Source organism: Musca autumnalis, unplaced genomic scaffold, assembly GCF_047663935.1.
Source record: "Musca autumnalis isolate F117 unplaced genomic scaffold, ASM4766393v1 scaffold_3, whole genome shotgun sequence".
In the NCBI taxonomy this organism is placed as follows: domain Eukaryota; kingdom Metazoa; phylum Arthropoda; class Insecta; order Diptera; family Muscidae; genus Musca; species Musca autumnalis.
In genome coordinates, this window is record NW_027411866.1 from 96,354,789 (window position 1) to 96,498,967 (window position 144,179).

Sequence of the window (144,179 nt, forward strand, 5' to 3'; positions counted from 1 at the left end):
GCAAAGCAGCCTTCGACAGCCTCCTACGTTCAAACGTATTCCAAGCCATGTCTGAACTTGGAATCCCTGCAAAGCTGATTCGGCTTTTTAGCATGACATTAGCTGATACTCCGTCCTCATTTAAAATAGGAAAGAACATCGCCGAAGAGTTTAGTACCAAAAGATGTTTCAGACAAGGTGACGGCCTCTCGTATGACCTTTTCAACATTCTGCTGGAAAAGGTTATACGAGATGCGAAGGTCAAAAGAAGTGGCACAATGTATACAAAAAGCCATATGTTACTTGCTTATGTCGATGACATTGACATTATGAGTCGATCGGTAAAGGAAGTAACTGATATCTTTGAAAAAGTCAATAGGGAATCTGCTAAAGTAGGTCTGGCGGTAAACGGCGAGATGACCAAGTTAATGGTGTCGAAGCGCAATGCCATAGAGATCGGGCCAACAGTTGACGTTGGTTCCTATAATTTTGAGGTAGTAAAGGACTTTGTCTACCTCGGCACTGCTGTACACACAACCAACAACATCAGTTGTAAAATACGAAGAAGAATAGTATTGGCCAACAGATGCTACTTCGGACTGAGTAAGCAGTTTAAGAACAAAGTCATATCTCGTCAAACAAAAACAACGCTTTACAAAACACTGATACTACCCGTGCTGATGTATGGTTCCGAAGCCTGGTTAACATAGGTCCATGTTTAGGTATAGTCCCAACATGACGATACCTCCCGATTTCCGGTATTTTGGGGTTTGAACCGAACTAGCTGTAATTTGGCATTTGAGCTTCTTAGGGGTCACAGCACTTCTTCACCGAAAACTGTCAACATAGGTCCATGTTTAGGTACAGCCTCCATATAACAGTACCTGTCGATTTTCGGTATTTGAGGATTTTAGCCACCGTGGTGCAATGGTATGCACACCCGCCTTGCACACTAAAGGTCGTGGGTTCGATTCCCCGGCCAGGCAACATCAAAAATTTCAACGGTGGCAAAATACCCCTCAGAAATGTTGGAGACATTTCCTGAGTATTTCAGCCATGTAAAACTTCTCTATAAGTGGTGTCTTAGGACTCGGACTCGGCAATAAACAGTAGGTATCATTGAGCTAATATGAATTGGGGTTCACTCATTGATATGAGAGAAGTCTCCCTTGTCCCGTATGGGATGTTTATGGAACAATTATAATTAGCTGCTATTTTTATCTGAACTAGCTGTAATTTAACATTTGAAGTTCTCAGTGGTCACGATACTTCTTCACTAAAAATCGCCCGCATATAACGGTACCTCCCGATTTTCGGTATTTAAGGGTCTAAGCAACATTAGTTGACGGAACTACCCGTAATTTGCAATTACAAAACTTTCCCACCAATCACTTTGGTACCTTTCACGCCTTAGTATAGCCCCCATTGAACGGTACCCCCTGATTTTCGGTATTTTGAAGCTTGTGACCTCAATATTAGAGTTTGGGAATTCCCGACTTTTTTCCATTCCCGGGAAATCGGGAATGAAAATTTCTCATTCCCGGGAACCCGGGAATTCCCGGGACTATGGTAAATCGAATTCGTGGGGCATAGACGTGACAGAGAGTAAGCAAACATGAAATACCTACTCCCTTTATGTGTAGTTGTGTCATTAGTTATCTCTTTGGAACAATATAAAGGGTAAAATAGCAATAGGGTCAAAAAGCAATAGCAAACATCTTAAACGACGTTGTGCCAAAATCTTGAAAGAACCAATAAATCATATATGACATATGGCAGCTGTTCAAGAATATCTTATGTATGCGGTCAAAATCCAATTATTCCTGACTAATTAGCGGAGGTTATATAAAACATCTTTTTCCAACTACCATCCTAGCAAAGCTTCCTTGATATCGAAGAGTGCTGTCCGATTATATTTTTAAAGTCAACGATATCGTATGTTCTTCTTATGGTTCGAAATGCGTGTTGATCATATAACAAATCCATTTATAACGAATTTTTACACGGCTGACCTTTTGAGTACACCGCTTCACAATGGCAACACGTTGGCACTAATGATATAGAGTCGTACTTATATAAACATACATACCATTGTTATTACTGGTTTCCAATCCTTATATGCTCTATTTGTCACTTACATATTATACAGTGTTTTATATTGCAAACAATAACTTTGGAGAAAACAACAATTCGAATGGATCACAGCTTTTATATCTTAGCAAATTAATATCCTTCAAGAATGCCACCAATAAAAATGTAGACTAGAACAGCCGTGATAAACTATAAATCAAGAATTATGTGAGGTTATACAGACTTCGAATTCCAGAAAAAAACACCAATTATCGAGAGGACCAATACACACATATTTTATACGAATTATGGCGATTTTTCCAATGGGCCCGCATTACGAATAATCGGGGCACGAATTATCGCCACTCTACTATATTTCCAATATTTAATAACTATAAGACAAATAATATATGACTTATACATGAAAATACAAATACCCGTATTCCCGGGAATTTCAAAAAATTTTCCCGGGAAATCCCGTTCACAAAATTTCGGGAATTCCCGGGAAATCCCGGGCCGGGAATTCCCGACCAGAAACTCTACTCAATATCCCACCGAAGTGACTGAAATTTGGTAGTAAGTCTTCGTTAAGGGTATACAACTTTCCACTTGAAATTTGTCGGTATAGGTCAACGCCCTCATATAGCCCCCATAGGACGATATCTCCCAATTTTCGGAATTTTTGGAATTCACTTCAATACCGTTCGTGGTGGAGGGTATAAAAAGTTCGACCCGACCGAACTTAACGCTTTCCTTACTTGTTTAGATTAGATTAAATAATTTAGCCTTTGGGGTATCCGTGGTCGAAATTTTTTGCACCTAAAATTTAGGACAGGAAAAAACGAATTATTTCCTCTAAATTAAGAATACTTTATGGTGGAGATTGTAAAAAGCTCGGCAGGGTAACGACTTTTTACTTGTTAATATTAATTTTAATTAATTTTTCGTTGGACTCGTGCATAACGACCGATGATTGTTGCAAGTGAAAAAGGAAAGCCCACACAACCACCAATATGTGACATGTTTCGCCTGAGGTGGGTTCGAATCTTCGGCTTTCTTTTTCACGTGCAAAAATTATCGTTCATTAAGTTCGACTCCAACTAGAAATTAATTAAAACAAGTAAAAAAGTATCTGTCGGCCTTGCCGTAGCAGGTATAACCTCAGCCTGTGTGAGGATCCTAAGGAATGAACTTATAGGGCCCACTAAACTAAGTTTGGACAAAATATTTCGAGATCCAAAGTTTTGGTCGGTTGCTCCGTTTATGAGATATTGCGCTTACCATCTTAGGGAATATTTTCAAACTTTTGTGGGGGAGGTACCTCAAGGTGTGGACCTATAAGCACCATCTTCGAATTTCATCTAATATTCGAAGATATGCAAAGTGTGGACCAACGCAGTATTCGATTCGACAGTTGTCCTACGCACCAGACACTACACATATTGGCCATACAGTTTTCGGGCCATTTTCTCAAGAAGTATGGACTTGCCACTGAAAAATTTTGTATCGTCGGTATGGGTTTCTTGAGTGCAACGTGTTGCAAGAAAAATCAAAACAATTCGAGAGGAGGTCCTAACCTGCACTTTCCCGAAATTTGTTGTGAGAGGTATCCGAAGGAGTTGACATATATAGTCCATATTCTAACCTGATCTATGTATCGCAGAAATATTAAGATGTTCAAGTTTTGGACCGAATCGGTTACTGCATTCGAGAGTTATCGCGCGCACCATTTTAGCGAAAAGGTTTGAACTTTTGTGTGGGAGGTTCCCAAAGGAGTGGACCGATAAGGTCCATCTTAGGTCATGATTTATCTTTGGACAAAATATAACGATTTCTAAATTTTTTATCGAATCGGTTTATCCGTTCGAGAGTTACCGCGCGCTCCATCCACAACAAATGGTGACATAGCGGGTTTCTACAGCTTTCAGGACATTTTCTCAGGAAGTATGGACTTTCCGCTTAAAAAACTTGTACCATCGTACAAGGGGCAGAGAATAGAAGTTGTTACAACAAAAAACAACAAAATTCGAAGGGAAACTGCACTTTTCCGAAATTTTGTGTGAAAGGAACCCGAAGAAGTTAACCGATATAGTCCATATTCGAACTATATCTATGTCCGGTAGAAATATTATGATGTGCAAAGTATGGACCAAATCGGTTTGTCATTTTGAGAATTATCGTGCGCATAATTTTTGCGAAAAAATTGAACTTTTGTGGGGGAGTTGCCCGAGGGAGTGCGCCGATATAGCCCATATTCGAACTTAAACTAAGTTTGGACAAAATATTTCGAAACTCAAATTTTGGACCAAATTGGTTAATCCGTTCGAGACTTATAGTGCGTACCAGACAGACAGACGGACGGACATTGCTAAATCGTCTCCAGATTGCCTGAATCGGATTTCGTCCAAACATACTTGGGATCTAAAACCATTATTTCGATGAGGCACATTTTCCACGTATGAAAGTGTTTATACTCTTGTTAGCAGAAATGCTGAGGGTATAAAAATATAAATTTTTATCAAGAGTTATAACGGATATATATCGATCCTGTCATAAGAAAATTGTGGTAGTCGCATCGATAGTTTGGTAGCCACCCAAAAAAATCTAATTTTCTTTTCTATCTCGATTATTGTTGTTTAATATATGTACATACATACATATCTGTATGCTAATCTATAAATAAACCCTTTGATTAATAATAATTTCTTAGAAAATTATTCAACTTATTATAGCTAAATTATTTAACACAAATCGTTTTGAATAGAACAAAATCAATAACAATTAATTACCCACCTTGTGGTCTATTTTTTCCGTTTGAATTAATTAAATGTTGGAAGTTGAAAAAACAAAGAATTTGCAATTAAATTCAAAAAGAAAATAAATAAATCATTTCACAGCACTAAAATCGACTGCAAATAGAAACAATCATATTTGTTATGCAATGACACAAAGATTTCAAGACCATTTAACGGCTATAATTCATTTGAGAACACGACAAAAGCTCATTGACGACGTGATTTCATTTCTAGCAGACTAAAACACAATTTAAATATTTATTTAACTTTATTATTAGTCTTTAGTCTTACAAAATGGTGACAATTACTGATTTTCATAGAGGAGGGCGTTATACATATGTTAGTTTTGGATAAAATGTTTGTAACACATCTTGAATTATACCAAAATGAATGTCTCGATTTAATCGCGCTACAGGTTGGCAATTTGATCCACCAAAGTTTGTTGACATAGGTCCACGATTTGTTATAGTCCCCGTATAAAGGTACAGCTTGACTTCAGGTATTTTTAAGTTTTTAGCTACATTTTTAATTGGATTAGCTATAATTTGGCATTTAGGGTTCACAGTGATACAGAAACTTTTCCACCCACAGTGTGTCCAAATTCAATATTTTGTGCCAAAAATGCAAAAAAACAAATTGTCGAAAATTCCCAAAAAATGTATATGAAGGGATAGAAAACATACTAGCTAAGAGAGAAAAACAAAAATTTCGTTGGTTGTACCGTTATAATTGAAGTAACGGTACCTATAAAATGACCTTATTTTCGTTAAAACAAATACTAAAAATCGCAAGGAAATTCGCCGATTTTGTGAGGACCATATTATCACGAGTTATTGGAATTCTTTAATGGTTATTTTTGCTATCCGATAATACGAAACCTGACGTATTAAACTGTGCTTAGAAGTAAATGTATTTGCGTTCCTGTTCTGTATAATAACCTGATTTGTTTTGAACTGTTTTACGTGTATATTTTTAATATGTTCTTTTTTAATAGGATATAACTAAAAAGTTCCACGGGGTTCCACTATTGTAATGGTACCCAAATATAGAGGAGCTCTCGAACTATCAATTCTTCAATAGAGAAATTGCGACCAAATGCGACGCCGGAAAATATGCCCTTTATAACGTTACCACCCGATCTTACGTGTTTTGAGGGTTTTACCAACAATAATCAACCGATCAAGCTAAAAATTTAAATATAACGTTTTCTACGAGTAAACTATCTCCTTACTAAAAATTGTATATATAGGTCCACGTTTTGATATACCCCCCATATAAAGGTACCGCAAGATTTCAGGTATTTTAGGGTTTTTAAATACATTTTCGGAACGAAGTTGCTACAATTTTGCATTTAGGGTTCCTAGTGGTCAATAAACTTGCACACACAATATTGTGGGCATAGGTCCACTTTATGATAGAACTCTCATATAACGGTACCCCTGATTTTTGGTATTTTGGAGTTCAAAGATACATTTTCCGACCGAATTATATATTGTTTAATACTTGCAAATATAATTTGCTAATATTTAACGAAATAAAATAACGAAAATAGTTTGACTGTTAACAGCCTGTCATTCTTTTATTTATGGCAACAATGACGTTGCCATTCATTGATAATGGCCCTTAGTTGGTGATCCTGGCGATCAGCTGTGGTATATGAATCAGCTGTCGTTAACATAGTCTCACGCATTTGAATAGCACCCATAAACAAAAAAAAAAAACATAATTTAAACACCGAAATATTACTATTTTTACGCTAAGTAAATATTCCTCGACGAATTTAATTAGTTAAATTTTTGTTATAGTATGCATATTAATTGAATTATTTTATGTTGTTAAAACACAATTCTGTATTTGAGAATATAGCTTTTTATGTTTCTATAACTCCAAAACGTGTTTTAAATAACTCTAAAAAATTATCAATTCTTATTTAAATGTATCTATATTACACAAACTTTAAAATTTCGAAAAACCTATTTTTGTTCATTAAAATTCTATAGAAGACGTTGAGCAAATGGCTTGTAACTAGATGGAATAAAAGATCCATGTCTGATAAACATTTCCTCCAAATTTCATAGCTCTATCTTTATCCGTTTAGAAAATATAGATTTTTGACACAAGAAAACCATTTTGGACACACTGTGCCACGTTTTGACGTTTTTAGCGGGTCAAATCTGCTGTAATTTGGCATTTGAGTTATGGTTAGTGGTCAGAAAACTTCATACATGTTTTGGAATAGCCTCCATATAATGGACGATCAGTAATTTGGAAGATTTAATCTATCGGAATTTCCTGAATTTTAGACAAAGGTGAAAGTTTTGGTATGTCACCATATAATGGTACCAACTATTTCAAGTTTTTTTTTTATTTATTTACACATTCTAGGAAAATGTCATGTGATATTGCATATATGGTTCCCACCACCATAGCCCACCATATAACAGTACCACCCGATTTCTGGTATTTTCAAGTTTTTTGCCTACCGATTAGCTAACATTAGGTATTTACGATTCCCACACGGAGGAAAACATATGTCTCAAACATGTTTTGCAGCAAACATATATTTGTTTGCAATCAGTCTCAAAAATAAAATATGTTTGGGTTCTGCAAACAAATATATATATGGATGCAAACAAATTGTATGTTTGGGTGCAAACAAATTATATGTTTGGGTGCAAACAAATACAAACCAAAAGCCACAAAAAATAAACCATCACATGCACCAGTGAGCGCTTTCTGAGAGGTAGGGAGCGTAAATTTCAATGTGAATCACATTGAAATGTATGATCACTTTCTCTCAGTAAGCGCTCACTGGCTATCTCAAACATATACATACATTTATAAATGGTGGTGGTTTATTGAAAGGCATAGAAAAAAAAGCAAAAGCAACAACACAGACATAAAAAAAGATAAACTGACTGAAATAATTTATAAAAAGAAGCACTTTAAAAAAAAAAATAATATAGAAACATCGTTAAACGCTTCCCCTTAGTTGTGAAATAAAACACATCTTCCTCAAAGTTGAAATCATCAGCGGGAAACCGGCATCTGGAATCAAATTATTAAATAATGTAATAAATAGGTACATCCATATTTCAAATATACATACATATGTATGTATGTATACGAAAAATGAATTGGACTAATTACCAATATTAAATGCGATTACTTCATTATCCAATAAAATATTTCCATTCACCTTTGTGATTCAATTGTAAAATGTATTGGGCATTTAATTTACTAAAAATCACAATTTCTTTACGAAAAGACAAAACATTGATTTATTCACTCACTTTACCGTCTTTACTCAACGGTTGTATTTAGAGCACTGAAGAAAAAAGAACAACATAATTAATACCATTTTTTTCTTTTCCTCTTCGCTTGCTACGTTGGTTATTGCGTCTCCTATTACACCATACACACAGCTCTTTATTTTAAAACAGAACTCCGCAGGCGCGAGATCCCTGTTGTTACTGTCTTTGACAAAAATCCTCTCTCCACCCATAAAAAATATGTTCTAACATAAAAAATGTTGTTGGTACCCAAACAAATAAAATTGAGATATGTTACAAAATGTTGCAAACATATATTTGTTTGGACACAAACAAATTATGTTTGGATCCAAACATATATTTGTTTGCAATCAGCCCCAAACAAATATTTTTTTTTTTTTTTTTGGATCCAAACACATTTCTAACATATATATTTCTGCGTGCAACGGTCAAAGAACTCGAAAAAAATTCTAACGTGGGAAAAATCTACCAAAGAGTGAAACATTAATCTAATGGCTTTGGTTAATGCATATCCTCCTTTAAAGTTGATCGAGATAATCTGGTGGCATATATCGCTCATTTACTAAAAGAGTGGCATTACTCAACAAATTCGTTTTCTGAGTTGGCAATTTTTTTGTTGTCTTTCTTATCTTGGGTCAAATTTCCATGCTCATATCCCTAAAACTCAACGAGATACAGCTCATTTACTACGAGTTTGGCATAATTCAACAAAATGTTTTTTGATTTTATGAAGCACTAAAACTCTTCAAATCATGCTTGATCTTGCTCCTAGCTCCTTACAAAATATTGTCCAAGTAGTTATTTTAGTTTTTGTGCAATAATTTTTCTTCTCTACAAGTGGTGTCTTAAGACACGCCGTTCGGACTCGGCGATAAACAGTAGGTTCCATATATTTGAGCTAATATGAATAGGGGTGCACTCATTGATATGAGAGAAGTCTCCCTTGTCCCTTCTGGGATGTTTATGGAACAATTATATATATTATAATAATATTTTTAAGTTGGTAAGTCAAATTTCCATCGCCAACTTGAAACGCGTTTACTCGAAACTGGATTTTTTGAGATGTGTCACTCTTTGAGTAAATAAGCGATATGTTCATTTGTAACGTGGTTTTTCTGGTCGGCTGGGGTAAGTCCAGTCGCGTCCGGGGTCTCCATAATGACCCACTAAACTTTACGAAATAAAAGACTAGTTTTAACCCTTCTAGGGGTTCAATCGGATGTTTATTGATCTAAATACTAGTATGTTCTAATTAAATGAAATGTTATATTGATAGGCTTGTAGTTAGGGTGGTGATAAGGGTGACTAACTGCTAGGAATGATCGGGAACGATGATATTGATTGATATTTCAATATCGACGATGTTCGTTAATGAACAATTGCGTTGATGATCGGGAACAACGAGCCTGATTGATAATCTGGTTCTGCGCTTGTTGTGGAGACGAAGCGGGTTGACAATCGTATCGAGATGCGGGTTGACAATCGTATCGAGATGCAGCGATTGCGTTGGCTAGGCCATATCATAAGAATGAGCGATGATGACCCCGCTAAAAAGGTGTATAAACACGGACCGCTTGGCGGTGCACGCAGAATTGGCAGGCCAAGGAATAGATGGCGCAAACAAGTGGATGATGAGGTGAAAAGGCGCGGTATTCCAGAAAGCGAAGCAACAAATAGAGAGAATTGGAGATCTTTTCTTAGTTCGGCCTATAGAACAAATGTTCTGTAATGGGCCAGCTAAGTAAGTAAGTAGTTATTTTAGTTTTTGTGCAATAATATTTTCTTCTCTACAAGTGGTGTCTTAAGACACGCCGTTCGGACTCGGCGATAAACAGTAGGTTCCATATCTTTGAGCTAATACGAAATAAAAGACTAGTTTTATCCCTTCTAGGGGTTCAATCGGATGTTTATTGATCTAAACACTAGTATGTTCTAATTCAATGAAATGTTATATTGATAGGCTTGTTGTAAGGGTGGTGATAAGGGTGACTAACTGCTAGGAATGATCGGGAACGATGATCTTGATTGATATTTCATTATCGACGATGTTCGTTAATGAAGAATTGCGTTGATGATCGGGAACAACGAGCCTGATTGATAATCTGGTTCTGCGCTTGTTGTGGAGACGAAGCGGGTTGACAATCGGGTTCTATGATTTAGGGCTTTCGGGTTCTATGATTTAACGATGATCGGGAATGTGTTAATTGGTGGTCATTCGGCTGACAACGATATACTGGATTTCGAAAACTCGGCTGATGAGCGACGATGACCGATGACAGCTATCGATGAACGGGAACGAAGAAGTTGGTTAATCTACGATTGAGTGATGTTCGGGAACTTGTTGATTGATGATTTCGGGAGCTCGGCAGATAACGATTGGGTACGATGATGTGATAATTAGCTAACGCTAAAATAGTTATTACGATCTCGTACAAACTACTACGTATCTCTATAAACAGGGAACCGACGTTATTGTGGGGGACACGACGGAAAGCCGAAGTCTCTGTGTGCGACGGAAAGCCGAAGACTCTGTGTGGGACAGGAAACCGAAGTCTCGGTGTGGAACAGGGAACCGAAGTCTCTGTGAGGGACAGTAAACAATGTACAGTGACGGCCATATAATTAAGAACGACATCGCATTAAAAAGTATTTGACTTGCTACGTTCCAAATATTTGAATATTTATATGGAACATTTGTCACGTTTTATATTTATATGCTTTTTATACCCTACACCAATGTGGTATACCAATCTTCAAATAAAGCGATTTTGAGATGTGCGTCCGTCTGTCCATTATAAATTGTAATCAAACTCCAGGCCGCAATTATGGACCGATCGTCACGAAATTTTGTATGGAGGTCGGGTTCATACCAGAATAGATCCCTATTTTTATTGGTGATGATCGTGAAATATTTAGCGGGTGAAATGGACCAAAAACATAATATTTATCCAACTTTGTAGCGGCTCTATAGGTCGCAATAATAGTCCGATCAACGCGAAATTTTAAATAAGGTAAGAGTATATGACAAAGAAAAAGCTTGCACTTTGAGATGGACCCCAACTGTTGTGTGAAAATTGTTGAAAATATTAATGTACAGCATATGTCTATATTCCTAGAAGAGACATTCCGGGCAGATAAGCTATACTTGGAAGAGGAACGCTTGACCTTTCTATTGATGTTAATTTTGTTGGTGTACATGATAATATTATTTGTTTGTAGTGTAATCATAAATACGCCGGAGGTCGCAATTACAGCTCAATAATCACGAAATTTTGCACGAGTTAAGAGTTTAGGTAGAAGAAGATGCCTACAATTTTGTGTGATGATCTGATATAATTTAGCGGGTGATATGGACCATTACTTTTGTATGAATTATAAAAAAATATATTTTTGGTCTATATTTTATTTCCTGGGGGCATATACCGGCAAAGTAGCCTATATGGAAAAATAACTACTGACCTTTCCCCCTGATGCAAATTGCAATAACGTGTCTGCTAGATAACGGGCCTACTGCCTAATATATAATGGGTTTTGTTAAGAGAACCACATTTTCCCATTCCCAGTTTTTGCATTATTGCAAATTACTTGGTGCCCTAGCGTATTAATTGTCCAATTGGATTTTTATACAAACGTTGCAGCATGGGTCGCTTTGTCACATTTTTTCAAAACAATTCCTTAGCCAGATCTAGATACAGCTCCCAATTTGTAAGATAGAGCTTTGTAATTTGGTATAGAGGTTTCTATTACTCCTACGATGTTTGGTATTGCAAATGGGCTATATCGGTCCACGTTCCATAGAACGGTACCACCCGATTTTCGGTATCTTGAAGGTTTTAGCTTCATTATCACACCGAATTTACTGAAATTTGGTACCTAATCTTCGTTGAGGGTATAAAACTTATCCCCAGAATTTTGTCGGTATAGGTCCACGCCTTCATATAGCCCCCATAGAACGGTACCTCCCGATTTTCGTCATATTGATTGTTGTGGCCACAATATTCCTCCGAAATGGCTGAAATTTGGTATTTAGCCTTCGTTGGGGGTATAAAACTTTCCCCCAGAATCTTGTCGGTATAGATTCACGTCTTCATATAGCCCCAAAGAACGGTACCTACCGATTTCGGTATTTTGAAGGTTGTGGCCTCAATATTCCTCCGAAAAGGCTGAAATCTGGTATTTAATCTTCGATACCGGTATAAAATGCTCCCCCATAAATTTGCTGATACAGGTCCACGCCTTTATATAGCCCCCATAGAACAGTACCTCCCGATTTTCGGTATTTTGAAGGTTGTGGCCTTAATATTACTCCGAAATGGCTGAAATTTGATATTTGGTCTTCATTTGAAGTATAAAACTGTCCATATGAAATTTGTCGGTATAGGTCCACGCCTTTATATAGCCCCCATAGAACGGTACCTCCAGATTTCCGTATTTTGAAGGTTATGGCCTCAATCTGAATCCCAAATGGCTGAAGTTTGGTATTAAGTCTTCATTTGGGTTATAAAACTTTCCATATGAAATTTTTCGGTATAGGTCCACGCCTTCATATAGCCCCCATAGAACGGTACCTCCCGAAATATGTCGGTATATGTCCACGCCTTCATATAGCCCCCATAGAACGGTACCTCCCGATTTTCGGTATTTTGAACATTGTGGACTCAATACTCCTCCGAAATGGCTGAAAGTTTGTATTTATTATTCGTTGCGGGTATTTATAGTTGCGGGGTTATAGAATATTCCAGAAAAGAATTCGTGTAGGTCCACGTCTTCCTATATCCCCCATAAAAGCATGCCTTTTGATTTTTGGTATTTTTGGTTTAAGCCACATTATCTTACAGAAATATTGGTATTTGTCTTCTTCATAAACGAAAGGAAACTAATTCTTCCATTTTACTTCAATACAACTCGTGGTGGAGGCCGAACTTAACGCCGTTGTTACTTGTTACAATTATAATCCCAAAAATGAAAAATTGGGTTGAGTTTGCGACTATTCAATATCACCGTTGTTTGACCACCTATCGTTGCTAAGGTGACATTTTCTTCTTTCCGATTTTTGCATATTTTTGAAATTTCAACCAATCGTAACTTCGTTTTTATATATAATTTTATCGTTCCAATGACAGAAATTCGATATCATATTGAAAATAATCAATAATACGTACAAAGCTCCAACTTCTTTTGTTTAATAAACGAATTGTTTACATTATAATTATCAAAAATATGAAAAATCTGATGTCTATTGGTCAGGTTTTGCTTTTGGTATACCATCAACACCCAACATTCGGTGATGATTCGATCAAAATTGCGACCTGAAAGAGGGACGGACAAATATAGCCAGATCGACTCAGCTCGTCGAGACATTAATTTTGGTGTATATAAGTATAGGTCTGCGACCATTATTTCGATGCGTAACAAACTTTTTGGCCAAAACCAACTTATTATACCCTCCCCATATAGTGGTGTGGGGAACATGGGCAACTGACATGGGAACATGGGCAACTGACACCACGGCAGGGACCTTTCATAGGTAGGAGATCACTACCTGTAACAGTTTCCTTTACTCAAGCTTCCAGAGTCCTCCAGAATATCGAATAAAGGAAATTGTGACCTCAAGCCACCGCATCGCATCAAAACAACAGTACCCAGTGCGGGAATGGAAGTTAAATTATAACGTAGACATTGGAAAGCAAGCAAGAAAAACAACTTCTCTGAGATTCACAGTAAGAAGTTGTTTTACATGCTTCAGGATATGTAAATGTGTTGGTCATCAAAATGCATGCTCCATTTCTTCAGATAAAGCGTGCATGCCAAGTACTCCTTCACCGCTTCCTTGTTGTTAGCCTTGTGGATTCCTGACTGACATGAGGTTACGATTTCAATGCACTCAGCGGAATGCCTGCTTGCGGCACAACTTATAACAAACCGTCTTGCAATATATGTTGGGTTATGCATCCTTTAGCTCGTTGATGCCGCATTGTCATCCTCCCTATTTGAGCCCGTGAAACTTTCGACTTTCGGCTGTTTAAGGGGTTATTTCCCTCCTTTCATATACATGTACAACTTTTCCTTCAATAAGTCAACGTTTTGTTTCCATTCTGCACTGTTTTTACTCTTCCAGAAGTTTTGTTAGTTTTACACAAATTTGTTGATCAGATGCAGGTATATAATTAAAAAAAAATTAAAAATATATATTTTTTTCAATAATTTGGTTTTGCTTCGTTATCTTTTGCAGTACATACATGGATTAACGTTCTTTTAGTCATTAATAAGCAAAAGTTTCATTCATTCCTGCTACATGAAAATTAAAAATGCTACGAAAAAAGTAGAAAATTCATCGCTTTAATACGGATAGTGTGCTCAGGCTATGGAAAATTCACTTTCCAAATGAAATTTTAACAAATGACAATAACTTAGTTTACACCTGTTATTATGCATGTTTTGCCTTTAAAAAACGTAGGGGAATGTCAAGCATACCTTATTGAGTTACTAACATAGTTTTCAAAACATTAATGTCGAATATGAATAAATTATATTATCGTAATTATTTTCCAGTTACAGACACTATAATAATTTTTCGATTATGACAAGGTATAATTTTACCGCCTACTAAATCTCAAAATCAATTCCTGTGAATTTTATTTATAACCAATAACTTTGGTTATTAGTCAATCGAACCACGTTCACAAGTGACAATGGCAAGTACACCTCCAGACATTTAAAGGCAGGCGAAAGGTGTCTCCTTTTATAACTTGTTTAATAGCCATGTTTACACGAACACGATAGGCTACGATAAGGCTACTGCAAGAAATGAGAACAAATGTGCGTAGATTGTGCGGATCGTATTAAATTAAAATGTCCACACTTGACGGAGACTATAATTTAAATATTTTACAGTTAATAATTTAAATCAATTAAATTTCCCGCTTTATATGTTAATTAGAAAAAAACACACACAACTGAGGATAATTATATATTAGGTCATATTTTTTACGATATTAAATTATTGCCTTGTTTTTATGTGTTTATTTACTTTGTTAATTACAAAATCATAAATGTGTTTTATTAAGATTTTATCGTTTAGTGTGTTTTAATTTTATTATAACCATTTAATGTTCTGGTTTTTACAGTGTTTTTACCGTGTTTTATTTAACTTGCTTTGGTGTGTGTTTAGTTCAAATCTGGCAACTCATTTTTAACACGGTTGCAGTTGACCAATCGAACTAAAACTTTGCACACTTTTCAGATTTGGATGACATTACACGAATATGGAATCAAAACCAATATTGGTCCATTTTTACACTGTTTTACAGTGTTTTATCTAATTTGCTTTTCAAATCTGGTAACTCATTTTTCACACAGTTGCAGTTGACCAATCGAACTTAAAATTTGCACACATTTCATATTTGGATATGAAATCAAAACCAATATTGGTCCAGTCTTACAGTGTTTTAACGGTGTCTAACTTAACCCCTTTTTCAAATCTGGTAACTGATTTTTAAAACGGTTGCAGTTGACCAATCGAAATAAAACTTTGCACACTTTTCACATTTAGATGACAATACGTAAATATGAAACCAAAATCAATATGGGTCAATTTTTTCTATAGCCCCATATAACGTTACCACCCGATTTCCGGTATTTTGCTTTTCAAATCTGGTAAATCATTTTTTACACAGTTGGAGTTGACCAATCGAACTAAAACTTTGCAAACTTTTCAGATTTGGATGACAATACATGAATATGAAATCAAAACCAATATTCGTCCATTTTTACACTGTTTTACAGTTTTTTATCTAATTTGTTTTTCAAATCTGGTAACTCATTTTTCACACAGTTGTAGTTGACCAATAGAACTAAAACTTTGTACACTTTTCAGATTTGGATGACAATACATGAATATGAAACAAAAATCAACATGGGTCCATTTTTTTCCTGTAGCTCCCATCCAGCGGTACCACTCGATTTAAGGTATTTTATCGACATTTTAAGCCCGTATTGGCTGTTCTTGATAACTAGGATTTCCAATGGTACAGAAACGTGCCCATTAAAAATTATGGACATAGGTCCAGGTTTTGGTATAGCCCCCATATAGCGGTAACGCCCGAGGATTTTATCTTAATTTTTAGCCAGAATTGGCTGTAACTTGGCATTTGGAGTCCCCAATGGTACAGAAACATCCCCACCAAAAATTATGGACATAAGTCCATACTACACGATTTCAGGCATTTTAAAGTTTTTATCTAAGTTTTCGGCCTAAATTGACTATAATTTTGTTCTCAGTGGTCAAAAAAAATTATTTACTAAAAAGTTAAAAATAAAATATAATTTAAAAAAATTAAGTAACAGTGTTTTATTTATAAATGCACTTAGAAGTAGAAAATAATTTTTCATGATGGAATCTCTCAAATAAAACGCTTGCCGTTCAATATTGTCACAATTTCTAATTCAAATGCAAGCTTTTTATTTGAGAGATCATGAAAAATTATTTTCTACTTTTAAGTGCATTTATAAATAAAACACTGTTACTTAATTTTTTTAAATTATATTTTATTTGTTATTTTTATAGTTGAATTGAAGTTATATTAACAGTAAATAAGGCAATGATTAGAAAATTTAATAACGTTTGTGTAACATGAAAATCACCAACACAGTGTTTTAAGGGAGTTTAAATATAAAACAATTTTATTCAAAAACTTTATTTTGTCTACAAGATAAAAAATCTAATGTTAACTATTTTCTATGAGAATTTCAGGCATCGGTTTTATATAAAACTCGTATATATACATAAATACATATTTACACATATTGAGGAAAATAATTTTTACTTTTTCAATTTCCAATAATAATGTCTCTACTTTAATCGATTTATTTTTCTGGCATACACATGAACAACTCCTTAACCCCATTAACTCAAAGCCAACAGTGGATCCTCTTCGGGCACTTTTGAAACTTTTGGTATCCATTTCTTTTTAACAATTTTCGTTTTAACCAATTTCATTTTCTTTGAACTCAATCCCGTAGAAGTGTTCTTTTTGAACTTTCTCTCTTCGGCCGCCTTCTCTGCATCAATTTGTTGTAATTGTTCAAAAATGTTATTTGGCCCATGACTTGGCTCTTGGCTTTTTGGGCTAGTCGAATTCTTAGCAGCATAAACAACCACGTATTGTGAGAAATCTGCTTCAGAAGGTGCATTTAATTCGGCAAAATCACGAAATTGGGCAAATTGTTCTTCGGGATAGGTATATTTTTGTATAAATCCCTCGGTGGCTGGACCACTATGGGAATTACTGCTAGCATCACTATAATAAAAATCTCCAGTACCTTCTTGATGATATCCCAAATCCTCATCGGAGTAAAATGTGCCACCACGTAAAATACCAAAATCACCTGAACCCAAAATACTGGCATCGTAGTGGGAAAAAGCTTGTGGCCTGGCTTTTGTTAGAAAATGTTTTTGATGCTGTTGATTGAGATATGTGCGAAAGAATGGTTCTTCTGTTGCCTGATAGTAGGGTCTTGAGTGACCCAATGGTGGCAAACTTGGATGATGATAATAGGTGGAGAAATAATTTTGTTCCGCTGTAGTGAGAGTATCTTGGGATGTAGCAGGATGTTCTTCTTCTTCCTCTTCTAGGACTATATGAATTCCTCGAGGTTTTAAAGTTGTTTCGAATTGCACCGTTTCCTGTCGTCGCACAGTTGATGAGGGAAGTGTATCAGTGATATTCGTGGAAGAAGAAGCTAAAAGAAAAAAGAAAAAAAATATATAAGGCTTTTGTGATAAAAATAAAATAATTATTAATTTAACAAAAATGTGTTTCTGCTGTTGAGGTATGGTATTGAGGCGTAAGAACAAGTAAGAAAGTATTAGTCAACTGTGCTGAAGGAGACATACCCTCAGCCGCAGGCAAAAAAAAACAAAACCAAACACAATAACTGTGCCGTATATAAAATATAACGATTTTGAATCAAGAGTTTGCTTTAGAATCTGTAGGTGACGTAATGTGGGGCTATACCAAATCATTGACATATACCAAACATTTTTAGTAACCAAACTTCTTCACAAGAGACTTGAAATATTAAATTAGTTTTAGAGTTATCTTGCACAACAGCCATTTTAGTATGTGTCGGCAGGGTTTTGGAGCTTATGTACCATTATCACAGGAGTATTGACTTACTCAAGAAAAAAATGTAACCATTGTAAATGGGGACGCTAGAACAACCTACAGAAACAAGAATCAAAACGACGCGAGAGGAGATCATAAACTTCACTTCTTCCTAGGGAGGTACCCGAAGCAGTTGGCCGGTATAGTCCATATTCCAACCTGATACATGACTGGATAAAATAATAAGATGTGCAAAGTCTGCACCAATCAGAAACTCCCTGCGAGAATTATCTTCCGGATTTTCCATTGTGGTTGATGCTGTCAGGGTTTCTTGGAGCTCTCAGGAAGTATGAACTTGCGCAAGAAAAAAATTGTACCGTCGTAAATGGAGACGCAGGGACAACCTACTGACAAAAATTTCAGAAAGATCCGAGAGGAGCTCTTAAACTTCACTTTATCCCAATTTTTGTGCGGAAGGTACCCGAAGTAGTGGACCGATATAGTCCATATTCGAACCCGATATATCTGGAAGGAATAATACGATGTGAGCGAAGTTTAAACCAAATCAATTGCTCCCTTCGTCCAAAGATACTTGGAGCGTAAGACCGTTACTTCGATGAGGCACATTTTTGGTCGTATCAAAGTGTATATACCCTTTTTGAGGGTATACTAATAGGGAATGAAAGACCTCTTTTGCTTCTGTCCGGGTTGGCAGGTTTAATATTAGATCGCCACAGGGAGTCCGTTAAAGATATATCCCATGAAACGAGTCTCAAGGTAGGTGTTAGGTTTTTTGTAAGCCTGAGAAAAAAGACCCAGTCTCCAGAATTTATTTAATGTCGGTCTGACATGAACACAATCACCGAACAATCTGAAATAAGGAATGGCTTGTGTGTAAGCCAACCGTGAAAATGTAGTGATTCATCATGAATATCTCTCCTGACGTGGGGAAAGTCTGTCCATTATATCGTGACAGGGATAACACTCAAGCAGGAACTGCATCGACATGAACATGGTCCACTGGTGTCATGAGGAGGCACCCTGTTGCAATTCAACGAGGTTTCTTTATCAGCACCTCAAGTGCTGCCGGCCAGCGAATTTAGCACCTTTTTCCTGCTTCTGATCTTATCGCAAATAGCTGTCGCTTGCGCGGACGACTTAAATATGCTATCGAACGTTACTCCCAATATTTTGGGGTAGTTAGTGGTCGGAATAAGTACACCATCGACCAATATGTTAATTTCAGCCGTCCAAGTGCTGAACAGTGTGGCAGTGGATTTAACGGTTATTTTCGTAGTCCTCAGATGCAAGAACTGCACTAGGTCAGCTATGTAGACATTAAACCTATCATGGCATGGCTGACAGTATAGAACGCCTTCGATAAGTCAAGAGCCACCATAACTGTTCGGTCGCATGGCCTGTTCTGGTTGAGTCTTCTACTGATATGTGTGGATATGGCGTCTAATGCTGTTGTAGCATTTTCCGAAATCAATGTTGATGTTGGCCAACTGGAAACAGCTTCTCATCGTTGGGAGAAGTAGTGCCTCTAGGACAGGAGTGAAATCGGCGATTCACCTCTGCTGGTATGCTTGTCAGGTTTCAGTAGAGGAAGAACCCTGCCAACTTTCAGGGCTTCTGGTACAATATGGGTGACACTTGTTAAATACTCAACTCCGGGTTCATCCAGTTGCTTAAGCATTACCATCAATCCTCGGCGTGGATGATTTCGCGTTTCGGATGGCATATGCAACATCGCCCATCGTAAATTGTGGAGGTTCTTCCTCGGCTGGGAGGGATCTCCATATACGGCGTAGCATATTTCTCTTCGCCCTATCACTCTCGGGGTGATCTATGAACTGCCGGTTAAAATAAAACGCGCACCTCTTTGGGTCAGTTACTATCACAACATAGAAAATAACAGCCGTTCGAGAGGGATTCAACCGTTGCCCACAATTTACTTAATCTTGTACCAATTTTACATTGCTTCAGGTGATCTAGCCACTTTTTTCGCTTATATTCGTTTACTAACGGAAAGTTCTCTCAGGTTTCTGAGGATCTGAGGGAGTGGACAGCCCTCTGAAGCGGTGATTGGTAAAATCTCTGAATCCTTGCCAATCAACCTCACCATGGTTAAGAAAAGTACCCCGTTCAAGGTTATGAAACCGGGTGGTCTGTTTAGGGAGACGATGATAGGGCGGTGGTCTGAGCCAAGGGAAATGACGGATTGCCAGGATACGTCATTTATCAGACCTGGTGCCGCAATGATGATATCCGGCGAGCTGTGGCAATATCGTCTAATCCTTGTAGAAGCATCTTCATTCACCAAGCAAAACGTGAAGCTACCAATTTGCTCGTCCAGCGCTGCAACCCTCTGGTCATTACCTAGGACGGAATGCCAAAGCTCATGAGGAACATTAAAGTACCCTAGCACCAGACGTTTATTCCCTCTAAAAGCGAACTAATATGGGACATATAACTCCGGGAACAGCTATTAATCGGTGGTATGTACACATTAAGCAGCTGCATCTCGGCAGTACCACACTTTACTGCTGCCCCCATACATTCCATGTATGGGTCACTAGAGTCAATCTCACGTGAGATAGGTCTGTACTGGACAGACTGGTGTGTTAGGAAGGAAAGTCTTCCTCCTCCCCTTCTTGAAATTTGTTATTTAGTCTTCGTAGGGTATATAAAACTTTCCACCTGAAATATATCGGTACGTCTTCGGTATCGGTACGATTTTTGGTACTTTGAAGAAAATTGACAAAATTGATTTTAAATATTGTGCAAACATTTTTTCTCTTTTTTTCTTAGGTAGCTGATAAAAAACTAAAAAATTACAAAAATTTTTCTATTTAGGTCAATATTAAAGAAGTTACGAGTATTTCTTTGCATATAGTTTTTATAGAATTCGACTTTTTCTCTGGAACCTTTAGTCAAAAAAAAACTGAAAATATACTAAAATGTTTTGCTGATGAGCAGCATTTCCACAGCAAAAAATAAAGGAAATCAAAAACCTCATTTTGAAAAAGTGTCCGATTTCACTCAGAAATCCCCATATGTAAATATAGGTTTTAGCCTAATCCCCATGGACTGGTATTGCCCAATTTAATGTATGTCGAGGTTTTTTGTCAAACTCTTGAACCGAAATTGCTGTAATTTTGTATTGTTTTTAGTCAGAGGATAGAAAGAACAACTATGAACAAAGAGTGATGCTACATTTTCCTCCTGAAGTGGATTTAACTTAGTATTTTGGAATCTCAATGGGTAAAACCTTCACACAGAAAGGGATCAGTATAAAGGGATTATCATCAGTTAAGATATTATTCTCCTCCCAGGAATTTTATTTAACTTAGAGAAGAGTTTAGCAGTTATTAATTGTTTATATTTACATCAATACAGTGGTGGTGGAGGGTATAACAAGTTCAGCCCGGCCGAACTTAACGTTTGTTTTCGTTTGCTTGAATTTTACTATAAAAGTTTGATCCCATCCAGCGCTGCTTCATTTATACCTATCACATCTGTTACTATCTGTCATACAATCATAACCATCATCGCAATCAAATACCATCTTTAATTGATATTTCCTCTAAAGAAATGTTTTGAAACATCACCAATTGGTGATGTACGGTGTATGACGTCTACCTGTCACTGCTATCAATTAAAATGTCAGGCTACCACTTCTGAGAACTTGTAACGTCAAGCTATTAAAAAATCATTAAACTCTTAGCAATCCCAATTTTAAATCGTCATCATCATCGTCATAGTCATCACCATTAACACTTCACAGAGTGCACAAATTTAATGGAAACCATTGACTTTTTATTTGAAATAATCTTCGATAGGATGGATGTCATTAACGTTGATCCATCCGTCCATCAGCAACATAGTTTTCAGTAGTTGCTGTTAGAGCAAAATACAAAAACGCTTTGTATCATTAAGCATTCAAAACATTTTCTTATTTTCTTGAAGTTGATTATTATCATTTTTGGTGTTGTTGTTTTTTAACAAAAACAAAATATATATTGCTGTTTTTGTTGCACTGAATGTTGTAAAATAAGTATTACATACAGTTGCATAAAACTATTGAAGATTGTTTTTGTACTTGAGATTGAATCGCATTGATCCATAAACCGTGATATCAAAGTTGTGTCACAATGAATTTTCAACATAGGCTTCCGATGGACTATAATAAGTTTTTTCTTTTTGTTCGGTGCCTACACTACCTTTCCATAGGCAATATTAATTTGACCATTTGTTTGAAACATATTACAAACAAGTAAAAAAGTATTATACGCTTTGCCGACAGAGATATACCCTCAGCCAATATCGAATCTACGGATTACGGATTTTGTAGGCTTTTTTTTTTTAAATCTGCCAACAAAAAATATATTTAATTTGAAGTTCAAATGTGTTGCGGAGGATGTACTAGAAGGAATGGACCGACATAGCCCATTTTGAAAGTGGATCTTATTTTGGGATTCATACCTTTTGAAAGATTTTGTGCCAACTAGTCATTTCAGTTGGTCACCGTATAAATTAGAGGTTTTGGGCCACGATTTCAGGAAGCATGGACTTGCCCACGAAAAACATAAAATCGTTTAAACAGGACCACAAAGAATAGCATCGGTATAATTTTCCAAAGGTTCTTTGGACAGATCCTAAACTCCGCCTAAACAAAAATGTTGAACTTTTGTGTGGGAGGTATCCTAAGGAGAAGCTCGATTTCTGAAGTAAAACAACATTTGGACCAAATATTAGAAAATGTTTGGACGGTTGCAGCAGATATAGCGCGTACTGTTTTTACTTTTGGGGTGGGGGTAGGTACCGGAAGGTGGTTAACTACAATGCAAATCTTCAAACTGAAACTTAGTTTGGATAAAATTTTACGAAGCCCAAATTTTGGACGGAAATTTATCGTACGCATAGTGCCATAGGGATTTTTATAGCTTTCGGGCTACTTTCTCAGGAAGTATGAAATTGCCCCTGAAAAAAACTTGCACCGTCGTCATAGGGGCAGCGAATACAAGTTGTTACAACAAAGATAAAAGCAATTCGAAAGCAGGCCTTAAACTGAATTTTTCCCAATATTTGTGTGGGAGGTACCTGAAGAAGTTGACATATACATATAGTCCATATTCAAGCCCGATTGATGTCCATAGAAATATTACGATGAGCAAAGTATGGACCTAATCCATTACTCACGCAGAGAAAAAATATTTTTCGCTTTTGTTGGAACAAAAATATTTGTTTTGGTTCCAAAAATGTATTTGTTTTGTTCAAACATTCTAATCCAAATCCAAAAATACCATCTTTTGTTCCAAACATAGAATACAAAAACAACTTTCGAATTTCCGCAATATTGTAAAAATCGTTAACAATACCGATTGTAGGAACTATCATAATCTAATTTTGTTTACAAAAAGTATTGTCAACCCAGAAAACCAGCCCAGCAATTTTCGATTTGAGTGTATATACTTCTCATATACACTTTTCACATAACTTGGGTATAAATGTCGCGTATAATATTGCAATCATTGATGAACACAATACATGGTTTGCTGCATTGGCTGACAACAAAGACAAACAAAAAGCCACAAACACCCACCACAACATAAGGAATAATTAAACACCATAACAAACTCCGGCATAACACCAAACCTCAAAGCACAATGAAGATAGAAGAATGAAACAAAACAGAAACAAATAAAAACAAGTGAGCAAAGGCTATAGTCGGGATGGGGCCGACCATGTGATACCCTACACCACTACCCCTGTGCATAAGCTTTCACCAAAAAAAATAATATGCCTCTTTCTCTCTGGGACCCCCATAAGCAACCAAAAGTTCGTGACCATCAGATCAAAATTACGACCTGTAGCTTGATTGCAAAAAAATGGAAGAATTGGATGCATTACCGATTATTGGGTATCTCCCTTGTTTGACTACCTTCGCCAACCTGCTTTACTATATTTTCGTCTTCTATTGACAGGTTTTGCCGTTGGAATACCACTACTAGAAGCCGATATATTCACAAAGAATAAAACTTTGAATTTGTCTCCAAATGAGTTTTTCCCCATTCCGACCCCTAAATATTATCCGACTATAACCAAAATCAATAGGCTTCTTCCTCGGTGGGGCCCGATCTACCCCCAAAATTTCGTCTCTAACCGATCAAAATTCCAACTTGTAGCGTGATTACAAAAAATGGAAAAATTGGGTTTATTATTGAATTTTGCAATATCTCGGTTTGCTCACTTACGCCAACATACTTTGCATCAATATAAACGAGATCTTTTCTTCTTCCATTGACGGGTATTCCTTTTGGAATACTTTAACCAGAAGCGGAGATATTCGCATAAGAAAAAAACGTTGATTTTCCTCCACATAAGCTTTTCGCTTATTCTGACTCCTGAATATTATCCCACCATCACCAAATTAAATAGGCTTCTTCCTCTGTGGGACCAGCATCCACTCCCAAAAAATTCGTGACGATCCGATCAAAATTGCGATCTGTAGCGTGACTACAAGCAAATCAGAAAATGGGATGCATTACCGACTATTGCGATATCTCTGTTGTTTGAGCAGCTACGACAACCTACTTTACATCGTTGTTTTGCTTTTGATATACCTCTTAAAAAAACAGAGATATTGGCTTTGAAATAAAATGTAGACCTTTTCTCTAAATAAGTTTTTGCCCATTCCGACCCCTGAATATTATCCGACCATCATTAAAATCAGTAGGCTTCTTCCTCTGTTGGACTCCCATTTACCCCCAAAATTTCGTGACGATCCGATCAAAATTGCGACCTGTAGCGGGATTACAAAAAAAATCGGAAAATGGGATGCATTATCGACTACTGCCATATCTCTGCTAAGTGACCACCTACGACAACCTAATATATATCGTTGTAAAGGTGATATATTCTACTTTCCTTGCTAGGTTTTGCTTTAGATATACCTCCAAAAGAAACAGAGATATTGGCTTTGAAAGAAAACGTTGACCTTTCTCCAAATAAGTGTTTGCCCATTACCCGACCATCATCAAAATCAATAGGCTTCTTTCTCTTTGAAACGCCCATTAACCCCCAAAATTTCGTGACGATCCGATCAAAATTGCGACCTGTAGCGTGATTACAAAAAAATCGGAAAATGGGATGCATTATCGACTATTGCCATATTTCTGCTATTTGACCACCTACTACAACCTACTTTACATCGTTGTAAAGGTGATATTTTCTACTTTCCTTGCCAGGTTTTGCTTTAGATATACCTCTAAAAGAAACAGAGATATTGGCTTTGAAATAAAACGTTGACCTTTCTCCAAATAAGTGTTTGCCCATTCCGACCCCTGAATATTTTCCGACCATCATCAAAATCAATATGCTTCTTTCTCTTTGGGTCCCCCATTAACCCCCAAAATTTCGTGACGATCCGATCAAAATTGCGACCTGTAGCGTGAATACAAAAAAGTCGGAAAATGAGATGCATTGTCGACTATTGCCATATCTCTGCTATTTGACCACATACGCCAACCTACTTTACATCGTTGTAAAGGTGATATTTTCTACTTTCCTTACTAGGTTTTGCTTTAGATATACCTCTTAAAGAAACAGAGATATTGGCTCTGAAATAAAATGTTGACTTTTCTCCTAATAAGTGTTTGCCCATTCCGACCCCTAAATATTATCCGACCATCACCAAAATCAATAGGGTTATTCATCTGTGAGACCCCCATTAACCCTCAAATTTTCGTGACGATCCGATCAAAATTGCGACCTGTAGCGCGATTTCCAAAAAAAAGAAAAATGGGATGTATTACCGGCTATTGCGATATCTCCGTCATTTCGTTACCTACGCCGACCTAGTTTGCATCATGGTAAAGACGGGATCTTCTACTTTCATAGTCAGGCTTTGCTTTTGGAAAGTTTACAACTAAAGCTGTGATATTCGTCAATATAATTAAAATCGCAAAAATGAAAATTGGGGTTTTATTTGCAACTATTGTGATATCTTCGTTGTTTGATCACCTACGAACACCTACTTTACATCATTAGAAAGCTGATATTTTCTACTTTAATTGTCAGGATTTTCTTTTTGTATACCCCATATAGAAGCTGAGATATTCGCTTTGGAAAAAAACGTTGTCTTTTTATCCACTTAAGTTTTTGGCCCTTTCCGACCCCTAAATATTATCCGACCATCACCAAAATCAATAGGCTTCTTCCCCTCCGGGACCCCCATCAACATCCAAAATTTCGTGACGATCCGATCAAAATTGCGACCTGTAGCGTGATTACAAGGTTTAGATGGACAGACGGACAGATGGACGGACGGACGGACACACACATCGACTCAGCTCGTCGAGACAATCATTTTGGTATATATAAGTATGGGTCTACGACCATTATTTCTATAAAACTTTTTGGCCAAAACCAACTTATAATACCCTCCCCACATAGTGGTGTAGGGTATAACAAGAGTCTCATTGTTGATATACATACACACAAAAACAAAGATGAAGGCATCATGTCATACAAACAAAACTCACCATACTTGTTTTTTCAACACGGCATCGAATAGCGAGAGGAGAGAAAAAATTGTCGAAGAAAAGAGAGAACTATTGTCCAGTTGACAAAAACTATTTTTGGATTTAACAAAACCCAATTGTTGAAATCACAATACTACATTTGGAATTTAACAATATCTTTACAATACATATTTAGCTCTTCGAATATTGTTGGATCAATCATATTTTTTGTGTCTGCGTGCTGGAATATTTTCGAACTTTTGTGGGAGAGGTACTTAAAGGAATGGGCCGATATGGCTCACCTTCGGACTTAAACTAAGTTCAGACAAAATATTACTATGGCCAAATTTTAGACCGAATCGTGTTAGTTAGTTATCGTGCGCTCCAACCACTACACATTGTGCCATAGGGGATTTTTACAACTTTCTGGCTATTTTCTCAGGAGGTATGGACTTGCCGCTGATAAAACTTGTATCTTCGTAATGGGTCAGCGAATACAAGCTGCTACAACAAAAATCAAAACGATCCGAGAGCAGGTCCTAAAAGGAGAGCAGGTCCGAAAGAGTGGACCCCTAGAGCCCATATTGGAACCTCATCTATGTATGTCTGGTGACAATTTCTCGATAAGCAAAGTATGGACCAAATCGGTTGCACCCTTTAAGAGTTATCGTACGCACAAATTTTCCGAACATTTTCGAACTTTTTTAGGGGAGGTACCTGAAGGAGTGGATCTATATGGTCCATCTTCGAATTTAAATTAAGTTTGGACAAAATATTATGAAAGCCAAATTTTGGACCAAATCGCCTCATCTGTTCGAGAGTTATCGTGCGCACCAGCCAGCCAGTCAGACATACGGGCGGACATTGCTAAATCGACTCCAAATTGCCTGAAACGGATTTCGTCCAAACATACTTGGGGTCTTAAACCGTTATTTCGATGAGGAACATTTTGCTCTCGTTAGAATAAATGCTGAGGGTATAAAAATTACATCAAACAACATTTCCCCTTAAAAATAAGCAAAGGTGTATGCCAAACTCCCTCTAGTTGTATCGAACTCCCACAAAAAGTCAACATAATTCAAAACCCTTATTATTTATCACAACTTCGATCCGGCATCTCTATGTACAAATTCTACATCTCCCTCATAAAACCAGACATTTCCGATAAGTCTCTAAAATATGGCCAATCACTTTACATCACACGACATCTTTTCGCATGCCCTGCTAACCTAACTGACTTCACACCTGAGTCACTTTAGTCACATACAGTCGAAGCAGCCTGGTTCTTAAATATCATCAGTTAATTTATATTTTTCTTATTTTCCATTCTCTTTTCTTTCCGATCCGATAAGATGATATTGCAACAGCTCCCCAGACATGACCAATGTAGCACACGTTCTGATAAATGACGTATCTATGGGCTCAGACCATTTTTCTATCATCGTCTCCGTACTTTTCCGAACCCTGGGGCAGCTGACTGGCAAGGATTAAGAGAATTTATCAGTCACCATATCAGAAAGCTGCCCATTCACTCAGATCGTCCCCTCAAAATTTTCCGGGACATCATCACAGCTGCAGACGCTCGCTCCATACCTTCTAGTCGAATACCCGAAATTAGCACATCAGTGTGATGAGCTTCGTCGTACGACGAGGAGTGTGAAATGTCATTTAAGAGCCCTCTCACATGTGGAGATACGAAAACAATTTAGCGTGAGTCATCCCAGCAAAAATTCGGATCCGTTAGTCATTATGTAATGTAAAGTAATATAAACAAAAATAACTACTTATATTACTCCTTACTAAGTTATGAGTACAGTGGCACAGAGCGTGTGTGTCCGATTACAAATCCTAAGGTTGTGTGTTCAACGTGCACTGTCGGCACGCGAGTTTTTGATTGACAAAATAATTAATGTTCGTGCGCGTGGTGTAGTGTGTTCGACAGCAGAGAGCGAAAAAAATAAAAATTTGAAGTGTTCTGAAATTGAAACCAATTCCACCACAACTGTTCTAAAAACAAAATTTTTAACTTATTTTTCAACTTCTAGGGCCACAGAATAACTAGTTATTTTAGTGGCTTTGATGCATAGAATCGGTTTCGTGCGAGTCCCTGGAAGACGAAAATAGGTTTGTATTCATTCGGTCACTTCGTTTTTTGATTTTATAAAATACTTGCAATCGGACGGTACCGTTATATTGCCCACAAACAAAATATGTATCTTTCCAAAATTTCAGAGTTCTATCTCATTTTTTGTGGATGCTAGAGTGATTACCACTGACACAACAAATTGCATAAATCGTCAAATTTTTAACCGACTTCTTTAGTTTTTTTTCCATTTTGGAAAGCTTACTAAATTTCCTCCACCCATATATTGAAACAGGGAGTTCCCCAAGGGGAGTGTTATCCGTTCTTTTCACAGCCTGGACGGCTGAAATGAGACTCCACCTGAACATACTAATCGATGGTGTACTAGTTTCGCCCGCGCAATCCACAGTTATGTGCAGAAGTTGAAGCATGATCCTCAAGTTGCTGGCCGGCAGCACTTAAGGTGCATACTAGGGTTATGACTTTTTTACAACCTCATATCCCTGTATCATAGCGTGATGAGTTTTGCCATAAGATTACATAAAATCTTAATTATAAGGTGATTCGGTGAAAAAACCTCAAAATTATAGACAATTTTTTGAAGTCACTGAAAACAGATATATAATTGAAAATAAACTTTATAGCCACATGAGATAATTAAAATGACATAAAATTTATTTCTCACTATTTTTCTTCAATTCTGAGAATCGTAAAAATGTCATAAACGCTTTTATTCAAAAATATATTTTTTTAACAAAAAACAAAAAATTTTAAATTTTATCAAAGTGATTTTTTCGCGACTTTTTAATATTTGAATGAAATAAACGTTATTATATTTATTAGTAGGCTTACATTTATTCATTCCTGCAACAAAAAATAATTTTTTGAAAAAAATTTTTTTCATTTCATATATTTTTTTAAAAACAAATTTTTTTTTAAATCGATTTGTGCGTGAACTTTTTTTATATTTCAAGGGAATAAACGATAGCATAGTGATTAATAGGCAAAAGTTCATTTATCCCTGCTACAGGAAATCATTTTTGAGGAAAATGTCAAAAAGTCATAACCCTAGTGCATACAGAGAAATATTGTTGATCTCTTACAAAGCAATAAGACGGTCTATGGTAAGCTATGCGGCAAGAGAAGAGAGAACTGCAACAGGATGCCTCCTCATTACAGTAGTGGACCATTCTCATTAGAAGACGAAGATTTTACCTGTGCATAAACACAACAAAATGTTGTCGATTGGGTACGTACGACAAGCTACATTATTTAGTTGCCCAGCTAACCTCACTCACCTATTTCCGATTCTTCATGGAAGCAGCCAGTCCAGGATGCAGAATTCTTGAGTCTGGATACTGCCTGCTTTTTCGATAACTATTGTCTTGGCTACAATTTATGTCTGAGAATTGGACCTTAATGGTTTGTTATAGACCAATTTTTGACCATGAAAGTAAATAAAGGGAAGCCCTAGACAATAGCTACAAATTAACTTTTGAAAAAAAAGTCAACGTGTCAAATAGTTTACGAAATATGAGTCCAAGAAATGTTGCAAATGTGCTACCATGTGCTACCCTATACCACTTCCACTGGGCACTGTTTTCCACTGAAATCATTTTATATGATTGCGACACGGTATGTTACTGATATAATTAATTGGTATTTTTTGCACCATGTATAAAAAAATGTGCATCAAAGGAGAGGTCAAGAGTTGGTTTTCAAGTTTCGTCTTTATAATTTGTCGGAATAGGGTCCCAATATTTAAAATTTGGACCAAAAACAAAAATTTTGATATTTTTTCCACAAAAGTTATGACTAATTTCACCAGCTAAATACTATCCGATTATTTTCAAAATTATTGGCATTTTTCTTAACCAAAACTCTAACTTTTTTTCAGTAATAAAATATAACTGCGACCCCTAGCGTGATTATGGTTACACCATACACAATTAAATCTGTGGAATCCCTATATATACTAAGCTGTAACTATGTTATCTGACCACGTAAATCAAGGAAAGGTCAAGAGTCCCTCTAAATATAACTCATGGGGGTGGAACATAACTTCCAGAAGTTTCTATTACTCCTAGGATGTTTGGAATTGCAAATGGCCTATATCGGTCCACGTTTTGATACAGCTCCCATAGAACAGTACTTCCAGATTTCTGGTATTTTGAAGAGTTTGCCCTCAATATTCCTCCGAAATGGCTGAAATTTGGTATTTAGTCTTCGTTGGAGCTACAGAATGGAAATTTGTAGGTATAGGTTTACGCCTTCATATTGCCCCCATGGAACTGTACCTCCGGTATTTTAAAAGTTGTGGCTTCAATATTTCACTGAAATGAAATTTGTTATTTAGTCCTGTTAATTGGTCTTATAAAACTTTTCCCCCGAAATTTGTCCGTACAGGTCCACGCCTTCATATATCGCCCATAGGATGTTACATCCCGAATTTCGGTATATTGAAAGTTAGTCACATTGTTTTTCCGAAATTGCTGGAATTTGGTATTTAGTCTTTTTCATAAACGTAACGAAACTAATTGTTCAGTTTTAATTCAATACAACTCGTGGTGGAGGGTATAACAAGGTCGGCCGGGCCGAACTTAACGCCGTTCTTACTTGTTTTTGGTCTATACTTAATTTCCCAACAACATATTCCGGCAAAGTAGAAGGACACTTGAATTTGTTTAAAAAGACGTATTCCTAAAATGCGGCAGTTTTGAAATAAAATTATTTATAAACTAGCTAATAGTTTAACCAGTATGAGAATCTAAATTTTGTTCAACATACTACCACGCCTCTTAAACGTTCACGGACTTTAATGCTATAGCATTCACATGTAATGTCAATTTTTAGTCATTTACTTGTATACAAGCGTAATTTTTTGTGGTTGATGTACAGAATACGACTAAGTTTATAAATATCCATAATATAATAAATCAAAAAATTATAATAATACTAGCTGACCCGGTTCCGCGTTGCTGGCCCGTCGTTTTGGATTTCCGTGTAAGGCTTAGTAATCTATTTACAATTTGTCTATCTAATATTGATACCTCCAGACATTCTAACCGAATTGACGATAAATCGACGTTTTGGTATTACCCTCATGCAATAGTATCTCCAGATGTAAAATAGAAAATTACTTTAATTATAGCCTCCACCATAATATGAAGGGTATAATTAACTTTATGATTCTGTTTTTAACACATCGGAATAGTTTTCGGAGAACCTATAAAGTATATATTAGTGATCAATATAAAAAATAAGTGAATATAACGATGTCCGTCTATCTGTTGAAATCAAGATACAGCTCGCGATATTCTACACAGGGCTTTTCAATTTGGTACAGAAGTTTCTATTTTTTCTCGTAGCATGTTTGGTATTGGAAATTTATTATATCAGTCCACATTTTGATATAGCACCGACTGACCGCCCGATTTTCGTAATTCTCAAGTTTTTAGCCGCATTATCCTACCGAAATGACAATACTTTAGTATTTAGTCTCCCTTAGAGGCATAACGCATTTTTGCAAAGGATTATCAGCATAGGTCCACGTTTTGATAGAACTACCCTAGAACGGTACCGCCCGAGTGTCGATATTTTGGAGGTTTGAATCTCATTATCCCACCGAAATGGCTGCAATTTGGTATTTAGCATTCAGTGTGAGTATAAAACATAGAATATTCGGTACAGGTACAGGTTTCTAAATAGTCTTCATTGAACGGTACCTCTCGACCTTCGGTATTTTGAAGTTTATAGCCTTAGTCTTCCTTGGGAGTATAAACCATTTCTGCAGAGAATTATCGGCATATAGGACGGAACCTCTCGAGTTTCGATAATTTGGAGGTTTTAGTCTCATAATCCCACCGAAATGGCTATGGCAATTTGGTGTGTTGTCTTCATTGTGGGTATAAAACATTTCCGCATAGAATATTCGGTAGAAGTTTTTCATGTAGCCTTCATTGAACGATACCTTCCGATTTTCAATATTTTCAAGGTTTTAGCGGCATTATTCAACAGAGGTATCAAATATTTTAGCAGAGAATTGTCGGTATAAATCCATGTTTTCATTCATAAAACGATACCTACCGATTTTTTGGGGATTTTGAATGTTTTAGCCACATTATTCAATCGGAATGGCTTAAACCTGATTTCAATATAATTTATGGTGGTGTGCATAAAAGTTGGGGCCGGTCGAACTTAACGTCGTTTTTACTTCTTGTTAACAGAGAGATGTTTCATTGAACACTTTATTATTTTGCACTCCTAAACATGATAACATCTGTGATTCATAAAAAATGACTTCAAAATGCTATTGGGTTTATCTGGACTTTGCTGTATTAAAAAACGTGGTCTTGATCGAGTTATTCCAAGCGCTGAAGTCAATGTTCATGCAATGTTTGCTGTCCCACTTACTGAATTTGTAAATCTAATCAGTAAGAATAAAGTTTTCAAAAATTGGACGCAATCGCGGATTCTGCTTCCAAAACACCCATAAATGGCAGACGCCACAATTGCAATTTTTTTGAGTACCTAGACGTATTGGTACTTTATCTCTGATATTTAGCGATTTGTTAAAACCCGTTGTTGGGGAGGTCCCCCACACCCTCCATTTTCGGTATTCTCCCACCTTATGAACCTACATACAATTTCATCCAATTCGGTCCAGCCGATTCGGAAGTTTAATTTAGGAAAATTTCGGAAGTTTAATTAAAAAAACCCTATATACATTTAGATAGGTTGTAGATACACCGAATTGCTGACCCATCGCTTTTGTGACCAATGCATATTTTTTAGACGTTATAGTGATTTAACCGTCTTTGAAATTAGTTTTGCCTGATTTCTCTATCGATGTTTTGGAATTTCGGTCAAGGGACATTTAGCATTATTTGGGTTGTACTGTATTCCAAAATGTGGTGTTGATCGCGTTTTCCCAATTATTGAAGCCAGTGTTTATAGCGTTTTTGTAGTCACGCTTACTAAAATTAAGGATGTTACCTATAATTATACATTTTTAAAAAATTGGGCTGACCGCGATATTCCACTTCCGAGATGACCATTCAGGATCAAGATAGTTATTACCATAGTATTGCAATAAATTTTTAAACAATACGCTCAAAATTATCTTTGATTTCACGTTTTCTTAAAAAAATTTGTGGGGGAGGTACCCTGGTCACTCCACTGACCAGTATAAGAAATAGCTAAAAACCTATTCTCAGACCTAAAAACTCCACATACAAAATTTCATCGAATTCGGTCCAGCCGTTTCGGAGGAGTTTAATTTCGAACATCATGGCAGTCTCGAAGAATTTTATATATATATAGATTAATAATTAACTAATAAATACAAAAATAAATAATTTCGACAAAAATTTTGTGTCATTTTGTGCACCTCTCTGAGTTATTTTTTTTTTTGCGTCCGCGAACGTGTTAAATGAGTAATATTTTTATTAAGGTACCACATGGTCGGCCACGTCCTACTATAGCCCTCTCTTGTTTGTTTTGACGCTGCAATCTTTTTCTACCCCCGCTCCCTATTGTTTATTACTTTTTGCTGATAATCTTTGAACTGTAAATTGCTTATGACTTTGCATTTTTCTTGCCATGAAGTTTTAGTTTCTGCTGTTTGATTTTCGATTTTCTTATCCTCAATGCTGTTGGACTTCGTCTTCTGTTCTCCGTGAATTTTGTATTGTTTTCAAAACTTCAATAAATTTTGTCGTAACACGACTCCCTGGCAAGGTGTGTAAATTATGTTGCATTTAACCTAGCCAGCCAGTCAGTATTTGTTAATGTTGTCGTTGGCGGCGGTGTTTGTATGAACTGCAATGCAACTGAAATTAAGACACTACAATTTGATGTAAATGCAATAATGGCTGCAACAACAAACAATATTACAAACAAAAGCAATATACAGATTCATTGAATGTACAAAAATGTCATTTGATTGAGTAATTAACCTGCAGAGGAAAAGGTAAGTTACACAAAAATTATTGGAAAATTTTACATCCAGAGCTGCGGAGTCGCAAGCACTATCGTGCTATATTAATAAATTTACCTAGATCCTAAATTTTTTGGGGTGAAAATTTGGCGCATCTTGAAACTGGATCTAATTTTGGGAGACTTTCTTTTCGATAGTTATCGTAGGTCATTAAGGGAAATAGTAATGAGCAATCCAAAAAATCACCGAACTGACTTTGAACTGTACATAGCGAAAAATTTTACTTTTTGTAAGGGAGGTACCTTAAGGAGAGAAATATTACGATGTGCAAAGTCTGAACCTACTTCAGTGACTCCTTTCGATAATTATCATGCACACCACCCAGCAAAAAATTCGGATCCGTTAGTCATTATGTAACCCATTACAAAGTAATCTAAACAAAAATAACTACTTATATTACTCCTTATTAAGTTATGAGTACGGAGGCACAGAGCGTGTGTGTGTCCGACTACAAATCCGAGGGTTGTGTTTTCAACGCTCACCGTTGGCCGGGTACTTTTTGTTAAAAAACAACAGTTGGTGGTGCACATGTAAGCACATGTATGCATTTAAACAACCTTTAATGTTCGTACGCGTGGCTACTGTGTAGTGTGTTCGGCTATAAATCAGAAGTTCGCAAGATCATATCCCATAAAATCAAAACAAAAAGTTCTAAAAACAGAAAAACATTACATATGTGTTTTGCTTATTTTTTAGTGCGACACACAGAGGGGAAATTTGTGTTAAAATTTGATCAAAAGCCCTAAAAAGCTCATTTATAGTCGGATTGATATAAAATTTTGCACAAAGCATATCTTCTGTACAAGGATTAATTCTATAGAAAATAATGAAAATTGGTCCAGATTTGGATGCAGCTACCAAATATATTCGCATCTGATGTGAGATAAAAATGTACCAAAATCACTGAAATTTGACAAATGCAACCTGAACTAGCCAACAAAAAACATTGAGCCAATTTTCAAACAAATCGGTACAGATGTATTTATAGTCCCATATACATATATTTCATTCCAAATTTTATTTTTTGGAACTTACTTAAATTAAATTTTTCTCAATTCACATGAGAAAAGCCGCGAATGTTTCTGAATAATGCAGACATATTTGATAGGTGTTGGTTTAGTCTGATAAATAAGAGTCCCGGTTATACGGCGGATCAAAATTTAGTGTGAGTAAACCTTGCAATTCCATATAAAAATATTTCATATTTTAGTTGAGAAAAATTAGATTTTTTCGGAATGGCGCAAATATGCGCAATTTTTTATTATAGAATCTGATAGTTGAGACTCAAGCGCATAAAACATTAGAAGAAACTATGGTCGGGAAACGAAGGGGAAATAGACTTTTTCACTATTGAAATTGTAGTAATCTTAAAAATTATCATAAAAAATTTTCATAAAGAGGATATGTATCACCATTATTAAAGAGCAAAGATGTAAAATCAATCTGAAAATTTTAAATGCTAATCTTGTTCGGAGACTGTGCAAAAACAATAAACCTTGAAAAATATAAATTTTCGCGAAAATAATGTCATTTTAATGTTCACCTAATTTCTTAGTTTTGGAAAATTTACTTTTTGTTTTCAGTATAGCTGATTTCAATCGACTGCTGCATTGGATTGGTTAATCTTACAAAGTCGAGGATGGTTATAGCAAATGTAGAAAAGAGTCTGGTTGCCGTTTATCAACATTTTTTTCATAAAAAACGATTTTCATATTTTGAGTTTTGAGCAACTTTAGGCCTATGTTTCCCCTCTGTGCGACATGCCCTTGTTAAAAAAATAGTTAATAGGGGATTTGGTAAGTAGTTACGACTATAAAAAACAATCATTATTTAGTAAGGATTTTTTACTTCTTCACCGTAGGATCTTTTAGGACCTATAGACCCTTAATCAAGAAACATGGACTTGTTCACGGCGGAACAATAAAGAAGGTACTGACTGCATCGACAACATTTTGTCGTGTTGATGTACCGGTAAAATCTTTGTCTCCTCACGAAGATGGTACACTGGTGTCATGAGGGGCACCATGTTGCAATCCTCAGAGCGGCATAATGGCAGGTTTCAATATTCTTCGACTTCATAGAGCTAAATTTTGCATACTACACTGGCGCTACATAGTAGCTTACCACAGACTATGCCGGCCAGGAGCTTTAGAGCATTATCCCTACTTTTAATCTTGTCGCAGCTGACGACTAAACATGTTGTCGAACGTTGTACCCAATATTTTGGTGTAGTCAGTGGTTTTGGTAGATCGACCAACATGTTCAGTTCCGGAGGTATCACCATCTACGTGGCTTGGGCTCCTTGTACCTGACTTCCACGTACTACATGTGTCCATACATATAATTTATTATCCAACATTAATAGTTGATAGTATCGGTATCGAGCGCCCCCAAAACTGTAATACGGCTTGTTCTGGTTGAGGAGTATGTAGAGGAGTATCGTCTCTATAGACTTTGTTACGGGTGACAAAAGTGAAATCGGGCGACATATAATCAATTTTCAGGACGAGTATAATACATATAATCTATTTTTAGGTTGTGAATAATACATAGAATACAATTTCAGGTCTTGGATAATACATAGAATCCATTTTCAAGTCATTGATAATACATAGAATCTATTTTCAGGGCGTATATAATAGATATGATCCATTTTCATTTCGTGGATCATTTCTGAAAATGAATTCTATATGTCAGAACATGGATAACACTTAGAATCCATTTTCATGTCGTGGATAATATACATATATAATTCAATTTTAAGATCGTGGATAAAACGGAAATCCACGACACGTTGAGAACTTTGGTGAGATACCCAACTCCCTGCTTATCCAGTTGTTTCAGCATTATCATGGAGATTCCATCAGTGCCAGATGCTTTGGGCGGTTTAGCGTTCCATTCACTGTAAACTTGGTGGTTAATCCTTGAATCCAGTGTTCGTGAGTGACTTAACCTTTGCCCAAAGTTTAATTATTTCGGCTACAATGTGGGAACTTTTCAAGTGATATAGCCACTTGTTCCGCTTATGCTCATCGATCAATCTGTTAGCTTCCAGTGTCGGCTCCCTGACGTTTCGGAACGTCCTATTGGCTACCCTAACATCAAGAGAGTTGGGCAGATCTCTGAAGCGGTGATTAATGAACTCCCTGAAACTAGGTCACTTATCATTCCCATCACTGATGAAAGTGTGACGTTCAGAGGTGATGAAACCGTGCGCTCTGCTGATCAAGACAAGAGTACAGATATTTGAAGTCGAGAGGTACACCTTAACCAACCCTACCTCGGCAGTTCCACTCCTGACTGCTACTGCCCTACAGTCCATGTAAAGGTCATTAGAGTCAGGTTCTAGTTGATAGGTCTTTATTGAACTGACTGCTGTTGTTGGAATTTAAAAATTCCCTTTTGCGCGTGGCTTCGCTGTTTTTTGTTTGTTTTGTTTTAGTTCAAGATTCAATCATATGATTGCTTAAGTCTGGATGATTGCTTAAGTCTGGAGGCACGCGCAAAAGGGAATTTTTAAATTCCAATAACATACTCACAGCTAACTGTGTAGATGTTACTTCAAATCACAAAAATCGATGATTTCTTAGTTGAATCGTGCTGTCAGCTTACAAATATTTTGTTCTGGTGCTTTTTTTGGGAAAGCCGAAATGTGAGCATCATTCTCATTAACATGAGAATACTCAATGCTTAAAGAGTTCAGTTTTTCACTAGAAAAATCTTCATTTCAAAAACTGAAAAGCCAATTGATAATTCCCTTCGCCGGGATGAAATCATGATTTTGGTAGCGATCAGTAAATTTTGCAGGCTGTCAGTGCGTTTCGTAAACATTACTCTCAAAGGTAATGATGAAGTTAAGCCAATGGAGGAATACTCCAGACTTAAGCAATAAAATATTAATTATAAAGTAATTCGATAAAAAAGCTTCCGCACAAAAAGCTCTTAACGTTTTTATTTTTCAGAACTTTTGACATTTTTTTGAAGTCACTGTAAGCAGATATTTAACTGAAAACAAGGTACCTATAGGGACACACGACATTACCAAAATGACATAACCGTTTGTTTTATACTAACTTTATCGTCATATTATACGTAAAAAACAAGTAAGAACGGCGTTAAGATCGGCCGGGCCGAACTTGTTATACCCTCCACCAACTAAAATGGAATAATTAGTTTCCTTTCGTGTATGAAGAAGACTTAAAACTAAATTTCAGCAATTTCGGTAAAGCAATGTGAGGCACCATTCTATGGGGTCTATTTCAAAACGTCGATCTTTACCGACAAATTTCTGACGGAAAGTTTTTAGGCACAAAGAAGACTAAATACCAAATTTCCTATATTTCGGTAAGAGAATGTGGCTAAAAATTAAAAAATACCGAAAATCAAGAAGTACGCTTCTATGGGGATATAGGAAGATGTGGACCTATACTGATAATACTCTTTTTTTTAGGTTTTAGTCAGAAATGGGGCAATATGAAAGCGTGGACCTGTACAGACATATTTCTGACGAACAGTTTTATATCACATTGAAGACTAAATACCAAATTTCAGCCATTTTGGTGAAATATTGAAGACACAACCTTCAAAATACGAAAAATCGGGAGGTACCTTTCCATGGGGGCTATATGAAGGCGTGGACCTATACCGACAAATTTAAAGCGGAAGTTTGAGTAGTTTTGAGGAAGTTTGAATTTCAGCCATTTCAGTGGAATTTTGAGGCCACAACGTTCAAAATACCGAAAATCGGGAGGTACCGTTCTATGGGGGCTATATGAAGGTGTGGACCGATAAACGACAAAATTCTGGGGGAAAGTTTTATACCCCTAAAGGAGACTACGTACCAAATTTCAGCCATTTTGTTAGCATAATGAAGCTAAAACCTTAAATATACCGAAAATCGGGAGGTACCGTTCTATGGGGGCTATATGAAGGTGTGGACCGATACCGACAAAATTCTGGGGGAAATTTTATACCCCTAAAGAAGAGTACGTATCAAATTTCAGCCATTTTGGTACGATAATGACGCTAAAACCTTAAAAATACCGAAAATCGGGAGGTACCGTTCTATGGGGGCTATATCAAAACGTGGATCGATATATCCCATTTTCAATACCAACCATCCTGCAAGTAATTAAAACTTCTGTACCAAATTTTGACTCTCTATCTTTAAAATTGCGAGCTGTATCTTTATTTCAACAGACAGACAGACGGACGGACAGACGGACATGATCAAATCGACATAGAATTTTATGCTGATCAATAATATATATACTTTGTAGGGTCTCCGACGAATATTTCGATGTGTTACAAACGGAATGACAAATTTAATTATACCCTCCATATGATGGAGGGTATAATTAAAAGTGGTTTGTGCGGGACCTTTTTCAATATTTAAATGGAATAAAAGTTATTTTAGTCATTTATAGGCAAAACTTCATTCATTCTCACTACAGGAAATCGTATTTGAGAAAAAATGTCAAATAATATGTACCCTGAGAGGGCAGTTGTTGTCCGGAACATAGGTGTTGTGTGGTTCCGGGTTAATCCGGTACCGAAGAAGCCAGCCGGTGGACTCCTTAGCTGTGTTTCTACGAACCACCTTGGCTTTCAAAACTTCTTAGGAGAGATTTGTACCCAAAAATGTTTATCGTAAATTATTGTACGCAGCACTCCTAATAGCACCTTGTCCAGAATATTATTTTGTATCCGGTTGTTCTTAGTTTGCTTTCTAATGCGAAAAATAATTAAAGAAATTCCATTCAGCCATTAACGTATTTTAAACTTCGACTAACTAAATGATTTCATTTAAAAAAATTAATAGGTTCTGTTTTCCCCTTTTCAAAACAATGTGTTATTAACAAAATAACAAAAAAAAAAAACAACCATTCCGATAATTTATGAGTGAACCATTGATTTGATTGACAGCTAAAGGCACGAGTTTTATTCTCTCGTGGTCTAACAAATCGTTACAAAACTGTTTTCTTTAACTGCGATTAGAGTTGTGTGGACTTCCACTAGTCGCAGACTATAATAGGTTTTAGTAAGAAGCGTTACCCGGCTAGCTAAGCGTAATTAATGCACTACTTATGTGACGATGTTTAGCAATTAAAACATTTTAGCGACGACCACCAACTCCCGCTCATATGGCAGAAAGCATACCTACGAACTTACATACATCTATACTTATGTCTCAACATGCACATATGGCAGGCATTCATAGCTGGCTGGCCACAAAGTCACGACCATGATCTTTGTGATTTGGTTTGGTCTGGTTTGAGACTCGATTTGAAACGGTAACGAAATAATGTTCAGACCTTAACATTAAATGACTCTTTGACTTGGCACATTGTTACACTTACTTACATTTAATTTCATGAACAACAACAACAACAAAACTAAGAAAATATCTCAGCAACAACAAACAGCATCAATAATAAAAACAATCACAGAGATTGACATGTGAATAGTTCGATCGATATTGGGTGTTTGTTAGTTTCATTTTTATGGAGGGGACTACAACATAAAAGCCAGCCAGTCACTTAGTCTGAAAAAAGTAATCCAGACACACAGATAGACAAACCGGCAGCCATCAATCTCAATCGATGTAGATTTTGAAACGAACCACAAAAAATTGTCTACACAGAATTATCATCCAATTTTAATCTATCGATTGATTGTCTAACGGAGCAATAAACATTGTCCGATAATTGTCCACAGTCACCTGTTTGTCGTTGCTGTTGTAAGTCAATAAATACAAATGGAAATGGATTTCCCCTGTTTAATTGAATGGCTAATGTGTCTGTCTTACATAAATACACTTTTAATTACAATATTAAAATAATATATGTATATAAATACGTCATTGTTTTAATTATTATTTTTTAAATGAATTTTTTACTGGTAACATCATAAATTATTGTAAAATACACACACATATTTTAAATGGAAATTGCATTTCATATAATATACGATGCTTGGTTTGAAAAAAAAAGATGACGGAACTACAAATAAAGCTCGCTCCGACAGCATATCTAGACCAATTTGAACCAAATTTTATAAAGATCATTCTTGGCAATTTACGAAACTGACTAAGTAAAACTAAGTACAGTCCCAACTTAGGACCTCGAGGTCTTTTTGTCAGTGCCGAGATAGATAAGAACCCGGGGATGGATCTGTTCCGATTGTCAGATCCACATCTACCACATGTCAACATCGTTGAGGTGTAATGGATACTCTTCTGAATCTGTTCTTGGTCGCCTCCAGGACTACTGCGATAAGATTCATGTTGCTACTTGTTGTGCCAGGTCATCTCCCAGTGTGTCTTCACTTCGTCATCGGAATACGAGCCACCCCCACAGACACTCCAACAACAACCAAAGCAAAATATAACACCACATGTTGTTGTTCAGCGTCCCGATCATGCATCATTCCTGCAAGTCAATTTAAATGGTCTTCGCGACAAATACAATGAAATGGTAAACAGTATGAGTCGGAAGAATATCATGGTACGAGGGTCACTAAAAAACCTTCTGCCCTAGGCAACACGCAGTGTCGTCAGGCGTCATTTGACATTTTTTGGAAAGTTTGACAGTATTTAGCCTAAGCGTACTTAGGACAGTTTTAAGATACGACCACGTGTTGAGTTGTTTACAGTGACTTGAAAAAATCACTTTGCAAAAAAAATGTAATTTACTTGTGAACATTTTCATCCGATAATTGTTCACAACTTCCAACGTGGATAATCACGGTAAGAGTGCATCGATCAAATTAAATCGTTGTATGTCGATAAATGACCATCCAATAGCACTATGAAAAACTGGTGTAATGAATTCAATCGAGGCCGACACTCGCCAAAAAGACGGGACAGGCGGGACAGGGGAGACTACTCTCATATCAATGAGTGCACCACGATTCATATTAGCTCAATGATATGGGACCTACTGTTTATCGCCGAGTACGAACGGCGTGTCTAAGACACCACTTGTAGAGAAGTTGTACAAGGCTGAAATACTCAAAAAATGTCGCCAACATTACTGAGGGGTATTTTGCCACCGTTGAAAAGTGTTTGATGTTAACTGGCCGGGGAATCGAACCCACGACCTTTAGCGTGCAAGGCGGGTGTGCATACCATTGCACCACGGTGGCACTATGCGTATGAACCCAAAAAATAGCAGCAATCACCAGAAGATGCTGTAAAAACGTTAAAAAACCATGTTTTGGACGTGTCTCAATCAAGCCACTGTAAACAACCCAACACATGGTCGTATGTCAAACTGTCCTGAGTACTCTTAGGCTAAAAACTGTCAAACTTTCCAAAAAAAATGTCAAATTATGACTGGCGACACTGCGTGTAGAAGGTTTTTAGTGACCCTCGTAGCCGCGGTCTAGTAAACAAAGCTTACCTTCAACAATAGCTTGCAACGTTGCGATGGTTATAACGATTTTCGTTTAGGAAGCGGGGGAGGAAAACTTGCCTTCCTTATATACCAGTCTATCCAGTATAGATATATCTCGCTTGAACTTAACTGTAGTGACCCATACATGGAGTAAAGTGTGGGACTGCCGAGGTAGAGTGGCATAATTGGTACGATATACGCTATACATTAGGGTTATAACTTTTTTGCAATTTTTGCAAATATACAAAATACCACCGCATAGCCATGTAGAGCATGAAAAACTACTATGAAATACGGTGTCATTTTTTCTCTATCGCATAAAAGTTTCCGCACCAAATGCATTGAAGTTCAGTGATGTATTATTTAATTTTATTTGTTATAATGACATATACGCTTTTCGTTATAACTTATTAATACTTTTAATCTAATTTAAAATCAATATCAAACCATTCTGGACCAATTTCTTATCAAATCGCGATATTTTATAGCATTAAATGCACCTTTGTCAATATTGCAATTTTTTGTGTTTCTTTAAAAATTCACAAATTTTATGTTTTTATTAATTGAACCTATCGGACAAGGGAATTGAAACGAATTCGCGAAAGCTACACCCTTTTTATACCCTACACCAACCACCTTGTGCATTAGTTTGTAACATGCAAAAGGAAATGAGATGTACCCATTGTTTTATTTAGGAATACACATAGAATCACTTTCTGAGTCGATTTATGCATGTCCGTCTGTCCATGTATTTTTGTAAACAAAGTACAGGTCGCATTTATTGTCCGATTCGCATGAAAATTGGGGAAGATAGTTTTTTTGGCCAAAGGACGCTATTTATTTTGGTAAAAATCCCTTCAGATTTGGATATAGCCCCCACATATATATTCGCCCGATTTAAGGCATTTGGTGCAAGAAACGCGCTATATATATCCGATTTCAATTAAATTTGGAATGTGCGACGGTATTTAGTCTAGAAATATGTGTGCCAAATTATATAGAAATCGGTTCAAATTTTGATATACATAGCTCCCATATGTATTCTCGGCCGATTTTAGGTATTTGATGCACAAAACGCGCTATAAATGTATGATTTCAATAAAATTTGGAATGTTTGCCGGGATTTGGCCTAGAAATAAGTGTGCTAAATTATATCGAAATCGGTTCAGACTTGGATATAGCTCTCATATATATTTTAGGCAGATTTGAGGTATTTGATGCACGAAACACGCTATATTTGTCCGATTTCAATCAAATTTGGAATGTGTGACGGTGGTCTAGAAATAACTGTGCCAAACCATATCGAAATCCGTTCAGATTTGGATATAGCTCCCATATATATTTTCGACCGATTTGAGGTATTCGATGCACGAAACACGCTATATACAGTATAGTCTCGACTCCGGACATCGCGGTAATCCGGAAACTTTGTAGACTCGGTAATCCGGACATCTCACATTTTTCGTACCTCGATAATCCGGACATCAATATTTTTTTCCTATTTTGAGCTTTAGATTCTTATTTACTTCATTGATGTTTTCGTTCTTAGCAATAGCTATTGGTGTATAAATAAGAAAAATTATGTTTTTCAAAGTTTTCGTCTTTTCTCGTCTTTGTGGCTAGCCACAGTTATACAGTCAATATGAAATTAACTATTTGAAACTGTCGAATGATCCTTCTACCCTTCAACCTTCGATGTCTAACTATGATAAGCAACAGTATTTTCAACCTAGTGTTGGGTAGCCTTGTTCCCTTAAAAATCGATGATGGGTGTTCCTTTCCTCTAAAGGATTTAGTTCTTTAGGCATCCGATTATTGATAAAGTCTCTTGGAACGTAATGTATTCCAATGATATTTTATCTAGAAATGTTTAGAACATTTGAAGCGTTGGGATTAATAGCTTAGTTTTTTAGATTTTTTAGATTCTTAAATTCATATTTTCAGTTACCGAAAAAAATCGGTAAAATTAAAACCCAAATTGTGTATGAAAAGTTTAAATAAAAGTTTACAGCACTCTTGCTATAGGCAGAACTTAACGACTTCTTTTTTAATCACAAACTTACTGAAAAATATCGTTAATTACGGAAATTATAAACAATTTAATTTTACGGTTTTTTGGAGAATCACATTATATATAGAAATTGAAAAAAAAAAAATATTTAAAAGCGCATGACTCCTTTTATTTTCATTCTTTGATGTACAAAATTAGCGGCAACTACGGATTGTTGTATTTTATTCTCGTAATTATACAACCAATAGATTTAAATTCCATTGTCTTATTCCAACAATTATATAAAACTATACCTTTTTCGTTTCGACGACAAGGTAAAGCCAGTTGCCGATGTTCATAGAAATGGGTAAAATATATTAACAATAATGAGATAAGTGCATTTAAATTCTGAAGTTATATCTCAAGTCGTAAGAGACTCATGTCCCAAGGACACTGAAAATCAATATGTGAATATGGGCTACGAAGTTTATATCCTTGAAAAAAAAACTATGAATAAATATACACCAATTGTAAAGAAGTTTTAGACTACAAAAATACACAGGAAATGGCACCTAAATTACGCTTGAGGAGTAAAATTAAGAAGTAAATTTAGTAGCTAGGAAAGCTCCTTAAAATGGTCGCAACCCGTGATATTTGCTTAATATAAAAAAACCTCCATGTTTTTGTTACTTACTTACTTAGTTGGCCCATTACAGAACATTTGTTCCATAGACCGAACTAAGAAAAGATCTCCATTCCTCTCTGTTTTTCGCTTGACTTTTTGGAATACCGCGCCTTTCCATTTCTTCATCCACTTGTTTGCTCCATCGAAGCTTAGGCCTGCCGATTCTGCGTGCACCGCCATGTGGCATGTATTCATACGCCTTTTTAGCGGGTTCATCATCGCTCATTCTCATGATATGGCCTAGCCAACGCAATCGTTGCATCTCGATACGTTTAACTATATTCATGTCTTTGTATAGCTTATATAGCTCGTGGTTCATACGACGTCGATATTCACCGTCAACGCAAATCGGCCCGTAGATCTTTCGAAGAATTTTCCTCTCAAACACACCAAGCACTGCCTTATCTGCTTGCGCAAGTACCCATGCATCGGAGCCATACATTAGCACGGGTAGTATCAGCGTTTTGTATAGTGTTATTTTTGTTTGACGAGATGTGGCTTTGTTTTTAAATTGCTTACTTAGACCATAGTAGCATATGTTGGCCAATACAATTCTTCTTCTTATTTCACAACTGATGTTGTTTGTTGTGTTTATGGCAGTGCCGAGGTAGACGAAGTCTTTAACTACCTCAAAATTGTAGGTACCAACTTTCACAGTTGGTCCGAGCTCTATGGACGCTTTGCGCGTCGACACCATCAATTTGGTCTTTTCGCCGTGTTTTTGTTACTATTCGGTAATCCGTACAATTCGATAATGCGGACATCGCCGAAACATGTGGTGTCCGAATTATCGAGACTATACTGTATGTCAAATTTTGATGAAATTTGGACTATGTGACGGAATTTGGTATACAAATAAATGTGAAAAATTATATCGAAACCTGTTCTGATTTGGATTTAGCTATCATATATATTTTACATATTCACAGTGGTGATTATATAGTCGGCCCCGCCCGACTTTGATCCTTTCCTTACTGGTTTATGATTTTGCATGTGAGAATCGTATTAGTTTTCCATAAATATTTATTCAAACAAAGAAAATGTAAATTGTTAAATAGAAAAAATATCATAAGGGCTTAAGTCATCGCTGTCGGTGCGGAAATTTTTTTCACCGAATCGAACAAAAACACGCGTTTTTGATATCAGGACAATATTCCGCATATGATACTGGCGTGGTATTTTTTGGTTATAGCCCTACTGTAGCTTTGATTTTCGTTATATGCCCGAAATTCGTTCGCTTTTGTAGGGTGCTAGAGAACTTCAATGTTCACCATGAGCGTTGGCATTCGGTCCTACCCAATAACCACAAGGGTACAGCGCCGCAGAGCAAATTTACAGCTTCAAATTTTGCACTCTAAATGAAGGCTACCACTAGCCTGTGCATAAGCTTTTCACTCGTAAACATTTCTTTTAGGGAGATACTAAAGTTTTCATCTATCTAGCTTTTATACCAAATGACTTAATTAATATTTAATTTTATATTTGAATTAGAGTTCTACAATCTAGTTCATTTGAAAGATCTAGTTCAATAGCTCAGCTCTTTTAACTGAACTAGTTCAGTAATCTAGTTCATAGTTCACTATCCAGTTCAATCATTCGGATCAGAATCGTTCACGAGCTCTTAATCGTTCCCTTGATGAAAACACATACATACATAAATTAGGAACAAACATTAGAATAGTATAATTAAACTACAAAAATATTACATTTAGATATTTTTATTCCATTCATAAAGAAAGATTAAGTTTAGAAAAAAACATCCTTCGAAAAAAATGTAATTACTATTTCATTTAAGTGGCTGGCAGAAAAAATCTTACGTTGTGTGTTTGTAGAAATTATCACTGTATGTATGTTTCTTTTTATTTTTTCCTTTTTTCTATCCAAAACATTGAATAGGTAATGGATTCGATATATTGGGATACGATGTGTTTAAAATGCTCTTAACATTTATTTTTATTACAATAGGGGATGATACTTCACATTGATCCAAGACATAAACAAAACTTATTACATTACGAAGGCGTCACTTAGCACAGAGGACGGCGTCACTTTATGTGAATGACATGCGGAACTAGATTTTGAATCGTTCGTTGATCGTTCTTTGTGGATCTTTCGGTCGGCGCTCAGTGAGCTATTAAACTATAATGAACTATATCGACTGATCTAGTTCATACGCTCTTTTCAACGAATCGTTCAATTGAACTAGTTCGTTCATGAACTATACAACTCTAAGTTGAATTCTGTCGACATCTACATGCCGTTAATACACAAAGTGGAAGCGGAGGTATTCGTATTAAAGTAAAAATTTTGAAATATTAAAATTGTGATAGCTTAGCGCCTTTTGCAATATCTCTGATATTTTACAATAAATGCCACATTTTGTACTAATTTAAAGCTCAGATGATTTAGTTTCATTATATTCTTAGAATATGTCCAACAGAAGCCGAAATATCTGACATTGAAATAAAATTTCATAAATTCGAAATTGGGATAACCCAGAGTCTTTTTCAACATCACAAGCATTTCACCAGTTTTGGTAACGCAATTGGGAACATTTTAAAGCTCAGAATGTCTTCATTGTTGAAACGCATCCAACCAAAGCTGAAATACTCGTCAGAACAATTCAAATAAAAAAAATGGGAAAGTGGGATGTGCGCCAACTTGTTTTGCGTCACAATAAAGATTATATTTTCCTCATCTATTGATGGGCTTTTTCTTTTGGAATATAACTACTAAAAGCGGAGATATTCGTATAAGAATAAAACATTGAATTTTTGTGCACATAGTTTTTTGCCCATTCCGAATCTTGAATATTATCCGACCATCACCAAACGCAATATGATTCTTCCTCTCTGGGAGCCCTATTAACCTATTAGCCCCATTAACGTGACGATCTTATTAAAATTGTTACCTGTATTGGAAAAATGGAAAAATGGGATGCAATACTAACCTACTTCGTAACAATGTAAAGGAAATCTTGTCTTTTTGTCGACAGCATGTTAACATCGGCGGAATCCGTTGCTATTTACAACAAGATCAGAAGTAAGAACAAGGTTCTCAGGCCACTGACCGGCGGCAGTTGGGGTGCTGACAAAGAATCCTCGTTGACCTCCTACAAAGCAATAGGCTGGTCTGTGGTAAGCTATGCGGCAGAGTCTTCGACAGTTACTACCTTCAATGGAAACTTCAAAACAAACCTCGAAGAGCCTTTAAACTGCACACAAGCTAAAATATTGATCTTTTGTGAGGCAGGTACAGGAAGGAGTTGCCCGATGTACTATATCTTCAAACATTATCTATGTATTACGATGTACAAACATTGTACCAATGTCAGTTAATCCATATCTCGCCCATTTCTTGGTTGTCGTAGAAGCTTAACTTAAGATCTTTTGGACATTTATGTACATTTGTCTGTCCGTTGTAAACACTCTAGCGTCCACAATAATTGAGCTACTATGCTATATTTCTAAACCGGGTGTATTTTTCTATCGGCAGGTGAATTTCGAAAATTGTATATAGTATTGGTATAACTCCCATTTAAAGTTACATGCCGATTTTCGGCATTCTTGGATTTAATCTATTTTTTTTTACTGAACTAAGAGTAATTTGACACTTCAATTTCTCATAGGTCACAAAACATCTACACAAAAAATGTTCAACATAGGTCCATGTTTCGGTATAGCCCCTATAACGTTACTTCACAATTTTCTGTATTTTGAGGTTTTTAGCTACATTTTTCACCGAACTACCTGAAATTTTTGAGATTCCCAGAAGGCACAAAACAACTCCATCAAAAATAGTCAATATAGTTGTATGTTTTGGTATAGCCCCCATTTAACGGTACCTCCCGATTTTCGGTATTATGAGGATTTTAGCTACCTTTTTGAGGGAAGTACCTGTAAATTGATGTTTGAGATCACCCGTGGTTACAAAATTACTCCACCAAAAATGTTAACCACAAGTTCATGTTTCGGTATAGCCTCCACATAACGGTCCCTCCTGTTTTTCGGTATTTTAAGGATTCTAGCTATGTTTTTGATCGAACTCTCTGTAATGTGACATTTGAAGTTCCCAGAGGTCACAAAACATATACGAGGGCAGTTCGGAAACTTCTTAGCCTAGCACAAAAAGCGCGGTATTAACCGAAAAAAGTTAAGTGTTTTGGAAACTTCCATCTCTGTTATGAACACATGTTAAATTTTGTTTCGATCTGGCAACTCCTTCATATAGAAACAGGTGTTCAAAAAAGACGCATCCGCAATTTTTTTACAATGGAAAAATTAGAAATGCGTGCTGTCATTAAATATTTACATAAAAAAGGTTTATCGGGACAAGAAATTCATAATGATATGGTGAATGTGTTGGGTGAAAGTGCTCCTTCATATGCAACAGTAAAAAATTGGGTTGCTGAATTTAAACGTGGTCGTACAAGCATTGAAGATGAACCACGTAGTGGACGTCCAAAAACAGCAACAACAACAGAAATTGTAGCCAAAGTGCATGATATGGTATTAAATGATCGACGAATAAAAGTGCGTGAAATTGCTAATATGATGGGCATCTCAAATGATCGAGTCCATTTAATTTTGCATGAAGAACTACAGATGAAAAAGCTTTCTGCAAGATGGGTGCCGCATTTGTTAACAGTCGATCAAAAATGCATAAGAATGAACATTTCTCAAGCTTGTTTGGATCGTTTTAAGCGAAATGAAATGGATTTTAAGCGTCCTTTCATAACTGTTGATGAGACATGGATCCACCACTATATTCCAGAGACAAAAGAACAATCCAAACAATGGACTGAAGCTGGAGGGAGTGCCCCAAAGAAGGCAAAAACAATTCGATCGGCTGGTAAGGTTATGGCAACGGTTTTTTGGGACTTCAAAGGTATTTTATTGATTGGCTATCTGCAAAAGGGTAAAACAATAAATTCAGAGTACTATTGCAACCTTTTGGATCAATTAAATGTACAAATTCGAGAAAAACGTCCTGGCTTACAACACAAACAAATAATTTTTCATCAAGACAACGCACTAGCGCACAAGAGTGTTTTAACAATGGCTAAAATCAACGAATTAAAGTACGAGTTGCTTGACCACCCACCTTATTCTCCTGATTTAGCTCCCAGTGACTTTTACTTGTTTCCAAATCCAAAAAAATTCCTTGCTGGCAAGCGTTTTACCTCAAATGAAGATGCAATTACAGTTGTAAGCCACTATTTTGAAGACCTTGAGGAAAACTATTTTAATCAAGGGATAGAATTGCTAGAAAAGCGTTGGACTAAGTGTATTGAAGCTTCAGGAGATTATATTGAAAAATAAAAATATTTTTGAAAAACTAACAATTCTCTTTCATTGATAGGCTAAGAAGTTTCCGAACCGCCCTCGTACACAAAGGATTGTCAACAAAGGTTCATATTTTGGTACCGGTATCTCTCCATTTTCGGTATTTTGAGGGCTTTAGTTACATTTTCTGACCGAACTACATGTAATTTAACATCTGAGACAAAACATCTCTACCAAAAATTGTCAACATACATAGGTCAATGATTGGTATAGCGCCCATATTACGGTACCTCCCGATTTTCTGTATTTTAAGGATTTTTTAGCTACAGTTTTTGATCGACCTGCCTTTAATTTGACTTTTAAAGTTCCCAGAGGACACAAAACATATCCATATAACAGATTCTCGGTATTTTCAGGATTTTAGCTACCTTTTTTGACGGACGTAACTGTAATTTGAGATTTTGAGGTTTAATCTAAAATTTTTAACCGAACATAGGCCCATGTTTTTGTATAGCCCCCATTTTCAGAATTTTAGCTACCTTTTTTGACGGAAGTAACTGTAATTTGAGATTACCAGTGTTTTTCGGATTCTCCGGATTTTCGTTATTTTGAGGTTTAAGATAAAGTTTTTAACCGAACTAGCTGCAATTTGCCGTCTGACGTTCGCAGTGGTCACAAAACTTATCCACCAAAAAGTGTCAACATATGCCAATTTTTTGGTATCTCCCAATTATAGGTATTTTGTGGATTTTAAGTAATCTTTTTACCGAACTAGGTCCATGTTTTGGAATAGCCACCATATAAAGGTACCTCCCGGTTTTCGATATTTTAAAGATTATAGCCAATTTTTTTATCCGAACTGTATGTAATTTGACATTTGAGGTTTTTAGTGGTCACAATTGTTCTCCACCAAAAATTGTCAATATAGATTTATTGTTTGGTACCTCCCGATTTACCTATTTTGAGGATTTTAGCTAAAATTTTTAACCGAACCAGCTGCAATTTGTCATTTATTGGCCACAACTTCTCCACCTAAAATGGTCAATATTGCTCCATGTTTTCGTATAGGCCCCATATACCGGTACCTCCCGATTTGCGGCATTTTGAGAATTTAGCTATATGTTTGACCGAACTACCTGTAATTTGAAATTTGTCATTCCCAGTAGTTACTAAACTTATTCACTAAAAATTTTAAACAAAGGTAGATGTTTGGCATTGGTGCCACACGATTTCAGGCATTCTGAAGTATTTAGCTCAATTGTCAGACATATTATTATCTGCTTTTCCCAGTGTCCAAAAAAGTATCGTTCTTATTTCGGTCTAAATTTTCTGTAATTTGACAAAAACGTCTGCATCAAAAATTGTAAACATAGGCCCAAATATAAAGATTTCAAGTATTGTGAAGTTTTCCGAACGAATTAGCTATTATTGATATTTGGGGTTTGCAGTTGTCAAAAACTGATCCACCTTAAATTGTGGACACAGGATATAACCTACGTACAACACTATGCAACACTGATAATGCAACCAACTTCCAGTATGATTTTTTGAAAGTACATATTGAGACTACAAAAACCCTAGGCCTCGGGCTAAAACTAAATTTTTTTGCATTTAGCGGGCCTTTATCTCAGAAACGAATAGGTATTTGGCCTCGCTGTCTTTGGCAGTATTGTAACCCTAAAATAGTAGAACTAATCTTTTGAACAGATCACATAAGAAAAACACCATCTACGTCATCAAGATCGATAAAATATAGACAATTGTACATAATGGCTGAAATTCTGGTCAGAACCAGCTAAACTATTGGGAGTTGAACTAAGTAAACCATTTTAAAAATCTTCCAAATAAAGTTCTCAGCAATTCTTCGGAACATTCTGAAACTCTAAAATGCTGAATTCATGTTGTTTCAGCGGTATTTTGCATTATATATTTTAAATCACGTATTTCAAACACAGTTCACACCAACAGTTTATTCTCGGATTTCACCACATTATTGACATATATATTAAATCGTCGTTGAAAAATATACAGAAAACAACGTGATAGAAGCATTTTACAACAGTGGTATGTTCTGATGAGTTGTGTATTACATACTAACAAATATTTTCCAAAAGAAAACATTAAGAAAAATTAACGGTTTAGGAGATATGGTACGAAATGTATACAAATTATGGACATTTTCGATATTTTATAAAATAAATACTAAATGTAGTTTTTTGAGTTCATTATTTCTACAAATATTTCATAGGTTTCAGAGATATAACCCAGAATTGCTTTAAAAAGTCAATATTTATCCATGTTTATATGAGGCCATAAAATCCAAGCTGAATTTAACACAACAAAATACAACTAGGGTTATTGTCGTTTAAGTCTGTACTTTCAAAAAATACTCAGCTTAAATTGTTTGCGCAAGATTTCCTTACAAATGCTGCACAGTGTAAACCACCGCCCAGTTTCAGGTATTTTGAAGATTTCATCCACATTCTCGGCCCAATTTTGCTGTAATTGGTAATTAGGATTCCCAACGTTCAGAAACTTTATATTTATTTTATTTTATTAAATTTTATGTTATTTTATTTTATTTCATGGTGGAGGTTATAAAAGATTCATCCCGGCCGAACTTAACGCTTTTTAACCTGTTGTTATTCCTATTTTACGTGCATAAAAAATATTTTTACCAAATCGCTGAATACTGACCCATTATACAATTTTGTGAAGATCCGACAAAGGCTATAAAAGAAACTGACAGTCACTTCTATAATCAGAATGTTATGACCATAATAACTCCTACTTCAACAATTGATCAAAAGCAAAAAAAAAAACATATAAAGAAGCATATATTTAATGTGCATACTTTTCAATACACCTAAAATAGAAAAAATTGAATAAATATGGTCGTGATGTGAATAACACTGACCTCTACATTAATGTGAAAACGTTTAAACTGACCGCCATACTTATTAAACGTTTTTATTACAACTTCATATATTTAACATTAAACTTTGGCCACGATTTTGAATTGTTATTTAAAATTATAAACAAAAGCAAGAACCAAGCTGAGCCTAACCTTAGAACTTATGAGAATCTTTTTTTTACTAACAGATATGTGAAAAAACAGTTTGAACATCACGACCACCAGACAAACATCATTTGCTGGCAGTGGCACTACCAAAAAACACATAAGAATTAGGAATATCTTACAACCAGCATCATCTTCTTCTTCGTTCATCATCATCATTCAGACATTATCATGATAATTGACCATTAATAGTTTAAACGCGATATTTATGTGGCGTTTTATGTATTCGATGATCTTGCACATTAATTTTTGAAATTGTACAACAAACATCATCAACAAAACAGTTTATATAATATTAATAAACTTTTTTTCAAAGTTGTTTATCTGATTCTTAATTTTTTATTGTCTCTGTCACGGTCTTGGTCTTTTGGTGATTGCCTGTCTTTTTAATCATCATAAAATTGCGAAGTAAAAACATCTTCAAGAAATAAATGTCAAATTGTTAGAAAAAAAAAAATAAACAATTAAATGTTTATGTCATCAGCAACTAGTATTAGCTTTATGGATAATATTATCTTTTGGTAGAGTTTGCCAATTTGGTGATGAAGCTGATGGTTACACGTGAGGTGTGCCAGGTGCTAATGGGTCAATGTCACTACAAGATATTAAATTGACACAGTTCACTAAATGTTAATTGTTGATTTGTAAGGTGCTTAAAAAGATTTAAAAATTGTCCTGCTAAAAATGTAGGCGGGGCAAACACCAAATATTGAAATTGCATTCTAGAACAATTTCAACAAATTATAGAAGCGAAAACAGATCCAGTTCTCTGTGAGACCCCCATCAAACCCCAAAATTTCGTGAGGATCCGATCAAAATTCCGACCTGCAATGTGATTGCACAAAAAAAAAGAAAAAGTGATGCATTACCGACTATTGCGATATCTTTGTTGTTTGACCGCCTATGACAACCTACTTCGCATCGTTGTAAAGGTGATATTTTCTACTTTCCTAGCAGGTTTTGCTTTCGATATATCTCTTACAGAAGAGAGATATTCCCTTTGAAATAAAACGTTGACTTTTTCTACAAATAAATTTTTTGCCCATTCCGACCCCTGAACATTATCCGACCATCAACGAAATCAATAGACTTCTTCCTCTGTAGAACCCCCATTAACCACCAAAATTTCGTGACGGTCCGATCAAAATTGCGACCTGTAGCGCGATTTGGAAAAAAAAAATGAAAAATGGGATGTATTACCGACTATTGCTATATCTCAGTTATTTGGCCACCTACGCCAACCTACTTTGCATCATTTTAAAAATGGGATTTTCTACTTTCATAGTCAGTGATAATCGACATTATTATTAAAATCGCAAAAATAAAAAGTTGGGTTCTATTAGCGGCTATTGCGATATCTTCGATGTTTTTTTTTCTTTTTTTTATACTTTCATCAGCATGTTTTGCTTTTGATATACCCCATATAGAAGCGGAGATATTCGTTTTGAAATAAAATGTTGAGTTTTTCCCCAAATAAGTTTTTTGCCCATTCCGACCCCTGAATATCATCCGATCATCACCAAAATCAATAGGGTTCTTCCCCTCCGGGACCTTCATCAACACCCATAATTTTGTGACGAACGGATTGATGGACACACATAGCCAGATCGACTCAGCTGGTCACATAGTGGTGTAGGGTATAAAAACGTTGACTTTTCTCCACATAAGCTTTTTGCTTATTCCGACTCCTGAATATTATCCGACTATCACCAAACTTAATAGGCTTCTTCCTCCGAGGGACCCGCATCAACGATCCGATCAAAATTGCGAGCTGTAGCGTGATTACAAAAAAAAATCGGAAAATGAGATGCATTACCGACTATTGCGATATGGCTGTTGTTTGACAACCTACGACAACCTACTTTAGATCGTTGTAAAGGTGATACTTTCCTTGCCAGTTTTTGCGTTTGATATACCTCTTAAAGAAACAGAGATATTGGCTTTGAAATACAACGTTTACATTTCTCCAAATAAGTTTGTGCCCATTCCGACCCCTGAATATTATCCGACCATCATCAAAATAAATAGGCTTCTCCTCTGTGGGTCCCCCATTAACCCCCAAAATTTCGACCTGTAGCGTGATTTCCAAAAGAATAGAAAAATGGGATGTATTACCGACTATTGCGATATCTCGGTTATTTGGTTACCAACGCCGACCTAGTTTGCATCATTGTATAGACGGGATCTTCTACTTTCATAGTCAGTCTTTGCTTTTGGAAAGTTTCCAACCAAAGCTGTGATATTCGTCAATATAATTAAAATCGCAAAAATGAAAATTGGGGTTTTATTTGCAACTATTGCGATATCTTCGTTGTTACGAGCACCTACGAGCACCTACTTTACATCATTAGAAAGGTGATATTTTCTACTTTCATTGTTAGGTTTTGCTTTTGGTATAAATACAAAAAACGTTGTATTTTTATCCACCTAAGTTTTTTGCTCTTTCCGACCCCTAAATATTATCCGACCATCACCAAAATAGGCTTCTTCCCCTCCGGGAACCACATCAACATCCAAAATTTCGTGACGATCCGATCAAAATTGCGACCTGTAGCGTGATTACAAGGTTTAGATGGACAGACGGACTGACGGACGGGCACACATAGCCAGATCGACTCAGCTCGTCAAGACATTCATTTTGGTATATAAGTATGGGTCTACGACCATTATTTCGATGCGTTTCAAACATTTTGGCCGAAACCAACTTATAATACCCTCCCCACATAGTGGTGTAGGGTATAAATATAATAATTTTTACTAAGTTCACTTATTCCTTATTCAAATATACCCCCTTGAACTGCTAATATCAAATATAATCTATTTTAATTTTGTATGCGAATATCTAAGCGGGGTGGGATCAGGGGGAGCAGTTTTCACTTTGAGCAGCTAATATCAAATATCATCTATTTAGTTTTCTATGCGAATAATATAGAATGGTAACATATATAGTCACCAAATTTTGTTTAACTGAGTGGGAAGTATGTACACTAGGGTTATGACTTTTTTACAACCTCATATCCCTGTATGATAGCGTGATGAGTTTTGCCATAAGATTACATAAAATCTTAATTATAAGGTGATTCGGTGAAAAAACCTCACGCACAAAATGATTTTAAAATTTGAATTTATCAAGATTAAGGACAATTTTTTGAAGTCACTGAAAACAGACATATAATTGAAAATAAACTTTAGAGCCACATGAGATAATTAAAATGACATAAAATTTATTTCTCACTATTTTTCTTCAATTCTGAGAATCGTAAAAATGTCGTAAACGCTTTTATTCAAAAATATAATTTTTTAACAAAAACCAAAAAATTTTAAATTTTTTCAAAGTGACTTTTTTCGCGACTTTTTTAATATTTGAATGAAATAAACGTAATTATAGTTATTAGTAGGCTTATATTTATTCATTCGTGCAACAAAAAATAATTTTTTGAAAAAAAAAATTTTCATTTCATATATTTTTTCAAAAAATAATTTTTTTAAAATCGATTTGTGCGTGAACTTTTTTTATATTTCAATGGAATAAACGATAGCATAGTGATTAATAGGCAAAAGTTCATTCATCCCTGCTACAGGAAATCATTTTTGAGGAAAAATGTCAAAAAGTCATAACCCTAATGTACACATTATCTCCTAAAAAAGCGGGTGCGGTCAGGGAGAACAGCTCTCCTCTTTGAGCTGCTAATACCAAATATCATCTATTTTAACCACTATAAGCTTTAAAGGCTTCAACCCATAAAAATTATGCTCAAATGAATCTAATGTTTCACGAGCAGGAAATGCGAGTAGGCATTGGGGGGGGGGGGGGGGGGAAGTAACTCCATAGGATCAAACTATACAAATTAAATCACATGGTCACATGGGGAAGGTACCCCATAATGCATGCAAATAATAAGTTGTGTATATCAGATTTATTTCTTGTTTCAGATATGTAAGAGTCAATCTTATATCAATGTATGGATTCGCGAATAAAAAGTCGTCTCCCCGCGTTGTCTCAAAGGACAGTAGAAGGTACCGCGAGGAGACACACATATTTTATATCGTATTTTTTTATTCAAAGGTTTTAGATGTTATATTTTAAACAATTGTTAGGAAAATATAACTCGCATAGACATAAGAGTTAAGTATCTCCTATAGGACACCAATATTAAATATTATATTTCTGTTTCATTATTTAAAAAGAAAACTTGGAAGTTAGTACAAGTCTTTATAATAGCACGCGTATGGCATAGATGGGCAGTGATGGCATATCTTAATCATTACTGAAGTAAAAATAACCATTACAAGAGAGAGTTATTCTAAGTCCATACTTATATTAGGCAATATTCCTTGCGGCTATTGTCAGTTTGATGGAGAGAGAGGTGAAGTATATGGTAACTCTTTGCCTCTCAACACGCTCTCTCACCGACAAACAGACAATTGCCGCAAGGAAATTTAAATATGGACTTACAACAATTTACGGTGCCACAACAGGTAGAAGTATTAGGATATACCCAGCAAAATGTTCGATGCCAAGGATGGATTGAATCATGGGTGCAAGTGATCTGGCATGTCATCTTTTTAGCATTTTCACTCATGAATTTTATATGAGCGAGACCACCATAAGATGACATTCATTTTCGGATCTTAAGATGACATTCATTGTCGGATCCTAAGCATGTCATTTTGACCAATGCTTTGACATGTCATTTTCACCAACCCTTTGGAAAATGGAAAATTCTGTATTGAAATATGATTTTCATTACAAACCAAACTCTTTATAAATTCAAACTAATTCATGAAACAACCACGGTGCTCTTGAAACAATTTTAAATGGAAGGTGCTTACACCTTGGAAGTTTTTGCGGATTCTGAAACTGCAATGTTTATAGATGAGAAAAATCAAAAAACAAAAAAAATCGCCGGAGCGCTTTTCAAATAAATCGCGATTTAAGTTGATATTTTTAGGGGTTGTTTAGGTTTTCACGACTTTGCTTAGAAACCGCAACTCCTATCAAAATGGGGCTAAAGAAAATGTTGTAGCTATGAAAATTCTCTACAAGATTGACCTTAGTACTATTCTCGTCGGATATACTGTTTTTGAGATATAGAAGTTCAAATTGGGACAATTCAAATTCAATTAATTTCTGTATCGGCCCCTTATAAAACAATGTTATGACTGCAAATTCCCAACTTAAACTTATATATCCAAAACAATGGTACAACTTAGGATAAGTTACTTAAGCCAGTCTTGTAGAGAATTTTCACAGCTTTAAGATTTTCTCAGGTCCCATATCGACGAGACTTACCGTATTCAAGCAAAATCGCGAAACATTAACAAAAAAAACCTAGAAGTGTAAACTGAGCTTCTTTATCTCAAAAATGGTACAGGTTGGGAACAAATGATAAACGTGAATCCTCTAGAGAATTTTTACAGCTACAACATTTTCTTTAGCTCCATTTCGATTGGACTTGCGGTTTCCAAGCAAAATCGTGAAAACCTAAAAAACACCTAAAAATGTGAATTTTGGCGGCGATTTATTTAAAAATCCCTACAGCGATTTTTTCCTGTTTTTGCATTTTTCTCATCTATGAACATAGCTGTTTCAGAATTCACAAAAACTTCCCCTGTGTAAGCAGTTTTCATCAAAAGTTAGTTAAGGCCCACCCTTCATGACATTGTTTTATAAGGGGGCGATACAGTCAGTGCATTGTCCCAATTTGAACTTCTGTATCTTAAAAATGGTAAAACCTACGAAAATATCATAAAGGCCGATCTTGTAGTGAATTTTCATAGATACAACATTCTCTTTAGTCCCATTTTGATAGGACTTGCGGTTTCTAAGCAAAATCGTGAAAACCTGAACAACCCCTAAAAATGTCAACTTAAATCGCGATTTATTTAAAAAGCGCTCCGGCGATTTTTTTTGTTTTTTGATTTTTCTTATTTATAAACATTGTAGTTTCAGAATCCGCAAAAACTTCCGAGATTAAGCACCTTCCATTTAAAATTATTTCAAGAGCACCGTGCAACTAGAACTAATTTATCAGAATAAATTTCAATTTAATCACCGCCGCTGCACCGCAACAGAGTTTACTTCGCCCACTCTCAGTCACTGATTTTGTTTCATCTTACAAAAGCTTTTCTATTATCTTCTCATCACCAGTTCAGATTTCGACATGGACTCCAACAGCACTCCTTTAAGAATATCTAGTTCGTGAACCTACATTTAATTTGTAATTTTATAACAAACATTTTGGAAATGTATACTCTTTTGTTTTGATGTCGCTACTTGTAGGCATGTACAAATCGACTTGTTTGTTTGTAGTGATCTGTACAAATGATTCAAATGCTGATGAAAAGATCGCATCTTTCACGACTTCCTTTGCATGGGTTTAAATGCTAATGAAAAGATCGGATCTTTCACGACTTGCTTTGAACCAATGCAAAATATGCCATGAAATCACGTCATCGCATAGAACCCCTTCCTTCAAATTTTGCTGGGTAAATCGTTCCGATTTTATGTGCATCTTCTTTCACATTTAACTAGTCCATAAGCCGTTATATGTACCGGAAACATGAAAGACGTCCAATAAATCCATTGTTATTCTTCTCCGAATAATAAGCCATGACTGAAGAGAAGCTATGTAATTCTTCCATGTTGTATACATATATGTATGGTATGGGGTATATATACTCACATAGTCGGCTCTGCCCGACTTTGATCTTTTCCTTACTGGTTTATAATATAAGAGATTAGATAATGCTGCGTATTATTTGCATGAAATAGTTTAAAAAATTTATAAATAATGTCATAAATTGTTGCGATGTTTTGTGTACAGAGAACAAATCCACCTCAAATTAGAATGTAACCCTTATTATTTGAGTCCAAAAATCATTTAAAAACACCAATTTTTTATTTAGGCTGTTAGGAAATAAACCTTTTTGTCATTTATGTGAGATGAAAATATTATAATAATTTTACGGGTCGAAGAATCGGAACTGGTCTTTAAAAGTAACTTCAGATAAAGAAGAAAGAAAACTGCAGTCATCCTTAAAATTTCATATTTTGCATGTAATTTATATAGGAGTATTAAACTGAAAATAGAAAATAGAGAAGAATACATTTGAAAATATGATACAATTCTGATTTCAGTCAGGTCATGATGAGACATGCTCCTATATCAAGTTTACTTAAGATGTGCTATTTTTAGGATATCAATGATTTTTAATACCCTCAGCATTTATGCTAACGAGGGAATATACACTTTCATAAGGGCAAAAATGTGCCTCAACGAAATAATGGTTTTAGACCCCAAGTATGTTTGGACGAAATCCGTTTCAGACAATTTGGAGTTGATTTGGCCATGCCCGTCCGTCTGTCTATCTGTCAGGCTGGAGCGTTCGATAACTCTCGAACGGATCAACCGAATCGGTCCAAAATTTGGCTTTCGTAATATGTTGTCCAAACTTAGATTTAGGTGGGTTATATCGGTCCACTCCTTCCGGTACCTCCCCCACTAAAGTTCGAAAATGTTCGGAAAATTTGTGCGCACGATAACTCTTGAATGGAGTAACCAATTTGGTCCACACTTTGCACATCGTGAAATGTCTACCAAACTTAGATGAGGTTCCAATATGAACTCAATCGGGCCACTCCTTCGGGTACCTCTAACACAAAATTTCGGATAAGTTTACTTTAAGACCTGCTCTCGAATCACTTTGACTTTTGTTGAGGCAACTTGCATTCGCTGCCTCAATAACGACGGTAAAAGTTTTTTCAGGGCAAGTCCATACTTCTTGAGAAAACAGCCCGAAAGGTGCAAAAACACCCTATGGCACCATATGTAGTCGATGGAGAGCACGATAACTCTCGAACTGATCAACCGATTTGGTCCAAAATTTGGCATTCGTCATATTTTGTTCAAACTTAATTTCAGTTCGAAATGGCCAATATAGATCCACAACTTCCAGTGCTTCCCCCCGATGTTTAAAAATTGTAATTAAAATGGTATGCACGATATCTCTTGAACCAATTTGGTCCAAAATTTGGACCTGCTAATATTTTGTCAAAATTTAGTTTAAATTCTAAAATGGCCCATATCGGTCCACTTCTTAGGGAACTCCCACCACAAAAGTTCAATATTTGTGTCTAAGAGCAGTTTAGGGTCGGTTCGAAGATCCTTTTTCCACTTCCATAATGGACCAAGTCGGTCCATTCCTTTAAGTACCTCCTCCGTAACACTTTTGAACTTTAATCCTAATCCACATTTTTGTCGGCAAACTCAAATGTCCTCCAAGGGCCACAAATACTTAAAAGACCCTAAATATATTCGATATATCTATAGATGAAAGTTTAAATTCACATAGGCTGAGGGTATATCTATGTCGGCAAAGCCGACTGATACTTTTTTACTTGTTTGGTTTAAAATTGCTTTAAAAGACCAGGTCCATTTCTTCGCCGTATAAATTATTGTCTTATCTTAAGCTTCAAAAAAGTTTAACAGTTTGTTTACTAGCCGTTTAAATAAATATTTTGGCGTTTTTATATGACTTTTGGACTTAAATAACTCTTGACCAAAGTTGGTTCCGGGGTCTGTCACTCACGTTTGAGGTGAATATTGCTTTCTATAAACGAAATAATAATAATTTATGCATTTATTTATTTCTAAACATATTTTTTGGAAATGATGTTCTACATAGGCTACTATTTTATATTAAGTGTTAACAATTTTTTATAACTTTTCCAATATCATCATAAAGGACAATAGGGAAATGTGGGTTTCTTGAAAAACAATGGTCATATGTCATCTTTTGTCATGAAAGTATCGCATATACACTAGGGTTATGACTTTTTTACAACCTCATATCCCTGTATGATAGCGTGATGAGTTTTGCCATAAGATTACATAAAATCTTAATTATAAGGTGATTCGGTGAAAAAACCTCACGCACAAAATGATTTTAAAATTTGAATTTATCAAGATTAAGGACAATTTTTTGAAGTCACTGAAAACAGACATATAATTGAAAATAAACTTTAGAGCCACATGAGATAATTAAAATGACATAAAATTTATTTCTCACTATTTTTCTTCAATTCTGAGAATCGTAAAAATGTCGTAAACGCTTTTATTCAAAAATATAATTTTTTAACAAAAACCAAAAAATTTTAAATTTTTTCAAAGTGACTTTTTTCGCGACTTTTTTAATATTTGAATGAAATAAACGTAATTATAGTTATTAGTAGGCTTATATTTATTCATTCGTGCAACAAAAAATAATTTTTTGAAAAAAAAAATTTTCATTTCATATATTTTTTCAAAAAATAATTTTTTTAAAATCGATTTGTGCGTGAACTTTTTTTATATTTCAATGGAATAAACGATAGCATAGTGATTAATAGGCAAAAGTTCATTCATCCCTGCTACAGGAAATCATTTTTGAGGAAAAATGTCAAAAAGTCATAACCCTAATATACACACAGAGATGAGATATTTTTGGAACAATCATATTCTAAGAACAAAATAGTGTATTTTAAAAATCTGAAATTATATATTGTTGTTTCAACCATATATTTTTTATTAGGGAACATGATGACACAAAATATATTGTTGCGCCAACAATACATATTTTAAGAATTTTAAAATACACTATTTTGTGTATTTTTTCTGCGTGTAGGATAGAGAATGAACCACTGATTCAACTCTGATTCTATTCTGTGTATTTAAGATAGAGCTCTATAATTTGGTACAGAAGATTCTATTACTCCTAAAATGTTTTGTATTAAAAATGGACTATATTGGTTCACGTTTTCATATAGCACTTAAGAACGGTAACTCCCGATTTTCAGTATTTTGACGGTTGTGGTCTCAATATAGAATCGAACTGGCTGAAATTTAGCATTTAGCCTTTCTCCAAATATTTCATTATTGTCCTACTCTACAAATTTGCTTCAGAGGTCAGAAGAAGATTCGATTTGGTTTGAGAGATATAGCCCCGATTTTCTTTAAAAACATGTGGTATAGAAAAATTGGTATTTTCGTCTTCCATAGACCCCCAACAAAACCGAATAGCTGCATGAGAACACCTGCATTTTTCGTGTAACACAGTGTAATTACTCATCAAATCCTTCGCACTAAATTATTGTGATCAGGTCAGGTCATGCAGCATAATTATTTGATATGAGTTCGATGTCACAACAAAAAAATAATTTATGGGACTTAATTAGTTAAATACCCTTTTATTGCTTTAAAATGCTTAGTATATAATAGTATGACACAATGCTCCTCAAAGACTCAGAAATCCTTTATGGTAGATCCCATAGATCCCATAAGCAATTGTGGCTTTTTACTCAATCCAGTTTACCTCTACAAAGAACATGCAAATAAAAACTTTGTAAGTATGTATCATAGAAACAAATTATTTTATTAAAGAATACAATTTATGCTAATTGTTTTTCTATATTCATTAAAATGTTTCTTTTTAGAAAATCATGACCCGGAAGACAATTACAGTTGTTGCTATATCCCACACAAGAGGAACAAGAGATAATAATGCTGTAAATATTTCAAGGCAGCGACAAATGACTTTAAGATTGGTTCGAAAAATAGACATTGTTTGCAATGTTGTACTATTAACAAGTTACAAGTATTTAGTTACAGTTTTACAAGGAAACAGTTCACCCTTGCCGGTACTTAGTCCATCGAAAAAAAACAGTACAGACAAGACTATTCGCATATTGGAAATATATCAATGTGCTCAATGCATCTTTCATGGCTGTGAGTTGAAGGCATTGACAGTGATCGTTAAAATACAAAACGAATGGTTGTAATATATGTAATGTATATTTTTATGCAATACATAAGAGTATTTGTATAAAAGGCTGGGTCGAAAATGGAAATAAATTTTCCGTTTACAATAACACTGTGCAAAACTGGAAATGCAATCAACTTCTAATGGGCATTTTCTGAAAGTTCATATTGAGACTACAAAAACCTTAATTGGGTTTTGTATTCTTAGATCAGGTTTAGATTTTATGGCTTCATCTAAACCGACCTAAAACGAGCCTTTTTTCCAGTGATCGGACCTTTATCTCCGAAACTAATCAGAATTTTGCTTTGCAGTCTTCAGCAATATTGTTGCCCTAAAGTAGTGGAACTTATGTGTCAAACAGATGGACTAGGAAAAGCTGCATCTAGGGCATCAAACTCGTTAAAATATAGAAAAGTTTACACAATTTCTGAAATTCTGGTCAGTAACAACTAAACTGTTAGGAGTTGAAACAAGTAACCATTCTAAAAATTTTCCAAGTAATGTGACCGTCAATTCTTCAGAACATTCTGAAACTCTAAAATTGTCATTTCACGTTGTTTAAGGGGCATTTCATAACATACCTTTTAAAAAATTTATTTCAAACAATGTTCACACAGGCTGTTTATTCTCACGTTGGGGATTTCAATGAATTATTGAAATATTTACCAAATTGTTGTTGAAAAATTTACTATAAAAAAGGCGATAGAGGCATTTTACAACAAAATAATGTTCTAAAGAGTTGTGTGTTACATTGCTGAGAATATTTTCCCAAAAGGTAACATTAAGACGAATTTAACATTTTGGGAGATACGCTGCGAAATATACACAAATTATAGAATTTTTAGATATATTATAAAATTTGTGGCAATAAATGCAGTTTTTCGAGTTCACTATTCCTCCAAATGTTTTCTCCTTGCTCTTATCTACAAGTTTGCTGCAGATGTCAAAACAAGATTCGTATTGGTTTCAGAGATACAGCCCCGACTTGTTTTAAAAATTCGATTTTTAACCATGTTTAGATGAGGCCATAAAAACCGAACCCGATCTAAGAAAACTAAACCCAAATATGGTTTTTGCCTATTAGTCCTCTACTTTCATAAACTTCTGGACAGAAGTTGTTTGCACGCGATTGGCTCAAAAATGTTGCACAGTGTAATTTTAATAAAAGTCCTAACAATGGAATTTTGGGATAGCGTGACGCCTTTTGCTATATGTTTTAAATATGACCACAGTCGACAACTTACTTGGTAATGATTTCAGCTCTGCTGATTAGGGTTATGTCTTTTTGCAACATCGTACCCCTGTAAGATATTTTGATGAGTTATTGCCTAAGATTATATTAAATCTTAATTATAAAGTGATTCGATAAAAAAAGCTCCGCACAAAAGGCTTTTAAAGTTTTTATTATTTTAGTCATTGATAGGCAAAAGGTCATTCTTTCGTACAACAGGAAATAGTTTTTTGAGAATTTTCTTCATTTCATTGCATTTTTTCAAAAAAAAAAGAAAATAAATAAATAAAAGTGGTCTGCGCGAAACCTTTTTTATATTTAAATGGAATGAATGTTAGTTTAGGCATTAATAGGCAAAAGTTCATTCATACTCACTACAGGAAATCATTTTTGAGAAAAAAAAATTAAAAAAGTCATAATCCTACTGCTTATCTTTTTGATGACAAAGTTACACTTTTATATAGAAGTAAAGGTGTTCGTCATTAAAATTAAAGATTCAAAATATTAAAATTGGCACCAGTACATTTGTTTTTGATTTAAAACTCAGACCATCTACTCCCATATCAGGTTCTCCATTTGGAATATGTCCATCAGAAGATGACATATCCGCTATGGAAATAAAATTCCCCAAATAGGGAAATTCGATAGCTGAGCTTTTTTCCACCTTTGGAAAAAAGGCAATCGAGACCAATTTAAAGCTCAGGTCATATTTTATATTAATCAATTATGTTGAAATACCCCCAACCTCATCTAGGATATTGGTCATAATAGTTAATTATTATTTTGTTATCGTTGAAACAATGATAAAATATTCCTAAAAATACGTGTCTATTTTAATCGTTCTATAGAACATAGGGGTTGTAAACTTAAAAGGAACGGTCCTGACCGGCTTTATCATGGCAAAGCCCACGATTTTTCTTGGTCCCTTTTTCATCTCAAGTGGACACTGACCTCCCCGTTGTGTCACCTGGTGAACTGTCTTTAAAAACCGTTAAAGATAGTATGCTAACATGTGCCGCGCGTTAAAAATTTGGGTTTGGGCGTCGGGTTAGTAACCCTACCTAGAAAACGCTGCCTACTATGAAAAACGAAAGAAAAACAATCGCCTCTAAAGCTGACAACCCCCGCAAACGTTTTAAGGACCATGATCTTCTAATATGCACCTGGAATGTTCGCACTCTTTATAGAGAAGGTGCAGTATACCCAATCGCAGATGTACTTCAAAAGTACAAAGCCGACATTACTGCCATAAGTAAATACTATGAATTGGGAAAAGCGTCACAACAACACCTAAAGGTGGCGCACTGTATTATAGCTGCCATGACACAAAACATAAGTTTGGCTGCGGCTTTGTAGTTCATCGAAAGTTAAAACATCTGGTCTCCAGCTTCACACCATTGAATGAAAGACTTGCTACAATACGGATTAAAGCATAATTCTTCAACATTAGTTTTATCTGCGCTCATACTCCACTCGAAGAGCGCTTAGAAGAAACATACGACAGTTGTCCTGCCCATGACATTAAAATTATTCTAGGCCAAAATTGGAAAGGAGAATGTCTTTGGGCCAACAGTCGTGAAATTCATTCTCCACAGTGTAACATCTGACAACGCTATGAGGCTGATAGACTTTGCTGCGGCAAAAAAACATGGTAGTTAGCAGCACCAGATTTAAGCATCTCGACATTCTTAAAAGCACCTGACTGTCTCCGGATCAGAAAACAAGAATTCAAATTTATCACGTTGTGATAGATGGGAGACATTCATCGAGCGTGTTGGATGTATGATCGTTCCGAGGAGCAAACATAGACTCGGACCACAAGTTTGATGCAGCAAAGGTACGTAACCGGTTAAACGTAGCGGAAAAAGTACGAACAGACACAACACGAAAGTTAGACTTCGGCAAGCTGCAATCACAACAGATAGCCACAGCATATTGCACTCAACTGGCGCAATTTGCTTAATCAAAGCACTGAACGTTCCGAGGACATAGTATTGCCCACTCCATGCAAACAGCCGCAAAATCCATACTTGGATACCAGAAACCTCCACCAAGGAATCCATGGTATGACCAGAAGTGTCGCGCTGCAACCGAAGATAAAAATGCGGCATATAGGGCTACTCTATAATCAGTAGCAACGCGTAGCGCACGAGAGATGTATCGGTAGAAAAGGAGAGAGGAGAAACGTATTTTCCGCAGGAAAAAGAGAGAAATGGAAAAACGGGAGTGTATATAAAGTAAACAATAAACCAGCTAAAGAAAATTCAAAACCGGAGGCGACACGCTGATAAGGTGTATGCATCAGCTAGTTAGCACCACCTGGCAGGAAGATCGCGTACCCGATGATTGGAACCTGAGCATCTGGTGTCCCGTCCACAAAAAAGGAGATAAGACTGTATGCTCTAACTATAGGTGCATTAGTCTTCTCCCTATTGCCTACAAGATAAAGCCTGTGGTCAATGAAATAATTGGACACCTACCACCTTTTTGTCGATTATAAGGCAGCCTTCGGCAGCCCCCTACGTTCAAAGGTATTCCAAGCCGTTTCTGAATTTGGTATCCCCGCAAAGCTCATTCGACTTTGTAAGATGACTTTAACTGATACTAGGTTCTTAGTTAAAATAGGAAAGAACCTCTCCGAACAGTTCAGTACCAAAGAGGTTTCAGACAAGGAGAATGACTTTCGTGTTTCCTGTTCAACATCCTGCTGGAAAAGATTATACGAGATGCAAATGACAAAAGAAATGGCACAATCTACAGCAACAGCCACATGTTACTTGCTTATGCTGATAACATTGATATCATGGGAAGATCGGCAAAGGAAGTAACTGATACCTCTAAGAAGGTTGAAGGGGAATCAGCAAAAGTGGGTCTGGCAATGTGGACAAAGTTGATGGTGTCGACGCGCAATGCGTCCATAGAGCTCGGACCAACAGTGGAAGTTGGTTCCTATAATTTTGAAGTAGTAAACGACTTCGTCTACCTCGGCACCGCCATAAACACAACAAACAACATCAGTTATGAAATAAAAAGAAAAATTGTATTGGTCAACAGATGCTACTTTGGCTTAAGTAAGCAATTAAGAATCAAAGCCAATTATTTATTACATTTGAATTTTTAGATTATTTAATTAATTTAAATTATGTTACACTTTAATGCACAACTCGTTCAGCTTTTAAGCTCTTTTTCACAAAAATTTCAATGCCTTTTTTATTTACTTCCTATTTCAACTGTGATTTATAAAAAAAGATAACTTCACAATCTTTCGTCCGCTTCGAACGAAGAACCGCGAGCAACTAACACGTGTTTTTTTAGTTTTGTTGTTCTTCTGCTTCAATAACACTGTGCAACATATTCAAGGTAATTTTATGCAAACAGCTTCAACTGTGGATTTTATGAAAGTACAGACCCAATCGACAAAAACTGTATTTTGGTTTTGTGTTGTTAGATCGGGTTTAGATTTTATGGCCTCATCTTAACATGGCTAAATATTGACTCGAGGCAATGTCTCTGAAACCAATTCGAATCTTGTTTAAACTTCTGAAGCAAACTTGTAGATAAGAGATGAAGAAAATATTTGGAGAAAAAATTCAACTCGAAAAACTGCATTTGTTGCCTCAAAATAAATAATATATCTAAAAATTGCTTTATTTCATATATTTCGCACCACATCTCCAAAACTGTCACATTTTTCGGTGAATTTTCTTTGAAAGAAGCATCCGCTGGAATGTAGTTCACAATTTTTCAGAACATTCCATTCTTGTAAAATGCCTCTACATTTTTCCAAGGAAATTTGATAAATATATTGAAACCTCAAATATGAAAATAAACAGCCTGTGTGAACATTGCTTGAAATGTGTCATGTAGAAGGTATGATATGAAATACAGCATAAACAACATGAAATAAGTATTTTAGAGTTTCAGAATGTTCTGAAGAATTGGTGAGCACATTGTTTGGAAAAGTTTTGCGAAAAGTTATTTGGTTCAACTCCTAATAGTTTAGCTGCTAGTGACCATTGTTGAAGCAAGTCAACAACATAGTTTAAGTGCCTTCAATGAATTACCCTTACTATAGAATTGCCCATACATAGCTTTTAAAAATAACTAAATTATCATAAATATCTGTATGTAATTATATGGCAACTCTTTATCCACTTCATAGAAAGCTTTAACTCAAATGGATAAAGAGTTTCTACATTCCAACCGTTTCTGTTGCTATCATATACCTACCCAGCAAACCAAATGTCGGATGTCCGACATGTCTGAACAATTTCGGAAGCAACTTCGTTCAGATTTCGTTCCGATTTCTAAACGATTTTTCGCAGCGGAAATAGTTCAGATTTTGTACCGATTTCGTTCAGATTTCGGAACGAATGTCGGAAAGAAATTTCCTTTCCGAATTTCCCAAGGATTTTCTTCAGATTTCGTTACGAAATCGGATCGAAATCGATACGATGTCGCTCCGACATTTCGTTCCGAAATTATGTCAACCATTTCATACAACTTTCGTTAAGATATCGTTACGCTAATAATTACAGTCCAATCTATCACCGCAGATTTATTATGTAAACTTTGATATATTTTATCGATTTTGAAGCGCTAGAGGCAATTTTTCCTAGTTCATCCGTTTGACACGTAAGTTCTTCTACTTTCGGGCTATAATGTTGCTGGAGACCGCGAAGTAAAATTCTTTTTAGTTTCTGAGATAAAGCCCTGATAGGTGGAAAAAAGTGTGGTTTTAGCCAGGTTTAGATGAGGCTATAAAATTCAAACCTGATATACAACCCAAATTAGGGTTTTTGTAGCCTCAGTGTGTACTTTCAGAAAATGTCCATTAGAAGTTCTTGCATTTTCAGTGTTGCACAGTGTAATACACACTTTTTGTTGTGCGAGAATGAATGCAATTAAAGTTTTTGCAACACTTTGTGTTTAAAATTAAGCAGGTTGTGTTTAATTTCAAGCATATTCTGTTGAAACTATTGTTTTTGCAATAATTTGTGTTTGAAATTGCGCATTTCTATAAATTGGACTATAATTTGTTAATTATTACGCACCCCTAAATAATCAACAAAAAATCACAGTAAGTACATATATAACATATATACATATACATACATATGTATGTATATAATGTTCCACAAACATCCCAAAAGGGACAAGGTAGACTTCTTTCATATCATTTTAGCTCAATGGTATGGAACCTAGAGTTTATCGCCGAGCCCGAACGTCGTGTCTTGCGACATTTCAGATCACTGGACATGTTAAAACTACCGAATTTCTTAAGTCCCCTTCTAATGTCTTCACATATTTCATAAATTAGACGCAAAACAAAACAGCTTTATTACCGTTTTTTTGTTTTTACAAGTTGAGAAAAAATATGTTTTGTTTGATTTTTGTTTTGGTTGTTAATTATCTTTTTAGTATTTAAACATAAAACAAAGTAACTAAAATAAAACGCGTCAATGCCGCAATAAAGTAAAGGTGATGAATAACTCTAAGGTAATAAAGACAGCACCTTGTGCGACACTAAGCAGGTCGATATATGGCAAAATTTAGTTCGCAGATAGTAAATTGTTAAAGCATTCACTTGTGCTTGAAGTTATTAGTCAAGATCATCCATCTATTACTTAGTTCATTAATATGTGTATCATAGAAGAAATGAAATCATCCCGTATAGGAATGTTAGCAAATGTTTTCCAAATTGCATTCACACATATTTGTTGAAACTCATATAACAAGTGGCAATGTTTGGACCAAATCGATTGATTTGTTCGAAAGTTATCGCCAGCCTGACATGCTAAAATCCATTTCAAATTACCTGAAACTAATTTCTTCCAAAAATACCAGGGGTCTAGAACAATTTTTTCAATAAATCACATTTTAGACTCTTCCCGTGACTCCCCCGCAACATTTCAAAATTTTTCGCACAAATGGAATTTAAGGGCATGTGCGAATCATTTGTCGCAGCGTATTTAATGAGATAATGGCGCAAAAGCGCAAAAATGTGAATGGAAATATTTTATTGGACAAGGAAGAAATCACATTTAATATTGGTAATTACATCAATACATTTTTCATATACATACACCCAGAGAAAAAATGACAACATCCGTGTATGAAATGACCACATCCGTGTATGATAGTGTATCAACCACGTTTGGTGTCAAAATGAGCACGCCGTTGTCATTTTGACACCGAGATTTTGGCAACGGTTTCAACAACAGACGTGCATGAAATGAGCACATACGTGGTCATCTCGAGCACGCCCCGTTGTCAGATTGTCAACGCTTCGTTGTCAGATTGTCAACGCTTCGTTGTCAGATTGTCAACGACCCGTTGTCAGATTGTCAACGACCCGTTGTCAGATTGAAACCAATGGTGGTCATTTTTTTGATATCCGTTCCTTTCCCATTTTATACCCTTAGTAGAAGAAATGAAATTTTTTGAAAAGTATTTTATTAAACGAAACGAATTACATAAATTTAATATAAATACATATTTGATTTGACAAAACAATTCGAGTTACATATATTCAATGTATAGAAACAAATTAAATTAACTTAACTCTGAAATAAACTTTTCCATTATTCATAGGATATAAGTGAAATGGGTAAGTAATAAAATCTAAAATTGGTATTAAAAAAGTTGTATCCTCGTTCAGAGAACCAACTTCGTACGATTGTAAATGATAATCAAAGTTTTTAACTTTTACTTAGTTACATAAAATGTAAACATTTTCATTTTCAATTATTAAATGTTTAATTTTGAAAAGTTCAATTGCGTCATTATTTTTTGCTAAATAATAGTTTTTTTTTTATACCTAGTTCCCTTAAAAAAAATGTCATCAGACACTTAGCTATTTTGGTAATTTAAAACTGGCTTACTTTTTGTGTAACAATATTCCTCTTTTGCCAAATCTGCGATGGTATGCGTATTAATGATAACATTTGGTTCTAAGTTATATTCGTGTTTTAATAAAAAATTGGAAAATTTCAAAATTTCTTTGCCGTATGTTAAAAGATCTTTTCCATTTTTCGCAGATCGATCCCCAATCATTACATTCTCTTAGTAAGGAAGCTTTCAATGAATTTTCAACTGAGGGAACATCTTTGTTGAAAAATTAGGAGACGTGTGAGTGATGCTTTGCTTGTGCAAGGCTCTGAATTCAAAAGCTTTATTTTTTGGGGCTTCTTGTTTCTATACTTGGCATAAAGTTTTCCGCTTGCGTTGCTCTTTCCTTTTCTTGAAACGTAATAATAATCTTAAAAATAAAAAAACTACATAATCAGCACCGACTATAGCCTTTTCTCACTTTTTTACTTATTATCTTACACTTTTACTGAAGATTTTCATTCAATACGACAACACAATACAAAGAATACCTCTACCTGGGGATCTTGCCATGCGTTTAACTTAAAGATTAATTGTGTGTAAATTATAAATCATTTGTGTGGTTTACACAAAAGTGACAAACGAACTGCAAAAACCAACAAAACGGCCACTGGGAATCCGTGAAATTGCCATTGGCGTTAGTCTCAATTCAATTCATGCTTATTATTGTTCGATGTGAAATGTGGATTAAAATGCAAATATCAATTTTCCATTTAAATGTCCGTTCAACGAGTTAATCACCAATTTAAATAAAGTCAACAGACGTTGATCGGTAGTTAGTGAATAGCTCACGGGGAAGTATTATATTTTAATAGACAAGATCAGCAATTAAGTTACAGTATCACTTTTCAATGGGGCTAGTGTGTGGAGTGGACATAGTCAAAGTAGTGACTATTTGCTTGACATACTCTAAAGCTACTGTTCTAATTAAGAGTTTAGAATTTGTTTGTGAAACAAATGTCAGTCTTACTGTTCAAAGGGAGATGACAAAAATTAAATGTGATGCAAAAGAATGGGAATTACGTGAAAAATGCTTTAAGCCATTGTTATGCGATGATAATGTCGTAAATATTGTATGCACATGGAACAAATTAGCTCTGCTCCCTCTAATAGTTTTTCCACTTTAAAATGTTCACAAGTTTATTGTGTAATAACAATATGACTGGTTTAATTTTTGAGTTCAATTTCTATTCAGTCTGCTTTTTTATGCAGTTTTTTTTTTCAAAACTCAATGGTGAAGAAACTTCTTGACAAAAATCTGTAAAAATCTAATGTTTGCTTTGAAATACGTTTATTACCGCGAAAATTGTTATATTATTCCAAAAGCTTGATTGGAATCAGCTTAAATTAAATATTGTGAAATTTTCAAAATAATCTGCCTTTCTACCTTTGTAACATTTGACATGTTCAATCAATTAAAAAACTTACTAATTACATAAATTCAAAACATTCAAATATTTTATAAACAAAAAATTCAAAAAGACACCCAATATATTTCAAACTATGCATTTCAAATTTACAACATCAAATAAAAAATTCCACTTCAAATATTAAATTAATTTAAGATAAAAATGCTAATGAATTAACTGACAAAAGTGTTAACAACATTTTCAGCGGATAAACGAAAAGAAATTAGTCTCCATCACTTGGCTGGAACTGCGGACATCAATTAAAACCGCCTCATGCATAATGTAGGCGCAACGAAGTCTGTCAAAAAATTTAAATAAAACAATGGATAAAAAATAGTTTTGTTTTGAGGAATTTATTATTTCAAAAATAAACAATAAAATACTGTAAAAACAGGTAGGAAAGAGAGTCGAGTGGGATACCATCAAATACCCTACATCACTATCCATAAGCATAGCGATTCATGGGATTACAATTCTATATAGGAAAAGCGCATCCCATACCTCAAATCGAACGAAAATATATATACGAGCTTTATACAAACCTGAACCGATTTCAATAGAGTTTAGCGAACTTATTTCTAAACCAAGTTCCGCAACGTATTCAAAAGTTAATAAAAATTGAAGATTTATAGCGTGTTTGGTGCACCAAATCCCTCAAAGGAGTTATATCGAAACTGAACCAAACTACATCGGGTGACACTCTTGTATATATCAAAACGTGGACCTATACTGTCTGTTTTTTGCAATGTTTTGTACCTGCTATAGAGATCGATATTCCTAGCGAAGACTAAATAAAAAATTTCAGTTATTTTGGTTGAATAACGTGGCTACAACTTTATAAATACCGAAAATCAGGAGTGCCCTTCTTTGGGATCTGTATCAAAACGTGGACCTGTACCCAGAAATTTCTAGTGGAAAGATTAATACCCCTAACGAAGATTATGTACCAAATTTCAACCATTTCAGTGGGATATTGCGGTCACAACCTTTAAAATACCAAAAATCGAGAAGAACCGTTTTATGAGAATATATCAAAACATGGACCGATATAGTCCATTTTCAATACCGATCATGTTAGTAGGAATACAAACTTTTATATCAAATATAGCTCTATCTTGAATATTGCGAGCTGTATCTTGATTTTAACAAACAGAGAGATGGACTGACATGTTTATATCGACTTAGAATTATGTGTTGATCAAACAAGTAAGAAAGTATCAGTCAAGTGTGCTGACGGAGATATACCCTGAGCCTTTGACCAAAAAAGAAGCAAATACAATAATTATGCCGAATATAAAATACTTCGATTTTGTATCACGAGTTTGCTTCAAAATAGGTGTAATCTGTAGGTACCGTAATATGGGGATATACCAAATCTTTGACATATAGTGTAATGTGACCATGACATATATTTCTTTTTATTTAATTTTGTAGTCACCCCATCTCATTATATGCCCTACTTTAATGTACATATTTCTATGAGTCCAGCTATTTATGAATTTACCATTGGTCATTACATACCCATAAAATATAATTAGTTCATAACTCTCGATGTAATTGAATGATTTTAGTTCAGCGCATAACAATGAGAACTATTTCTGAAATGTGTGAAAGTAATTCTCATTCACTTCTTTTTGCTCCCCGAACAAGTATTTCGGTTTTCAACACCAGAAGTCGTCAAGTGCTGGAGTTAGACAGAGGATACACGAAGTTGACGTGTGGCAGTGTTCGGTCCGGTCAGGGTACCCAAAATAGCCGAAGCTTCCTACGATTTGTTCGATTCTTGTGTTTACACTGCGACACGTTCGCTTCCTTCTAGTTTCAGGCTGAATAAACCAAAGGTCCCCAGCGAGAATAACAAAACTGACTGCTACACCAACATCAACATCAAACCGACGACACCTACTCGAGTATCATCAACCCAAGCCGAGGGTCAACAACACGATCACACCAAGCCGACGACACTTATCCGAGTATCATTAACCCAAGCCGAGGGTGCTGGGGGTCGACAACATAATCACATCTACCCGAATACACTAAGCCGAGTAACATCAACCAAAATACAACAATCCGAGTCGCTTCAACACGACTACAGCAAGCCGAGTATCATCAACCCGATTACAATAACCCGAGTCGCTTCAACACTGCTACTGCACGCCGAGTATCATCAACCCGAATACAACAAGCCTAGTTGCTTCAACACGACTACACCAAGCCGAGTATCTTCAATCCGAATACAACAAGCATGTACTTGAAAAGTACAAGGCCGACATTACTGCCTTACAGAAAATACGATGGATTGGGAAAGGCGTCACAACAATACCTAAAGGTGACGCACTTTATTATAGCTGTCATGACACAAAGCATGAGTTTGGTTGCGGATTTGTAGTTGGTCGGAGGTTAAAACATCTGGTCTTCAGCTTCACCCCAGTGAATGAAAGACTCGCTGCAATTCGATTAACAGCAAAATTCTTCAGACGAACAGACCAAAGATATATTTTACGTGCTCTCAGAAGAAACTTATGACCGTTGCCCTGCCCATGACATTAAAATTGTATTAGGCGATTCACATGCCACAATTGGAAAGGATAATATCTTTGGCCCAGCAGTCGGGAAATTCAATCTCCACAGCGTAACATCTGATAATGGTATGAGGCTGATAGACTTTGCAACTGCAAAAAACGTGGTGGTTAGCAGTACCAGATTTAAGCATCTCGATATTCATAAGGGCACCTGGCTGTCACCAAATCAAAGAAATCAAATTGATAACGTTGTGATAGATGGAAGACATGCATCGAGCATGTTGGATGTACGATCGTTTCGAGGTGCAAACATAGACTCGAACCACTACCTTGTTGCAGCAAAGGTACGTACCACATTAAACGTTGCAAACAAAGTGCGAATAGACACAACACGGAAGTTGGACATCGGTAAGTTGTAATCACAACAGATAGCCACAGCATATTCCACTCAACTGGCCCAATTGTTTAATCAAAGCACTCCTCGTCCCGATAACATATCAAGACAATGGCAAAACATTGCGCATTCCATGCAAACAGCCGCAAAATCAGTACTTGGGTACCAAAGACGTCCACCAAGGAAACCATGGTATGACCAGGAGTGTCGTACTGCTACCGAAGAGAAAAATGCGGCATATAGGGCTACTTTACAATCAGTAGCAACGCATACCGCACGAGAGAGGTATCGGGAGAAGAGGAGAGAGGAGAAACGTCTTTTCCGCAGGAAAATGAGAGAGAGATGGGAAAGCGGGAGTGTGAACAAATCGAGATGTACAACAGACAGAATGGAGTCCGAAAATTCTACCAAAGAGTGAAACATCAAACTGATGGCTTGGCACTGGTACATCCTCTTGTAGAGACCATCAAGGTAATTTGGTAACTGATAAAGATAGTGTGCTATGGATATGGAAAGAGCATTTTTCCAAACTGTTGGTATCCAATAGTAGCGAAATCGACGAAGATATCACAGATCCAATCCCAGAAAATGGTATGGATGTATACCACCCGGCCAAGATAAGGTGAAGGCAGCAATAAACCGGCTGCAGAATAATAGGGCAGCAGGAGAAAATGACCTACCTGTATGCATCAGCTAGTTAGCTCCATCTGGCAGGAAGAACGCGTATCCTACGATTGGAACCTGAGCATCCTGCTTCAACTATAGGGGCATAAGCCTTCTCCCTATCGCCTACAAGATAGTGTCAGGGATATTATGCGAACGACTAAAGCCCATGGTCAACGAAATAATTGGACCTTACCAATGCGGCTTTAGTCCTGGCAAGTCCACCATCGAGCAGATATTTACCCTGCGGCAAATCCTGGAGAAGATTTAAGATATGCAGTTCGACACCTACCAAAAAGGTTAAGGAAAAGGTTATACGAGAGGCAAACCTCAAAAGAAGTGGCACAATCTACACCAATAGCCACATGTTACTTGCTTATGCTGATGACATAGACATCATGGGACGATCAGTAAAAGAAGTAACCGATACCTTTATGAAGGTAGAAGGAGAACGTGCTAAAGTGGGTCTGGCGGTAAAAGGCGAGAAGACCAAGTTGGTGGTATCGACGCGCAATGCGCCCATTGAGATCGGACCAACTGTTGAAGTTTTTTCCTATAATTTTGAGATAGTAAAAGATTTCGGCATCGCCGTAAACACAACAAACGACATCAGTTGTGAAATAAAAATAAGAATTGTATTGGCCAACAGATGCTACTTTTGCTTAAGTAAGCACTTTAAAAACAAAGCCACAATTCTTCAAACAAAAATAACGCTTTACAAAACACTGGTACTACCCGTGCTGATGTATGGTTCCAAAGCCTGGGTACTTGCGCAAACAGATAAGGCAGTGCTTGGCGTGTTTGAGAGAAAAATTCTGCGTTAACGCATGACGTCGCATGAACCACAAACTGTATCAGCTATACATCGACATCAGTATAGATGAACGTATCGAGATGCAGCGATTGCGTTGGCTAGGCCATATTATAAGAATGAGCGATGATGAACCCGCTAAAAAGGCGTATAAATTCGGGCCGCATGGCGGTGCACGCAGAATTGGCAGGCCAAAGAATAACAATAATTATAATAATAATAATTGTTCCACAAACATCCCATAAGGGACAAGGGAGACTTCTCTCATATCAATGAGTGCACCCCGATTCATATTAGCTTAATGATATGGGACCTACAGTTTATCGCCGAGTCAGAACGGCGTTTTACATGGCTGAAATACTCAGGAAATGTCGCCAACATTACTGAGGGGTATTTTGCCACCGTTGAAAAGTGTTTTGTTGTTGGCTGGCCGGGGAATCGAACACACGACCTTATGTGTGCAAGGCGGGTGTGCATACCATTGCACCACGGTGGCACCCGAAAGATGGTGCAAACAAGTGGATGAAGAGATGACAAGGCGCAGTATTCCAGAAAGCGAAGCACTTAACATAGAGAATTGGAGATCATTTCTTAGTTCGGTCTATGGAACAAATGTTCTGTAATGGGCCAGCTAAGTAAGTTTTGGCCAGGAAATCCGATTTCTCAACAATCGTGCGGTGTATAACTTCAAGGTAATATTCCTTATTGATAGTACGACCTTCTGATGTACCACGCTATTGCAATCGAAGAAAACATTGAGCAATTCTTCACATTTGACCGAACTTGACGCGTTTTTGCGGTCCTGGCTTTTTTGCTCAAAATTTAGCAATTGCGTTGTGTTACAAACGGGATAATAAATTTCATTATGGTGGAGGGTATAAATATGGTATACCTACCACAAGGGTGTCTAGGATGAATATTTCACGGTATTACACGAATTCAAAAAAGTTTTGTTAGTTATCAATCACCTATTGCATTTCATCGGATGCATTTTTGTCAATCATTTTGTCACAGCATACGATTGAAAAATCAAAGTAAATATTCATGAGGGATTTTATTTGAATAACTTATGAAGCGTTCAATTTTAAAAGTGTTTAAATTGATGTTCAACACAAATACATATTCACGTGTGTGTTTGTTTTTCTTCTTTTATGGTTACCGTTAATAGATATTTCACAATCATCCATCCCATCGAGATTACAAAATAATTTTCAATAATTTCTTCGCTTCTCTGTAAAAACATGAAAAACACGATTTTTTAATAATTTTTCGATTTATGATGCAACAACAACAATAATTTAAAAAACAAACTACAGCAAATCAATCGAACAACAACATTTTTTGGTGTAAAAGATGAGCTCTTCAAAAAACTACCCGACCAAAATATTTTATGTGGGTAGGCAATTAAAAGATGCTACTACCGTTACCTCAAGACTTTCGTCTCCCACATAAATTAATTGGATCGCTTCCGTATTATAATATTAATTGCCGGGTTTGTTTGTGTTGCCTATTTGGTCGAAACAAAAGACCCGTTTTTAAATTACATTCGCATACATATATTATGGCTTTTTAATGCTATGTGTGAATGTTGTTATTGTTGTTGGTTTTCTTTTGTTTTGCTTTCAACGAAACGATGTCATTGTGTCAGACAGAGGAGCATCTTTATTGTGGGTCGTTGTAGCAATGAAAATGAAATGAAAATTGGGGCAAATGTCTTTCAGTCAACTAAGACCCAGCAGATACTTAAATGTCTCAAAACAATGGAAAATTATTTGAATTTTCCCAATAATGCTTGTAGTACAATTGAATTGGTACAATTTGTTAGTTACTTTTTACATATGTATTATTTAGCAAAGAAATTACCTAGATCATAATATCGCAATTAATTCATAGAAATAGATTTGAAAAATATGTGTCAAAGTAGGACTTTTCTTCCTTGTCTTTAAATTATTGTTATTGAGGTTTTATAGGGATCAAAGCATAAAAAATACAAGTTTACCGTAATTCTAAAATTATAGTGGTAGTATAAACATCGTTTGCTTCTCTAGACAAGGTCCTAAGGTCCACTTTCGATGAAAACTGAGATTTTTTACATTATGTAGTACAACTGCACGCTAATCATATGAGACAACAAGAACGAACGACGTTAAGTTCGGCTAGGCCGAACTTGTTGTACCCTCCACCACGAGTTGTATTCAAGTAAAATGGATCAATAAGTTTCCTTTCGTTTATGAAGGAGACTAAATACCAAGTTTCAGCAAGTTCGGTAAAACAATGTGGATAACCTTCAAAATACCGAAAATCGGGAGGTACCGTTTCATAGGGGCTGTATCAAAACGTCGATCTATACCTACAAATTTCTGGCGGAACGTTTTTAGACTCGAAGAAAATTAAATACCAAATGTCCGATATTTCGGTAAACCCCTCAAAATACCGGAAGTAAAGAGGTACGGGATATAGGAACCCGCTATACTGATAATTATCTTCTGAAATATTTTATAATCACATGGAAGACAAATGTCAGTCTTTCGGTAGGACATTGACGTCACAACCAATCAGAATTACGTAAATCGGGAGGTACCTTTCTATGGGGACTATATCGAAACGTGGACCTATACCGACGAATTTCAGCCAAAAATGTCTTTTACCTCCAACAAAGACTAAATACCAAATGTCAGCCATTTCGGGGGTTGCTTTGACGGCAACCTTCAAAATACCGAAAATCGGGAGGTACCGTTCTATGGGTGCTATATGAAGGCGTGGACCTATACCTGCAAATTTCATATGGAACGTTTAATACCCCAAATGAAGACCAAATACCAAATTTCAGCCATTTCGCTGGAATATTGAGGCTACAACCTTCAAAATAGAGGAAATAGGGAGGTACCGTTCTATGGGGGCTATACTTAGGCGTGGACCTGTACCGACAAGTTTATGGGAGAAAGTTTTATACCCCCAACGAAGACTAAATACCACATTTCAGCCATCTCTGAGGAATATTGAGGCCGCAACCTACACAACACCGAAAAACGGGAAGTACGTTCCATGGGGGCTATATGAAGGCGTGGACCTATGCCGGCAAATTTCATATGGAATATTTAATACCCTAAAGAAGACTAAATATCAAATTTCAGCCATTTCGGTGGAGTATTTTAGCCACAACTTTTAAAATACCGAAAATCGGGAGGTACCATTCTATGGGGCTATATGAAAGCGTGAACCTATACCGACAATGTTCAGGGGGAAGTTTTGAACCCCCAATTTTAGCCACAACTTTTAAAATACCGAAAATCGGGAGGTACCATTCTATGGGGCTATATGAAAGCGTGAACCTATACCGACAATGTTCAGGGGGAAGTTTTGAACCCCCAACGAAGTACCAAATTTCAGTAATTTCAGAGTGATAATGAGGCTATAACCTTAAAAATACCGTTCTATGGGGGCTATATGAAGCCGTGGACCTATACCGACGAATTTCATATGAAATGTTATTACCCCAAATGAAGACCAAATACCAAATTTGAGCCATTTCGCTGGAATATTGAGGCCACAATCTTCAAAATACCGGAAGGCGTAGGTCAACCCCGCAAATTTCATATGGAACGTTTAAAACCCCAAATGAGACCAAATACCAAATTTTAGCCATTTAGGTGGAGTATTGTGGCCACAACCTTTAAAATACTGAAAATCGGGAGGTACTATTCTATGGGGGCTATATGAAAGCGTGAACATATACCGACAAATTTCTGGGGAAAAGTTTTTTACCCCCAAGGAAGTACCAAATTTCAGCCATTTCGGTGTGATAATGAGGCTAAAATCTTAAAAATGCCGAAAATCGGGTGATACCGTTCTATGGGTGCTATATGAAGGCGTGGACCTTTTCCTACAAATTTCATATGGAACATTTAATACCCCAAATGAAGACCAAATACCAAATTTCAGCCATTTCGGTGGAGTATTGTGGCCACAACCTTTAAAATACCGAAAATCGGAAGGTACCATTCTATGGGGGCTATATGAAATACCGACAAGTTTGTAGGAAAAAGTTGTATATATAAAAAGTTGTAGGTACGTTCTATTGGGACTATATAAAGGGATGGACTATACCGTAAATTTCATATGGAACGTTTAATGCCCCAAATGAAAACCAAATACCAAATTTCAGCCATTTCGGTGGAGTATTGTAGCAAAAATCTTTCTATGGGGGCTATATGAAAGCGCGAACTTATACCAACAAGTTTGTGGGAGAAAGTTGTATATCACCAATGAAGACTAAATACCAAATTTCCGGCATCTCTGAGGAATATTGAGGCCACAACTTACACAACACCGAAAAACGGGAGGTACGTTCTATTGGGGCTATATGAAGGCGTAGGTCCACGCCGGCAAATTTCATATGGAACGTTTAAAACCCCAAATGAGACCAAATACCAAATTTTAGCCATTTAGGTGGAGTATTGTGGCCACAACCTTTAAAATACTGAAAATCGGGAGGTACTATTCTATGGGGGCTATATGAAAGCGTGAACATATACCGACAAATTTCTGGGGAAAAGTTTTTTACCCCCAAGGAAGTACCAAATTTCAGCCATTTCGGTGTGATAATGAGGCTAAAATCTTAAAAATGCCGAAAATCGGGTGATACCGTTCTATCGGTGCTGTATGAAGGCGTGGACCTTTTCCGACAAATTTCATATGGAACATTTAATACCCCAAATGAAGACCAAATACCAAATTTCAGCCATTTCGGTGGAGTATTGTGGCCACAACCTTTAAAATACCGAAAATCGGAAGGTACCATTCTATGGGGGCTATATGAAATACCGACAAGTTTGTAGGAAAAAGTTGTATACCACCAAAGAAGACTAAATATCAAATTTCAACTATCTCTGAGGAATATTGAGGCCGCAACCTACAAAACACCGAAAAACGGTAGGTACGTTCTATTGGGACTATATAAAGGCGTGGACTATACCGTAAATTTCATATGGAACGTTTAATGCCCCAAATGAAAACCAAATACCAAATTTCAGCCATTTCGGTGGAGTATTGTAGCAAAAATCTTTCTATGGGGGCTATATGAAAGCGCGAACTTATACCAACAAGTTTGTGGGAGAAAGTTGTATATCACCAATGAAGACTAAATACCAAATTTCCGGCATCTCTGAGGAATATTGAGGCCACAACTTACACAACACCGAAAAACGGGAGGTACGTTCTATTGGGGCTATATGAAGGCGTAGGTCCACGCCGGCAAATTTCATATGGAACGTTTAAAACCCCAAATGAGACCAAATACCAAATTTCAGCCATTTCGGTGGAGTATTGTGGCCACAACCTTTAAAATACTGAACATATACCGACAAATTTCTGGGGGAAAGTTTCTTACCCCTAACGAAGTACCAAATTTCAGCAATTTTGGTGTGATATTGAGGCTAAAACCTTGAAAATACCGAAATTCGGGTGGTCCCATTCTATGGGGGCTATATCAAAACGTGGACCTATATAGCCCATTTGCAACACCAAACATTCTAGGAATAATAGAAACTTCTATACCAAATTACAAAGCTCTATCTTAAAAATTGCGAGCTGTATCTTGATTTCAACAGACGAACGGAGATGGTTATATCGACTTAGAATTTTACCCTGATCAAGAATGTATATGTATACACTTTATAGGGTCTCCGATGAATATTTCGATGTGTTACAAACGGAATGATAAATTTAATTATACCTCCATATTATGGTGGAGGGTATAAAAACTGAAATCTGTGGTACAATTTAATATCCCATATGAAAATGTGGACTTATGCCACCAATTGTTGGTGGATAATTTTTTTAACCATTTTTGATCCTAAATGCCCAATGACACCAAATACATGAAAACCGTCGATACCGGGAATAGGCGGCACATTCCCAAACGTGGATCTATTTGCACAACTTTTGCGAAGACTTTTGTTGACCACGGGGAAACCTATGTGCCAAATTACAGCCAATTTGGGCCGATAGTATAGATAATAACATCCAAATACCTAAAAATAGGCTGTATAGCTATGTATTTCACAATTTTCAGTAGATAAGTTATTTGGCCACCATGAACCCTAAATGCTCAATTGTAAATAAATCGGTTTGAAAATTTAGATAAAACTTCAAAATTCAGGTACATATGTCCAATGTTACTCGTACAGAAGAATTCAAGATCTAGGTGTTTTTTTATACATGTATATATATTAAAAGTTTTCAAACCCCAATAAATAAACTATAAACACATAAAACATTAAAAAATTGAGAAAAAAATTAAAAAATACTCGTTGGGTTTTCATAAAAATCATCTAAAAAAACATATACTGACAAAAATGTCCATTTGTGTAAAAATGCTGTAATTAATATGGGAAATGGTATTAAATAACCACGCATTTTCCATTGCAATTTTAATAAATTTAAAAAAGTGTTAAACGGAAGGTATGTGACTAGTACAAAAGTATATGGCGAAAAACAAAAATTTTTTACAATCGATGAATCCGAGTTTTACCCTTTCAGAATTCGCGAACTGTTAACATATTCTATATAGTATGATATACATTCTTTAAACTGAAGTGTTTTAGGAGGAATCCCATAAGGTCGACCATTAAAATTAATTTACGTGGAAGCTGTGTTGGCATCAATGTAGAAAAATAGGTAAAAATGGGTTGAAACCAACAAGTTTTTTTATGTTCCCTTCCGATTTTAGGCTTAACCTTACATTTTATAGACATATGCCCAAAGAAAGTCTCAAAGAATACTTCATGGGCAATATGATACTAGTGTATCATTTTTCAATATATCCACTGCATCCACCTAAAATTGATGCTAACATTTTGAAGCCGGAATTTCGGGGTTTTTTGAATTGTTTTAATAATTCGGACGCGCAACAAGATAATATTCAAAACTCACATTAGGATTATAAAACTCTTGATTCTACGTCGTTTAATGCATATCTCATGAGTGTGCTCCTTACAGCATCCTAGTAATTGGAGTCTAAAGGCCAATATTTGATGTGTGATTTTTTTTAAAAAACCTATTTTTTGCGTTTAAAATTTACAAGTGCCATTCAATTTCCTTTGTACCCCGCGTGAATTTAGTTTTTTTACGCGACGGATCTAATGAGACCTTCCGCGAGCGAATCCATCCACTAAAACCGCGGATATAGATACCCTGAAAATAGGAAAAGCAGCAAAAAATTATTTCGAAAAATCCGCGTACTAAACCGCGATTTTCTTGAAATTTTTTTACGTAAATGGAATCCTTTATACGCAATTATAATATTTGCGAAAACGCGTGTCATAAATTACAGAGATTCGCGTGTAATATGGGTTTTTCACCAAAAATAGAATGTGGAGGCACATCCGCGGTTCTTGAAGAATCTAATTAAAATTTGTATATTTGGACGTATTTTTGATAGGCGCTGACGAAACCGGATGCGCATCAAAATCGTATGCACATTGCGCGACTTTCACCAACTTTAAGGTTTTTTGCAGTGTATGATGCAACTGGTGGCACACAATGGCCCCTGAGTGAAACATCGAAATATGCATAAATTTTGACAGAGATTGATTCGCTGTATCCAAAAACGGATGCGCATCAACCGACTTTAACTAATTCGCGAATAACAGGCTTTTTAATTATAATATTAATTGAATGATTGTAATTTCAATATTACTCTTAATTTCCTACCCTTATAAGTTATCACAGTAATCAGTTAAACTCTCGCGATGGTAAACCATATGTTTTGATGAAGTTTTAACTGTATACATTCATTATTCTATGGGATTTTAGCAAAATAGTTGGAGAACTCCCAAATATTTTTTTCTAATTTTTAGAATCAAACCAAAAAAATATTTGCAACAATATTTTCCAACAATAAGTTTTTCTCTTTTGTTGTTGCTATAATATGCAATTTATGTACCCAATCTCTATAAATTTGGTATCATATTTTACTACGCATTGTCTAGATTCCGCATATATTCTTTAATTTATTTTTGAGGGTTTGTACGGATTCTGGGACAGGATAATTAGGATTTACTTCAAAATTTTTTTATTATTTGTTGACTTTCCGCGAAAATAATAATAAATTTAATAACTATTTAAACATCTACGAATAGATATGGACTGCTGTTAACGATTTATGCATACATTTTCTCATAACAACAAAAAAGATATTTTTAAATATTTTTTCTTTATATGAGAATAAAAACCGCTATAACCCAGCAAAATTTGACGGAAGGGGTTCTTTGCGATGACGTGATTTCATGTCATCTTTTGCATTGGTTCAAAGGAAGTCGTGGAAGATCCGATCTTTTCATTAGGATTTGAACCAATGCAAAGGAAGTCGTGAAAGATCCGATCTTTTCATCAGCATTTGTACCCATTCCATCGATCCAATAGAGATGATGTTTGTGTTTTTATTTACACACCTGTTTATTTTCATTTTGGTATGTTCCAGTACTGCAAATCTACTAATTTTTACTATTTTTTCCGATAACATAAAGGAAAAATTGTTATCGTAGTAAAAATAAGTAGATTCTTGCAGTTTCTGGAACTGACCAAAGTTGTTAGAACTGTCGGTGATGTTGTCTTACATTTCCTGTAAATCAAACAACTAAAACTTCTAAACAATTGGTATTATATGAAGTCCCAACCATCGAGCTAAAAATAGAATCGGACTGCACACATTGCTATTTTAAAAGTTCCCTTGTCTGTTCTAAATCTGACATAGAATGAAATCAATCAAATCTCGCTTCTTGGAATTTGAAAAAAAAAGTCAGAAACGAAAAGGAACAAGAATCTGAAAATAGAGAAGAACCTACTTTTGGAAAGAAACAATTAAAAATAAATTAATTAAGCATAAATGGTATTTTCCATAAAAAGTCTCTCCTCCCCGTTCGTTACATTTTGTTCTTAGAGATCCCTAAAGCAAGCCGGGTGCATAGATCCCTACATATTTCCGTCACTAAACAAAAGAGTATAAATTACCAAAATGTTGTTATAAAATAACAAAATTATAAAATAAAAGTAATTTACGAAATAAAAATACTTAAAGGAGTGCATTTGGAGTCCATGTCGAAATCTGAACTGGTAATGGGAAGATAATTGAAAAAACCTTTTGTAAGATGAAAGAATATCAGTTGCGGAGAACGGAGGAAGTAATCTTTTGCGTTGCAGCGGTGGTGATTACATTGCAATTTTGGATGTAACCTTTTGAAAAACTAAACTGATAAATTAATTGTAGCTATTTCATGAATTCGTTTGAATTAATAAAGAGTTTTGTTTTTCATGAAAACCATATTTCAATACAGCATTTCCATTTTCCAAACAATACATGAAAATTTCATGCCAAGGGGTTGGTGAAAATGACATGCCAAAGCATTGGTTAAAATGACATGTCAAAGCATGGGTGAAAATGACGTGTCAAAGCATTGGTGAAAATGACATGTCAAATCATTGGTGGAAATTACATGCCAAAGCATTGGTGGAAATGACATGTCAACGCATTGGTTAAAATGACATGCTTAGGATCCAGAAAAGAACGTCATCTTTTGGGGTCCACGCTCATATAAAATTCATCGATGAAGATGCTAAAAAGATGACATGCTAGATCACTTGCACCCATGATTGAATGTCATCTTTGGCATCGAACATTTTGCTGGGAACTTTTGCGCGCATTGGCCAATTTCGTGAACGCGAGCAGATTTGAAACCGGATTTTTTTCCTTTACCTCTGTACCAAAAATCGTAGATGTGCTCGTAAAAAAAAATTTTAATTTTTTTCAAATGGAATTGTAAAGGAATTTTGTTATTCGCCATATATGTATGGGCTGAAAGAGAACACTCTAGGACATCTGTGATTACCAAACTTTGTTCTATGTTGTTCCCTATAAGTTCTACTCCTCTAAATTAGAATTTTCACTATACTACAGAACCCGAGGAAAAATAAACTCTACGCTAAATTTAAAAAAAAAAAACTTCTTAAAGGCAAAAATCCTACCCACCCTACAAAACTACCCTAGCTCTACACTACCCTGCCTACCCAACGAAACAATGAACACAATAACTGTTATAGTTTCCGAGATATAATTTCACCGGAAATTTGCAAAAACTACGTATTTTCCAAAACGGGAAAAACTGCCGTCTTGAGAGGGGCTGGTGTTCCCCTAATTTTCCAATATTTTGACCTAATTTCCTGGGTTTCCTTAGTTTCAATATGATTACTATCGAATCCCATATAGAAACTATTAATCGATGACGACAAAACTTCAGGTTATTGGTCAGGAAAATCGATTTCTGAACCATTGTGATTGATACTCCATTAGTCCTCTGAAAGGTCTTCTCGCATGAACAGAAAACATTTTCTCAATGTATACGAGTAGGAATTCTCTTTAAAAATTGACAGGAAGTTCAATTTAAATAATGCATGAGCTTCTCTCATAGAAATTCAGCAAGAAGTCTAGTAGATTTCCCAATAGGAGAATTACGTCCCACCAAAATTAAGTATTCATAGCCACGGTACGCCGTGGAATGGTGCTTACACTTGGGAAGTTTTTGCGGATTCTGAAATTACAATGTTCATAATCCTGAAAACCTAAAATAAACCTAAAAATGTGAACTTTTACAGCTATTTATTTAAAAATCCCTCCAACGATTTTTTCTTGTTCTTGTATTTTTCTCATCTATGAACATTGCTGTTTTAGAATTCGCAAGAAGGTGAAAGCGATTTTCATTTAAAGTAAGTTAAGCGCACCGTAAATTACATAGTTTTATAAGGAGGCGATACAGTCAGTGCTTTGTCCCAATTTGAACTTCTATATCTCAAAAATGATAAAACCTAGGAAAAAGTCATAATTTAGTAGAGAATCTTCACAGCTAAAACATTTTATTTAGTTCAATACGATTAGACTTGTAGAGAACATCACAGCTACAACATTTGCTCTACTCCCATTTCGACAGGACTGACTGATTTCAAGCAAAATCCTGAAAACCTAAAAAAAACCCTAGAAATGTGAACTTTGACCCCGATTTATTTGAAAACCCCTTTGGCGACTTTTTTTTTTGTTTTTTGATTTTTTTCATCTATGAACATTGCAGTTTCAAAATCCGGAAAAACTTCCAAGGTGTAAGCACCTTTCATTTAAAGTTAGTTAAGGCGCACTGTGTATTTTTATTATATAACGGAAATAAAATGACATGTTCATAAATATTGAACAAATTGTTGTCCGGAGTCGGAGTCGAGTTTTTTTGACGACTGCGGCTCCGACTCTTGCAAAATTTGCTGACTCCAACTCCCACTCTGAAACCGTGTTCCATACTACGGCACGGGGCGCCCTAACTAACCTAAAATGAAAAGTGCTTAAACCTAGGAAGTTTTTGCAGATTCTGAAACTATAATGTTCATAGATGAGAAAAATCAAAAACTAAAAAATCGCGAGAGGGATTAAAAAAAATTCAAAAATTCAGTCCTGTCGAAATGGGAGTAGAGCAAATGTAGCTGTGATGTTCTCTACAGAATTGACGTTAATGATTTTTTCATAGGTTGTACCATTTCTGAGATATAGAAGTTCAGGTCACATTTTTAGGGTTTTTAGGTTTTCCCAATTTTGCAAGTCTATATCTAGTAAAAATTTTAAAAAGGTCAGATTGACCTGAAGGCAACCTCGAAGTAATATGATAATTGTGACGAGGTTGACGAATTGCATAGTGTTGACGAGGAAGGGTTTTAGTCGCCATAAGGTTCGAGTCAGAAATACCACGATTAGTGACGACTCAATGTGAATGCATTTGCCCATTTTTGCGGTAACAAAATATGTTCAAGTATCACACATATCGACAAATTTCCACCTCGTGTCTTATTTCGATGAGTTTTTATTATGAATTAGAAACAATTTTACATCTCGGAAAATTAACTTGGGTCAACAGTTACGGGGAATAAATTGCGCAATCAAGAAATGATTAATGATTTTTAACGATGGGAGTTTGTTGGTCTGGGCAACGGTTACTTTCAACAAGGTAACGTTATCTGCTACAAAACCATTCTTTTTTCACTCGAAAATTTTCAGGACTTCGTTATATCTTGAAGGTCACATTACAATCGGCCACCCAGATCTTGTGATTTAAAACTTTGCGAGTTCTTCTTAGGGGCCATCTAAGGTATACATCAACAGCTCAACGACCTCAAAAATTTGAATTTTTCTTTAAATACCAAATAACACCACATATTGGGAAACCCTGTATTTGAAAGCCTATACTATAATTTCGTAGAAATTTTCTGTGTAAAACTTTGTCATCGCCCAACCAATATATGTAATGTATGTCCAAAACCCAAAAGATTTCCCTCGTACCCTATTTTCATACCCTCCACCATAATATGGAGGGTATAATTAAATTTGTCATTCCGTTTGTAACACATCGAAATATTCATCGGAGACCCCATAAAGTGTATACATATATTCTTGATCAGGGTAAAATTCTAAGTCGATCTATCGATTTCCGTCCGTACATTCGACTGTTGTAATCAAGAAACAGCTCGCAATTTTTAAGATAGAGCTTTGTTATTTGGTATAGAAGTTTATATTATTCCTAGGATGTTTGGTATTGCAAATGGGATACATCGGTCCACGTTTTCATATAGCCCCCATTGAACGATACCGCCCTATTTTTGGCATTTTGCAGGTTTTAGTCTCATTATCACACAGAAGTTGCTGAACAATATTTGCTGAAAAATAAAACTTTCCACCAGAAATTTGTTGGTATAGGTCCACGTCTTCATATAGCCCCCATAGAATGTACCTTCCGATTTTCGGTGTTTTGAAGGTTGTGGGCCACAATAATAAACCGAAATGGCTGAAATTTGGTATTTAGTCTTCGTTGGGGGTATTATACTTTTCCCCATATTTGTTGGTATAAGTCCACGACTTCATATGACCCCATAAAACGGTACCTCCCGATTTTCGGTATTTTGAAGGTTATGGCCATAATAGTCCACCGAAATGGCTGAAGTTTGGTATTTGGTCTTCATTTGGAGTATTAAACTTTCCAAATGAAATTTGTCTGTATAGGTCCACTTCTTCGTATAGGCCCCATAGAACGTACCTCCTGATTTTTGGTGTTTTGAAGGTTGCGGCCTCAATATTCCTCAGAAATGGCTGAAATTTGGTATTTAGTCTTCGTTGGAGGTATAAAACTTTCCCCAGAAACGTATGGGTACAGGTCCACGCCCCCATTGAACGGTACCTCGTGATTTTCGGTATTTTGAAGGTTGTGACCATAGTAAACCGAAATGGCTGAAATTTGGTATTTGTCTTCATTTGGGGTATTAAACTGTCCATATGAAATTTGTCGGTATAGGTCCACGCCTTCATATAGCCCCCATAGAACGTACCTCCCGATTGTGGCGTTTTGAAGACTGTGGCCTCAATATTCAGAAATGGGTGAAATTTGGTACTTTGTGTTCTTTGGGGATATAAAACTTTCCCCCAGAAATTTGATGGCGTAGGTCCACGACTTCATATAGCCCCCATAGATCGGTACCTTCCGATTTTCGGTATTTTGAAGGTTGTGGCCAAAATAGTTCACCGAAATGGCTGAAATTTGGTATTTATTCTTTGTTGGAGCTAAACGCCTTTCTGACTGAAATTCGGTATAGGTCCACGTTCAGATATAACCCCCTTAGAACGATACCTCCCGATTTTCGTAATTCTGTAGGTTGCGACGTCTTCCATGGGGTTATAAAATATTCCAGAAGAGAATTATCAGTATAGGTCCGCGGGTTCCTATGTCCCCCATAGAAGCGTCCTCTTGATTATCGTTATTTTGAAAGTTTTACCGAAATATCGAAAATTTTGTATTTAGTCTTCTTTGAGTCTATATATCGACGTTTTGATATAGCCCCCATAGAACGGCACCTCCCGAATTTCTGTATTTTGAACGCTAGCCACTTTGTTTTATCGATCTTGCTGAAATTTGGTATTTAGTCTTCTTCATAGACGAAAGAAAACTTATTGTTTCATTTTACTTCAATGCAGCTTGTGGTGGAGGGTATAACAAGTTCGGCCTGGCCGAACTTAACGCCGTTCCTACTTGTTATGTATTGAGATGCTACCAAAAAAAAATAATAGTACTGACCCAATTTGCAAAGCAGATGATATAATAACACGCGTATAGGAGGCTTTCATTAAGTTACGTTAATTACAAACCTATGTTTTTTTCCTTCCCACGTAAAGGTAATCTCTCTTTTTTGGCCAAAAATAAAGCCATCAATCAAAAATTGAATAAAACCCGAAGAAAAAATCTCAAATTACATGCCTAACCTAAATACATCATGCAATGACCGATTTGCGAGTGTGCAAATTACTTTTGTCTCGTATTGTTTGACAAAATTGCTGTTATTGTCGTTGTTGTTATTTTCTTCGACTCAATAAATCATTAGCATCAAAGCAAACTTTACTTGGCTTTGCTCAATCACTCTATTGTTCAAATAAAGCCCATCTTTGTTTAATTTTGCGCATAATTACACCCACCTCAGTCGTGAAGAAGCTAAAAATATAGAGACAATGAAGTGGTTGGTTGGAGGTGGAATCTCATTTGTTGTTGGGTCGTTTTTTTTAGCAATGTTGCATGTACACGACGACATTACTGTGCTGTTGTGCGACGATGTATGCTGTTGTTATTTTTGGAGTATTTGTAAATTTTTAATAATTATTCATCATCACAGTATCTAATGGAATCTGGTGTTTTATTACACTATTCAGTCATGGATGTAGACAGCAAATCTACACATACAAATGAAGTGCGTTTGAGTGGAATTTTATATACCCTTTACCCTTTAATAATTTATAAATACTTCTTCAGATGGTCTACAAAGATTTGCCTTGGCTAGCCTAACGACGGGTCTTCGTCGAATCTATACAGGCTCCCTAAAGACGAGTTAAATAGACTGACTTCATCAAATGTACAGCGAGTCTATAAAGATTCCCTTCAGGTGTGTCTATATATACTATCTTCAGAATCCATTTAGCCGTGTCTATAAAAACTCCCATCAGACTTCCTTCAACTAGCCAATAAAGACTCCTTCAGAGAGTGACATGAAAAACTGAATATCATTCCACGGCCGCGGGTTTTTCGATGCCAGATTGACAGGAGCCACATGTTTGTATTTGTATCGTTTATCTGTGATGGGAGCAGCATATCCTGGAATGCCAGCTCCGGATTCTGCTGGTCCGTGCCGGAACTTAACAGGTTGGTTGCTGAGTATAAGCGAAATTAGTAGCTAAATTATCTGCAGAGTTGCAAGATTGCGGCCGGAATTAGTGAATTGTGGGCAATGGTTAAGTCATTCTCGAACGGTGGAATGAAGGAAGATAGGACCTTAGCCATGTTTAGCGACGTTACGCTGACTGGTCCGAAGAGTTATTTTAATCGACAGTTTGTCGAGCAACCCTAGAGTGACAGGGCGAAGATAAGAGTTCAACGTCGAAAGATGTTGTAAATGCCATCAGGAATGCTAAGTCATCTACAGCGTTGGACCCTGATGGAATCTCCATGGTAATTCTGAAACATTAATGCCATGATTAACTTGGTTACCTACCTTCTGGTCTAACCCCACGGTGTTCTCACAACACAGACTGTTTATATGCGACCAATCAGCGCCCCTTGCACCGTAGTGAGGTACCAATTGTTTTCAAGTGTTTGGCCCTGTTCACCACCTTGGTGAAACGTACTGACCGCTTTTGTCGCCCGTATCAAAGACACTTGAGGCTTTACTCCTCCCCAGCGTCAGAAATAGCTATATAATTGCCGATCATGAGCACAGGATTCCCTAAGCAGCTCAGCACGACAACAGCCCTGCACGCTATCTCAATGCATATTAGTCGATGACTCAACCAGAGCAAGCCGAACAATAGGACAGTGTTGGTAACGCTCGACATATCAAAGGCAAGCCGTGCGATAGAACTGTGTTAGTGACGACATTTGGGAATATTCAGCATGCTGTATGAGGATATTGACCAGACTAGCCTCCGGCCACGTTTGAAAAGTTCGGTAATCAATTATATGTAAGAACTCCAATCGTATCTGGAATCCACGCACTCCAGACGGGTTTGACATCGTAACGTATGTGTATGATCGCACGATGTCATTATAAAAGGGTGAACTCCTATTTGACTGATTTTACCACCTGTTCCGCCAGGAATATACTGTCATTCTGTTCAACACATAGACAGCAGAGGTGGGCACTGAGTTGAATGTCCTGTTCGATGGTAGAAGATTTCCGACGAGCAACTAGATCACATTCTAGGGATCACATTCGACAGCATGTTCACGACGTCGGCGCATGTCACAGTTATCTGCGACAAGCTGAGATGTAGAAACAACGCCCTCAAGTCCCTAGCCGGCAGATAAAGAAATCTTGTTGACCACATATAAAGCGATAGGTTGGTCAGTGGCAAGCCTATTAGGCAGATTTAACTAGCATTCATGCAGATGCAGTAGCAGCTGCCATAAAAAAACTTTCGTGTGAATGCGGTCGCAACTGAGGATTGTAAGTTTGGGCTCAACTACTCTTGGGATGGTGCAGCCTTCTAAATACACCATATGGTGGATAGGACCCCAACCCAGGCATGTCAAGATGGATCTTCATGATCTAGGAAGATAGGTACAGCGTTACAAGAGAGAAACCCTAGGGTCAAAAATCCTATCAAGCAGGTTTAAGATCCAGTCGCATATGAATGTTTTCAACTACCCTGCGAATCAAATCAACTCAATCAAAGTGTGGACCCATGTTTACAATTTTTAGTAGAGAAGTTTTGTGGCAGTTGCTACTGCCCAGTAGCTTTGTGGTTACAACACATCAAAGCAGCTACATTCCTACAACTGGAGAAAGATCCAGAGCCAGAGTATGCAGAAAAACGACCTTACAAACATACTGTTACAACAACATTAACAACCAACTGAATATACCATCCAACTCGCTGGCTGTAGATATGAAAACCGCAAATCTTTTGCCGCTAAGCATATAACTTTGTTTTGCTTTATTGTTTTTATACCCTCCACCATAGCATGGAGGTTGGTTCTTCGAAACGGAAGACAACGCATAATAATCATAATCAATAATAATCATTTGAGACCCCATAAAGTATATATTATTGATAATGATAAAATTTGGAGTCGATCTAGCCATATCCATCTATAGGTCGACTTCATCATATAGCCCCCATAGAACGGTACCTCCCGAGTTTTGGTATTTTCAAGGTTGTCGCTTTAATATCCAAGTCAAATGACTGCCGCTCAGTCTTCGTTGGGGGTATTAAATGTTCATCCAAAAATTTCGTCGATGCGTTTTTCGATATTTTGGATGGCCTCAATATTTAACCGAAATGGCTGAAATTTGGCACTAAGTCTTCGTTGGAGCATATTACCTTCCGCCGGCACAGCTGATTGGTACTTTCTTACTTGTATGTACGTACGGTTTTTTGTCAAATTTTCGAAGGGAGATTGGTGTCATTTTTTATTTCGTGTTGTCATAGGATACAAAAGCTCAATTTGGAAAATTATAAAATGTTGGTCCTTGTTTTGGAAAAAGACCATGTGATCTCGTTTAAAAGTTGTGTATATTTTCCTGCTTAAGTGGATTTAACATGGTATTTTGGACTCGCAATGGGTAGAAAACCTCCACGCTGCAAATTGACAATATATAGAGTGATTTCCATTAGGTAAGATATTCTACTCCTCCAAGGAATAAGCCTTAACGTGGAGGACGAGCTTAATACTTTCCTATTTACTTCAGTACAGTTCGTGGTGGAGGGTGTAAAATGTTCGGTCCATCCGAACTTAACGTCATTCTTACTGGTTTATTTATTTATTTTATTTTTTTGTGTTAGATATGTGAACTCAACTACATTGTTAATAAAAAGACGCTGGATTAAGGCACGCTGCTTAAGCTTAAGCGGGCGTGTGAAAGCCAACGCCCGCCACTGTCATTGCTGCACATTCGCATGAAAACGCGTTTTTTCGGAAAGTTTTGTTTTTTCTGGCATCGTAATCGGCAGCGTCTATCTTTTAGATGTTGATGAAGGTGGTCGCTTGCTGGTGGATAATGGAGCTTGGAATATGACTCAACTTCGCAGTTTCATGTTGTTTATGTTGTAAATAGTGTCTGTTGTAGTATTCTGTTGCCACATGATTATGTTTTTCTTTGGAAAGAATTTGATTATTTTTTTGCTGGTTTTGCATTACGAAAATTAAAAATTACTTCATTCTTTTTAAATGTGTGTGTGTGTGTTTTTTTGTCTCTCCATTTTTTTGGGATCAGCGCTATGCGGGAGTTATACAAAATGTAAATAATTTTTGTATGAAACAGTGGGAGGTGTGAATTTTTTGTCACGTTCGCATTATTGTTGAATTTATTTGACGTGATATTGTAAGAATAATGTTGTTGTTATTGTTGGCATGACTTTTTTCAATATTCCATAAAGTATTATACACTCATACTTGGTCTCATGAATTACTCATATTTGGTTTGCCAATTATGTTGAACAATTAAGCAAATTTTCAGAATGTACCTGAGAACACATTTCATTAATACCACATTATCTAATTATCCCCAACGCATAGTCTATCATTATTTCCCAAATGTTGCTTTGATACAATTCACTGATCAAATAATATCGGTTACGTCATATTATTCTTGACCTTTTATTCATCTCTCGATCTCCTGTGTTCGTAATCTGATTATTACTTAAATTTTTTATATAATATGCTTCCGCAAGATCATTAGGTTAGCGCAATAGCACAACTTAAATAGTGCCTATCAATATCCATTCAACAATCATGTCATTGAACTTTGTGTGTTTAAGTCAATAAGTCGTTGTGATTGATGCCAATGTAAAAAACTGGATTTTTATACAAAAATTCACAGTAAAATAAGAAAGAACGGCGTTATGTTCGGACAGGCCGAACTTGTTATGCCCTCCACCATGAGTTGAATCGTAGTAAAATGGAACAATTAGTTTCCTATCGTTTATGAAAGTACTAAATTCTGTGTCATGTCAAGGCTTATTCCTAGGAGAAGTCGAATATGCTAACTGGAGTATACCACTTTCTTTGAAACAAGTTTTTGTACCAATTAGACATCGATGTTTTATACCCATTCAGAATCGGAAATTCCAAACTTAAAATATGTAAAATCTTTACCGACCATTCTCAGCGGGAAAATGTTGTACCCCCAACGACGACTAAATATCAAATCTGTCATTTTGGTTAAAAAATGTGACTAAAACCTTCAAAATCCCCAAAATCGGGAGGTACCTTCTATGGGGTTACATCAAAACGTAGACCTATACCGACAATTCCGAATTGTACACACTTCTGTAGGTTAATGCGGTTAAAACCTTGAAAAGGCCGCAAAGAGGGAGATACCTACTATAAGGGCTATATCTAAACATGAACCTCCACCGATAATTCTTTGCAAGAGTGCTGTATATCCCCAACGAAGACAACATACCGAATTTTACATATTCTTGTAGGATAACATGGCTAAAACCTTCAAAACGTTGAACTATACTGATAAACTTGCGGGGCAAAAGTTTGTTTAGTACCAAAAAAGAAATTTTACCCATTTCGGAGTGATAATGTGGTAACAACCTCCAAAATAAAGAGAAACGGAAGGTACGGTACTATGGGGGCTATATCAAAACGTGGACCTATACTGAAAAATTTCCTAAAGAGGACTAAGTACGATTCTATGAGGGTTATATGAAAACGAGGACCTATACTGAAAATTCTCTTCTGAAATATTCTATACTACATACCAAATTACGGCCATTTCGATGCGATATTGAGGTCACAGCCTTCAAAACAGTGAAAATGGGGATATACCGCCTTATGGGGGGCAACATGAAGGATTGGAACTATAACGACAAATTTGAGGTAGAAAATTTAATATCACCAACGCATACTAAATACCAAATTTCGGCCATTTCGGTCGTATGTTGAGGCCACAACCTTCAAAATACCGAAAATCGGAGAAACCACACTATTGGGACCTTATGAAGGCGTGGACCTATACCGATTAATTTCAGGTAGAAAGTTGAATACCCCCAAGGAAGACTAAAAAGCAAATTTCAGTTATTTCGGTGGGATATTGAGGCCACAAGCTTCAAAATACCCCAAGTCGGGAGGTACCGCTCTATGGGGGGCTACATGAAGGTATGGATGTAGAACATTTTATACTCCCAACGAATACTTAATACCAAATTTCAGCCATTTCGGTGGGATAATTAGGCCACAACCTTCAAAATACCGAAAATCTGGGATAACCCGATCTATGGGGGCGTGGATCCACACCGATAAATTTCAGGTGGAAAGTTGAATACTTCAACGAAGACTAAATAGCAAATTTGAGTGGGATATTGAGGCCACAACTTCAAAATACCGAAAAACGAGAGATACCGCTCTATGGAAGGCTATATGAAGTCGTGGACCTATACCGACAAATTTAGGGTAGAAACTTTAATATCCCCAACGCATACTAAATACCAAATTTCTGCCATTTCGATCGAGGTCACAACCTTGAAAATACCGAAAATCGGAAGGAACAGCTCTATGGCGGCTATACGAAGGCGTGGACTTATGCTAATAAATGTCAGGTTGACAGTTTAATACCTCCAACGAATACTAAATACCAAAATTCAGCCATTTCGGTTAGATATTGAGGCTACAACCTTCAAAATATCGAAAATCGGAAGGAACCGCTCTATGGCGGCTATATAAAGGCGTGGACCTATGCCGATAAATGTCAGGTGGAAAGTTGAATACCCTCAACGAAGACTAAATAGCAAATTTCAGTGGGATATTAAGGCCACAACCTTCAAAACTCCGAAAATCTGGAGGTACAGCTCTATGGGGACTATATGAAGGCGTGGGCCAATACCGAAAAATACAAGGTAGAAATTCTAACACCCCCAGGGAATACTAGATACAATAATTCAGCCATTTCGGTGGGATAGTGAGGCCACAACCATCAAAATACCCAAAATCGGAAGTTACCGCTCTTCAAAATACCGAAAATCGGGAGGTACCGTTGTAAGATGAGCTACATGAAGGCGTGGACCTATATCGACAAATTTCTGGCAGAATGTTTAATTCCCCCAACGAATACTAAATAACAAATATGCTAATAAATGTCAGGTTGACAATTTAATACCTCCAACGAATACTAAATACCAAAATTCAGCCATTTCGATTAGATACCTTCAAAATATCGAAAATCGGAAGGAACCGCTCTATGGCGGCTATATGAAGGCGTGGACCTATGCCGATAAATGTCAGGTGGAAAGTTGAATACCCTCAACGAAGACTAAATAGCAAATTTCAGTGGGATAATAAGGCCACAACCTTCAAAACTCCGAAAATCTGGAGGTACAGCGCTATGGGGACTATATGAAGGCGTGGGCCAATACCGAAAAATACAAGGTAGAAATTCTAATACCCCCAGGGAATACTAGATACAATAATTCAGCCATTTCGGTGGGATAGTGAGGCCACAACCATCAAAATACCCAAAATCGGAAGGTACCGCTCTTCAAAATACCGAAAATCGGGAGGTACCGTTGTAAGATGAGCTACATGAAGGCGTGGACCTATATCGACAAATTTCTGGCAGAATGTTTAATTCCCCCAACGAATACTAAATAACAAATTTCAGCTATTTCGGTGGGATATTGAGGCCACAACTTTCAAAATACCGAAAAATCGGGAGGTACCGCTCTATGGGGGCTACATGAAGGCGTGGACCTATACCAGCAAATTTCAGGTAGAAAAGAATACTAAATAAAAATGCATCAATTTTGGTGGCATATGGCCACAGCCTTCAAAATACGAAAAATCGGGAGGAACCGCTCCATGGGGCCATATCAAAACGTGACCGATATAGCCCATTTTCAATAACAAACATCCTAGAAGTAATAGAAGCTTCTATACCAAATTATAAAGGTTAATCTTAAAAATGTCGAGCTGTATCTTGTTACAACCGCTCCATGGGGCCATATCAAAACGTGGACCGATATAGCCCATTTTCAATAACAAACATCCTAGAAGTAATAGAAGCTTCTATACCAAATTATAAAGGTTAATCTTAAAAATGTCGAGCTGTATCTTGTTAGATTGTTATATCCACTTAGAATTTTATGTTGATCAAGAATGTATATAATTTATAGGGACTTCGACGAATATTTCGACGCGTTACAAACTGAATGACAAATGTAATTATATCCTGCATATTATAATGGAGGGTATAATGAATTTCAATCAATCGATTGGCAACTAAATACGCGAGATGTTCATTGGAGTTAACTTTTTCCTGTGTTGTGCGGGCACAAGGGAAAATCGGGAGAAAGTGTTTGTAATAGAGCGACAACTAAACCGCCAAAGACTAAAAAAAGTTGCTAAACAAAGAAAAAACAAAATAAACCTGTCCATTCAACTTATGTGGAACGTAAATATTCGTACAACGTCGCATCGCACGTAATATGGCGCTTTATGGATGGCGCAGCCAACGATATCTTTGAGGATGCTGTCGTTCGTCTGTTAATATGGGATGTCGTATGCCTACCGGTTTCTGGCATTTTACAACAGAGTGCAACATGTATGCCTCTGTACAGCGGGGTTATATGTAATTGATGTTGCAGCGCAAGTGAAGAGTTTTCTTGTTTGTTGAAAATTGTCATACAAGTTTCGCAATATCTGTCCATATAAATTCAATATCGTAATCAGCGGGATGTTAATCAATCTGTAACAGATCTCATAAATATTCCATTTCATAAGCATTGTCAGAGTAATTAAAAAAGTATCTTATAAAAATCAACATACATATGAATATATATATGAATTGACATCGTAATTGTGATAAAAGTTATCATATGAATTCGTTTGAATTTTAGCTCCAAGTAGAGTTGTAGGAATTGTGTAAACTTTATTGGCAATAATTAGCCAATATACTGAAGAATTGTAATGAGGATTTAAGATGTTTCCAATTTATTATTTTTTAGTTTTTTTTTTCTCTCAAAGTATAGGTTTACAATTGCATGATAAAGGTAGGTTATAGATGTGAATATTACTATATTTAAAAAAAATAATAATAGCCATTATTTCTGTAACCAAATATCTTTGTTAACAACATGTGTTTCTTTATACTTAGCAGACCCGGGTACTTTTAATGCCTTTTATACTTTACACCAGTTTTCAATATATAACATATTTAAAATGTGTAATTTGATACATTTGTAATTTGCAAATATAGCGGTTTAAAATATTGCATAAACAAATATGAAACCTATTTTTACTGGCAGTCCTGTAGATTCCCTAAAAATGTAAGGCAAATCGGGTCAGTAATTCTGTAGTTGTAACGTATTTAAAAATGTTGGCGTGGTAAATTTTTCTTTCCGTAACCTATTTTTACTGGCAGTCCTGTAGATTCCCTAAAAATTTAAGGCAAATCGGGTCAGTAGTTCTGTAGATATAACATATTTAAAAATATTGGCGTGGTAAATTTTTCTTTCCGCAACACGCTAAGTTGGACTATGTCGAACATTTCAAAAAAAAAAAAAATAATAATAAAAAAGTATCAGTCAGCTTTGCCGACAGAGATATACCCTCAGCCTGTATGGAGTGAAACACTTTTTTCGCAAAAAAACTTATGTATTTATTGGGGTTTCCAACATTTTGGGCATATGAACCGACAAATATATAAATTGGATTAATGGATTAAAGCTAAAAAATTTGCGGGGGATATCGATAGATAGGGCTTTTGTACCATACTTGCCTACGAAAAACATAATATCGCTGTAAACAGGGCCACTAGGAAAACCCTTGGTAAAAATCTCCAAAAGATGCTCGAACAGACCCTTAATCATACAAAAATGTTGAACATTTGTGTGGGTGGTACCCCAAGGATTGGGCCGATAGGGCCCACATTTGAACATAAACTAAGTTCGGACAAAATATTGAGAGAACCAAAGATTGGACCAAATCGTTTGCTGCGTTCATAAGATATCGCGCGTACCATTTTAGCGAATATTTTCGATCTTTTGTGGGGGAGGTACTGGAAAGAGTTTACCTATAAGCACCACCTTCGAATTTCATCTAATATTCGAAGAAATATTACGAACGCAGTATTCGGTTCGAGGTCTCCAGTCACTACATATTGTGTTATAAGGGTTTTTACACGTTTCGGGCTGTTTTCTCAAGAAGTATGGACTTGCCCCTAAAAAACCTTTTACTGTCGTAATTGAGGCAGCGAATGCAAGTTGCTTCTACAAAAATCAAATTGATTCGAGAGCAGGTCTTAACGTGAATGGACAAATATAGTCCATATTCGAACCTGATCTATAACTGGTAGACATATTAGGATTTGCAAGAGTTATCGTGCGGACCGATATGGCTTTTCTTCGAACTTAAACTAAGTTTGAACAAAATATTACGAAGACCAAATTTTGGAGCGAATCGGCAGATCCGTTCGAGAATTATCTTGCGCTACAACCACTACACACGGTGTCATAGGGGGTTTTTGCACCTTTATGGTTATTTTCTCAGTAAGTATAGACTTGCCCCTGATGAAACTTGAACCGTCGTATGAGGGGGAGTTAATACAAGTTGTTACAACAGAAATCAAAGCGGTTCGGGAGCGGGTTCTAAACTGATATTTTCCGACATTTTGTGTGGGAGGTACCCAAAGGAGTGGACCGATTCAGTCCATATTGGTACCTCATCTACCGGAAGGAATGGACCGATATAACCCATCTTCTAACTTAAACTAAGTTTGGACAAAATATTACGAAAGCCAAATTTTGGACCGAATCGATTGATCCGTTCGAGAGTTATCGTGCGCTCCAGCTAGCCAGACAGACGGACATGGCTAAATGAACCCCAAATTGCCTGAAACACATTTTGCCCCAAATTGCCTGAAGCACATTTTGCCCGTATGAAAGTGTATATACCCTTGTTAGAATAAATTCTGAGGGTATAAATATCTGAATCGGTCCAGTCGTTTTCAACTGATGCAATTCCAGACGAAGTACATTTGATTTTTATTTATAAAGATATGGCGTTTTTATACCCTACACCACTATGTGGGGAGGGTATTATAAGTTGGTTTTGGCCAAAAAAGTCTCGACGAGCTGAATCGATCTGGCTATGTGTGTCCGCCCGTCCATCCATCCGTCCGTACTTCCATCTAAACTTTGAAAGTCACGCTGAAGGTCGCAATTTTGGTCAGATCGTCACCAAATTCTGGGTGTTGATGGGGGTCCCTGAGGGAATGATTTTGGTGATATATACCCAGAGGAATATACCCTGGCAATGAAAGTATACAATATCACCTTTACCACGTTGTAAGATTGGTTGGCGTAGGTGGTCAAACAACGGAGATATCGCAATAGCCGCTAATTCAACGAAAACCCTGACAATGAAAGTAGAAAATCCTACCTTCACAATGCATTATGGGCCCATTGGCAGTTTTCTGAGGCAAAAAGTTTTTTCAAGTCATATATTTCAATAAAGCAGTAACGGGATTAGATTCTTGACACTATGGTCCACTTAATAAGAAAAACATTTCAACCTAGCAACGTTTTCATTTTTCGGTATAACAAAATGTTATCAAATTAGATCCAGTCAATTAAGAGGATTTGTATTCCGAACATCATGGCATACCTGAAGAATTTTCTATATATATATATCTGAACCGATCAGAACTAAATTCTGAATTGAACAGGATCTACCATAACAAATTTTAAAGCCATCGGATGCAAATTGTGACCTTTGTGCGGCTTAAATATAAAATCGGATAATATCGGATGAAACATATATATGAATGCTATATGTATATCTGAACTGATTCCTACCAAATTTTGCAGATGTATTTTTATATACATTTTAAACATCGGAACGAAATTTGAGAGCTCAGCTGCTTCCAAAGATTTTTGCCTCAAAAACCTGTAACCAGGCGTCATTTCACATTTTTGTTGGAAAGTTTGACCGTTTTTAGCCGCGTACTCAGGACAGTTTGACATACGACCATGTGCTGGGTTGTTTACGGTGGCTTGATTGAGACACCTCCAAACCATGGTTTTTGAGCGCTTATACAGCATCTTCTGGCGATTGTTGCTATTTTTCGGGTTCATACGCATAGTTCCATCATTAGTCACCTGGATCCATCTTATAAACGTCTTTTGAAGCACCGCTAACGTATTTTTTTGAAATTTCTTGCACCGATAAACACGGGATCCAACGAGAAAAACCCCATTTTTGCCGCCGAGTGTTCATGCAATATCAAACGTTAGTTGGTGGAATAAATGCCCAAGGATGCGTCTATCTCACGGTATATAACATGAAGATCTTGCATTATCCGTTCACACACGGCTTATTTTTTCCGGCACAACGGCCGTAAGTCACTGTAAACAACGCAACACATAGTCGTATGTCAATCTGTTCTCAGTACGCTTAGGCTACAAACTGTCAAAGTTTCCAAAAAAAATGGAAAATGACGCCTGGCGACACTGTCTGTTGCCTAGGCCAGATAGTTTTTTAGTGACCCTCGTAATACAGCCCTTTTTTGTCACCACACCACAGAGCGCAAGTTTAATCGAATCATCACCAAATTTTGGGTGTTGATGGGGGTCTCGGGGAGGAAGAAATCTATTGATATTGGTGGAGCTCGGATAATAATCATGGGTCGGAATGGGCAAAAACGTATGTGGAGAAAATTCAATGTTTCATTCTTATGTGAATATCTCTCTTTCAAAAGGAAAATAGGTTGGCGAAGGTGGCCATACGACGGAGATATCGCAATAGTCGCAATAGTTCTTTTTGTTCTTCTCCTTACTTTAATTTAACGCCTATGCCGATCCTTCTTCGTTGCTGTTTATTGGCTGCAATTTATTAATTTTTATGTCAATTCATATACTAAACATTGAACACATATCGGTCTCGGAACTACTTGGAACGAAGGAACAAAAAGAAAGATGAAAGAGAAAAAATCGTTGAACTATATCTATCTCGGAACTATGGAAATATGTCCTTTTGGGAAAAGGAACTAGAAAGATCGATCCGCTCCGTGAACTAGATTGCCACTAACTAAACTACCCTAAAAACTCCTAAAAATTTACACAATTTGAAAGTACATACAATTCATTATATTTGTATTGCAATCGTTAGCTAAGTATCCCGTCGTAATTAGTACATAGTCAGTTTGGCGATTTTCTTCGCGAAACGGCTTAGAAATGCATTTAAAGTTTCACTTTTGTTTCATTTTGTTTTTTTTTTTTTCTAAGAAATAGATTTTCGATTCATTAAAGGTAATGGATTGGTGAGAACAAGCGGTATGTCAGTATGCCATGATTTCTTTTTTTTAACATTTTATTTTATATTTTTTTACCGAACTACCTGTCATTTGACTTTTGGTGTTCCCAGTGGTCAGAAAACTAGCTCACTAAAATTTTTAAAGATAGGTCCATGTTTTGAAATACCCCCCATATAACGGTACCTTCCGATTTTCGGTAGTTTGGGGATTTGAGCTACAATTTTTAAGTGAACTAGCTGTAATTTGACATTAGATGTTCTCAGTGGTCACGAAACTTCTTCACTAAAAATCGTCAACATAGATCCATGTTTTAGTATAGACCCCAATATAACGGGTCCTCCCGATTTTCGGTATTTGAAGGATTTTAGCTACAATTTTTGAACGAACTACCTGTAATTTGACAGTTGAGTTTCCTAGTGATCACAAAAGATATCCACCAAAAACTGTCAACCCCCATATAACGATACCTCCCGATTTTTGGTATTTTCAGAATTTTAGGTACACTTTTTGACCGAATTACCTGTAATTTAACACTTGATGTTCTCAATGGCTGCAAAAAATCTCCACCAAAAATTGTGAACATAGGTCCAGGTTTAGGTATCGCCCCCATATGACGGTACCTCCTGATTTTTGTATCCTGAGGATTTTAGACGAATTTTTTGACCGAACTATCTATAATTTGACGTCCCCACCAAAAACGGTCACGATAGGTCCCTGCTTTGTTATAGCCCCATATAACGGCTCCACCCAAGTTTTGGCATTTTGGGGATTTTAGTTTCAATTTTTAAACGAACTAGCGGTAATTTGCCGTTTGGGGTTCCTAGCGGTCATAACACCTCTCCACTGAAAATTGTCAATACAGGTCAATGTTTTTGGTATAAGCCCCTATATAAAGGTACCTCCCTATATTAGGTGTTTTGGGGATTCTATCCACATTTTTTACCTAACTAACTGTAGTCAACATAGATCCATGCTTTTGTATAGCTCTATATAACGGCATCCTCCAATTTTTGGTATTTCGACATTTTCAACTATATGGTTTCACCGAACTATCTGTTATTTGATGTTTGAGTTTCCCAATGTTCTCAGAACTTCTCCAACAAAAATTTTGAACATGCGCCCACACTTTGATATATGTATATTACTCCTCCTTTTTTATTAAAACTTATTAGAAAAGTTCCGCTAAAGTGTCCCTATTTCGCACAGTGCACTGTGGTAATTATGTATGTGTGTATTTACATGTAATATGCGGAAGGAAACGAGGCAGATCCATAGTTCCTTTGTTCGCAACGTAAAGGTAGAAGTTATCCTATTCGGCTGAAAATTGAGAAGAAATCTTTTTTAGCCATAGAAAGAAACTACTGCTTTTAATTAAAATCGTTAATAAAATAAAATCGGGTGACGTAGGGGATGGAAGATACCAAGGAACGGTCCTGACCGGTTTTAACATGGCAAAGCCCAGGATTTATCTTGGTCCCTCTTTCATCCCAAGTGGACACTGACCTCCCCGTGGTGTCACCTGGGGAACTGCCTTTAACACCCGTTAAAGGTAGTGAGCTAACATGTGCCGCGCGTTCACCCATAAGAACGTTAAAAACTTGGGTTTGGGCGTCGGGTTAGTAACCCTCCCCTAGAAAAAACAGCCTACTATGAAAAAACGAAAGAAAAGAAAAACAAACCCCTCTAAAGTTGACGAACCCCGCAAACGTTTTAAGGACCATGATCTGCGAATCTGCACCTGGAATGTTCGCACTCTTTATAGAGAAGGTGCAGTCTTCGCATTGGCAGACGTACTTGAAAAGTACAAGACCGATATTACTGCCATACAGGAAATACGATGGATTGGGAAAGGCGTCACAACAACACCTAAAGGTGACGCACTGTATTATAGCTGCCATGACGTAAAGCATGAGTTTGGTTGTGGATTCGTAGTTAGTCGGAGACTAAAACATCTTGTATCCAGCTTCACTCCAGTGAATGAAAGACTTGCTGCAATTCGAATAAAAGCTAAATTCTTCAACATCAGCTTTATTTGCGCTCATGCTCCCACTGAAGAAAAGGACGAACAGACCAAAGATATATTTTACGAGTGCTTAGAAGAAACATATGACCGTTGCCCTGCCCATGACATTAAAATCATTCTAGGCGATTTTAATGCCAAAATTGGAAAGGAGAATATCTTTGGCCCAACAGTCGGGAAATTCAGTCTCCACAGTGAAACATCTGACAATGGTATGAGACTGATAGACTTTGCAGCTGCAAAAAACATGGTAGTTAGCAGTACCAGATTTAATCATCTCGATATTCATAAGGGCACCTGGCTGTCTCCAGATCAGAAAACAAGAAACCAAATTGATCATGTTGTGATAGATGGAAGACATTCATCGAGCGTGTTGGATGTACGATCGTTCCGAGGCGCAAACATTGATTCGGACCACTACCTTGTTGCAGCAAAGGTACGCACCCGCTTAAACGTAGCAAACAAAGTACGAGCAGACACAACACGAAAGTTAGACATCGGTAAGCTGCAATCACAACAGATAGCCACAGCATATTCCACTCAACTAGCCCAATTGCTTAATCAAAGCCCTCCTCATCCCGATAACATATCAGCGCAATGGCAAAGCATTGCCCACTCCATGCAAACAGCCGCAAAATCCATACTTGGATACCAGAGACCTCCACCAAGGAATCCATGGTATGATGAGGAGTGTCGTGCTGCCACCGAAGAGAAAAATGCGGCATATAAGGCTACTTTACAATCCGTAGCAACGCGTAGCGCACGAGAGAGATACAGGGAGAAAAGGAGAGAGGAGAAACGTCTTTTCCGCAGGAAAAAGAGAGAGATGGAAAAGCGGGAGTGTGAAAAAATCGAGATGTACAGGAGCCAGAATGAAGTCCGAAAATTCTACCAAAGAGTCAAGCATCAAACTGATGGCTTTGGTACAGGCACATCCTCCTGTAGAGACCAGCAAGGTAATTTGGTAACTGATACAGATAGTATACTCAGGATATGGAAAGAACATTTTTCAAATCTGTTGGTATCCAATAGCAGCGAAGAAGACGAAGATACCACAGTCCCAATCCCAGAAGATGGTATTGAATGTATACTGCCCAGCCAAGATGAGGTAAAGACAGCAATAAATCGGCTGAAGAATAATAAGGCAGCAGGGGCCGATGGCTTACCAGCCGAGCTGTTCAAAACCGGAGGCGACACGCTGATAAGGTGTATTCATCAGCTAGTTAGCACCATCTGGCAGGAAGAACGAGTACCCGACGATTGGAACCTGAGTATCCTGTGCCCCGTCCACAAGAAGGGAGACAAGACTGTATGCTCTAACTATAGGGGCATAAGTCTACTCCCTATTGCCTACAAGATCGTGTCAGGGATATTGTGCGAACGACTAAAGCCAATGGTCAACGAGATTATTGGACCATACCAATGCGGCTTTAGACCTGGCAAGTCCACCATTGACCAGATATTTACCCTGCGGCAAATCCTGGAGAAGACCCAAGAGATGCAGATCGACACCTACCACCTTTTTGTCGATTATAAAGCAGCCTTCGACAGTCCGCTGCGCTCAAAGGTATTCCAAGCCATGTCTGAATTTGGTATTCCCGCAAAGCTCATCCGGCTTTGTAAAATGACTTTAACTGACACGAGGTCCTCAGTTAAAATAGGAAAGAACCTCTCCGAAGAGTTTGGTACCAAAAGAGGTTTCAGACAAGGAGACAGCCTTTCGTGTGACCTCTTCAACATCCTGCTAGAAAAGGTTATACGAGAGGCAAACGTCAAAAGAAGTGGCACAATCTACACCAATAGTCACATGTTACTTGCTTATGCTGATGATATAGACATCATGGGTCGATCAGTAAAAGAAGTAACTGATACCTTTATAAAGGTCGAAGGAGAATCTGCTAAAGTGGGTCTGGCGGTAAACGGTGAGAAGACCAAGTTGATGGTGTCGACGCGCAATGCGTCCATTGAGCTCGGACCGACTGTGGAAGTTGGTTCCTATAATATTGAGGTAGTAAAAGACTTCGTCTACCTCGGCACCTCCGTCAACACAACAAACGACATCAGTTGTGAAATAAAAAGAAGAATTGTATTGGCCAACAGATGCTACTTTGGATTAAGTAAGCAGTTTAAAAACAAAGCCACATCTCGTCAAACAAAAATAACGCTCTACAAAACACTGATACTACCCGTGCTGATGTATGGCTCCGAAGCCTGGGTACTTGCGCAAGCAGACATGGCAGTGCTTGGTGTGTTTGAGAGAAAAATTCTTCGAAAGATCTACGGACCAATCTGCGTTGACGGTGAATATCGACGTCGCATGAACCACGAGCTGTATCTGCTATACAACGACATGAATATTGTTAAACGTATCGAGATGCAGCGATTGCGTTGGCTAGGCCATATCATAAGAATGAGCGATGATGAACCCGCTAAAAAGGCGTATGAATACATGCCACATGGCGGTGCACGCAGAATTGGCAGGCCAAGGAATAGATGGCGCAAACAAGTGGATGTTGAGATGAAAAGGCGCGGTATTCCAGAGAGCAAAGCAACAAATAGAGAGGAATGGAGATCTCTTCTTAGTTCGGCCTATAGAACAAATGTTCTGTAATGGGCCAGCTAAGTAAGTAAGTAAGTAATAAAATAAAATCTGATGTATTAGTCGTTGACAAGTAAACTATTGTTTTCCTGTGGGATTGAGAAGTCCTTATTTTTATATCACTGTTCTATTATATATGTTGTAAACTCATATATTCACATACGGCAAATTAAAAAAACACGGTCATTTAACTGAGAACGTATCACCTGCTACGTAGGCTAGCTGATTACAGTCTTTTTCACTGATTTCAAAAATAATCTCTTAAAGATATATGTACGTGACAAAGCTGTCACACACAAATTAGCTTACCGTCAACTTTATCTGTTGAGTTTTTGATAACCGTTGGTCCAGCAGCAGTCACATCATAATCCTTTAAATCCTTAACTGGCAATGCTGCAACTATCCCATGGTGAAGTAGGAAATAAATAAAGGCGATTACATTCACTTGCATTTTCATATTAAATTCAATTAAATTTAATTATTATTATTTTTTTTTAATTTTTTTTTCTCAGTGAAATTATTTCAAAATTACTATCACAATTTTAATTATTTCTCTGTAATAAAAATTTAATGCTTAATTTGTTATCTTTTCATGTTATCTATTTTTTCGATTTTTAATTTTCTTTCTCAACTGAAAACATCACAACTTTTGTTTCCGCTTTACGCGCTGGACACGATTAAAAATTAAACATCCTGCTTTGCAAGTTTATGAATAGACATGAATTCGTTTCGGTTTGGTTTTAAGGCGAACCAGACGGCAAAAGTAGCAAACACGTCTCGGGATTATGTCAGTGTGACGAATAGATGAAAATCCTCCGCTAACTTCTGGCAAAGCAATTGCAATACCGGACCGATTGTTTTGCAATGAAAGTGAAAACTTGTTGTTCGTTCGTCGTCAATCACTTGCACTTGAAGTTAAAGCCATCCGTTCAACTGTTTGAGTTCTAACGTATAAAAATAGTTTTATACGATGAGAAGACGAGACTACACAGACGACGAGACGAGTTTATTGTTGTAAAACTTAAATTACAGCAATAAGTCGGAATCGTAAATAAAAAAATATTAAGAGAAACTTGTTGTGGGTTGGTTGGTATTGCCACCCAATGAAGCACCCAACCTAAGAGAGCGCATGTACAGTGTTCATTTTTTGTGGCTCCATAAGAGAATGTGGGTAACTGAGCCAAACAAAGAAAATAACAAAAACAGCCAGTTTGTTTGGCAGTAGAATTTATGAATGAAAAGTTCATTTTATTGGCGAGTGTCTTTACGTTACTACATATCTTATAAACCAGCTGTTTGGGTGCTTAAGCACCTATCATACAAACATCAAATGCCAGATGGGATTTTTATGTTGGAAGTACAAGTTGTAATAAATTTTACTTAGTGTTGTGTGTGCATTTATAGATACGATTCCATTTGCACAATTGAGAGGTGCCTGAGATCACTGTATCGACGATGCGAATCGTCGGATCCTATTAAGTCACATTCATTCATCTACTATATATTTGAGTTTGGTGATAAGTGACTGACTGACTGACTCATCATCAACGCCCAGCTAAAAGGGCTAAAGCTAGGAGCTTGAAATTTTACCAGTAGGTCACTGTTGGTGCAAATGTACGAGATAAGGCCGGGTTTTGCAAAATTCGTCTTGGAATCACAAAAAATAACAATAACAAAAATCCTTATTATTCATTGTTATTACTTATGTACTTAGTTGGCAAATTAAATGCTATAATTTCTTAATACCGTAAAATATCACAAACAATTTCAAATTTTGTAGTTTACTTCTAGGCGCATTTATTTCTATCGTAAACCAATATTTATTGGAAACACAATGAAGGTTGTTATTTTCCATTGCAACAGATGTCGCAGTTGGTGATAATGGTATAAACCTGATTTACGTCTCTTTAATAATTTTGTTTTCACATAACAGGTGTGGGACAAAAGATTTTCTTTCGTTAAAATCCAGTTAGACAAAAAATGATTACAACCGATGAATAATAACACTGTTCAACAAAATTGAAAAAGTTGAATGTTTCAGACGAAGTTGCAGTTGTTTCTAGATGAAATCGGCGAGTTATTTTCAAATCCGGTGCCGGTTTTACTTCATCAGCTCTTGTTTTTGAGATATAGCTCAAAATCGGTTTTTACGAGTTTAACCCAGACTTTCATTATTTTCGGATACAAACAAATATTTTTTGTATGTTTTTCGACATTAATATATTAAGGAGATGTTGTACGCTCGATACAAATCGTTTTTGAAATAGTTATGGTGAGTATATATCAAAAAATATAGAAAATATACGACGGACCTTGTAAAAATTGCTTATTTTGAGTACTTTAAGCTATAATTACGTCGTCGGGGGAAGTCATAGGATCTTCATATGGCCATATGCTTAGGGTGTCTACTATATAGTCCAGTATTCAAATATATAATATAAAGTTCATACCGCCCATGATTCGACCATAACCTAAAAATCATCATGAAGACTGCCCTTGAAAAGTAAATGGCTTATGTGGTAATGATATCACTGGTAAATTATTTCCCTTTAGAAGTCTTCATGGCGATTTTTAGGTTATGGCCGAATCATGGGGGCTATGAACTTTATATTATACATTTGAATACTGGATTATATAGTAGACACCCTAAGCATATCCGGAGTACCATATGAAGATCCTATGACTTCTCCCGATGACCTTATTACAGTTTAAGGTACTCAAAATATGCAATTTTTACAAGGTCCGTCGTATATATTCTATATTTTTTTGATATATACTCACCATAACTATTTCAAAAACGATTTGTATCGAGCGTACAAAATCTCCTTCATATATTAATGTCGAACAACCCACAAAAAATATTTGTTTGTATCCGAAAATAACGCAAGTCTGGGTTAAACTCGTAAAAACGGATTTTGAGCTATATCTCAAAAACAAGAGCTGATGGAGAAAAACCGGGACCGGATTTGAAAATAACTCGCCAATTTCATCTAGAAACAACTGCAACTTCGGTTAAAACAAAAGTCCTGTTGACCAGTGTAATCAATGTAAAATTTTTGATTTTCAATTTCAAATTAAAACAAAAATTCTTTCAATAATGTTTGGCTTGTTGAACATATAATTTGCTGTTGAAGACAAAATTAGGGTATTAAATTCAGAAATCGGTCAGAAATAACAAAAATTATTACTATTAAAAAAAATTAGTTTTAATGTTGAGATTTTCTTTATAATTGTGTCACTTCCGCTAACGAAGTAGCGGGCACATGCTAGTAAGAACGATAAAAACCTGGGTGTATACTTCGGATTAATAACACCAATCTTAACCTCAAACGGATAATTACATATACAGATAGTTAGATCACCAAATGTAGCTAAACTCCTCACAACACCTAAATTCGGGAGGGACCGTTATATATGGGTCTTTACTGAAAAATGTACCTAAGTTGAAAATTGTTGGTGGAGCAGTTTTGTGACCAAGGGTTACCTCAAACATCAAATTGCAGGTACTTCCATCAAACAAGGTAGCTAAACCCCTCATAATATAGAAAATCGTGAAGTACCATTATACGGGGGCTATAACAAGACATGAACATAAGTTGACAATTTTTGGTGGAGATGCTTTGTGATCTCTGGGAACCTTAATTGCTAAATTACAGCCAGTTCGGTGAACAAATATTGCTAACACACTCAACATACCGAAAATCTGGGGTTACCGTTATATGAGGGCTGTACGGAAACATGGACCCATGTTGACAATTTTTAGTGGAAATGATTTGTGACCACTAGGAACCTAAAAAGTTAAAGTGCAAATGTGTCTAAAATCCTCAAAATACCGAAAATCGCGAGGTACCCTTATATGGGGCTTTACTATTACACGGACTCTGTTGACAATTTTTGGTGGATAAGTTTTGTGACCAGTGGGAACCACAAATGTTAAATTGCCACTAATTCGGACAAAAGTGCAACTAAAATCCTCAAAATACCTGAAATATGTTGGTACCATTTAATGGGGGGGCTATCCCAAAAAGTTGGCCGATATAGCCCATCTCCGATCTTGACCTGCCTATGGAAAAAATACAGTCGAAGTAACGCTCCTCTGGACGGTCTGGCCAACTATAGAGATGGTTCCATGATGGCAGAAAGCACCGATGCCTGCGTCTACTGTAAAAGACTACGTCTTAAGTACTCATAAGGTGCAACTTGAAAGATTTTCACCTAGTATAACGGTACCTTCCGATTTTCGGTATTTTGAGGATTTTAGATACATTTGTGATTCTTAGGGATCATAACACTTCTTCACAAAAAATTGTCAACAAAGGTCAATGTTTTGGTATAGCCCCCGTACAAGGCTACTTCCCGATTTTCGGTATTTTGCGTATTTTAGCTACAGGCATCGGGTGCCACCGTGGTGCAATGGTATGCACACCCGCCTTGCACGCTGAAGGTAGTGGGTTCGATTCCCCGACCAGTCAACATCAAAATTTTCAACAGTGGCAAAATACCCCTCAGTAATGTTGGCGCCATTTCCTGAGTATTTCAGCCATGTAAAACTTCTCTACAAAGTGGTGTCTTAAGACACGCCGTTCGGACTCGGCGATAAACAGTAGGTCCCATATCACTGAGCTAATATGAATCGGGGTGCACTCATTGATATGAGAGAAGTCTCTCTTGTCCCGTATGGGATGTTTGTGGAACAATTATTATTATAGCTACATTTTTGGACCGAACTATCTGTAATCTAACATTTGAGGTTCCCAGTGGTCACAAAATATCTACACCAAAAATTGTCAACATAGGTCCATGTTTTGCTATAGCCCTCTACAACGGTACCACACGATTTACGTATTTTGAGGTTTTTAGCTACATTTTTGGACCAACCTACATGTAATTCAATATTTTAAGTTCCCAATGATAACAAAACATCTCCACAAAAAATTGTCAACATACACTTTAAACTCTTTCTGTTGAATTTCACGCAACAAGATGCGACACGAAAATGCGTAATTTTCAACAGCTTTGTTGTAAGATTTTACGCAAAATTTGTTTAAAATTTACATATTTTGAGTTGCGATTTTAAACACAATTTATTGTAATTTTACACATTTTTTTATGTAAATGTATCCAAAATAATACCCAAATAATTTCTGAATGTGTTTAATAAAACCAAATTTTGAATACGGGGAAAATTGTTTTATTTATATAAAACATAACTTATTTCATTTATGTGATTAAAAATACTAATAAAACAATATATAAACTGTATATAAAATCTGGTTGCAGACTTCTAAACTTTAATTAAATTTATACATATATGACACTAAAAACATTTTACACTATAATGCACAATTTTTTCGTCTTTTAAGCACTTTGATAAAAAATTTTATTGACTCTTTTATTTACTGTAATTTATTAACAAACAATACACTGTCCGTCACTTGAATAGGACCCCCTACCAATTTTTTTCCAACCTTAATTTTTTCCGGAATTATGCAAAATATGAAGTGTTGAAGATTTTTTATATTTAGTTTTAAGTGTTTGGAGTAAACTTAGTCAATCATTTGTATTCATATCTGATTTATATAAGAATTATACGACGAATGCAAAATAAAGTCAAAAATTCATGTAAAAAAATTGCGTCATTTGAATAGGACCCCCCCTAAAAACTTGGGTATACATAAAGATTGTAGTAGAATATCGACGCACATTCACTCTATATTAAAAACGAAATAATTCCGGAAAAAATTAAGGTTGAAAAAAAATTGGTAGGGGGTCCTATTCAAGTGACGGGCAGTGTACCTTCACAATCTTTCGTCCGCTTTGGACAAAGAACCCCGAGCAACTAACACGTGTTTTTTGAGTTTTGTTGTTCTTTTGCTTGAATAATACACATTTTTGTTGTGATTTTCGCACATTTCCTACTATTTGTGTTTAATTTCAAGCACTTTCTGTTGCAAATATAGTTTCTGCAATAGGTTAGTATTGCTCTAGACCGCTCGCTATCAGTCCGCAAGCAGATAAAAAATATGATTGATCCAACAATATTCGAAGAGCAAAATATGTATTGTAACGATATTGTTAGAATCCGTATGTAGTATTGTGAATCCAAAAATCGTTTATGTCAATTTCAACAATTGGTTTTGTTACATCCAAAAATTGTTTTTGTCAACTGGACAATATTTTTCTCTTTTGTTCGACCTTTTTTTATATTCTCTCGGTATTCGATGCCTTGGTGAAAAACAATTTTGGTGAGTTTTGTTTGTATGACAGGGTGACTTTATCTTTGTTTTTTTTTTTTTTTTTTTTTTGTACGTATACCAACGATGAGATTCTTGTTTTTATACCTTATACCACAATGTGGAAAAAGGTATTTCAAGTTTGTTTTGGTAAAAATTCATGTAACACCGCGAAATATTCGTCGGAGACCCCCAATGTGGCATATCAATCTTCATATCTCGACGAGATAAAGCGATTTTGAGATGTGTGTCCGTCCGTCTGTCCATTATAAATTGTAAACACGCTCCAGGCCGCAATTATGGACCGATCGTTACGAAATTTTGTATGGAGGTTGGGTTCAGATCAGAATAGATCCCTATTCTTATTGGTGATGATCGTGAATATTTAGCGGGTGAAATGGACCAAAAACATAATATTTATCCAATTTTCTAGCGGCTCTGTAGGTCTCAATAATAGTCCGATCAACGCGTAATTTTAAATAAGGTAAGAGTATATCACAAAGGAGAAGCTTGCAAATTGAGATTGGTTAAATGGACCAAAACTTTTGTGTGAAAATTTTGAAAATTTTTAATATACAGCTTATATCTTAATTCCTGGAAGTGACATTCCGGACAAGTGACATATACTTGAAAGTGGAACGCTTGACCTTTCAATTGATGCCAATTATGTTGGTGTGCATGATCAGAAAAGAGTTATAGCCTAATATATTCCGTTATTAGTTTGTAGTGTAATAATAAACTCGCTAGAAGTCGCGCAATAGTCACGAAATTTTGCACCGGGTAAGAGTATAGGTCGAAAAAGATGCCTACAATTTTGAATGATGTTCTGATATTCTTCAGCGGGTGAAATGGACCATTACTTTTGTATGGAAAATATAAAAATTTTATTTTTGGACGATATTTTAATTCCTTGAGGACATATATCGGTAAAGTAGCCTACATATGGGAAAAAACTGCTGACCTTTCCTCTGATGTAAATTGCAATAAACTGGCCTATAAACGGGCCTACTGCCTAATATATAATGGGTTCTGTGTAGAGAACCACATTTTTATCCCATGCTACATATTGCCTCTCCAAAAGTTTATGTAACACCACGAAATATTCGTCCTAGACCCCTTATTTGGTATGCCAAAATTCATATCTCGACGAGATAAAGCGATTTAGCGATGTGTGTCCGTCCATTAAAAATTATAAACAACCTTAAGGCCGCAATTATGGACCGATTGTAACGAATTTTTTAAGGAGGTTGGGTTCGGGCCAGAATAGAAATGATTAGTTTTTGCTGGTGATCGTGAAATGTTCAGGGAATGAAATGGACCAAAAACAAAATGTTAACCAATTTTGTAGCGGCTCTGTAGGTCAAAATAATAACCCGCAAAATTTTAAACAAAGTTTGAGTTTATGATGAAGAAGAAGCGTACAAACCAACGTGAAGATCAGATAATACTTAGCGGGTTAAATGGACTGAAACTTTTGTGTGAAATTGGTAAAAATTTCAATAACGTAGCGGTTAAACAATGGAAATAGTAGTACTACATAAGTGGGATTCATTACATTTTAGTTTGTGTGAACTAAATTTTCCTTTCTTGCTACAAAAATGTCTTCGTCATGCTAGATAAATTTTTGGTTTTGGTCATAAGTATTATACATTACATCTCTGATATTTGATAATTAAATTTTCACAATCATTGAAAAGAAGTTCCGTGGAGAGCGATTGTCCAGGGATAGTGGTATGGTATATGGTATCCCATGGTCGGCTCCGTCCGACTATAGACTTTTCTTACTTGTTTTTGTTTCTGTTTTGTTTCATTCTTCTTCTTTGTGTTTTGATTGTTGAGTTATACCGGTACAATCTGAGAAGTGGTGGTAATTTGGGTTTCCTTTTCACGTTTGTTATGGTTTTTAATTGGAGCAAAATATGATATTTTTGGATTTGGATTACAATGCTTGAACAAAACAAATAAATTTTATTAATTTTCTCGTTTAGAGTTAAGCTTAATGATCTGAAATTATTTGCAAGTGAAAAAGGAAAGCCATGGACTCGAACCCACATAGTCACCAAATTACGTTACCTGGTTTCATTGGTGGTAAAGCAAATCTTCGGACGTATCGACTATGTAATGGCTTCTCTGTCCTAGAACTTATCGTTTTTCAAATGCAAATGTGTTTTTATACATTAACGGATATTTGGCCGTTGAAATGTATTTTCTTCACAACAACCGCTTTTTGCGATGCCTTTGCATCCTTTCCTTTTCTTTCCTTTTTCACTTGCAAATAATTTCAGATCATTAAGCTTAACTCTAAACGAGAAAATTAATAAAATCATTAAAAAAAAAATGATCTTCGCCCTAACAGGCAAAATTTCAAAAAACAAATAAATTTTTGGAGCAAAAATTGATATTTTTGTTCCAACAAATGCGAAAATTTTATTTCTCTGCGTGCGAATTTCATATTAAAACATACAGTGGGTGTCACTGAAAATAATGCAACCTGAAATATAAAATGTAAACGTTAACTACTCCGATACGAGTTGAGATTTTTTAACAATATCCAGCAAATAATTTGCAAGTAGTGCAATGTAGACTAGTTCTTTCACGGCATGTTTTGATGCAGTTCAAACGGAGTCGTGACAGAGGCACTCCATTCCTTACATTTTAACCGCATTCGGGTGCGATCCAACGATTGACATCCATTTCTCACATTTAGGGATCCCTAGCAAACAAGCCAATTTGTAGATACCTACAACCATAGAATTTTTTCAAAAGTAGAAAAAGTGTGCATCAATTTCTAAAATTTTTATATAAAACTAGCTGACCCGGTCCGCGTTGCTGCCCCGTTTTTGAGGTCTGTTTGAACTTTGGCTGATTTCCCAATCGATTGTTTTGGAATTTTGGTCAAGTGTCATTTCAAATTATCGGTATTTTACTGTGAAAATTGTGAAGTTGACTGCAATGTCTAACTTATTGAAGCCAGTGTTTATAGCGCTTTTAAAGACACGCGTACTAACATTAAGGATATTATCTACAATTATACATTTTTGAAAAAAAAAATGTGGACCGCGATATTTCACTTCCGCGATAACCATTCAGGGTCAGGGCAATAATTACCATAGCATTACAAACAATTTTTAAACAATAGGTTGACAAATATCTTCGATTTCACGTTTTATTAAAAAAATTTGTGTGGGAGGTACTCTGGTCACTCCACTGACCACTATAAAAAGTTGTTGTCGATAGACAAACTTAATTCGCTTTGCGTCGTTTCACTTTGAGTCGTGTACTTCGGAACTTATCAACGACGCAAAGCAAGGTGTGTGGTTTATATGCCTAAAAGGAACTATGGGTCTAGCTAGCTTCCTTTTGCATGTTACATACAAATGTACAAAGACATAATACCCCTTATCGCAGTTTGGTGTAGGGTATAAGTTGGCTAATTCAGAATGGTTTCCTGTTGTAATGAAAGAATTAACAGAAATAACTGCAATGGAAAACTTGATTGCAAACGGTGCGACAACGCATTTCTTAATATTTGTCCATGTTCTACCCTTCTATGTGAAGCTACTTTTGATATTGCCAAAAATGCAAAAAGTTATAAACTTGGTGTTATGTTCCTATTCTCGTACTATGTTTAAATTAAAGCGTTTTTACTAAATCCAGTATAACATAAACGTACTATTACTACCTATGTAAACGAATGAACATTTCAATTTGTAATAACTTCGCTCTAAATTATTTGTTGAAAATTCTCTGTAATTTTTTGTTTATTTTTTAGGTGGTTCGTAATAATTAACAAATTATAGTGCAATTTATGCGTAATTTCAAACACAAATTATTGCAAAAACAGTAGTTTCAACAGAATATGCTTAAAATTAAACACAAAATGTTTAATTTCGAACATAAAATGTTGCAAAAGCTATAACTGCAATAGAAAGGGCTAGAATTAAACAAAAACAGTAGCAAAATTTATTTTCACACAACAAAAAATGTGTATTATACAAGCAGAAGAACAACAAACTCAAAAAACAGGAGTTAGTTGCTCGTGGTTCTTTGTTCGAAGCGGCGAAAGATTGTGAATATATTGTTTTTGCTTCAAAGTCGAAAAAGTTGTAAAATATTTATAGGGTCATAAATAATTTTAATTAATGTTTAGAAGCCTGCTAAATGAATCTTAGCCCCAAGAAATTCGCAAAAATGGGAGTAAATGAGGTGAACAAAATGCTTTAGGCGTGAAGTGAGAGGTTGAAGTGTATCTCAGAACATACCCGTATATATATTTACTTTTATTGGTATTTTTAGTTAAATAAATTAAGTGTTTATATAAATAAAACAATTTTTTCTCCGTATTCAAAATGTAGCTTTATTAAACCCATGCAGAAATTTTTTGCATACATTTACAAGGAAAAGTGCGTCAAAATACAATAAATTGTGTTTAAAGTCGCAACTCAAAATGTGTAAATTTTAAGCACATTTTGCGTAAAATCTTACAACAACAAAGCTGTTGAAAACTACGCATTTTTGTGTCGCATCTTGTTGCCTGTCATTATCATTGTGAAATTCAACAGAAAAAGTTTAGAGTGTTCATGCATAATACCCTATTTAACTTTATGTCAATTTTTCGCACATCATCCGATACCAGCTCATTGCGTGAATTATGAATAATTCGAAACCATTCATTGATCCAGACTTTCATTTCTTCCTTTATATCTGGTTGACATTTATTGTACATATTTAATTGTGAAATAATAAATTTGCCTCCTTAACGCTACAATATCGACTTGAAATTCCATATCGAAACACATTCAATTCAACAAATAACAGATCAAAGGAAACAAATTTGTTAAAGATCATATTTTACAAAACAAATTACAAACATTTTCATAGACGGCAACAAAAAAACCACTGCACATTCATTGACTGGCATCAAATCGTGAGTGGACGACCGCTTAACACTATGTGCCCGCCAAAACCATTAACGACTCGGGCCACCAAGATTTGAACAAATGTTCGCCGTCATATGCAACGACCAATCGGCCTGGTGCGTAACGCAGTTACAGGTTGTAGCATGTTTGTAGTTCGCAAAAAACAGCTGCTGCCATATACAAAATGTTTGCATGATGGCCGTCGCGTCGGCCATTCCATTGAAAGGTGTTTGCAAAAAGAGGGGATTTGATGGAATCACGAAAATAGGAAAAATAAAACATCGTTACATGCTCAATAAAACACATTAAAATACTCGTAAAAAATTGTTTATTTTCATATAATAATAACGTAATCGAATTCAACAAATTACAAGTGGACAACAACGACGACAGACCTCTGCACTCTTTACAAGCTGCATACGAGGATTTTGCGTAGAAAGAAAATTATAAAATTACACTCGGATAATTATTCGTGTTATGGTTAGTAGATTCGATAGTGTTTTTTTTTTCATTCGGCCTTTTCTCCAATAATCACACTTGATATCGGTACAACTTTACGACTACTTCTGTTTGGTCGCTAACTTACCGAAAAATACCGTTAATTATCGAAATTGTAAGCATTTTAATTTTATCGAATTGATGAGTTAGAAAATCACACTACAGGATTATAAGTTTTTTTGATTTTAAATTTGTCATTCCGTTTGTGACACATCGAAATATTCATCGGAGACCCTATAAAGTATATATATTCTTGATCAGGGTAAAATTCTAAGTCTATATGACCATGTCCGTCCGTCTGTTTGTTGAATTCAAAATACAGCCCGCAAGTTTTAAGATAGAGCTTTGTAATTTGGTATAGAAGTTTCTATTACTTCTAGCATTTTTGGCATTGCAAATGGGCTATATCGGTTCACGTTTTGATATAGTCCCCATAGAACGGTACCACACGATTTTCGGTATTTTTAAGGTTTTAGCCTCATTATCACACCGAAATGCCTGAAAGTTGTACTCAGTCTTCGTTGGGGGTATAAAAGTTTCCCCCAGAAATGTGTCGGTACGGTCTACGCCTTCATATAGCCGCTACAGAACGGTTGCTCCCGATTTTCGGTATATTGAAGGTTGTGGCCTCAATATCCTGCCGAAATTCTGAAATTTGGAATTTAGTATTCGTTGGTGGTATAAAACCTTCCCCCAGAAATGTGTCGTACAGGTCCACACCTTCATATTGCATCCATAGAACGGTACCTCCTGATTTTCTCACATATTCTAAGATTATGTCACATCATAAGCTCGAATACGGACTCACCCCTGACATTTGTGTAGCTACTACCTACCTCAGTAGAAATGGTGAGCATTGGCGTCACATCCTATTATTATGAGACATGAGCTCCCCATCTTCTTAACGAGCCTCTCCATATTTTGGCCTGGTGTGTCAAATCTTTCGAATTACATGTAGATGGATGAGAATATTGTATTTTCCATCTTTACGGCCTTAATATCTCCTTGGCTGAAATTAGAGAAATACAATAATTTCAGATTCTTTTTAGCGACAATACAAGTTAGCACCATGACTGCATTGGTTGTGGCGAAAGTGGCATTGTTTCCGTCGCTTAGCCCAGCCCTATTTTTGTATAAATAGGGTTCCTGGACTAGGGCGATATCAAATTCAGACTTCGTGAGGGTAAGTACAAGTACATTAGCAGCCGCTTTGCAGTGATGCGGGTAGATCTGCAGTAAGCGAAGCGTTTGCTGCTTGCGTTCTTTTACTACTTTTGAGCAAGACGGTTTGCCTCAGGAGTTCTTAAATATTCTTGCCCTTGGGTGTCTATTGAGACTCTGATCACAAGGTCCCTATTTTCTTGATGGTGACTAACGAGTTGCCAGGAGATTGGGATTATGTCAACGAAGTATTGTTAGTATTCGCGCTGGGTCAACTGAAGGCGGTTGCACCCATTCTGACAATACCCTTCTATAGGGGATCTCTTTTTAACCTTCCCAGAGTTCGCCAAGGCCATCTTTTGTGTCGACAAGTAAGTCTAAAGATTCCTTGTTTTCACATGAGATGACCTTGCCTCTTCCGTAGGGGGCAGTGCTAACGAACTGCGTATGTTTGGAAGGTTCCTGTGACGCCACGCAGACGATTTTCAATTAACAGCCATCGATTGTTGGTGATCTTGCCATCAGGAACAGATCTGTCGTTGACTGCTATTCGAATTGCGCCGCTACCCGTGATAGAAGATCCGGAAGACACATTTTGGCTCAAGTTAGCTTGAAAGGCTGACATAGCTGTCGTGTCTTTTCTGTCTTTTGATATTCGGCAGAGGAGGTAGATTCATCGATCTGCCTCGATAGGTCCTCTTCTCCTTAGCCAACCGAGTCTCAGAGCTGGTAAAGGCAGCTCCGCAGCTCATTCCGTTTGTATTACATCGAAACATTAATCGGATATCCTATAAAGTATATATATATTCTTGATCAGGGCAAAAGTCGATTTAACCATGTCCGTCCGTCTGTCTGTTGAGATCAAGATACAGCTCACAATTTCTAAGATAGAGCTTTGTAATTTAGTATAAATGTTTATGTTACTCCTAGGATGTTTGGTATTGCAAATGGTCCATATCGGTCCACGTTTTGATATAGCTCCCATAGAACGGTAATTCCCGATTTTCGGTATTTTGTAGGTTTTAGCCTCATTATCACACCAAAATGGCTGAAATTTGGTAATTTTTCTTCGGTAAGGGTACAAAACTTTCTCCCAGAAATTTGTCGGTATAGATCCACGCCTTCATATAGAAGGGTACCTCCCGATTTTCGGTATTTTGAAAGTTGTGGCCACAATAATCCTCAGAAATTGCTGAAATTTGGTATTTAGTCTTCGTTATGGGTACAAAACTTTTCCCCAGAAACTTGTCGGTACAGGTCCACGCCTCAGTATAGCCCCCATAGAACTGTACCTTCCTATTTCCGGTATTTTGAGTATTTTGCTGAAAGGCAAAGGGTTACCATATGCCTCACCTCTCTCTCCATCAAACTGACAATTTCCGCAAGTAAACTCGCCTAATGTAAATTGGGACTATGGCAACACACACATACATCATATGTAATTAAAATGTAATTAGGATCATGCACACACATTGTATAGGTAGAAATAAGGTTTCGAGTGTAGCATTTAAGTAGAATAAGATCACTCTCAATAAAGATGACGAACAGTAAAGACCTGCCTTTCACTCTATAGAAAATAGAAGATGACATCGCAATCCACACACCAAAAACATAAATAGTTTCAATATAAACTTTCCATACGAAATTTATCGGTATATGTCCACGCTTTCATATAGCCCCCATAGAACAACATCTCCCGATTTTCGGTAGTTTGTAGGTTGTGGCCTCAATATTCCTCCAAAATGGCTGAAATTTGGTACTTAGTTTTCGTTGGGGGTATAAAACTTTCCCCAATAATTTTGTCGGTATAGATCCAAGTCTTCATATAGCTCCCATAGTGCGGTACCTGCCGATTTTCGGTATTTTGCGGGTTGTGGAGACAAAAATCCATCGAAATGGCTGAAATTTGGGGATATAACCAGAAATTTTTCGATACAGGTCCACGCCTTAATAGAACTGTAACTCCCGATTTTCAGTATTTTGAAGGTTGTGGCGCAATAATTTACCGAAAACACTGAAATTTGGTATTTATACGAGGGCAGTTCGGAAACTTCTTAGCCTAGCACAAAAAGCGCGGTATAAACAGAAAAAAGTTAAGTGTTTTGGAAACTTCCGTTTCTGTTATGAACACATTTTAAATTTAGTTTCGATCTGGCAACTCCTTCATATAGAAACAGGTGTTCAAAAAAGACGCATCCGCAATTTTTTTTTACAATGGAAAAATTAGAAATGCGTGCTGTCATTACATATTTACATAAAAAAGGTTTATCGGGGCAGGAAATTCATAATGATATGGTGAATGTGTTAGGTGAAAGTGCTCCTTCATATGCAACAGTAAAAATTGGGTTGCTGAATTTAAACGTGGTCGTACAAGCACTGAAGATGAGCCACGTAGTGGACGTCCAAAAACAGCAACAACAACAGAAATTGTAGCCAAAGTGCATGATATGGTATTAAATGATCGACGAATAAAAGTGCGTGAAATTGCTAATATCATGGGCATCTCAAATGATCGAGTCCATTTAATTTTGCATGAAGAACTACAGATGAAAAAGCTTTCTGCAAGATGGGTGCCGCATTTGTTAACAGCCGATCAAAAACGCACAAGAATGAACATTTCTCAAACTTGTTTGGATCGTTTTAAGAGAAATAAAATGGATTTTAAGCGTCGTTTCATAACTGTTGATGAGTCATGGATCCACCACTAAACTCCAGAGACAAAAGAACAATCCAAACAATGGACTGAAGCTGGAGGAAGTGCAGCAAAGAAGGCAAAAACAATTCAATCGGCTGGTAAGGTTATGGCAACGGTTTTTTGGGACTTGTAACCTTTTGGATCAATTAAATGTACAAATTCGAGAAAAACGTCCTGGCTTACAACACACAAAAATAATTTTTCATCAAGACAACGCCCCAGCGCACAAGAGTGTTTTAACAATGGCTAAAATCAACGAATTAAAGTACGAGTTGCTGAAGTTTCAGGAGATTTATTGAAAAATAAAAATATTTTTGAAAAACTAACTATTCTCTTTCATTGATAGGCTATGAAGTTTCCGAACCGCCCTCGTACTTCGTTTGGGATACAAAACTTTCCATAAGAAATTTGTCGGTATAGGTCCACGCCTTCATATAGCCCCCATAGCCGAAATGGCTGAAATTTGGTATTTAGTTTTCATGAAATTCATCACGTTCATAACTCGATTACGCTGTTCCTTCCTCCTTTTATCCAAATCTTTTTTTCTCGAGTGCACATTTTAAGCTGAAAATCATCAAAAAAACAATTTCTAATGATTATTTGCATTATTTAATGAATTCGCTGCTATGTATTTAACAAAAGCTTTATAACATGAAAAAACCAAAATTGTCGGAAATATGATAAGATGATGGCAAACAACCGGGCGAAATTTATCTCCACTGCATTAATGCGGTACACTGGCGAATTTGACAAGCCAACAACAGCAGATAGGGTGACATACTTCAATAGACGAAATGGACTGGCAGCTGGACGTTTAAGCTGGCAGGCGTTTTAAGTGTTCGGACAGCCTGAGGCAAAAATTCACATAAAACGCCTTACTAAGCAATTTTGTTTTTTCGAGATATATTTTCCACAAATCTTTCAAAGAGGTAACAATATAATCCAAGCACCACACAACAATAATAATAAAATCGTTTACGCACCCAAAACACATTGTCTACCTGACTATTTATCAGCATGTCTGTCTTTCTGTCCGGCTCCATGTCTTTTTAACTCTTGAGGAGGAACACGAAACTCTTAAGTTGAACACGAATCTCAAGAGTTAGAAAAAAAGTTTGCTTAAATTATCGCATTTCGTGGTTGTCATAAGTAGAGAAAGCTGCTGCTGGTAAAGGTAATGTTGTCTGCCCAAATCCAAAATGCGAAGTCAATGAATAATAAGTAATGCTGACGACGAATCGTCCAAACCATTAACTGACTGACTGGATATTTGCTTTTCTACATCATCAGCAGCGGCGGCGACAGCAACAACATCTCCCCGAAAAAGCAGGAAGCATTTAGCAAATGTCGGCTGATCAGACAACAACTGCCGGTTATATTATCCGATGGATTAGAAAAACAAAAAACCTAATAATGCAAAAAAACTACAACTAAAAAATATACTTAAAAACTGATCATAATAACAAACGAATAACGTAAAATATCCTCTGTAATGTATATTATGGACCAACAAGAGAACATCGATTACATACATACAGAAATAGTTGTTCATTAAATGGCAATTACTAGTAATTGTTTCCTTAAAAATGTGTGTTACAATTTTTTAGGAATGTTACAGTCCTCACCAGCCAATGAAATTTACTAAAGAGTATTTATTACACTGTGCAGCAGCATTTTTGGGGGGAGGAAAATTTCATTTGGAGATTAAGGTAAAATGATGAACCCGGAAGGACAGTTTTGCCATAGGTCAAACTTCTGAGTCGTTGGAGTTTTTGTCATGTGAGATGTATAGTTTGTCAAGAAAGAATTTGTTTCGTCCTTCCGGGTTCATCATTTTACCTTCATCGACATTCATTGCCAAAAAGAATTTTTTACCCCCCAGCCTTTGATTACCATATTTGCGCGTATTGGTATTTTTCCTTAAAACGGTTTAAGAAAACGTTTTTTTTTTTTTTTTGTTCTAAAACTGCAACTAGCAAAGTTTTCATAAGCGAATTAATTAAGTTTAATTGACCACTCTATAAGCTTTTTAATGGTATACATATAAGTTTAATCGGTTACTTAAAACCGGTTCAAATATCGGTTTTAATGTCGGAATAACCGGTTCAAAAACTGAGATAACCGGTTCTATCCTCCAAGAAAATTTGTTATTAACGTGTTCATCATTACAAGAGCTATTTGTGGCAAATATCTCAGAAGCACCCCAGATGTCTACATAAGCAATAACCAATTCTTATGTCTACATATGTACCTATACATAACCAATAACGAATATACAGAAAAACAAAACATAATTTAATTCGGAACCAAGTCCGAATAAATATCAAAAATGACAACGAAAACGGGACAAAATCGATTAGTTGTCAAAGAGAACCGTACCTAAAATCTTCTGAGCAACATTTTTGTAGAATATTTGGATGCGTCAATCGATTTGACTGAAGACATGTCACCTCAAAACCAAGGTACAACAACGACAAACAGAGATATGGAGCTATTTTCCCAAGTATTATAGGAAAAAAATTAAAAACTTCATCGAGCGATATCTCCGAAACTTGACCTATGGCGAAAGTTTCCTCTTGGGTTCTTAGTATACTCATCAAGGGCTTTCATCTCCAAAGAAATTTTCCACCCCCAGACTTTGAGTTCCATTTTGTGTCACAGTGTTATTTATTAAAATTGAAGTAAAACTGACGAATTGGTTTCCTTTCGTTTATGAAGAAGACTAAATACAAAATTCCACAAATTTCGGTAAAACAATTTGGCTAACTTTTAAAATTGGGAGGTACCGTTAATTAGGGGCTATATGAAGGCGTGGGCCTATAACGACAAATTTCATATGGAGAGTTTTATACCCCAAATGAAGACTAACTACCAAATTTCAGACATTTCGGAGCAATATTAACACTGTGCAACATTTTTAAGGTGATCTTGTGCAAACAATTCGAACTGAGGATTTTTTGAAAGTACAGACCCAAACGACAAGAAACCCTAGTTTGGTTTTGTTGTGTCAGATCCAGCTCGGATTTTATGGCCCCATCTAAACATGGTTAAATATTGAGTTTTTAAAGAAATTCGGGGCTATATCTCTGAAACCAATACGAATCTTCTTCGGACCTCTGAAGCAAATTTGTAGATAAGGACAAGAATACAATATTTGGAGAAATAATGAAGTCGAAAAACTACATTTATTGCCTCAAATTTCAAAATATATGCAAAAATTCCACAGTTTTTATACATTTCGCACCGTATCTCCATAACCGTTAATTTTTTCTGAACATTTACTTTTGGAAAAATATTCCCTGGAATGTAATACACAACTCTTCAGAACATGCCATTGTTGTAAAATGCCTCGATACCGTTGTTTTCTGTACATTTTTCAACGACGATTTAATAAAAATGTCAATAATGTAGGGAAATCCGAAATGCGAGAATAAACTGTTGGTGTGAACTGTGTTTGAAATACGTGTTATAAAAGATATGATGCAAAATACCGCTGAAACAACATGAAGTGAGCATTTTAGAGTTTCAGAATGTTCTAAAGAATTGTTGAGAACTTTATTTGAAAGATTTTTGCCAAAGGTTACTTGGTTCAACTCCCAGTAGTTTAGCCGATACTAACCACAATTTCAGCAATTATGTAAAATTTTCTATATTTTATAGATTTTGATGCCCTAGATGGAGTTTTTCTTATGTGGTTTCTTCAAAAGATAAGTTCTACTTGTTTAGGGCTACAATATTGCTAACGACAGCAAGGCCAAATTCCTATTCGTTTCTGAGGTAAAGGCCTGATAAATGCAAAAAAGTGTAGATTTAGCCCGGTTTAGATGAGGCCATAAAATCCGAACTGGATCTGACAGGACAAAACCCAACTAGGGTTTTTGTAGTCTAAATATGTACTTTCAAAAAATCCATACTAGAAGATGTTTGCATTTTCAGTGTTGCATAGTGTAAGTAAGGCCACAACCTAAAAAAAATATTGACTTAGAATTTTACCCTGATCAAGAATATATATTCTTTATAGGGTCTCTGATGAATATTTCGATGTGTTACAAACGGAGTGACAAATTTAATTATACCCTCCATATTATGGTGGACAAGTTTAAGGACATGTCTCAGGTCGCCTTTTAAATTTTTCACAGCAGGTTATTCTCGCGGGCCAAGGATGTAATGTCTTGCTATACAATACTTGCGGAGATATGGGCCCAAAATTGACCCAATAGTTAGGACCATTTCTGCCATTTTTACGGTCACAGGAGGAAATTTTTTGTGATGCCACGGAAATGTGATCTTTCCTTGTTAGAAACCGACCAAACCTCATAGATATAATAACCATCTGTTATGCAATGTTAAATACCTATCATGTACTCAAAATATCACTGAAATCTTAAAATCTCTTCTCACTCCTCCAATGATCCTATGAAACGCCCACAAATAATTAAACTTGCAATTATCGTACACTTTTGTCTTTGCAGACAAATCCTTGGCAAACACCATACGCATTGATGAAAATAATTTCCCGTTACACACCTGTTTTTCTCCAAACCTCTTTGTTTATGTGCGACTATTGACCACGCAATTGTAGCAGTTTACAATTGAGCTGTGGAACTTAGATAACGCCCATGATTGTTTGGTTCAAATGTTTGTCTATTGGTAGAAAAAAATCCAGATGAAAAACAAACACATTTTGTTGCGTGTCATGTGAATTTTGAGAGTATAGCCGATGTTGCTTTTGGCCACCAATTGGCGGTTTAAATGTTTGACGTTGTTTATGTGATATTGCCGCATATTTAACCAATGTTGCAGACAAGAAATGGGAGGGAACAGTGGTTTTTATATTAGGTGAGTGACTGACACATACCAAATTTCAAGAATCAGTCAGTCACGATTCTTAAAATTTGGTATGGGAATCAAGGTTGGGAAGTGGTGTTAACCTACGGAAATAGTTTTGGAAATTCGTACTTACGTGTACTAAATGTACTAAATGGTACTAAATTTGGTACAATTTGGTTTTAGGCGAACGGATAGAGCTGGAATCCTGAAATTTGGAATTATGATTATTGTTAGAATGTTGGGTTGAAAAATCGAACTCATGTGTACGAAAAGTACTAAATTTGGTACAATTTGGATTTGGGTGAACGGATAGAGCTGGAATCTTTGAAATTTTGAATTAAGATTACTGTTGGAGAGTAGGGTTGTTATACAGAGGTAGTTTTAGAAATTCGTACTTATGTACGTGTACGAAAAGTAATAAATGGTACAAAATTTAGTACAATTTGTATATGGGGAATGAATAGAGCTTGAATCTTGAAATTTGGAGTTAAGATTACGGTTAGAGTGTAGGGTTGAGATATGGAGGCAGTTCTGGAAATTCGTACTTATGTATGTGTACGAAAAGTACTAAATTTGGAACAAATTGAATTTTGGTGAAAGGATAGAGCTGAAATCTTGAAATTTGCAATTAAGATTACTATTAGAGAGTATTGTTAAGATATGGAGGGAGTTTTGGAAATTCTTACTTACCTGCACAAAAAGTACTAAATTTGGTACAAATTTAATTTAGGTGAATGGAGAGAGCTGGAATCTTGAAACTTGCAATTAAGACTACGTACTGTTACAGTGTAGGATTGAGATATGGAGGCAGTTCTAGAAATTCGTACTTATGCATGTGTACGAAAAGTACTAAATGGTACTGAATATGCTAAAATTTGGGTTTGGGTGAATGGATAGAGCTGGAATCTTAAAATTTGGAATTAAGATTGTGGTATTTGCTAAAATTGGAATTATGGATTTTGGTATTAGGACCACTGTTGGTGTGTAGAATGGAGATAAAGAAGAGATACCGGAAATTAGTGCTTATGTGTACGAATAGTACTACATGGCACTAACGTTGATATAGAAATGGAGATGGAACTGTCAGAGTGTTGGTGTATAGGGTTGAGATATAGATATGGAAATACGTACTATAAGTGTACGAAAAGTACTAAACTACACAGAATTTGGTCCAAATTGTTATTGTGTAAAGGGGTAGAGCTGAAATTGTTAAATTCGGTGTTAGGATAACAGTTGACGTTTAGAGTGGAACTATAATTGGTTTTGGGAATCTCGTAATATATAAATTGTAATTTTTGAAACGTATACTCATGAATTAAATTCGGTACCAGTTTGGGATAAAGCTGGAATTTCCAATTTTTGCATTAGGGTCAGGGGGTGTTTAGAGATCACGGTTTTTAAAATGCATACAAATTTTGAAATTAGGTATGGAAGTTGCTGTGAGCTTAGTTATTGAGGTGGTTGGTACTAAATTTGGTGCTGGGTGTAGGAATGAAACTGGAAATAAATAATTGTTGTACGAAAAGTACTAAAGTGCAATAAATTTGGTATTGGGCTAATGAATAAAGCAGAAATTCTGATTTATTATTTAATTATTAATTTTACTGTTAGAGGTTGTCGTACAATAAGTGTACTAGAAGTATTAAATAATATTAAACATTGAAGCACTGGTATGGACTTTTATGGTAATTTTGAATACTATCTGTAATATGAAATCACAGATTTGAATATTTGAATTAACCCGAAAAGCAATAAATCTGAAATTTAAAATGTGGATCACTTTTGGGGTGCGATACAGTCGAAACTTTTTGGAAATTCGAAATAAAGGAGTACGAACATTACTTAAATGAAATTAAATATCAATTAAAATAGGTAGTAGTAGTACAACAAAATTTTCAGTTATCACCATTTCCATATTAAATATTGTTTATTTGTATATTATTCCTTTCCGCATACGAAGTAGCGGGCACTGAATCGGGCACCAACGACACAAAATTTCAAACATTCATTTTTTTTCGGTGGCTAGTCTATACTTTCTGAGATAATGACCCAAAAGCTCTTAATACCACCAACTAAAATGACAGATGAGCACGATAACTTACGCTCTTATTTGGCCGAAATTTCGCACATCGTATTTTTTCCAAACGTACAGTTTCCAAGGACGTCTATGTCGGAAAACATGGGATTCTTAATGTTTCTTCCCTATTAAAGAGATTCATAAACGAAAAGAAATTAAATTTCCATTTTACTTCAATACAGCACGTGGTTGGAAGGTATAAAATGTTCAGCACGGCAGAATTTAAGCCCTCCTTGCTTATTACAGAGAAAAATCTAAACAAAATTATTGTCCATCGAATACCACAGTGTGAGATCGAAAGTCACATCAGTTGCTGCCCACATTGTGTACAGTCAATTGTACCAGCACCTTGCTGTGCGTTATCGTTGTGTCTGAAAACAATTTCACAGACGCAAATTTCGCCCCAAGGTAATTTTGTTGCATCTTTCATAAATACGTGCTGGTATAATGTTTCGGACAGACAAGAAAGACTACTTAGTTATTTGGCCACAACAAAAAAGGAAGTTTTCAGACACGAAATAAAACAAGAAACACTTAACAATTTTCTTTTTCTGGGTTATACGCATTCCCTCAATAGCAGCAGCTACAGCTACAGACCGACGAATTTGCCAATTAAAATACAGTTTTTACGCTTAAATCAAACATTTGTTACAACAACCAGACCGGGAAGTGTCTTCAGTTGTTGCTTCGGCCAACAAAAGTCATTAATTTTATTTTCGTTTCTTTTTCTTTTTGTGTTTTTTGGTGCAGCAATTTTGTCTGAGATAACATTTTCCGATTACATGATATCCATGTTACTTGGTCAATATCAATTTAATGGTAGTCGGTGTCTGACTAAAACAAATGGCACCGGGAAATTTTCGGCAAATGGATGTTGAAGTTTTGGGTGTTGCAGCCAGCCACCACCACACACTGTGTGAGAATTATAAATGTTAATTGCCCGACATATTCGGTGGGCAATTTGTCTTCCATTGATTCAATTTTAATTACTTACTGAGTTTCTATTTATCTCCAAGCGCTTAACATTGCATTTGATTCTAGTAGGAACATTTGCAGTTATGAGATATGATATTTGCATTTCATTATGGGAAAATTGCAAGATGTTGTTTTATTCAAATTTTATAGAATCATTGTCTTTTATGTATATGGTCAACTGAAAACATGACCACACTAGCGGCGCATAGCTTACCACAGACTAACCTATTGTGTTATATGTATGTATATGATCAACAAGGTTTGTCTATCTGCCCCTCAAGTGTTGCAGGCTGGGGACTTAAGGACTTCGCTGCTACGTTTCAAGATGTCGCGAATAGCTATGGCATTCGCGGAAGACGTGCACATGCTGTCGAATGTGACCCGTAGAATCTGTGGGTAGTAAGAAGTGTGAATTCTGCTACCATCGACCAGGACCTTCAGCTCAGTGGTCATCTCCGTAGTCCAACTGGATAACAGAGTAGCCGTGGATTTTCTGGTGGATATTTGCATATTCCTCGTGTGGCAAAAGGTGATAAATTCAGTCCAACAGGAGTTCAGCCTTTCACAATTGACAACAGGATAGTACCTGACGCCCAAATTGTACAATTATACGTTATGATCTCAATGCCGTCCGGAAGCGGCAGAATACAAGAGAGGTAAAGGTTAAACAGTAACAGAGATATCACCCCAACTTGGGGAACTCCCTGTTATCCAATATTTTAAACTTGAACGGACCTTAGTCTGCTCAATGTCCTCAAGCAGCGTGTAGTGCTTGATAAGTTTTTGATCGTCGAGCGCCACCAACAGAGTCTTATCAAGCGGATTGTTCAGGTTGTGTCATCGTCTAATATGTTTGGAGATGGCGAGCAGCGCTGTTGTCATAATGTGCTGCTTACGGAACCCATGCTGAAGGTCGGCAATTGTATATTTATTTCTAATGCTGCGGAGGAGTAAATCCTCAAGAGACTTTGCTACCGACGTCAAAAACGAAGTCGGTCTGTATGATTCACCTTTGCTAGCATCCTTGTCTGTCTTCAGTAGCGGGACCACTCTGTCCATTTTCCAGACTTTGGGGAAACTGTGGTTGGATAGCGACAGGTTGAGAGGATATACTTAACTCCCATGCTGATTCCATTAGCGCCCAACGGTTTGAATGATTTAGCGTTCCCGACATCATCCATTGTAAATTGTTGTAGTTCCTACTTGACAGGACGAGTTCTCATTCGACGTAGTACTCTTTACTTCGTCCTGCCAGCCTGGGTGTTCTACAAACTGTCGATTAAAATAACTTGCATCTTCCTTCTTCCCATGGTTTGAAAGCGACTTAACCCTTGCCGCCAATTAACTCATTTCAACTCCGCCTATACTCACCGACCATCCTGTCCTCCCACCCTACCCACTTTCCATTGGGAACAATGTGGGTGGCTAGCGACAGGTTGAGAACTTTAGTGAGATACTCAACTTCCGGCTTATCCAACTGTTTCAGCAGATTCCATCAGCCTTTGGTGAATGGTGGCATTCACAACATCATCCATTGTAAATGTTTGTGGTTCTTCCTCGGCAGTTAGAGATTTAAAGCGACGTGTACTCTTATCTGTGGTCATTGGGGTTGATTCGATGCAGCTCATTCCGCCTCTGCTGGATAACTAGGTCTGACTTCAGGTATTCTAGAAGCAGGTATGTAGCGAGCGACTGTAGCACTGATGATGTCTCGGAACGAGCTTTCTGCTACCCGAACAACAGAAGGGTTGGGCAGATTTCTGTAGTGGTGATTAGAGAACTCTCCGAAACTAGGTATATTAGTTTTTTCCATAATCGATAAAATGCCGGAGGTGATGAAGTCGGTTGGTCTGCAAATGAAGAGAAACGACGGGTTGCCAGGTGAGGTAATTTTTTCCGACTATTGTTATATCTGTGACGAACTGTGACAATCTTCGCTAATTCTGGCGTCTTCATTGAAGGTGCAAAACATAGAGCTATCTATCTGCTGAGCCAGCACTATACATACCTCTCTGGTCATTTCCGAGGACCGAATGACACAATTAATGACGAGTATTAAAGTCCCCCAAAACCAGTTGGTTATGGTTCTCAAAAAGCGGCTATTGTTGGGCATATAAACTCGAGTACAGCTATGGATTACAGATATTAGCGTGATGTATAAGATAAGCAACTCTACCTCGACAGTTGTACACCTGACTGCTACCCCAAACATTCCAAGGTTGGCTGAACAGATAGGTGCAAAGCTAATTTCCCACCTCCACATCTGGTGCTATCCTTCCTCAGTATGTTGTAACCATCACAACGCTGTAAGATGCAGTTGTTTAGAACTTTGTATTCTTCAGACTCATAAAATTCGCTATTTTCTCGACCTTACCTCGGAGTCCATAGCAATTTAATTGCTTTTCAGGGATTGGAACAGCAACGGCTCGTGTTAAGTGCTGCATGTGCACTGCTGTTAAGGGGGTCTGTGTGGGAGTGTCATATAGTGGTAATGACGATGATATGCACCCATTGCCGTCATCTATTGCATCTTACCGAAGTTTGAGTGTTGTGGATGCGCATTTATTAAACTGGTCCTGGATTTTCTCAGTGCCGGCACGGATCAAAAGAATCCCGAGCAGGCTTTCGGGTGTATGCTGCTCCCAACACAGAAAAACGATGCAAAAACATTGAGTTAGAAGCCGCTGGCCGGAACACCAGTATTATTATGTGGTTCTGGATCAATCCAGTATCGTACAACCAGCCTGAATTTGAGGCTTCAAGAACATTCTTTGTCATATACGAGACGCATATGTGAAAAGAAATAGTGTCCCATTTCTTTGCACGACATTATTGACCGAACTTTTTGAGCAGTTATAGCCACCTTAAATAAGGTTATAAAAGGATTTACTAAAGTGGTGGTATAAACGCTCAAACAGACTAGTATAATCGGTCAGACTGGGAACTTAGAAACAAAACCGCTGATGTAGTGAAGAATTTTGATTCGATTCCCAGCAAAATGTTCAATTCCAAAGATGTCATTCAATCATGGGTGCAAGCGATCTGGCTTGTCATCTTTTTAGCATCTTCATCGATGAATTTTATATGAGCGTGGAACCCATAAGATGCTATTCATTTTTGGATCCAAAGCATGCCATTTACACCAATGCTTTGACATGTCATTTTCTCCAATGCTTTGGCATGTCATTTCCATCAATGGTTTGCCATGTCGTTTTCGCCAACCCTTTGCAATGACATTATCATTTCAAGTCTCCGACAACATGAAGCCTATTGTAATTAATAAACTTATATATTTAGAAAAATATGTATAAATAAAATCTCAAAATACATCTGTATTGGATCGATGGAATGGGTTCAAATGCTGGTGAAAAGATCGGATCTTTCACGACTTCTTTTGAACCAATGCAAAAGATGCCATGAAATCACGTCATCGCATGGAACCCCTTCCTTCAAATTTTACTGGGTTAGCTCTCATTATAAAAACGGACCACATAAGTTTTGTAATGGATGGCACATAAATACTGTTTTTACTTTCAAACTGATTAAATATTATTCTTCTGTCCAGAAACTATTGTCGTAAAACGCTCATACGATCCATCTCCTTGCACGGGTCTGAGGCAAATCAGAAATATAAACAGACCATACACTTTATATTATCTTCTTCAAAGGATGTGTGACATGTTTTCATTATATTTTCACTTGTAATTGCATTCTTTATATAATAACATATTTGTAATATATATTTCGAAATATTTTTGTCTTTATTTTATATATTTTTGTATTTTATTACACCTCATCGCCAGCTGAAAAAAAACTGGAACAAGACTTTCACTGTAACTGATGTGATTTCGGCGATATGTGTTCGTTCGCTTTTCAATTACGAGTTGATTAATGTGTCCATTAATATTTTCATACATTGTTGTATAAGTTAAATAAATCCGAAAAATGTGCCATAATCCATAATGATTGCGCGTATGTCCAACGACTTATGAACAACAAGCACATCCCAAGAGTTCGCCTACTCCTTTTTTCAGCATGAAGTGAGTGCTCATCCAATGTGAATGTGATGCATATCTTTAATTTTGTTTATGGCGAAAATTAAAACATAAATAAAGATGCTTTAGACTACATGATTGTTTTGAATTGAGAATTATTAGTATGGGTCCACATTTTCATAAAGCTCCCATAAAACCGTACCTCCGGATTTTTGGCATTTTGACGGTTGTTGCCTGAATGTAGCACCGAAATGGCTGAAATTTAGTATATAGCCTTCGTTGAATGTACAAAACGTTCCACTTGAAATTTGTCAGTATAGTTCCACATATTCATATAGCCCCCATAGAACGGTACATACCGATTTGTGGTATTTTGATAATTGTGGCCTCAATATCCAAAACTTTTCACCTGAAATTTGTCAGTATAGGTCCATTTGTGAGAAAATGAAAAAAAATCTCTAAAAACTATTTCCTGTTGCACGAATGAATGAACTGATGACAAGAATAGCTTTTACTGTATTTAAATATTGAAAAAGTCCACGAGATAAGATTTGGTTTTTGGAAATTCGTGCTAGAAAGGTACGAAAAGTACTAAAAGGTACTAAATATGGTACCCTTTTTTTGTTTTGGAAAATCATATTTATGTGCACGAAAAGTACTAAATGGGACTAAATTTCGTACAATTTGAATTTGGGTGAACGGATAGAGCTGAATTTGTAATTAACACTACTGTTGGAGTATATGATTGAGATATGGGGATAATTTTGGAAATTCGTACATACATATGTGTGCGAAAAGTACTAAATGGTACATTTGAAAACTGAACTAAAGTGATACGAATAACACTTAAATAAAAATAAATATTAATTCAAATTTACATTTTTTACAGGTTTTAGGCTCGCTATCACACCGAAATGGGTGAAATTTGGTACTTAGTCTTTGTTGGGGGTACGAAAATTTCCACCCGGCAATTATCAGTATAGGTTCACGCCTTCATATAGCCCCTTTAGCGCGGTACCTCCCGATTTTCGGCATTTGAAAGTTATGGCCTCAATATCCCACAGAAATGGCTGAAGTTTAATACTTAGTCTACGTTGGGGGTATAAAACACTCCACGTGACCATTGTCGGTATAGGTCCACGCCTTCATATAGCCCCCATAGAACGGCACCTCCGATTTTTGGTATTTTGAAGATTGTGGCCTCAAAATCACACTGAAATAGCTGAAAGGTGGTTTTTTGTATTTTTTATGGGTATAAAACTTTCCACCTGAAGTTTTTCGGTATACATAAGTCCACACCTTTATATAGAGCCAATAAAACGGTAACCCCGATTTTTGGTATTTTGAAGGTTGTGGCCCAATATCCCACCGAAATGGCTGTAGTTTGGTATTTATTTTTCAATAGGAGTATAAAATATACCAGAAGAGTATTATTAGCATAGGTCCACGACTTCATATAGCCTTCATAACAGAGATTTTAGTCCTCTTTGAGACCAAAAAACTTTTCCCAGAAATTTGTTAGTTTTTACATAGCCCCCACAGAACAGTAGCTTCTTATTTTCTGTATTTTGAAGGTTTTAGTCGTATTACCCTATAGGAATATGTAAAACCTGTCATTGTGTCTTCGTTGCGGATGAATTATCAGTGAAGGTCCACATTTTGATATTAGGGATAGGCAAGTCGACTTTCGATTAATCGATTAGTCGACTTTTTGGTTTGAAAAGTCTAAAAATCGAAGTCGACCTTTGGTTATGAAGAAATCGAAAAGTCGACCTTTCATTGTCGACTTTCGATTTTCTTATCCAACATTTTTATATGACAAATATTGCAATAAAACCCCCTGTTGCCAGCGATATGTATCAAAAAGGCCATAAAATCGATCAAAAATCGATTTTAGTCGACTTTGATCTTAACCGAAAGATCAAAAAGGTGAAAATCGAATGATCGAAAAGTCGACTATCCCGTTGAAGGTAAAAATCGAAAGATCGAATAGTCGAGTTTTGACTTCGATTACGTATCCCTATTTGATATTGGTCTAATAATAGTACTTCCCGAAAGGAGTAAAATTCGGCATATAGTCTTCGTTGAGGATATACAGTATTCCTATCAGAAATTGTACCTCCCGATTTACGGGATTTTGAATATTTTATCCACATTATTTAACCAAAATGGCTGATGTGGCATTTCGTCTTCGTTGGGGGTATATTGTAGTAGTCATGTTTACAGCAGAGCTTCAATTTACTCGCGAGTGAATCGTAATTTGTTTTACAATTTCTTGGTGGTGGTAAGTTCATTTGGGGGTGGGGTAAGTTTTGGTAGGAAAGTTTATTTGGGGGTGGGGTAAGTTTTTGTTTGGTTGTGGGGAGGGGCATGTTGTCCCCTCAATTCGAATTCGAGAAGAGTTTCACTCGCGAGTGGAATTCGAGCAAATTCGAGCGAGTATTCGGTGCTCTGGTTTACAGATTATTGTGGTTAAAGATGCACGTTTTAATATAGATACCATTGAAGCGATATTGCGGGTTCATCGAAATGGGTGGAAAACCTTCACGCAGGTTAATATTTTGGCATGCACGACTGTACCTACTGATTTTACATATTTTCACTTAATACGAAATATTGGGCACTAGTGCTTACTGTGACTACAAATTTTTTTTTTTTAAATTTCTGATAAATAAAAACTTTAAAATTATTTTGTGTGGAAGCTTTTTTATCGAATCAATTTATAATTAAGATTTTATGTAGTCCTACGTAAAAACTACAGGGATATGAGTTTGTAAAAAAGTCATAACCCTAATGTACATACATACCTATGAGAATAGCTTATCCCATATTTAATCATACAAACTAAAGTAGCCTTAAACATGAAGTGTGGCTGTGGTAAGTGTGCATCCGCTTATTACACACATTTTCGTTGTAATTAAGCCCGTGCTACAAATACTTTGGGTTTCACAATGATTTATGATTTTAAATATTTATACATCGTCCAAAACATGTACGAGTTCATAAACGATGTCTTATGGTGTATTCTTCCAGACCATTGCAGACCATTCTCTGTCAGCGTAATATTTTCCAGCGAAGAAAAACAAAATAAGCATCAATGGTGAAAACCGATTCATGACCAAAGATAATTTATTTCGATGGTGACAGATTTATGGCACACAACCTGTAGTCAAATTATAACTGAAATAAGAAATGAAAAATAAAATGGACGTTGGAAAACGAGGTCTAGTTCCGACTAACTTAATAATTTGCCAAATCGATAACTTCGAACTACTGTAGTTAATTAAATATATCAAGTACGAAACGATTTTTATAATTTTCTTTACAATCTTAACAATTGAACATAAATTGTGACCCTAAAAAGTTCATAATCCAAGGATTTATTCACAGCATTCATAACATTTAATCATAAATATTGCTAGAGAATTTAAGATAGTGTAAACTATCCTCAGCTATGAGTTGAAATATTTACGTTTAATTACAATTGTGAAAACTTCCTTATTGCTTATAACTGGGATTAGCCTAACCAGATTTACTTCGATGATAACATTTAACGAATAAAATGGATTAGCAATCAAAGATATATGAATCGATTAACTAGACGTTAAAATAGGATGGGACGGGATGCCGTTTGTGATATCTGTTATGAATCAATTTTCATTGATTAACAAACAAACACTTTAATAACTAATGAGTGTTGGTTTGAATTGAATTTTAATTCAAAAATAGTACCCAGCAAACCTTGTAAGATGAGGAATAATGTATAAGGGAGCAAACTCAAAACCTGTTTGGTAATACATACATACATCACGGTGCTCTTGAACCCAATTTAAATGGAAGGTGCATACACCTGAGAAGTTTTTGAAACTACAATGTTCATAGATAAGAAAAATAAAAAACAAACAAATCGCGGGAGCGCTTTTTAAATAAATCGCGATTCATGTCGGCATTTTTAAGGCTTTTTTAGGTTTTCACGATTTTGCTTGGAAACCGCAAGTCCTATCGATATTGAACAAAAGAAAATGTTGTAGCTATGAAAATTCTCTACAATATTATGTTATGGTATATTCTTAGGTTTTACCGTTTTTGAGATATGGAAGTTCAAATTGCGACAATGCACTGACTATATCGTCTCCTTATAAAACAATGTCATGACTGCAATTTCCCAAATTAAACTTATATATGTATCTCTATGGTACAACCTAGGAAAAACTACGAAAGTCAATCTTGTAGAGAATTTTCACAGCTACGACATATTCTTAAGTCCCATTTCGAAAGGATTTGCCGTTTTCAAGCTAAATCCTGAAGACCTACATGGGACATTTTCTTTGGTCCCATTTCAATAGGACTTGCGGTTTCAAAGCAAAATCGTAAAAACCTAAAAAACCCTAAAAATGTGAATTTTGATCGCGGTTTATTAAAAAATCCATCCAGCGATTTTTTCTTGTTTTTGGATTTTTTCATCTATAAACATTGCTGTTTCAGAATCCGCAAAAACTTCCCAGGTGTAAGCGGTTTTCTTTCAAATTTATTTAAGGTGCACTGTGTATAACATTGTAATATAAGGAGGCGATACAGTCAATCCATTTGACTAATTTGAACTTATATATCTCAATAACGGTAAAAACTACGAAGATATCAGAAGCCAATCTTGTAGAGAATATTCATAGCTACAATAATTTCTTTAGTTCCATTTCGATAGGACTTGTGGTTTCCAAGCAAAATAGTGAAAATCTAAAAAGGCCCTAAAATGTCAACTTGAATCGATTGATTTTTCTCATATATGAACATTGTACTTTCAGAATCCGCAAAAACTTCCCAGGTGTAAGCACCTTCCATTTAAATTTGGTTCAAGAGCACCGTGACATATGATTCCAAAAATGTGAACTTTACAAATCAAATTCCATAGAATTTGTGCCACTGCAAAATGTAGATATAGTTTGTCACAAGGAACCTAATTTGGCAAAGAAACCTCTTGAAGCAGGAGATGATGTGTAAACACAGCAAATTTAGCCAATAACAAATAAAAAAGCATTGAATTCGGCCAGGTCGAACTTGTTACACCCTCCACCATGAAATATTCTGTGTGCTTAATTTGCGGTGGATAAGTTTTCTGACTACTGGGAACCCTAAATACCATATTATGACCAATTAAAGCAGAAAATATCGATCAAAATTTCTATGTAACGGAAAACGGGCGGTTGGTTATATGGGTGCTGATACAAAACGTGGACTTCTGTACACACTTCTTGGTGAACAGTTTTTTTTTTTCAATTTTGAACCTTAAGTGACGAATTACATCAAACTTGCAGGTCGAACTTAAAAATCCCCGAAATCCGGCCGTACTGTTATATGGGAGTTATTCCAAAACTAATTAAAACAAGTAAGAATGGCGTTAAGTTCGGTCGGACCGAACTTGTTATACCCTTCACCATCAGTTGTATTGAAGTAAAATTTAACAATTAGTTTCCTTTCCATCGTTCCAATCCATCGATTTATACACGCAGAAAAATATATGTTAGAAATATATTTGGATCCAAACAAATATTTGTTTGGGACCGATATAGCCCATTTGCAATGTCAAACACCCTAGGAGTAATAGAAACGTCTATACCAAATTACAAAGCTCTATCTTAAAAATTGCGAGCTATATCTTGATTTCAACAGACGAACGGACGAACATGGTCATGTCGACTTAGAATTTTACCCTGATCAAGAATATATAAATTTTATATTGTCTCCAATGAATATTTCGATGTGTTACAAATGCAATGACAAATTTAATTATACT

General features: G+C 36.3%; 1 protein-coding gene across 1 annotated transcript; it reads right to left on the bottom strand.

The window, feature by feature from the left end:
- Nucleotides 1–16,790: 16,790 nt before the first annotated feature.
- Nucleotides 16,791–111,999, bottom strand: LOC141397076 (uncharacterized). Its single transcript, XM_073972938.1, has 2 exons — nt 111,315–111,999; nt 16,791–17,878 (listed from the first exon to the last, which is right to left on the bottom strand). Exons 1-2 carry the CDS (start codon nt 111,460–111,462, stop codon nt 17,043–17,045), a joined length of 984 nt encoding a protein of 327 aa, XP_073829039.1. The 5' UTR covers nt 111,463–111,999; the 3' UTR covers nt 16,791–17,042.
- Nucleotides 112,000–144,179: the final 32,180 nt, after the last annotated feature.

Bases quoted from the DNA above. Each gene is read 5' to 3' on its own strand.
- LOC141397076 (XM_073972938.1), bottom strand. From the start codon at position 111,462: ATGAAAATGCAAGTGAATGTAATCGCCTTTATTTATTTCCTACTTCAC. The intron at 17,879-111,314 runs GTAAGCTAATTT...TTTTTCTTTTAG, and splicing joins CTCAACAGATAAAGTTGACG to CTTCTTCTTCCACGAATATC.